The 144,179-nt window shown below is 36.4% G+C and overlaps 1 protein-coding gene across 3 annotated transcripts; it reads right to left on the minus strand.

Annotated features, from left to right (window-relative positions):
* Positions 1 to 15,367: 15,367 nt before the first annotated feature.
* Positions 15,368 to 107,035, minus strand: DMBT1 (deleted in malignant brain tumors 1). 3 transcript variants are annotated; one of them, XM_016427572.2, is made up of 38 exons: positions 106,936 to 107,035; positions 102,204 to 102,248; positions 98,197 to 98,514; positions 94,461 to 94,514; positions 91,356 to 91,409; positions 88,438 to 88,755; positions 86,366 to 86,392; positions 83,478 to 83,507; positions 82,258 to 82,314; positions 79,583 to 79,900; positions 77,506 to 77,532; positions 74,623 to 74,652; positions 73,401 to 73,457; positions 70,761 to 71,078; positions 68,687 to 68,713; positions 66,042 to 66,071; positions 64,821 to 64,877; positions 62,160 to 62,477; positions 60,101 to 60,127; positions 57,446 to 57,475; positions 56,223 to 56,279; positions 53,557 to 53,874; positions 51,491 to 51,517; positions 48,629 to 48,658; positions 47,409 to 47,465; positions 46,115 to 46,432; positions 43,775 to 43,804; positions 43,087 to 43,113; positions 39,455 to 39,608; positions 35,801 to 36,000; positions 34,518 to 34,829; positions 32,260 to 32,304; positions 28,332 to 28,479; positions 26,811 to 27,019; positions 24,972 to 25,144; positions 19,938 to 20,335; positions 17,544 to 17,814; positions 15,368 to 15,981 (listed from the first exon to the last, which is right to left on the minus strand). In XM_016427572.2, exons 1-37 carry the CDS (start codon positions 106,991 to 106,993, stop codon positions 17,550 to 17,552), a joined length of 4,968 nt encoding a protein of 1,655 aa, XP_016283058.2. In that variant the 5' UTR covers positions 106,994 to 107,035; the 3' UTR covers positions 15,368 to 15,981; positions 17,544 to 17,549. The 3 variants fall into 3 exon arrangements, with proteins under 3 accessions (XP_016283058.2, XP_016283059.2, XP_016283060.2); XM_016427573.2 differs by lacking the exon at positions 98,197 to 98,514 and having other exon boundaries at positions 15,369 to 15,981; positions 106,936 to 107,034; XM_016427574.2 differs by lacking the exons at positions 94,461 to 94,514; positions 98,197 to 98,514 and having other exon boundaries at positions 15,369 to 15,981; positions 106,936 to 107,034.
* Positions 107,036 to 144,179: the final 37,144 nt, after the last annotated feature.

A 144,179-nucleotide genomic window follows, 5' to 3' on the forward strand; every position in this document is an offset into this window, starting at 1 on the left:
ATGAGTGCTTTATTGTTGCTATTTCACAATCAAGGCAATAGAGATTAAGTAACTTACCCAATGATCACAAAGTAATTATCTAAGGTCAAATCTGAACTCAAGTCTTCTTGCCCCCCAGACTCAATGCTACATCTACTGGGTCATGTTATTGTAGGTATAGATATAATTTTATATGAATACATATAAAATTGTTCATTGTTTTAGCATATCTCTTTCAACTACCTGAGTTGGCAAACATAGGGCTATAGATTCAGAGTTGTAAGTGAATTACCTAGTTCAGCCTCTTATGTGAAAAAAAGGATACTTGGAGAAGCCAAGTGACTCTCCACGTCACATGTAGTAACAGAGTGTAGTACTGAGTTCAGATCCTTTAGAATCCAGGGCAGGTATATTTCCACTGTTCCATATTTTCTTCGCATTTATTTCCAGTAAATAATCTGAATTAATTTCTTTAAATATTGACCTATTTGGTCGCCTTGCTGTCCATGATATTCTCAAAAGTTTTCTCCAGCAATACAATTCAAAAATGTCAATTTTGTGATGCTCAACTTTTCTTATATTTGAACTCTCACAGCATACATTGTTACCAGAAAAAAACAGCTTTGATTATAAACCTTTGTCAGCAAGATGATGTCTCTGTGATTTGATATACTGTCCAGATTTGCCATAGCTTTCTTTCCAAGGAACAAAAATCTTTTAATTTCATAGCTGCAATTGCCATCTCCACTCATTTTTGAACTCAAGATTATAAAATCTGACCCTGCTTTCATTTCTTCTCCCCATCATTGCCCCCATAGAGTTCTTCTATCTGTCAATACACACCGATATGTAAATATACACTTATGTTTCTTGGAGAGACACTGTAAATGGGCAATGAGATGAATTCAGAATTGAATTAAGAGGGTAAACTGTGTTTGGAGTGGACTGTTTTGCATATATGTAAACACACACAAACATACACATGTATCTTTATTGGAAAAACACTGAAAATGAATATTGAGATGAATAGAGAATTGAATAAGAGAAGAATCAAAGATTTGTAGATAATACAAAATTCATTTAACACCCTCAAGACAAAGACCCATCTTAATACAAATATTCTTTCAGTGATGGTGAGTGACCAGAAATCATTGAACAGCAGAGTCTCTGAAGAAATGAAATTGAGGATCAGACAAAATGCATTAGATATGCATCTTACTGGCTCCCTATTACCTTTAGGATAAAATGGAAGATCTTCTCTCTTTGACATTAAAATCCTTTCATAATTTGGCTCCATTGTAACTTTCCATCTTATTACACATTATTCCATTTCACAACTCTATGTTCCAATTAAGTGGCCCTCCTTGCAATATTTCGTAAATGATATTCTGTTTCACATGCTTTTTCAAAGCCATCTTGTATGTTGGAGTTCATTCCCTCCTTACTCTGGTCTTCTAGAACCCTATGCTTTCTTTAAAACTGGGAATTACTAAATATTCAGAGATGTCAAAATTCTGAGAGCAAAGCTTTCCATAGAATTCAGATTTTCTGACTCTGAGATTAGGGAAAAGTTTCTGCTACACTATCAGTAACATCCTGTTAATGCACTTACACATTTAAGATCCTCTCCAAAAACAAAAAAGCAAAAAACAAACAAACAAAAAAAATCCATTGCAATCAATATTTTATCTTCTGAAGGCTTGTGACTCAACTTGGCAAACTCTGCGGCATACAAATCAGTGGTTCAATAATAATAATTACATAATGTTTCCCCTACAGCAATATTATGAGATAGGTCATGAAGTTAATTTCATAATCCCCATAGAAAAGATGGGGAAACTGAGGCATAGAATGCTGAAGTGATTTGCCTGCCTTTAGGTCACACAGCTATTGAGAGGCAGACACCAAGAAAGGAAACCAGATCATCTGACTTCAAATCCAGAATTCTTTCTGCTACCACATTTCTACAAAGAGATTCTCAGTCATTATCAGTGATCTTTAATTGTTTGCCTTTCTTAATGGATCTTGAAGTGCTGTTCCACCATTTTAATCCTTTAAACAGATTAAGTAGTATGGTCAATCATTCTTAAACCTTAAAGCTTTGAGTCTTAACAAATTTCTTTACATCTTAATTCCTTTAAGACACTTCCAAGTTATTGTCTTTTTTTCCTTTTTCAATTGGGTCCAAAGATTTCTAAGCCCTAAACACCCCCCAAGGTCACCCACTTAAGAGCTTTAACCCCTGGAAAATCTTACTGACCAAATATTTGCCCCTACTTAACAGGTGCTAATACAATTTTTAAGAGGAGGAACAAAATTGGCTCTTGGTACATATATGCACACCTTCAATTTTAGTTTCATCTTTCTATGGTAAAAAGCCAGCCCCTGACAATTGGGGCCCAGGTTCTGAAGGGCCTGAAACTTTTGTACTACTATGAAAGGTAGAAAAGAATAAATGGAATTCAGGAGTGGGGAGGAAGGATAAAAATAATAACTCCCATTTATGTGATGTTACTTTATTTTTATATTCTTTTCTGATCAGGATATATATGAAATATTATATTTAGTTTGAAGAATGATATTTGCAATTTACAGTGTTCAGAAGAAGGCAATCAGAATTTTTAGAGACTTCAAAACCATACCATACCAGAATCAAATAAAGGAACCAAGGAAAAGAGAAGACATCAGAAGAATATGACAGCTCCCTTCAAAGGCTGTCACATGGAACCACAATTACACTTGTTTTACTTGGCCCAAAAGGATAAAACTGGGAGTAAAGAATAAAAGTTACAGAGTTAGATTTGATTTATAGAAAGAAATATTTGCCAGCAACTAGAACGAACCAAGAATAGAAGGAGCCACTATCAAATAGTAGGTGGTTTGCCCTAAGTGAGTCTCCAAGCAAAGACATTTATTTATAAGAGATATCTGAGAGGGGATCCTTGGTCAAGTATAGATTAAACTAGATGATCTCTGAAGGTCACTTCTAGCTCTGTGAATCTGTAGTTCTGTGGATCCTTTTTGATCTTGATCGGTTTCTATGAGCTTAATGAGGCTGCTTCTTGGGCGACTTGCTTGTAGTCCATTTCTGAACAATTTCAAAGCATTTCTAAATTTTAAGAAATGTTACTTTACCTTCTATAACATTAGCCTTCTGGAGTACTATTCCATCTTCATGTACACAATGTAGCATCAAAGTAAGATTTTAGTGAAGGAGTAGCTTACATTATCTCAGCTAAAATGCAAATATCTCCAAAAGACCCTTAAAATAGTGCAGTTTAGTACAGAGGAAAGACCCGGTTTCTTATACTGACTCTGCAATTGAATAATTGTGTTACCTGGGTTTCTTATCCATAAGAAGAGAGAATATGGAAGGGGATATAATATGAGGGGAACACTAAAGTTTCATCTCAGCCTTGATATTTCACGATTACTGTAATGTACATGATTCCACAGACTTTGGAAAGGCACTATATGACATGCTAAAAAAGTAGTACATATAATAAAGCATCTGGGAATTCAAAAGGAAAAGGATATCATCCCCAGATAGGATAGTTAGGACCTGTGTTCAGATTTCAAAGGATTTAGATCTGTAAGGAACTTTAGCAATCACTTAGCTTAACTTCTTCATTCTACAGATAAGCATAATGAAATCAAGAGGAGCAATTGTTGTTGTTCAGTAGTTTCAGTTATGTCTCGTGCTTCATGACTCCATTTGGGGTTTTCTTGACAAAAAATACTGGAATGGTTTGTCATTTCCTTTTCCAGCTCATTTTAACACAAAGAGAACTGAGGCAAACAGGAATACATTACCTGCCCACAATCACATAGTAAGTGCCTGACACAAGATTTGAACTCAGGAAGATGAATCATCCTGATATCAGGCCTCCTGCTCTATCTATTTCACCATCTAGCTGCCCCCAAGATGAATGAACCCACCAGTAATAAGTAAGAGAGTTGGAATTCAATCTATAGCCTCTTGCATCTAAAATCAGGACCTTTTCTAGTACGTTAGATCTGAACTGAGTTTTCAGTGATGACCAGATTTCAATGGAGCAAGTCAAGTCAACAAATATTTATTAAACACTAGATCCTTTGACTCCAAATCTAGCACTCTTTCTATTTTGCTTTGCAGTCTTTCATCTTTAAAATAAAAGGAATTCGACTGCATGTCCTCTAAAATTCCTTCTAGTTTTAAATCTATAATCCTGTGGTTTTTCTAATCAGTCTCTTCATTCACAAAACAAAGGGATACTTTCATATTCATTATCTCATATAATCATCACAACAACCTCAAGAGATAGGTAGAACAGGAATTAATATTCCACTTAACAGATGAGGAGCCCAATGCTCAGAAAGCTAATATAATTTGCTTATGGTCACCCAGCTCTACAAAGTAATCTCAGAAAGAAGAGAGCAGTGTCACAAAAACATAAAGAAGAAAGACAATCAAGGAGAAGTAGATGATCAATGGTGTCAAAGACTGTGATCTAGATGAAGATCCTTGAGGATCTTCAAGAAGAAACTTGAGGAAAATTAGAGATGGCAAAATAAGGAGATTATTTTCATTAAATCCTAGAAAGTGATCACAAGGGTTATTTATTATGATCAGTTAGGATTTATAGCAGGAATGCAAGAATGGTTCAAAATTAGCTAAACCATCCACATAATTGACCATATCAAAAAGCAAACTGACAAAAATCACACAATTATCTCAATAAATACAGAAAAAGTCTTTGACAAAATGCAACACTCATTCCTATTGAAAACACTAGAAAGTATAGGAATAGATGTGCCTTTTCTAAAAATAATATATATATATATATATCCATCAGCAAACATCATCTGCAATGGGGATAAACTAGAAGCTTTCCCAATAAGATCAGGAGTGAAACAAGGATGCCCATTATCACTTCTATTATTTAACATTGTACTAGAAACACTAGCAGTCGCAATTAGAGAAGAAAAAGAAATTGAAGGTATTAAAATAGGTAATGAGGAGACCAAGCTATCACTCTTTGCAGATAATATGATGGTCTACTTAAAGAATCCTAGAAAATCAACTAAAAGCTAATGGAAATAATCAACAACATTAGCAAAGTGGCAGGATACAAAATAAACCCACATAAGTTATCAGCATTTCTATATATCTCTAACACATCTCAGTAGCAAGAATTAGAAATAGAAATTCCATTTAAAATGGCCCTAAACATTATAAAATACTTAGGAATCTATCTGCCAAGACAAACACAGGAAGTATATGAATACAACTACAAAACACTTTCCACACAATTAAAACTAGATCTAAATAATTGGAAAAACATTAATTGCTCATGAGTAGGATGAGCTAACATAATAAAAATGACAATCCTACCCAAACTAATTTACTTATTTAGTACCATACCCATTGAACTACCAAAAAACTTTTTTACTGAATTAGAAATAAACAATAACAAAGTTGATTTGGAAAAACAAAAGATCAAGAATATCAAGGGAAATAATAAAGAAAAAAATGCAATGGAAGGTGGCCTAGAAGCACCAGATCTTAAAATGTACTATAAAGCAGTGGTCATCAAAACCATATGGTACTGGCTAAGAAACAGAAGAGAGGATAAGTGGAACAGACTTGGGGCAAGTGGCCTCAGTAATACATTCTACGATAAACCCAAAGATCCCAGCTTTTGGGTCAAAAATCCACTATTTCACAAAAACTGCTGGGATAATTGGAAAACAGTATGGGAGAGATTAGGTCTAGATCAACATCTCATGCCCTACACCCTACATTTAAACTCAGAAATGGGTGAATGACTTAAATATAAAGAAGGAAACAATAAGTAAATTAGGTGAACACAGTATAGTATACTTGTCAGATCTCTGGGAAAGGAAAGATTTTAAGACCAAGCAAGAGTTAGAAAAAATTACAAAATGCAAAATAAATAATTTTATTACATTAAATTTAAAAGGTTTTGTACAAACAAAACCAATGTAACTAAAATCAGAAGGGAAACAACAAATTGGGAAACAATCTTCATAAAAACCTCTGACAAAGGTTTAATTACTCAAATTTACAAAGAGCTAAATCAATTGTACAAAAAATCAAGCCATTCTCCAATTGATAAATGGGCAAGGGACATGAACAGGCAGTTTTCAGCCAAAGAAGTCAAAACCATTAATAAGCACATGAAAAAGTGTTCTAAATCTCTTATAATCAGAGATATGCAAATCAAAAGTCTGAGGTATCATCTCACACATAGCAGATTAGCTAACATGACAGCTATGGCAAGTAATGAATCCTGGAGGGGATGTGGCAAAGTCTGGACAATAATTCATTGCTGGTGGAGTTGTGAATTGATCCAACCATTCTGGAGGGCAATTTGTAACTATGCCCAAAAGGGCACTATAAGACTGTCTGCCCTTTGATCCAGCCATAGTCCTGCTGGGTCTGTACCCCAAAGAGATAATAAGGAAAAAGACATGTACAAGAATATTCAAAGCTGCACTCTTTGTGGTGGCAAAAAACTGGAAAATGAGGGGATGCCCTCTGATGGGGGAATGACTAAACAAATTGTGGTATATGTTGGTGATGGAATACTATTGTGTTCAAAGGAATAATAAAGTGGAGGAATTCCATGGGAACTGGAATGATCTCCAGGAAATAATGCAGAGCAAAAGGAGCAGAACCAGGAGAACAATATATACTGATATACTGTGGTAAAAATAGAATGTAATGGACTTCTCTACTAGTAGCAATGCAATGTTCCAGAATTATTCGGAGGGACATATGAGAAAGAACACTATCCACATGTAGAGGAAGAACTGTGGGGAAAGAAACACAGAAGAAAAACAACTGCTTGATCACATGGGATGATGAGGATATGACTGGGGAAGCAGACTCTGAAGGATCACCCTAGTGCAAATATTAATAATATGGAAATAGGTCTTGATCAATGAAACGTGTTAAACCCAGTGGAATTGTGTGTCAGATACAGGAGGAGGGTGGGGGAAGAGGAGAGAAAGAACATGAGTCTTGTAACCATGGAGAAATATTCTAAATCATCTAATTAAATAAAATTTTCACCAAAAAAAAAATCTTAGGAGATAGTATCCAGCTGAAGATGGTTATTGATGCTATAAAAGAAGTTGCAGAAAGGTGAAGAATGAGAATAATTAGTGGAGACCAATGAACTTGTCAATCATGAGATCATGGCTAATTTTGGAGAGAGTAATTTCAGTAGAATGATGAGGTTGGAAACCATACTGCAGGGTACAGAAGAGGAGGAAAGGGGAGAAAGTGGTTGTTGAGCCATTTTCAGTGGCCTTCAATTCTTCATGACCCTTTTGGAGGATTTTCTTGGAAAAGATACTGTAGTGGTTTACCATTTCCTTCTCCAACTCATTTAACAGATGAGAAAACTGAGGCAAACAAGGTTAATGGACTTGCCCAGAGCCATATATATGAGCTAATAAGTGGTTGAGACTAGATTTGAACTTGGGAAGATGAATCTTCCTGACCACAAGCACAGTCTTCTATTTAGTGTGCCACCTAGCTGCCACAGAAGTGGAAACATCAGTTTGGCAGTGAAAGACAGAGGAGATAGAACAATGCTACAGGGATAGTTGAATCAAATGAAGTTTTCTTTGTTGTTTTTTTTATATTGTTTTAATCAGGAAGGAAAAGCCATTGTTGATAGGGGAAAGCAGTAAAAGTTAAGTTAACAGGGACTGGCATGCACATGGAATATATTTTGTTGGGTGTGCTATAGGTTTTAGAGATTCAGAAGGCTGATGTGTCTACTCTGCTTAAAGCAGGAATTGCTCTATATCTGACCTCAGAAAACATGATGTGGTACAGTACAGAGCAGGGATTGGCAGCCTTTCAGAAATGGAATCTCAGCCTTGGACACCAGTCTCTTCAAGCTGGCATCTCCTATGAGGGCACACAAGCTTCCCTGAAGGCAATAAATGGATTTCAGAAGGTGTCACGTGGACAGATAAACAATACAGAGACCTGATAATTAACTCACTTTGAGTCAAGTAGTTAAATGCCAAAGTAGAGCAGAGAGAATGAAAAACCTCAGGGCACAGAAGGAGAGACACTTTCACACCTTTCTCACTGTGGTGTCACAACAGATCTGAAGGGCAACAACTACAACTACCCAATGAAACCAGAAATTTCCCTGGTTATTTTTTCCCTTTTCTCTGAAAATTAAAGGATTTTTGTTACAGCCCATTCCCTGCCACCACCTCATTTAAGGAAGCTCACTCTTAGCTCTCTTTTCAGTTTTCATTTGTACCCACTCAGGGACTTGGCTAGTTATTAAAGACACTAATCTCCTAGGCATGCTGGGGTAGGGAGGAATATCTAGGGGGAAGGCGTTAATCTGTCTGGCATGACTTTATAGAGCTGTGTGATCATGAGCAAATAATTTACCCTCTCAGAACATCCATATTCTCTGTTAGGTTGAATATTAATTCATGTTCTACCCACCTTTTAGGGCTGTTGTGAGGATCAAATAAGATAATGTATATGAAAGTATCCTATTATTTTGTTGATAGATCAAAGAGATTAAAGATTTTAAAAATCACAGGATCATAGATTTAGAGCTTAAAGGAATTTTAGAGATCATGTAGTCCAATTCCTCTTTTGTTTAATAAAAGGCTATAATGTACAGTAGGAAAAGTGTTGGATTTGGAATCAAAGGACCTATATTCAAATCCCATCTCTGTTATTTACTACTCATGTGACTTTGGACAAGTTCCTTAACCACAATGGACCTCAATTTCCTCATATATAAATTGGAAGAGCTAGAGAAAGTGACCTCAAAAATTCCTTCCAGATCTTAATGTATGGTCTACAAAATAGGAGCCCAGAAAAGCTAAATGAAATGAGATTTCTGTAGAATCCCATAATTAGAAATTAGGAAACACGTTTTCTGTCCCACCAGTACACATGCCCCACCAACAAGATAGCCCTTAGATTGCTTTAGAAAGGGACTGTGGGAGTCTTTTCTATTATAGAATAGTCCTATGCTCCTAGTTGCTACCTGTTACTACCTCCAGAACAAATTTATAAAATGCTAGGACTGGGGGGAACATTAGATATCTAGAATTAGATAGATTCTTTCAATGAGCAAACAAGAACCCAAGAGGGTAAGTTATTTCTTTGAGGTAACATGTTGGCAGCACATTCTATATCAAATCACATGTCTCTGGATCCCAGGGCAGGATACTTGTGCCTTCTTACACTGTTTTTGTTGATGCCATAGGACAATAACTTCTAATGGTAAACTAAATTCTGTTAAAGTTTTAGCTAATGTCCCAACTTTCTCAAAGAACTATAGGCTTCATCTCTTTAAAAATACTTTATAAAAATCTCCAGATGGCATATATAGCAATATTTATGCCTCAAATTTCAGTACAATATCACAATGGCATTCACTAATTCTCAGACTAGATTTGTTTAACAGGGGACTGAGGAATATTTTGGGTCATCCATGATTATTTGAGATTAAAAGTATGTATTGGAATCTATTGATTGGGCTTTTTGATAGGGAAGTACATCCAACAGAGACTACAGGTACAGCTAAGACTGCATACTATTTGAGATCAATGAGAAACAGACTCATCATGAATGATAACATCATCAGAAGACACTGGCAGTCCTACAGTGTGAGCGGTGTAACTTCTCCATGATGTACAAAGCCATATTATACTCTTAATGTTTACCTTTCCACACATGTACCCATGCTATCCCTTTAATGTCCCATGTGTGTATTCCTCTATGGATACATTGTGACCACACATGTTCCCCATGAATACCTCGCCATGCAAGTTAACTATGTGTGTCCACTCTTACCACAGATGTTATGTGTCTATGTAGGAGCATGAATTCCAGAATTATAGGGAAAATGTCCTATTGTTACTTTTATTCCAGTACTATTTAATTAAATTATTTTGCTTTTAATACTAATGTTCTCTGATTAGCAAAAGAATCTTATTGGTGGGAGCTCAGAACTTGGGTATTCTGAGTTGACAATGAACCATTCATGTACCTTGAAACTGGAAAATACTTGTGTGGGAAAGTCAGATGTAAGTTGGGATTACTGATTTATATTGATTGTTTGCTTGTGTGAATCTTGAGCTACATTGGCTTTTTAAAAGTACTGACTATACTTTTTCTTCCCCAAAAAATTATGCATCAAAATTCTGGGGGTGGAGCCAAGATGGCAGAGTAATCCTCAGCAGCTCTGTGCCACCATAAGAATTCTCCCCAAACAAGATTAAAATATCATCACAAAATGAATACAGGAGTGAAAAAATCAACAAGGAAACAGAGTGAAACAACTATAAAGAAAAGAAAATCACAAAATGTAGGCAGAGATCATCTGGGGATCTGGGGTAGAAGGAGAGCAGATCTAGCAAGAAGCTGTAGCAAGGAGGGAAGATCAAGCCAAAAGCAAGCCACACCTCCCCATCCCACATCTGCTGTCCAAGGTTCAGAAACATATGCCTGAGCCAACATCCAGCCCCTGAGACCCTGCCTGAACAAACAGAGGTACAAGCCAACCCATATCCCCTGAAATTTCAAGCCTATGGAGAATTCCAGAAGATCAGCCCAGGGAATTTTAGTCTGGGCTTGGGAGAAGGACTTGATTCAGTTTGGGGTGGATAGTAGTACTAAGTACTAAGTACTGATCTTTTTGCCTAAAGTTCAGGGTAGAGCTCCAAGGCAGGACAATCAAGGGTGTGCCTTATTGGATCGAGGACACAATGAGACCAAAAACTTGAGACTAAGTCTGAGATTAGAATCAGATCAGTCTCTGACCTGAATAAGATTAGAGTGAGATCAAGAGCTTACACATAAGCCTGAGGCAAGTGTTTAAGCTATCAGCATTACCAGGATCGATTGAATTAGTAGGGGAATGGGGTTCTTAGAGCTCTCATTCCTCAGACCAGTACATCAAACCTACAAGCCTACATATAATTAGATACGAAAAATGAGAAAACAACAAAAAAGCACCTAACTCTAAAGAATTTTTATAAAGACAAAGTACAAGGTACAAACATAGAAGGGGACATTGAAAGCAAAGGAAACACACCCAAAGTCCAAAAAAGAAGAATATAGATTGGTCAGAGATTCTAGAAGAACTCAAAAAAGACTTCAAAAACCAATTAAGAGAGGCAGAGGAAAAGTGGGAAAGAGAAATGAAAGTGATGCAAGGAGAAATGAAAGTGATGCAATAAGAAATGAGCCAATTGAAAAAGGAGAACCAAAAACTGAAAGAGGAAAATCAGGCCTTAAAAATCAGAACTGACCTTCTAGAAACTAATGATTTTATGAGAAATCAAGAAACAATAAAGCAGAATTGAAGGAATGAAAAAAAAATAGAGGGAAATATGAAATATCTTATTGAGAAAATATATGACCTAGAAAATAGATCTAGGAGTGACAATTTGAGAATTATTGGACTACCTATAAGCCATGATCAAGAAAAAATCTTGGATAACATATAAGAATTTACAAAAAAATTCATCGAAATATTTAAGCTTCAAAATAAAGTTGTCATAGTAAGGAGGGGTCATGGTATGGTAGAAGATAACAAGGCTGGGAGTTAGATCTGTGTTTTAATTTGGTTCTACTGCTAACCATAGCCTTAGGATATCTAGGGAGTTTCAGTTTCTTCATGTGTAAAATTGGGATTGAAATGCTTCTTCTGTCTTAACAGGGTTGAATTGGACCATCTGAAAGCATGCGTATAATACTTTACAAACTATTCAGGAGTATGTAAATGTGAGGTATAATTATTATTGCAGAATAAGAGAAGGCTGGAGACAAGGAGAGAATCTGTCAGTTTATTCAGATCCAAAAGGTCAGAGCTCTTCTTGTCAAGAAGCCTTAATATTCCCTTCATCATATACTGAAGAGATTTACTATTTATATTATCCTTTTATTTTTTCTTAATAAATATCACAGGTTAATTTTCTGCCTTCCAGCTATTAGTTCCCATTACTAATATTTTAATTGTGGTCCAATTTCCCTGGGAAATGCATTTTTAATAAACTTTCTTGCCTTTTGATGACTAACCCAGAATAATATTTTTCCCCTGGAGTATGGGTTTTTCTGGTAGGAATTCCTCTAATTAACTTGAATTAACCTATCATTATATTAAATCAATACACAGACCTACAAAAACAAAGCTTTTGATGACTCACCAAAACTCGAATCTCTTTCTCTTTTACTTCCCAACCTTAAATTCCTGATTAACTCTGAGAGGGGAGGAAGATGCACTTCTTGTTTAATTAAGGGCTAAATGGAGTGAAGATCCCCTTCCTTAAAAATAAATAGATTATAATTTCCAGGAAGGACATTTTTCTTATTTTCCCCACAGTACTGTAAGGGTTAAATATAATGTTTGGACTTAAATTATATGAAATAACTCAGTCACCAAAATTATCATATCTCAAGTCAGAAGTGTATTTACCAAAATAGAGGGGAAACAATAAAATAGAGAAATGTGAAAAAGGTTAGAGAAAATACCTATATTAGTCCTCAGCCAGGAGGGCCCATAGTGAGTAACCACTTAGTATCCTCCAAGATGGAAGCTAGTGTCTTAGGAAATTAGGAAGGGAGTCGGTCTTTTCACTCACCCAACAAAGTAGTCCAGGAGTCAAAGTGGAAGTCATGATCCACACCATAGTCTCCAATGAAGTTCCCTAGAATACCATCTCCAGGAGACACTCTCCACAAGACTCAACTTCACCAGACTGCTCCAGCCAAAGGATTTCATGGATTTTACAGTGGTTTCCTGTCTCTGCCCCTTTTCACAGAGACCAATCACAGTTTCCAAATTGTCTGGCACTGCCCAGGGGCAGTGTCTGTGGGAATGACTTCTCACCTCTAAGGGTGTTAATTCTCTTCCTCATATTCACAGTTTTCTGAGTTGTCAAATTTGGATTCACAGATTTCTGAGTGTGTGAGCTCTTAAAAGAATTCAAAAGTTTCTGGCTATTTGAGTTAGAAAAAAAGGGTGGAGCTCCCCAAGCATCTTGCTGGCTTCTTACCTAGTACCAAGTAATTCACTAAGTGGTTTGGGAGCTCCTCCACCTAGTTAAAGCTTGTGTTGATTAAATCAAAAGGTAGGCAAAGAGAACAAAAGATTCCCTTTTCACAAGTGTAAACTCAGAACAAAGAAGCCCAAGAATTTCCTTTCACAGTACCTACATAGGGTATTGTATATAGTTAGTAAATTTGATGCTTTTGTAGAGTAACTAGGGATCATTTTCAGAACTTTATCTACTGAACCTCACTTTTAGCTAGCTAGCAATAGACATGGTTCAGTATTAGTTGTAGAAGAAATCTTAGATATAATCTAGACCACCATTTCAAAAAATTTATTTGAGAACTGGAACATTTTAATGGAATCTGGAAATATTTGTGTGGAAGATTGGAGAATGTTCAATACCACTGGGATTAGTGCAGGAGTAGGAAAATTATGGAACAAACTAAAGGAAAGTAAGTTTATTTTCACATCTCACCCCAAATGATATATGTGCATTTTTTATATATGAATAAAATTTCATATTCAATATTTTAGTTCCTTCTTATGAAACTCCTATTCATATGATGTGAAAACTGAAGGTTTCCATGTAACACAGTTCCTGTGACATTGTCACCTCCCTGGTACAATTAATTACTCATCACCTCAAATCTTGACTATTGTAATAGCTTGCTGACTGGCAGGGAGACCCCTTCCTCCAGTCTTTTACCCCAGATCCATCCTCTACTCAGCTATAAAGGTGATTGCCCCAAAGTGAAGGTCTCACCATGTCAACCCCACTTCCACTCCCATTCAATAGTCTGAAGCTACTCAGTATTTCCTCTAGAATCAAATAGAAAATCTTCTGTTTGACTTTTAAGCCTTTCACAACTTGTTTCTTTCTACCTTTCCAGTCTTCTCAGACCTTACTCTGCCTTCTCCTCCCTTGTGGAAGACAGTTCTGGGAGAAGGCATTATGTATTCATTCAACACATGGGTGGGAGCTTTCTTTTACTCTTCCCTAAATAAACACAGCAGGCTACATTTTTTAAACTCCCAGGCTAGCATCCAAGGAATGAAGGCCCCCTTTATCCACAGCATAGGCACCATGGAATGAGTTCAGTTCAAGAAAAATGCACCTTCTTCCCCTCCATTGTAGGTCCAGTGGCTCTGTGAATCAGATTTGGAGTTTTGGATCTGCAGTCAGTGGAGTCCCAAGAGCTCCAGCAAACTCAGAATCAAGATTCTAAAATCAATGTTTCTGCCAGGGTGCCAGGATACAAACCCAGATGGTTCTTTGAACTTGGAATTTTGTGGGACTATTCTATATAGGAACTATATGGGTCTAAAGTTGTGAGCCTTATCTCCCATCCCTTCTCAGGGACAAGTGATATAAAAGGGGATTGTGCCTTCTAAATTGTGGGAGACCATCATGCCTGTACATTTATTATTCTTATATTCTTGAAGTAAATATTCTTTTGTAAAAGACACTCTGGTGGCTAAATAGAGCTGGCATGTGAGGTATTCCTAAATTAGGGGAACACAATGGCGGCTTGAGTAAATGACAGAGAAATGATATTCCTCCTATCCTCCTTAAGGTTCCAGAGAAGCTGGGGGGAGAAGTTAACTCTAATATATATGCTCTTAGTATGGTGGACCAGGGTGGTCACTGTGAGACAGTAACATGGATCTCCTTTCTGTTCCTAACACTTGGATCATCATACTGCCAACTCAGAGCATTATCAGTGATTGTCCCTCATGCCTAGAACTTTCTCCTACCTGGAATCTCTTTCTCCTGGCTTCCTTCAAGTCTTAATTAAAATTCCACCTTCTCCTGGAAGATGTCTCTCTCAATTCTCCTTTATGTTAGTGTATAACTTCTAGAATGATCTTTAGTATATCTCATTTGTACAAAGTTGTTTGCAACTTGTCTCCATTAGACTTGTGAACTCCTTGACAGAATAGTGAGCAGGAACTGGGGTTTGGTATTGTTGTTGGGTTTTGTTTTGGCTTTGTCTTCTTTTATCTTTAGCACTTAGCACAGTGACTAGCTAGTCACTTAGTTACTAGTGACTACTAGTAGTCACTTAGTAAATTTTAGTTGGCTTTAGCAAATGCTGGTGTGGTCCACATTTTAGAGATAAGGAAACTCTCTCAGAAAGTAGAGTTGTGGGATTTTCCCCAGGTCATACAACAAGTTAGCAACAGAGTAGAGCAGAGACTAAAACCAAGATCTCTTGATTTATCATCAACCACACCACAGATTTCCTCCTCACCAGACCATACTAATTTAAAAGAATCTCTTTTACAGCCATTGATGATCAACACAGTGTTCAACGTGCTCTTTCAGAAAACAGCAATACCAAGATTTGCTTAAACAAAGATATTTTATTCAGTCCTTAATCTCTCAAAATAAGACCATGATTTGAGGATCTACATTTATTTTCCATTTTTAATATATGTTTTTTTTCAAATGTAGACCCAAACATTATGAATCCTATGTAGCAGAAGCCTCTCTTCTAATTGACCTTTTAAAATAAAATTTTATACAGAATTTCTTTATACTGGCAGCTGCTTAACTTTGGAGGAAAAAAAAAACATTTTTAAAATGCTTAATATTTCTAACAAATCTAGTCTACTGAAGAACATGGAAAACTCACAACCCCTGTGCTCCCCAATCTCCAACTCAATTATGCCCATCTAAACTGAATTATAGCTCAATCCACAAGGCATATTCTTCATGTTGATTTCCTGAGTGTGACTTTTCTTGGACTGCATGACTTAAGGGATGGTACCAAAGAGGGAGAAAGATGCATCTTCATATCCTATGGAAAAGAGGTCTTTCCATAAGAGACACTTCTTTTTCTTTAATACAAAATCAGCAAACACCACAACCACAAAGAAGAAAGTATCAGAGATGAGAGGTTAGAACCTCCTGGGATTTACTTGATCCAGCCATCTTGATCTGAGAAAATGAGAGAAAACATGGTTGATTTTTTGTTATTATTTAATATCAATGACTAGAGTTTGGCCCAGAAGTTGAAAAAGAGTCAGAGATGGGCTTTTGAGGATGCTTTTTATGAAGTGTTTCTGGAAAATAACTAGCTGATTGATTATATGTAAATGTTAAAATGTCATCCAATTAATTTTAAAAGATATTTTGTGATATCTCATTTTTGTTTGAACTCTAAGAACATTATTGACTCTTGTCTTAGTTTCCTCAATTTTAAAATAGGGATAATAATAGCATCAGCCTCCCAGGGTTGATGTGAAAATCAAATGAGATCATATTCATAAAGCACTTTCCTCAAAGTACATAATAGATACTGTATAAATGTTACCTATTATTACTATACATATATATTGAGTATATGTTATATATAGCATATATGAGTATATGTTATATATAGCATATGTATACACATTTATGCAAATCTTCATATATATGTTCACACACACATGTATATACATATGCTTTAATAGCTTAAATGGGTATGTGTTTTTATATAGGTTTGTGCCTGTGTCTCTTCTTGAGAGCAGAGTGTACCATTTTTATCTTTGTATTTCTAATGCCTAGCAAAGAGCATGGCACACAGTAGGGACTTAATAAACCTTTCTTGCTTGAATGACTTAAGTTTATAAAGCTTTCTTTACAATAAAACTTAAATAGCCTCCATTTTTCAGATGAGATAGCAGACCCAGCAAGGTAACGTGATTTCTTTCTTCTTGGCTGACCTGAAGTCAGCCTCCTGAACCCCAGTTCTGTGGACTTTCTCCTATACCACAAAAGTACAACTTTCTCTTTTTTCACTCCATTCTAGCAAATACACTATAATTGGACAAAAGATTTAACATATAGGCCCATTTTTATCTAAGGAAATCCCAAGCTTGGTACCATTTGCATCAAGCTGTCTTTCCTGAGACAACCATTGCATGCACGGATATACTTGATTGCCATGCAAGAGCTAATATTTAAATTTTGAGTACTAGCAGTTACATTGGAAATTGGCAAATACTACAAAAGAGGGACTTGATTTATTGTTTTGTTGATTTTCTAGACTTAAGAAAATGATGGATAATTAAATTTAAAAGTGTGTCCCAAGTACTTTTTCTTTTTTCAGAAGAGTGGGTTGTTAAACATTTACCAGAATATCCCTGATACACGATATGTAAAGTAGATCTATGACCTAAAAAAATTGTCATATTACTTTTGATTATTGCCACATAACACCCCGTTGCCTAATGCATGACCTGCACTTAGTATTCTATCGATGAATGTTTATAGAATTCTTATTTCTATTCCCAGATTTCTACATTCAAGTTAGACACAGGATCACTTGTGTTCTAAGAAGTACTTGGCACAGAGTACATTTTTAAAAGGGGAATACATGATGTTTTTACACATTTAGTTTAAAGAGAAAAAATTAAATCCAGTCATATTGGAATTGCCATTCTGGTCATTAGCTAAATGCCTCACTGGGCCAGTGCTGCTAGAATTATCAGACATCGCTAAGCTTTTGAATTTACCAGATTTCAATTTTTGGCTTCTTTTTTCTGGAGTTGGAAGGGTCCCATAACAACATCCACTTTCTCCTGATAGGAACTTGTGTCTCTTTTGGATCTTGTTATACAACCTCTGTAGCATCGCGAAGAATAATCATATGCCTGACACACCACCAATTTACACTGCAGGTAAACAGAAGGGAATTTTTCCAGGAAGGCAAAGGATTTAAATCCAAAACGAACTTGTCTTGGTAATGGTGAGTAGTATGTTATATAGGTGTTGTCTTTATGGCACCTGAAAGCAGAGAAAATTCAATTGAGGGCTTTCATCAACAGATTCTAACATCAGAATAAAATATTGCCCTATTGTCCCTAGAACATAGTGACCCAATTCTTATCACCCACTCATAGCATGTGACCCTTTTTGTAACCTCAGGGGAGAATGGATTTATTTCAAGTTGGGATTAGACACGGTCAATTGGTTCTCTTTGTCCAAGAAATTTCTGGCAAAGTGAAAATGTCAACAGTGACTTAAGAAGCAGTATGTCAATTAGGGAAAAAATATTTAGGGATCTAGAGTTGAAAGAAGTCTTAAGACTCTTGTTTAATTTCCTTAGTATATAGATGAGGAATTGGAGTTCTAGAGAGGCAAAGTGATTTGTGGGATTTGATCTTAGGTTTCCTGATGCCAAAGAAAATATGGTTCCTACGATAGCATCATTGAAAACTCTTTCTAAATTATTATAGATAGATAAGTAGAGATATGTTGTTGCATACATATGTATGTATTTTATATGCATTTATATATTCCATAATGACATACTGTATATTATATAGACATATCTAAAAATTTGTGGATAAGTCACTTGTTGAAAATAAGAATACATTTTTCTATAGAAACATTTAGAAACATTTCTATAGAAACATATAGTAACAAAAATCCATCATTATTTATTAAGCATCTACTCTATCTGCATAAGAGATAAGAGAAGCATTTATTTTCTGGGAATTTAAAGTCTAACAATAATAATAATAACTCAAGTCTCTATAGCATATTGAGGCTTATAAAGTACTCTTCTCATAACAGCCTCATAATCCTATCTCCAAGTCTCAGATGAAGAAATTGAAGCTGATAATGACCAATTGACTTGTTAATGGTCACATAGAAAGGGTTGGAGCTAGGATTTGAAAGCAAGTCTCCTGTCTCCAAGTCCAAAATTCATTTCACTAAACGTTGTTGCCTTTACAAGTAAGAGGATGTGTGTGTGTGTGGTATGTACACTCATAAAGATAAAGCCAAGTAGAATATGACTAACTCATAAGAAAAATATGCTATAAGAGATCAGAGGAAGGAGAGATCAAGGAAATCTTTGTGGAAAAGTTGGGACTGGAGTTGGATCTTAAAAGATGGATTGAATTTCACTTGCTAAAACTGAGGAAGAGGGCATTAGCAGAGGCAAAGAGTCAAGGAATGACTAAATAGTACCTATCTGAAGGGAATGAATACAAGATAATCCTGGAAGCTGGACCCCCTGCATTCTCCCAGAGGGAAAGATTAATGATAGCCAAGGAATTGCCAAGGAGAAGAAGCAAAAATTCCATTGAAAGCACTTTAGTGTTCATGTTGTCAAGGGTTTTAGAAATCACTTAATCCAACCTCTTCATTTGATAGATAAAAAAAACTGAAGCTCAGAGAAGTTTAATTATTTGCTATGATCATAAAGCTAGAACCTGAACTCGGGATTTATGACTTCTTGGTCTAATAGTCATTCTATATACCATACCAACTCTAATTTCAGGAATTTTTTAGGAATAAAAAACCACCCCCATTAGGTTGACCTGGTGTCACACATTAATCCTAATAGTATTTATCTAGCAAGTATCAATTTTATGTTCATAAATATAACCTTGTAGCACAGGATATCTATCATTCAAGAAAGGTTCAACTCTTTCCAACTCTTACTTGTTAAGCAGGAAAGGGAATTAATAATGAATACTATATTAATTATTATATAAAAATAGAATATTAGAATATAATAATAAATAATAAAATATATTTGAAAAATAGTTTCAGCAATTAGGACTGGCTAGGAACCATGAATTCTAGTCCTGAAGTCACTTTTCACTTGCTACATGATTTGGAAAAAAAAAACTCATTAAATTTCTCCGAATTTCCTCTTCTGTCAAATGGGTATAAGAATATGAAATCTACTCAGTGAGATTGTTATGAGAATCAAATAAACTATTAGATGATTGAACTAGTTTTGTTTTTTTTAAGCCAGCTAACCAGCCTAAGGTATTGTTGTTATTATAAGAGCTTTGTGGTTTATCAGTTCAAGTTATCCAGAAATTCCAGACCTTATGTATTTCAAGTAACTGAATTTGTATTCTAAGGAGAAGTTTAATGTGGGGCCTTACCCATTCCTGATTAAGTCATAAGTCAGAGTCTTAAAATCATTTGCATTTGGCGATGCTGTGCAGGTGTCCACAAACAATACCAGGTTGGAATCGTAGTGCTGGATTTCTGCTTGAAGGTACAAATTCTGGTTTAATTGCACAATATAGGGTGTACTATTCACAGGTGGGAAGAAAGAAGAGGACGCGTAATAGGACATGTCCACGTGGAAATTGCCATATTGGATCTCTTTGATCTCAGCAGTCTCATTAGTGATAAACATAGATTCCACCCAGATGTTTCTGAGCATTTTGCAGCTGATGCGGAAGTGCAGATTTTTATGTCTTGTGATTACCCTATTTTGTCCAGTAGCTTGATTTGATATGAGGAAATTGCTGTAGTTGATAGTATCATTATTTATCTGTATGTGGGGAAATGATAAGAGAAGTAATCAGAAGGATGTTAACACAACAAGGATTACACCAAAAATAATAATCAATGTGACTCACATGGATTTGTTAACAAAAAAGATTACAGCTTTTATTTATAGCAATCCCTGTGAGATGGGTAGTGAATGATTGTCCCCATTTTACAGATAAGGAAACCAAGGCTCAGAGAGAAGTGATTTGTTGGAGTCCTCAAAGCTAGTTAGTGGAAGGGCCAAGTTTTCTGTTTCCAGATCTGGTGTTCTTTCCACTACCCAAGTAGGTTTATTAAAAAAGAGTACTGAGAAGTTTATGAAACTCCCTCCAGATCCCAACAAAGTTGTGTGCTGCTAGCAAGCTGGTTAACTTGACTAACAAGACTTTATCCTCACTCTTTAACCAATTTAAACTACTATAATATAGCACAAATGTGCCACTGTTTGTGAGTGTATATCTCTGTGTCCTGTGCTCCCTGAAGGACCTGAACAGACAGATAAAGGGATCTGTTTTCTCTTCTTAGTAGAATACAAAGTATTTGAGAGCAGGGATACTTTCTGCTTCTATTCCTACTCCAAAATTCTATGAGTAACTTCAATGAACAATATTACATTACTCTAATAATAATAATTATTGTTATGATCAATATTATAATCATTAATAGGATAATTCTTACATTGATGTGATATTATTTTACCATATTGGTCCAAATATAAGTTAATCTTACTTTTCATAGTAAAAATGTACAATTTTTATACAAGACTCTTTATTATAGGCAATCTCCTATCTCTTGCCCTGATGACATGAAAGGAATGGAAGGACCATTCCTCTCATCACTCTTGGCCTTCTGAGACTTGGGCTCATTCACATAGGATCATAGGTTTAGCATTAGAAGGGGTTGTAGAGGTCATCTAGTCCAACTTCTTCATTTTACAGATGAGAAAACTGAGAGCTTGAGAGTTTCAATAAAGTTAAAGGTCATGCAGATAGTAAATGGCAGAGATGGGATTCTGAACCTCTGTCCTGTGGCTCCAAATACACTGTACTGGAATTAAGATCCTATTTAAATGCTTTATTCTGTAGGCTCCTGGGTTCCAAAGTCAGACACCAAGATGAGCTTCAGTACCTCAAATATGCACTTTTTTAAAAACCTAGAGATGGAAGGGCTGTTAGAGGCAATCTAGCTCTACCATCTTTTTTATTGCTGTTCAGTCATTCAGTCATGTCTGATTCTTCATGACCCCATGGACATAGCACTCCTCCACTATCTTCCAACCTGAGGGTCTCATCTTCTGATGTCCTATCTTTTCATATTTTAATACTGTACATGTGCTTTTCTTGGCAAAAACACTGGAATGGCGAGCAATTTCCTTTTTCAGTGGAGCACCTTTTGTTAGAACATTCTTCTATAACCTGTCCATCTTGGGAAACCCAACATAGCCTAGCTCCTAGATTCTTTGAGCTACACAAGCCCCACCACCATGACCAGGCAGTGATCCAAGAGGGGCCATCTTTTTTACAGAAATAAAAACTGAGGCCAAGGGAAGAAAGTTTTTTCTTGCTTTGTGTCTCAAATATTCTCTCTTTGGAACTCCATTTTACTGCTGTACTAGCCCTTCAGTGCTATTTAGAAAACTGGATTGAGTTGGCTACTCTGCTAGGTGTGGGGTGATATCTCAGAGTTGTTTTGATACACATTTCTGTCATCATGAGGGATTTAGGACATTTTTTCACATGATTATAATTTTGATTGCCTCATCTGAAAACTGCCTATTCATTTCCCTTGACCATTTTTCAACTGAGGAGTGACTTGGTTTCCTATGAATTTGACTTAGTTCTTGGTATATTTGGGAAATTGGAACTTGGTCAGAGAAATTTATTACAAAAATATTTGTCCAGATTGTTGCTTCCCTTCTAATTTTGAGTGCATTGGTTTTGTTTGTACAAAAACTTTTTAACATAATCAAATTTATTACTTAAAAAAAAGAAAAATAAAAGAAAGAAAACTGGATTGACAAATATGGAGTCTTGTCTTCAAGGCCCAGGTTTCCATTAACTAGTTTTGTGACCTTAAACAAATCATTTACCCTCTTGAGTTTCCCTATTTTATTTGTTCAAAGTAGTGCTTTATGAGATGTTCCTCTATTTCTCCTGAAGCTAGAGTTCAGGCACCAATCATTTGTTTTAAATAAGATAACTACTCCTTGGCAACACATTTTAAAACTTTCCTTCAGGTATTATGTGAGGAGACTTTGTTCTTAAAAGGTTCAATTTCTGTTTTAGAGTAGTTTTATCAGCACTTTCTCCCAAATTCTGTCCCCCTCCCCAAACCACACATGCTCTCCATCCTCTGATGAGTGAGATTTATGAAATTGCTGCAACAAAACTGTTCCAAAAGCAATAGGTAGCCATAAAACATATGAAGCTAAACCTCCCCATTTGAGCCATGAACTGTTTAAAAAGTGGCTTCTAGTGGGCAGAGGCTTTTTCATTTTTGGTTTTGTCAGGCATTTGCACAGTGCCTAGCATATTCTTCACGATCTCAGTTGGGTTATTATATGTTATTGTTGTTTTTTTTCCAATGATACTGGAATTATTTGTCATTTCTTCTCTAGCTAATTTAACAGATGAGGAGACTGAGGCAAACAGGGTTAAGTAGACTGCCCAGGTCATACAACTAGTAAATGTCTGAGGTAGGATTTGAACTCAAGAACAGAAGTCTTCCTGACTCCGGGTCCAGTACTCCATCCACTCTGTCACCTAGCTGCCCTAAGAACCTGGCACATAGGAGGAGCTTAATAAATATTAATTAATAAGTTGATTGATTGATGGCTCATGAAAACAATTCTAGATATAATTATGTATAAATATGTACATTAAAATAATTCTAGCCCTCTACTCTGTATCCATAAGTAGAAGGGCAAGTTGCATTTTTAAGTTTTATTTTTCCAAAATACATCCCATTTATATTTGGGTCAGTGCTTCAAGGATGTGTGTTTCTATTATTCTGGGCATTTCCTTACAGAGAGCACTGCCTTTGGAATCAGAGGACCTGGGTTTGAATCCCAGATCCACTGCCCTTCCCATCCTTTGGGTCCTTACCTATAAAGTGAAGGGATTAGACATCAAGATAATCTCTAAGATCAATTCTAGCTTGAAAACTTAAGGCCTGTTCAGATGTCTCATCATGGCTTTGGCTCAAAAAATAAATTCCTCATCTGGTAGTCAGTCAACCTTCTGAGAATGAGCATCTCTTATTTCATCTAAGTTGGCTCCCAGAAGACAGACACACGGTCTGCCATGAGGTCAACACTCAAATCCTTTCTAATTTAGCAGGACCTGGCAGAGCTTTAGCTGCATTGACATTGCCTTCAAGAACCAACAGACATCTCTGGTCCTTGATGAGCCATCTGAAGTCTTCCACTGGTGATTTGACTGAATATTGCTGAAGAAAAATGCTATATACTTACTTTGTTCCTGTGCGATTCACCCTCAACATTGAACATTCAGTTTCCAAGGAATGGGAGAAGTAATGTGCTAAATTTCAAATGCCCTTTAACTTAGAAACCTTCTATCAAAACTATTTCAAGGGCAAGAAAAGTGGCATATAAATGCCCTTTAACTTAGAAACCTTCTATCAAAACTATTTCAAGGGCAAGAAAAATGGCATATTGAAAAGGCATACCTGACAAATAGCATCATTTCATAGCATGCTCAATTTTCGAGGAATAAGTAATATTTGCAATATGGTGTGATTTAGAGGAAAGAGAACTACATTTAGAGTCTGAAAACATGGGTTCAAATTCTATCTCTGTCTCTTATTTTTCCTATAACTTTACCATTCGGGCCTCAGTTTCCTTATCTGCAAAATGAGATGGTTAGACTAAATGACTTCTTAGATCTTGCTTAGTGCCTCATCTCTACACCTATTATATTATAATTCAGAACTAATGTTATTGGAATACTTCCAGATATATGAAAAGGAGGGAGTCTCTTGTGACAGCTAAAAATGCAGACAGAGAGAAATGTGTTGAATTCAAAAAAGTCCAAGACTTGGAGTCAGAATGACTTAGTTTAAAATCCCAATGACCAGTGTTTCTATTTGAGCCTTCATTTCTTCATCAGTAAAATGGGAGTAATAATATATACATATGTTTGTACATACATACAGAACATACCTCAATAAAGATATTGTGCAAATCAAATAAGAAAAAGTATGTGAAAGTAACTTGATGAGTTTTGATGTTCTATATCAGAGTGAATTATCAAAATTCCATGTTAGCTTGCATAGTGCTAGACTAAAAGGAATACTGAGTTTAAATCCTGATTCAGTTACTTATGAACTATGTGACCTTGGGCAAGTCACTTCTCTCAGCCCCAATTTTCTCATCTGTAAAATGGGGACAATGATAGCACCAACCTCCAAAAGCCATTGTAAGGACCAAATGAGATAATATACATAAAAATTTAAACTTTATCAAAGTCAATCAACAAGGAATCCACTAAATGTGCTAATGGCATGTATGGTCAACCTGAAGAGGAGACTGAGAGTCTCAGAATTCTAAAAATAATGATTTTGTCTTATCAAAAAAGCACTCTCTAATTGTATATCAAAAGGCAAACTTAAAGACTTACAGATTTTATTGTCCCACAGCCATTATATGGTATAACAAATATGAAATAGCTTGAGTTTTCCATGGGCCAACAGGATGAATTATACACACCAAAATTCAAGGAATTGTAGCCCATAGACTGGAGATAGCTTTTACTGATGGTGGCTCTCATTTCTTCTGGCAAGCATACTAAAGCTGATGAGAAACAAAAGATAAAATCCCCATTATTGTCTTTGGATACATAGAAATAGACAATGGAGTTGTTCTTCTCCAAGAAGTGATGAAAACAGTGAGACTCTCAATATTTGTTAGAGGGATTTCATTGCATGGAAGATGACGAACCTGCAAGGCATAAGCATCCCTTCAAAGAAACTAAAATTTATTGCTGTAAAACTGCAATGGACAAGAACTTATGTAAAAATAAAAAAAAGTAATGACACTCATGGGATCTCTGAAAGAAGAAAAAAATAGAGAAGCTCAGTAATATGAACACAACCCCGCACCACAACACCACTTCTGGTGTACTTCTCTATAACCCCAATTGGGCTGGCTGTCCAAAGATATTGCCCAGAGCCATGAAACTCCACAATCATAACACTCAAGGCATTTTTTGTGATCCAATCAATAAAATTCTCCTAATATACTAGTGGGAGAGGGGACATTAATAAACCCACTTCTAAAAGGGAATAACTGTAGAACAAAACATTTCAGCATTGCAAAGAAAAATGCAATTCCCTACCTTCCCTGGAAACTCACTATTATGCTATTCTTGGGTATCTACAATGGGACCCTGTTGCTTCAGGAAATATGAACTTTTACCAAATTTGTTTCTACTGAAAATAGTACTGTGTCAAAGTTTGTAATGGTTATTAAGGAATACAGGCAAATGTGAGTTAGAACTCAAATCAGGTTTGACATCTTGGAAGACTCAACCATGGCCTTTACAAAAACAAAAATTCCCTTTGAGGTGACTCAGTGGATAGAGAGTCAGTCCTGATCCATATCTTGTTTGTCTCAGACACTCCTAGTTGTATGACCCTAGGAAAGTCACCTAACTCCCATTGCCTAGCTCTTCTGCCTTAAAACTGATATTAATTATAAATTCTAAGAAAGTAAGGGTTTAAAAAAACGTTCCTAGTCATCATTGCAAATAGAATGTTGGACCATATAAACCACAAAGATAAACCATAATAGTGATTCCTACAGGCTTTCAGTATGTGAGAATGAAGAGAGAGAGAATTTATGAAAGGGCATAAATAGTTTTTGTTATTTACACTGAATAATAAGGCATGGAAGGAATGAGATTTGAACCAAAGGAAGAAATATCCACATAATTGGGTTAGTGAGAGCATCCATCAAGATACTAAAGAAATATTTGTTTCAGTATGTTAGAAACAGTTTCTGACTGGCAGTAAGGGGACTTGGGATCTACCCCCATTGTTACTATTCACCTAGCTGTTTAAGATGTTTTTCCTCTCTGGTCCCTGATTTTTCCTCTTTAAAATGAGGAGCCTAGATTATGTGAGTTCTAAGTGAATAAAATTCTAGGGCTGAGAACTAGTACTAAAATGGTTTTGTTTTAACTCCCTCATCCCCACTTCCCATCCAATACTTCAGACACTAGGGAAAAAAGACAAAGAAATTGTGCTCAAAGTCCATAAAAAGTCTACCACTTGCCTACTGGCATTCATTTCAACTCCCTCACCTTCTATTACACCTTAACAAAGTCATTGATTGAGAACTCAATGACAGGAGAGGGCTAAGAGTGCTTTCTAACTTACAATCAGAAAGTGGCGGGGGAAACACAAAAATCTTAATTAGCTCTTGATTAGCCAATCACCTCTCTGGAGATGAAACTTACAAGTGCTGTCATTGGATGGTGTGGAATAGAACCGAGCCCAGAATCCTTTTCTAGTGACACTCCCATCCGTGATGAATCGAATGGACATGTAGTTGGATGTTGATGTAAAGGAACCTCTTCCTCTATCACAAACTCGTGTAATTAATGGGGATGTCTGGTAAGGTCCATCATAGACCTGAATATAATCATAATTACAGCCTCCTTCCAGCCTGAAGAGACAAAGATAAAGAATGTGTTAGCTGTAGCCCAGCTTAGATGTGAGAGATCAGATCTGCTGTTCCCATATTTGCTTTTTCCCTTCCTTCTCCTTAGTCTTCTTATGTTGAATCTTGTTGTCTGGTTGTGCTTACCATACCTCTCTTACTCAACCCAGCTGACCCTACTCTAGAAATGCTCCCTTTTCTCCCATCCCAAATTATATGCCCCTTACTATTTTGCTCTCTAATTTCTCAAAACACCTAACTTTCATTGATAGTTTCTAAAGGTTCTAAAGATTTAAGTTGCTATCTCTCTTAAATAAAAAATTTTAATTCTGGACAATACAAAGTAATAACATTTAATTTAGTGCTAAAACATAATTACAATTTGGTCACATAGATTAGAGAGTTGCTTTCCCTGAAATTCTCCTGTATATAATAAATCTAACAATGATGAGAAAAACACCCCAAATTTCCTTGAACCAAATTAAGTTGAAGCTAATTTTTCTGGTACCAGAAAAAAACTATTCCCTCCTTAGTCCTAATGTATACATGACTTACCGTGTCTTCAGATAAAAGCCTGTAAAGTAATGCTAGAATAAACCAAGTGTGCACTGGAAGCAAATTCATTTTGGTGGCACAGAAGATAGTCTCTCCCTGCTCATTGTACAGTTAGGTAAGGAAGGGAAAGAGGAAGGCAGAAGCAAGCAATCTCACTGCAGATAGAAACAAACTAGAGCTGGTTCCTGCCTTCGTCCATGCCCCATGGCCATGTAAGTGGGGAGAGGGAGTATAGGACAATTCCTTAAAAATGGAGACACCATGATGAAACTCTAGAGGCACTATATAGGAATAGTTGTGTCCAACACTTATAGGCTAAAAGTAGGAATGATGACTTTCTTATAACAATTACAGCTCTACCTTAAAATAACAGCAAATTTTCAAAATCAAAAAGAAATAAATGAATGAATGAATGAATAAATAAAATAAAATAGTATAAAATAAAAATAAATAACATGGCAGATTGGAAGAGAGTAGTGGGGGGGGGGGCAAATAAATTAGAATTGCTTTGATGAGAGATACTGTGCCCAAGTTGAAAGTACTTTGGAATTGCAGCAGAAAACTCAAATTCCAGTTCTGATAAGGGAGATAATACTTCCTTGTGTTTGATATAGGATTGTTCTAAGTATCAAATGAGATACGCTTATAAAAGTTTCTTGTAACTAGGACATACTATGTAAATGCTTTTGGACCTGATCTCATCCATTTTTAAAGTCAGTATTTGGGCTAGATTGTCTTATATTTTATAAAGTCTTTTACTTACTGCACATCTTCAAATACTATGGTCACAACATTGTTGTTTGAGACTTCGATATCCCAGACACACTTGGCATTGTTGGGATAGTACCCAGGATAATTTGGGCTGGAAAAACTTCCTGAGGCCTGGGAAAAGAATTCTCCACAAGAGTGTGCTGTAGAAACAAAACAGAAATTCAGGCATCACTTTCTTGATCTTTAAAGGAGAGATTATAATCATTGCCCTATATGTCTCATGGGGTTGTTGCAAGGATCAAATTATATTATGCATGAGAAAAATCATTATTAAATCAAATCAAATTCTCATGCCTTTTGGTGCCAATTAGAGAAATCAGGCATTCTTTCATGTTATTGGCATTGTTTTTAGCATGTATCAAATCATTTAGGAAATAAAGACTATGGAAAGTAGGTGATCAACAAATCACCTTTTGTTCCCCAGAATACTCTTTTCTAAAACTAAGAAGTCACTACTGTTATGATTATCATACACAAAGCAGAGGAATGTCTCTGTCATAGGAAGATTCAAATTAATCTGTATCACTCCATGATTTGATAAGGAAAATCTCAGGCATTAAGGAGATAGATTTTTTTTCTGCAATCACTGATTAAAGTGCTAGAGAAGAGATGGAATAATGGATCAGAACAAAAGCACTATAATTTATTTTCCTTCTTTTCTTTTTTTTCCTTCTTTTCTCTCTTTCTTTCTCTCTTCTGTCTCTTTTTCTTCAATTCTTCCATTCATTCAATTTCATAATCATAGGGATACACAACATAGAAACTCCCTCCATTAATACAGAGTAACCTTTGATCTGTACTTTCTAATTTTAGAGAATTTGCTAAAGGCACTCATAGCCTAAACGATTTTCAGATGACATTTTTTAGATTTTTCAAAATAGTATTCTTCAGAGGCAGAATTTGAACATAGTTCTTCTTGACTTCAAGGTCAGTCTTCTATCCATCATATTGGAGATATGTATATACATATATAATAAAAATATCCCCTACATCCCAGCATTGTGGTAGTGAAGATACATTTTTAAAACATGCACACCTTAAAGTGTTATACAAATATTAGTTATTATTATTCTTACTATTAATTTTTATGCCTACTCATTATGCAACATTGCCTATCTGATAAAAAATATTTTAGAAATCTTAAAATTAATGTAAAATTAAATTTATTATCATTATTTTATTCCACAAATATTATTCTTCCTCAATGTTATATTGTGGCATGGAGATAACTCTATTCTCACAGGCTGTGCCAGGTAGGTTTAGCTGAATTTGTTAATTATAGACCAGGGATGGACTGCATCTGTTGTTCATTCAGAAACATTCAGCATTGTCTTTAATTATTAAATTTATTAAAAACTCCCATATGAAGTCTTTCCTGATTAACCTCAATTGCTAATACTGTCCTGCCTCTCAAATAACTTTGTGTTATTATTATTTCTAATCCAATTCTCATCTTTATAGTTTGGTCCATTCTTTTTGAGGGTTAGATTCATTTTCCTTTTTACCCCATCTCATGGCCCATCCACCCTTCTCTTCCTCACCTACTACCCAGCTAAAGCACTTTCTCCTTCCACTATCTGTGCTTTTCAGGTTGGCCCTCCCACTTCAGTAATTGCTCATATTTTATTTGCTAATCAATATGATTATTAATGATATCAATGATAATCAATATAGATTGATCTCCTAAAACATCCCATGGCACCTGCCCCAAATATCTTTTTTGTTCTAATCTATCAGTTCCTAAAATTAAAAAAAATTAATGTGTTTCTAATGTGTTTTTTGCTGTCTTCCCCCATTAGAATGTAAGCTGATTACAAGTAGAAATTTTTCATTCTTTGTCTGTATCCTCAGTCTAGCAAAAAGTAGTTGTTTAATATATTTGTTGGTTGATTGGTGATTATATAGAGATCTCTTTACAAGCCTAACATCAGTTTGCCACAAGAAGTCTGCTTTATTTAACTTATTAAATTACTTCAGACTGCAGAGTTTTTTGTCTTAACATGCAGGGAAAACAAAACCAAAATTAATTTCTGATTTTAGATCATAATAACCAGTTACTTATTGCTTGTTGGGTTCTAGAATGAGATAAAAACATTACAAAATTACAAAGACTCATAGCAAGTCATTATGAAAAACAAGGGGTTTTCTGCTTTATGGTTGTTTGTTAGTCATTTATTTGAAAGGCGGTCTCAAGTGACCTGAGGAAGAAGATAGGTCTACTCATATCACTCAGAATCCAGCATTCTGTTGAATTCAGAAAGAGTGCTTGTGATGCAGTCATCCCCCTAATCTTTAAAGCCTCGTGTTGGTCCAAAAACCAAGATGCAACCCAGTCCAAAGGAAAACCACATTGAGTCTGAGTAAGAAGCGGACATTTAGATAAGGAGAAATTTCTGCTTGGTTTGGCCAAATTGCCAAGAGAGTTAAGTCAGAACCACAGACCAGATTCTCATCCACTAGCCCCAGTTAACAGGAAAACAGTCATCCTATCTGTCCATGTGTTTTGCTTGGCTTAAGTATGGCTGTAATGTGAAGTAAGCCACCACACAAAAGAAGATGCTGTTGAAACTGTCAAATTGCCAAATGAAATTTGCAGGGGAAATGACCCTATAAAAATTCCATGAAATTTTATATCTATGAAAGCACTTTTAATTGAAAAGAGAGCAGAAAGGCCTGATTTTATATATTTGTTCATTTAACAAATATAACAAAAGTGCTTCCTATCCTTTGCTACCTTGCATCATGTGCTAGCAATGGCATATAGACCATAAATGTTGATTAATTGCTAATAGTTGAAAGTTAGAAGTTCAGTTATTCCAGCTAAGTTTTCAAGCCTTGCTAAATTTGTCATATATTTAAGTGTGACACTTAATGCTCTGTTTTTTCAACTGGGATTATTATCCAAGGACAAACTTTGGTAAGTTTGGGGAGACTCATTCCTAGTGGATTGACAATTTCCACTCACAGGCTTAGCTACTAGATTGTGGAAGGGCATTAACTGGATCAGTGGAAGAAATACCCACTGAAGAAATCAGGTACACTTGAAACATACTGTCATTACTGGGGGTGGGGATTAGAGAAGAGGGATAATCCCTTCATGGGTTGGAAGACTGGGTTATTACTTACAAGTTCTCACCTGGGGTCTACAGACTTATTTCTTAAAATATATTTTATTATTTAGCTCCATAAATAATAAAATATAGTTTATATTTATATATTTATTTAGATTTTATATATATATGTATATATATATATATATTGAGGGTGCAGCTAGGTGGCTCAGTGTATTGAAAGTCAGAGACTGAAGGACCAAGGTTCAAATCTAGTCCAAGAAATTTACTTCCTAGCTGTGTCACCCTGAACAAGTCACTTAACCCCTTATTGCCTAGCCCTCATCAATCTTCAGCCTTGGAACTAAGTCAGAATTGATTCCAAGATGGAAGGTAAGAGTTTTAAATATATATTGCTAACTGCATTTTGATACAATTGGTTTACTTTATAGTACAACATATTTTATGCTTTTTAGTATTAGAATAGTATTCTGAGAAGGGATCCATAGACTTTGCCAAATTACTTATGACACAAAAAATGGTAAAGAATACCTGACTAACTGATCTTTTTTGGTCTAAGAATCTGACTCCTCAGGTGAGTTAACTGCCCTTACTTATAACCTTTAAAGGGCATCATGCATGTCTATTTTGGCATATTAGTAATAATGATAATAATAGCTAACATTGTCAAAATACTTACAATGTACCAGGCATTGTGCTAAGTGCTTTAGAGAAATCATGCATTGATTATTCTCATTGGCATTGCTTTTGACAATATCACATCCCAAAAGAGGGGAGAAATATGTAAAGCGGAAAGCCAGCAAAAGCAGTCAAATCCCCCTTCTGGAAAGTCATGGAGACTCCACTTACATGTTACTGGTGGGCTTGTGAAGTAGTCAGGAGTTGTAGAAGGACCTGTTGATTTAGATTTTAAAAGTAGGTTAGTTTTGCTGTAGAATGCCCAAGAAACAACCTAGAAACAATCAGTAAGTATGATATTCCTTAACTGTTCATACTAGAGATTTAGAAAATAATCAGGCTTAAGCTTGAACTTTTCTAATTAAATCACCTAGTCAAAGAGTCTATGAAAACATAACTGAGTCTCATCAAGATGTAGAGTGGGAAAGATGCAGTAAATGCAATGTAATTTTCTTTGAAAGAAAAACATTAAACTCAGGGACAAGGGAAGCAGAGGATCAGGATTAGAAGTGGATATATTTTTTTAAATAATTGATTAAGGGTGGATAGAGAGCCAGAACTGGAGATGGGAAATCTTGGGTTCAAATCTGACCTCAGATACATCACAGCCATGAAACCAGATCTGGGCAAGTGACTTAACCCCAATTGCCTAGCCCTTCCCACCCTTCTGCCTAAGAACTGATAGTATTGATTCTAAGAAATAAGATGAGGGCTTTAAAAGAAAATAGCTGGTTAAACTATGAAATGAATAAAAATTGTCCACTCTGTCAGCACAAGATAAAAAAAGAAAAAGAAAAAATGTGTTTCAAATGTTTAAGGACTTAGGTCTACCAGTTAGAGACTTTGGAGATCATCTAGTCTATCTCATCATTTTACAAATTGGGTAACTAAGGTCTAGATATGTACTGATGAGACCTCAACCAGAATACTTAATGATGTGCTAGGGAATGCGCTTCAAAGGGATCTTGGCAGGGGCAGTGAGGTGGCACTGTGGATAGAGTGTCAAGCCTGGAGTTGGAAGGACGTGGGTTCAAATTTGACCTTAAATAAGTCCTAGTTGTGAGACCCTGAAGAAGTCACTTAACGTCATTCCCCCAGCCCTTGTTCATCTGTCTTAGAGTTGTTACTAAGACAGAAAGTAAAGGCATGAAAAAAAAAAAACAAAACTTAGATACGGACTTGAGGAGGGAGTCTGGCTTAGGGAACAGAAAGCTAAGCATTGCACATGAAGGCCCACAAAGGTTTGTGAAACTATGTAGAAATGAAGGAGCTACATTTTACAGCTTCTCCTTTCCCTTCCCTGGTACACTCATCAGGTACCCTAAGGAAAGATGAAAGAACATGATCAGGAGTAATCAGCTAATGAAACCCTTATTCCAGCAGTCCACCTGATTTAGTAAATTCTTGTGTCTCCTTTATTTGAAAGAAGGAAACCTATATACTCTATTGCTACAGCTAAATCTCTATAAACCAATTAGCCCATTCATGCAGAAGTATGGGTGAGATAAAATTGGGATGCGAGATGAGGAGGGGCAGAAAGGAAGAAATTCCATCAAGTCCATCTAGCATCTGGGATAAATAAAACAAAATCAGCTGCTGGACTTACTGAAAATTTTCCATTTTCCTGAAGTTTAGTTTAGTATGAACTTAAGTGAATTTCTTCAAAAAATACATCCTCTTCTCTTCTTAGAATAGAAGCAAGCCTTCATTAGCTCTCCTCTATACATTTACAATAATCACTTCATCACCTCTAATTGGTCTCTGTCTGTGGTTTTCTCTGCACTCTGATCTATCTAGCATGTACCAATGCTGGATTAATCTCATGAAGCATAGATCTAATTTTGTTACACATTCCCATCTCCTAATCTCCTCTATCCCTCCAAAAACAAACAAACCCTCAAGTGCTCTCTATTGCTTATCAAATAAATTCCAAAACACTTTCATTTGGCAATCTATATCTACCCTGCTCTGAATCCAATGTACCTGTTTAATTTTTTTTATGTTCCTAAAACCTAGGTTTCAGCAAAACCACTGACTAAAAAGCCTCCTACTTTTCTTTCAATTTGAATCTATCTCTCAAAAAAACAGATAAAAAGTAATCTCTTTTATTAAGATTTCCTCAGATGGACCCTCCTCCTAGGGGGGAAAATCTGGAAGTAATTAAGTCCTCTTAACTTCCATAATACTTTTCACCTTACTTGTAGGACCTTTATATTCTACTTTACACATTAATTATTTGTGTTTATGTTTTATCTCTCCTATTAGATTGTAATCTCTATGAGAGCAGGGATTATGCTATGTTCTCATTCTCCCCCATACCACCTACCACAAGGTTTCGTACATAATAGATTCTTAATAAATATCTGTTGAGTGAAAGAATGCATAAATGAAGCATGTGTTCCTGATGTGATTAAGAAATCATTAAATACCAGAGCAGATGACACCAGCATCTTCATTATGACCACAGTTATGGGAGAACCAGCCATTATTTTTACACTGCCAGAGATTCCATTCACTTCCTCTACACTGCACATCATCCAAGGTGATGAGTCCAGAACCTGCACCAAAGTAGGCATTTCCTGGAGCCAAAGTAGCTATTCCACATCCCAGCTGTCGACAGACCACCTGAGCATCCTGTAAGCCCCAGTTGTCATCACAAACTGTCCCCCACTGTCCATTATGATAAACTTCAACGCGACCAGCACAGTCCCTGGTTGAGTTTGTCAGCCTCAAGGCTGCATCTGGAAGAGACATGGAACATGTGATATTTTTGACCTGCAGCTAATAGTCAAAGAGATGATTTAATATTACATAAAATTTGAACTCTCCTGTCAATGAAGTATTCTTATTCATTCTAACACTAAAGCCAATTGAGTATTTATAACAAAGATAACATCTCAGAAGAATTTTTCTTCTGATCCTCAGCTTCCCCACTGGTAAAATGAGGTGACTATATTTAATAGTCTTTAAAGATTCTCCTACTTCTAACATTCTGTGATTCCATGCTCTATAGGGAAGCTTATGAACAGAGGACATTATTACTGAATGTCTTCTCTTAATGAAAAGTCATCCCATTTCTGAAATTTTCTGTGTTCTTGCTCACATGGTGAATTCTAAAAACCTCATATGACTAAGGCTCATTACAAAGACTAATAGTTCTATCACTAAATGGGATGTCAATAGCCAATAGAGCCTATATGCCAAACTGGTCCTGTCTAGTAATGCTGATGCCTTGCTTTGTTGCTTTCATATTCCTGGAAAAATGCAGAAGGAAATCACAATTCTTGACATTTTTCATCTTTATCATCATTATCTACATTGGTAGTAAGACTTCCTCCTTTAAAATTTCCTTTACTGATGAAATCCTGAGTCCCAAAACAAAATCTAAACAAAACACAGGTATTTTGGGAGGGATGTTAATAATCATTTAATCCAATGCTTTTATTTTATAGATGAGAAAATTGAGATTAAAAAAGTTGAAGTGGCACAGCAGTTAATGTGGGAGTCAGGGCTAGAACCTAGGGGTGATTTCTACCCTTATGCTTTCCTGTGTCCCCCACTCCAGTATGCCAGATGAGTCTAATAGAGGAAAAGAAATGTGAAACTTCCAAAGACATTTCACAAGTGATCTCTTGTGAATGGCCATGTTTACAAAAAGGTTGGGGTAGAGGGTGACCCATGTATAAAATTAACTCTTCTTGTCAGCTCTTACCTCTTGGAAAAGAGTTAAACCAAACAGAAAATCCAATGTTTTGAACACTGATATCACTAACAAAGCGAACAGTGAGTCGGTTGGAGGAAGAGGTAAATATTTGCTGAGTTTGGTTGCAAAGTTTTCCCAGTAACCAACTATTCAGTCCTCCATCAAAAATTTCAACATAATCATGAATACAAGAGTTGTGTGGCTCCAACCTAAAGAGGAACAATTAAAACATAGTTTATCAGCATTTTAATTCTAGATAAACTGTGCAGTATCTCTGAGCATCCCCATCAATAAAGTACAGAGAAAAGCATCTTATAGTATAAAACAGTTCTTTGATCTCTGAAAAAATGATTACCTAACAAATATTTTAGTTATATTTTGTTGTCCTCAATTACATGTGAAAACAACTTTAACATTTAAAAAATTTGAGTTTCAAATGCTCTCTTTCTCCCTTCCCCCACTCTCTCCCTAAAATAATGATCAATTTGATATGTTATACATGTTCTACTATGGAAAACATATTTCCATATTAGTTATGTCATGAATAAAAACACAGACAAGAAAAAAATAAACATAAAAAAGGGGAAATAGTATGATTCGATCTGTATTCAGATTCCACCAATTCTTTCTCTGGAGGTGAATAGCATTTTTTATCATGAGTCCTTAGAAGTTGTCTTGGAGCATATGGTGTGTGATGTTGTTTTATACATAGTTTCTGCCAAGTTGTTTTTCTCATTTTCCCAACAGGTTTTTTTTTTTTCAGTTAGTGAATTCTTAACCCATTTGTCAAGCACTAGATTACTGTGGCCATTTACTATTATGTATTATGTACCTACTTTATTCCACTGATCCACTATGTTATTTTGTAATCAGTACCAGACTGTTTTGATAATTACTGCTTTATAATACAATTTGGAATATACTGCCGCTAGGCTACCTTCCTTCATATTTTTTCATGAATTCCCTTGATATTTTGACCTTTTGTTCTTTCAACTGAACTTTGTTCTTTTTTCTATTTTTATAACATAATTATTTTGGTAATTCGATTGGTATGACCCTGAATAAGAAAATTAATTTAGGTAGAATTGTCATTTTTATTATATTGGCCCAGCCTACTTATGAGCAATTCATATTTTCCCAATTGTTTAGATCTGACTTTATTTGTGTGAGAATTGTTTTGTAAGTGTGTTCATGTAGTTCCTGGATTTGTTTCAGCAGATAGACTCCCATTTTCTCTTTTGTTAATCTGAACAATTTATACTTTTGTAAATATTCACCCAATTCACTATGATTACAAGACTTACTGGCATACAAATAGCTCCTAATAACTGCTTTAACCCTAACAAATTCTTGCAGATACACAAGAAGATGAACCAGATTGAGGAAATAGGTGGTTTTTCATTATCTCAAAATTACATATTCAATAACTTATTTTCTAAAATATTATATTCACTTACAACCTCCCCACCCTGTTCATCCATCTATTCACACCTCCATATATACACTCTCCCCAGATTTTTAAACACTAAACTGAAGAGAATAAGTGATTCAGAGTTCCTATTTTAACAGACTTCCTATCCTGGAACTGTGGCAGCTCAATGAAGAAATACTTTTCCCTTCTTTCAGGCTGCTCTGACTGTGAGCAGCAATGAGCCCCTTCAGAAAGGAGGGAGTCTTGGGAAGACTTTAGGAGAATTATATTGAATAGGTATAAACAGGAGTCAAATCTTTTACTTCTTCTCTGCAACCAGGATTTAATAAAATCTAGTTCTCATTTGCTTTGATTCTGGTATGTCTCTGGTCTACTGCTACTGATAAATATAGTATGATATATGTATGTACAAAAGGGTAGTTATCTCAATCCATCTTGTTATCTCTCTTTCCAGACCTAAGAAGTTGCTTTGATTTTTATTTTGTTCAGTCAAATCTACCTCTTCAGGGATCAATGGAATTTTGAACATTGGGTTTCCTTAGCAAAAACCCTGGAGTAGTTTCTTATGCCCGTCTCCAGTTTGTCCCCATTTAACAGATGAGGAAGTGAGGCAAATAGGGATTAAATGACTTGTTCAGGCACACAACAAGGACCAGAGGCCATATTTGAACTCAGATCTTCTTGATTCCAGGCTCATAGTTCTATAAGCTATGCTACTTAGCTGCCTCATTCCTCTTTGCTATCTGTAGTTAAATAACTCTTTGAATTGCTCAAGGATAACCACTAAAATGTTTTATTATGGCCTCTAGGACATTAGTTAAAGGCCCATTTTTTAAACTCTTACCTTCTATCTTATAATCTTATCTTATAATCAATACTATGAGTAGTAAGAGGCAGGCCATTTTGGGGTTAAAAGACTTGCCCAAGGTCACACATCTAGGAAGTGTCTGAGGTTAGATTTGAACCTGGGACCTCCCATCTCTAGACTTGTCTTTCTACTGAGTCACCCAGCTGCCTCCCCAAAAAGGCACCCATTCTTGATTCTTTAATTTCTCTTTAGCTCTCTTCATCTGCTCATGCCTATAAGAGGGTTCCATTTAGCATTCAGGATCTGGTCCTACTATCTATCCCCTATGTGGTCACCATTTCTAAATCTAAAATCACATAGGCTTATTCTTTTATTGCCTGCTGCATTGACTCAATGAGCCCCTTCTTTCCATGTCATGAATTTCTTTGCTATGTTATTTTTTCCTCGTTTCTATTTATATATTTCTGTAAAATCTCAGATTAGTTATTTGGCCAGAGATTAAGGCTTAAGGAAAAGTGGTTTATTTGTCATCAGATAACCTTGGTTTAAATCCTAGTTCTGCCAGTGGCCTTAGTTGCCTTAGCTTTGGTTCACAGTTAAATGAAGAAGTTACACCAGATGACCTCTACGTGCTCTAAAGATATTTTCCTCTGGAATCATGAAAAACATTTAAGGCAAAAATGGATTATTATCTGGGTCCTTGAATGGACTACTAAATTGGACAGCTAGGGAGGACAAGGCTAGCCTGGAGTCAAGAAGGCTTGAGTTCAAATACAGCCTCAGACACTTACTAGCTGCATCAGTAAGTCATTTAGTCATGCTGCCTCAGTTTCCCCAACTTTTAAATTCAGATGATAATAATAGCTCCAACCTCCCAGAACTATTGTGAAGATCAAATAAGATAATATTTATAGAGCACTTAGCACAGCACCTGGCACATATATAAAAGCTAGCTAATGTCTTTATCTTTTAAAGCATACACATATGATATTTTATATGTCTAGCACATCCAGTATAAAATTTGAATATATAGTATATAACACAGATATAGTATATAAATAACACATGTATGTTATTAACACATATATAGTATATAAATAATATAACACATGTATGTTATTAACACATATATAGTATATAAGGCATATAACATAGCACATCTAGTACATATATATCAAATATAACATATATTATATATGATATAATATATTCTCTATACTATATAATATAATATAGCATATATAGTATATATTATAGTGTATATAACATATATAGTATATGAAACTATATAGTATATAACATATAGTATTAACATATATAAGATATATAATATACAGCATATAATATATAACATATGCTATTATAACATTATTATTATATTAATATTTCCATTATTCTGTGTGGACAGCAATGTATTACTTACTGTAAGTTATTGAAACCCAGATTTATCCTGAAAGTATAATTCACTACTATCTCCCAGACACAAGTGATATTGTTTGGGTAGAAGGAAGGATATGAAGGAGTTGAAAACGATCCAGAGTCACTGAAAATGACGCCACCACAACTAGGAGGTCTCGCTGTAAGAAAGAGGAGTAAAAGGTCAATGTTTTCTTTGTGGCAACTGTGTAGGGTTTCTGTTCATTGGTGCTTCCTGTTCTTTTCCATGTGGAGAGAATCCCTGTAACAAAGCAGAATCAGCAATCTTAAGGCTATCATTTTATACATGAGAAAACTGATGCCCTTCAAGGCTAAGTGGCTGGTCCAAAGGGACAAAGATAAACACCATTTAAGGTGGAATTCACGCCCATGGCTTCTACTCCAAACTCAAAGTTCTTTCCTCCACAGCATGGCAACTCTTCTGAAGTAAAGGCTTAAAAACTGTGGGAAAAGTAGCATTTTTATAGCATTAAATGTCTTTTATTAACATAAACATGAGAAAGTCATGGCGTCGTAGATTTATGACCTCCAAGCCAAAAGGACTTGGGCAAGTTCTGACACATTCAGAAAAGTCATTTAAACTCTCCTTGTTCTCAGACTAAACTGGAGAGCTAATGCCAACTTGCTTGTGGAAGGCTCCTATAGCAATGAAATCACAGGTCTTGTTCTCAACCTTAATGGGTACAGCAGTACTCAACTACCATTATCCTTGGGTGATAAATATCTCAAAAGTGCCTGAGAAAGTGAATAGTTGTAAATCCAAACAAACTAATTGCCAGTAGAAACAAAATTTAAAAATATATATTGATGTAGCTAAATATCCCTGTGAATAGAGTTCTAGGTCTGGAGTCAGGAGGACCCAAATTCAAATCTGAACTCAACTATTTTCCTGACTTTGAGACCATGACCAAGTCGCTCTATCCCAATTGTCTAGTCTTTGCCACTCTTCTATCTTAGAATTGATACTAAGACTAAAGGTTAAGATTTAAAAAAAAAAGAAGTTTATTGATTCAGATTAAGGAGTATAATTCTTAAAAAAAAAAAAAAGATTAGAACCACAGCAGTAAGGGACAAATTCAGACAACCACCTGCTTTTTTTGGCCTGCAAGTTTAGGAATTATTTTTTTACATTTTTATATAAAGTTTTATTATATTTTAAAATGTAAGGCTGATTTTAGCTTCCAGATATATTTGACCTGTGGGCCATAATTTGCAGACACCTGCAGTGGTAGTTTTAATATTCTTTGTTTAAAAAGAAGATGATGCTCCTTAATCTGGATCCATAAAACTTTATTTAAAAATATAAAAACCATACTTAGCCCCAGGCAGTACAAATTTAGGCAATGGGCTGGACAATTGGCCTTTTGGCTATAGTTTACCCTGACAAAACAATAATGAAAGGGTTGCCCTGGAAAGTATCAAAAATTCAAAAAAAAATCCCTAAATGGACATTTAGAAATCACAACAGCATCCTATAAGTCCTACCTATGTAGGTACACACATACAGACAGACAGTGAGACACAGACAAATGCCCAGAGCTTAATCCTGATCCTTTCCGGGATGGTGGCACAATACCAGCTGACCCTTGCTGAGTACTTTACTATTTTAACAAAAGAAAATTTCCATGCTTTTCTCCAGTTTTTATCAATTCCATTTGTTTTCAAATGGTCAAAATGCTTTAAATTTGAATAAGATTACTTGATAATGCCATCACAAGGAGTATGCATTCCAAACCTGTCATGGGGTAGGAAGGGCATTAATACAAGGGAAGGAAGAGTAGTCAAAGAACCAGAATAGTGAAGTGCCTTGAGATATGCCATAAAATAAGATGCCATAAAAATCTGTTAAAGAAATTTGGGGCTACTTAGGCTAGAGAAGGGAATCCTTAAAGGGGACTTAATAGTTGGATTAAAGTATTTAAGGGATGAAACTGGTTTTGCTCTCTCTCAAAGGAAGAAATAGAAGCACTAGTTGAAAACTTCAAAAAGATATATTATGGCTTGGTGGAACTTGCCAGCTAATTGGCACAGAGGGTAGAGTGCCAGGTCTGGAGTCAGGAAGGCTCGTCTTCCTGAGTTCATATCAAGCCTTAGATACTAGTTTTGTGACTCTGGACAAATCTGTTTGTCTCAGTTTCCTCATTTCTAAAATGAGCTAGAGAAGGTTATGGAATCCACTCTAGTATCTTTGCTAAGAAAACCCTGAATAGTGTCTCAAAGAGAAAGACATGACTGAAAGATGCTTGAAGAAAAGAACCTAATAATAAAAACAGCTATCCAAAATGGAAGTGGGCTACCTGGAGAGATTTCTATTTCCTGCCCCTCCATAGATGTTTGAAAAATTAGATGAGCACTTATTGAATACATTGTATAAGCAATTCTTGCATGAGCACTGGTTACACTAGATGGCCTCTGAGGAATATTACATCAGAATTTTTTTTCAATATGTTGATTGGTTTTTCTGATTTTTTTCTCTCCTTTTTAAAAAATTAAATTGCCATAAGGTATAGGAATAGGAGAGGGGAAGGGATATAGAAGAAAACGGATATGTAAAAACAAAAGATGCAAATAAAATCTATTTCTAAAAAACAAACTACTTCCCTCAGAATCTAATGAAGTTGATGGTGCAGCTATTAATATTATCTCCATATTACAAATGAAGAACTAAGACTCAAATAAGTTAAGTGACTTGTCCATAATGTATAACAATTCTAAGAACACAAACTTAAATCCTGATTCTCTCATTCCAAGACCAGAGCTCAGAAAGTTTGTTTTCCAAAATTCATGATTCTCAAAGGGGAAAATTTTGTGCATAACTCAGGTTGAATATGTCATTATTATAGAAACATTACTTGGATCAAATTTCCAGCCTATTGATCTCCAACAAAATATAGAACACTGATCAATGCTCAAGCTAAAGCTCAAATGAAAGGGGAAAAAAACAATGGACATCATCCAAGATAGATGAAATTTATAGAAATAAATGTTTGGGGCGCAGCTAGGTAGGTCAATAGATGGAGAGCCAAGTCTGAAGATAAGGTTCTGACTTCAAATTTGACCTCAGATACTTCCTACTTGTGAGACCTTGGGAAAATCATTTACCCCATTTGCCTAGTCTTTACTGCTCTTCTACCTTAGAATAAATACTTAGTGTTGATTCTAAGACTGAAGGTAAGGGTTTTGTTTTTTTTTAAAGAAGTCAAGGTTTTGGAAAATCATAGTTCAACTGAGATACATAATATAGGCCTTATACCATGGTTAAATTCTCAGAATTCAGACCTGAGGCTTTCAAAGAATTAAGTTTTAAGTTTTTTCTGGGTATTTTGGGTAGGGGAAGAAAGCAGTTGTTATAGTGAAAGCAGTAGATCCAATAAACACAGTAATGTGGATTTATCCTTTTTCTGTTCCCCTCTGATTCCTAAAATTGGAAAAACAAATGAGATTAGGAAGGGTTGAACATCCAACACTGAGTTCTTCATTTACTTTATCAAGCAAATGCTAATGCTAATATTATTATTCTAGAATATTTGTATATCTTCATCAAGATTGGCCACAAAGCCTGTTGCTATTTGAACTTTTCTTTTCTCTGGATCAAGGACTTATGAAATTGGAGCTTACCATATGTGGTTGTTGGATTCCACCAATCTAGAAAAAGAAAAACAAAACTATTTTAAGATTGAAGAAAAAGGAAGACATAGTGAGGCAAGCATGCAAACAGATAAAAATTAAGTGCTCAGGGTTCTTTAAGTTGGTAGGGAGCAACAGAAATGTGACCTCATGGACTGATTTCTCTAAAGGAGTTTGTAATCAAAAAGAATGAAAACTTTTGTTGTTTGTTTAAGAATCTGACAATGATTCAGTACATATTAAATTGTAGTTTAACAACAAAAGCAAGAAAAGCAGCTAAACTTATAAATTTCATGCATCAAGAATGACAGACATGGGAACTTAGTTATAATCTGGTAATTTAAGATTAAAATTAAATGTGATCTCATCTTATAAAGAAACTTTTTGTTTGCAATATTCCTAAAATTAAAAGAATTATAATGACAAATTCCAAACCAAAATAATGCAAAAATGAATGAACTCAGTCAATAGAATTAGACCAATAGGTAAGGACTATCAATGTCCCCTAGAGGGGTCAGTCAGAAGAAGTAAGTACCCAGGGGCTGTAACAGAGAGTTCTTTACATGATCTCTGCTCATTCCAGTAAGAGAAAAGCACCATTGTCCTGATCACTAGTAAAGATGAAGGTGTCACTAAAGCAGGAAACCTTGATCCTGACTACAAAAGGAAATAGACTTACCAGGGGTTGTTGGAATTGCTGTTGTGGATTCTGTAAGAAAGATAAAGTCAAAGAATTAAACATAATGATATGCTATAGAGGACATTTTGCTTGGTTGGATGCCTCAGATCTATCAACAAGTATCTGTCTATTAAGCAGCTACTATGTATAAAGCTAAGATATGGAGAAGATGAAGAAAGAGCAAAAAAACATAAATCCATGACTTTAAGGAGCTCATATTCTATTAAAAATGACAATATATTCATAAATTGGTCTATATAAAGATTGGTTGGTTCTTGACCTTTGTATTTGAAGAGGACCAAAATGATATCACCAGTGATGTCTTTTGCCTCATGTATAGATTGGATTTAAATGAGGCAGAGTTGCATCAAGTTGAGGGCCACTGACAAGACAAATGTCAAGATAGCTGGTGATGGCCCAGGATGCAGTGGACGATCTTGGCATCTTTGAAGCCAAACTGAGCACTGCACAGTACATGCTTTTTTGCTGCTTTCATGGCAGTTGGAACAAGATGTTCTCATCCATCCCTTCCATTGGAGAAAGTCTTTGCATGCCTAGACACCCTGATAACTCACCAATGAATATGAATCCTGTTTGTTACCCTAGACCCAGCTTAGTCACTTTGTCAAGACAGTTTACCATGGTGTGGCAGCTGTGCCACACACAACTCTTAGAGCCACAAAGGAGAACTGGGTGGCAGGTGGACACCAAAGAAAGAAAGCAATCCTGAAAAGGGCTTAGCAAGTCCTCACACCAGAGGAACTAGCCTTCTCTGAACACCTCATATACACAGGCTACATGTAGGATAGATGGAAGGTAAACTTGGTAAGGGGAAGTGGCGGGAGAAGTTAATAAATAGAGCAAGAAGCACCTCCTGCAGAAGATGGTTTTGCAATAGTCTTAAAGGAATTAGAGAAGCCAGAGGTAGGCAGAGGAGAGGTGGGAGTACAAAAGGAACAGAGAAGGAAATACAGCATTGTATTTAAGGAAAGGCAAGTGGACTATGATAGCTAGAATGTAGTGAATGGATAAAGGTAATTATTAAGAAGAAAGGAAGAGATCGGGTTCATATGCCAAAGAAGCTTATTTGGATCATTCAGATGATAGGAAGCAGAAACACCTAGATGACCCAGTGGTTAGAGCTCAGAGTCTGAAGTCAGGATGGCTTGAGTTCAAATCCAGCCTCAGACAGTTACTAACTTCGTGACCCTATGGAATTCATTTCACCTTGGTATGCCTCAGTTTACTCAACTAGGAAAAATACTATAATAACATTTTCATCATAGGGTTGTTGTGAAGGTAAAATGAAATATTAGCGGAGGATCTGAAACATAGTAGGTGGTTAATACATGTGTTTTCTTCATGTTCCACCAAAGGGAGTTGTTGAATAGTGTGAATAAGAGGATGACCAAGAGCAAAGAAAAAATATGAAGTTTGAAGAGATGTTTCAGAAGAGGGGCAAATGGAACCATCACAAGACCTGTGGGGGAGTTACATCCAAGTTCAAAAGCACTTGGAGTCAAAGAGAAAACTTCTTATCTGGGACTCTGTGGAGCTGGGTGGGAAAAGTACCAATCTCAAAATCCTGTTGCTTGAATTGAATGAAGATCTCAATTATCTACTGAAGCTAATTTGGGGGATAAAGACTCTTTTTTCCCTGAGGGGAACCCAGAGCTTAGACCTCATCAATTTCCCTTGATCAAATCCTCAAGAGTTACATTAGGAGAGAAATATTAGGGACTTTCCTCTTTCCCTCTACCCTTTCTCTTCCTTTCCTATTCTTTCAAAAACCCTATTCTCCAATAAATTAGACGCTTTGAGTTACACCAGAGTTTAATTCAGAGTTTATGTAGTAGTAGGGGAATTTCCATAGATCAGTTAAGAAGGAGGCTGTGGGAGAACAGACTTACTCTGTAGACTAAACTGCCTGACTCCATTGATAACAGTCCAGCTCAGGGAAAGAAAGAGGAAGTTCCACTTAGAATTCAGTCCCCAAACAGCTGTTCAGTGGTTCCTTCCCTTTGCTAAGTCCCTCTCACTATTACAATAGGGAATGACATTGTCAGATAAATGTTTTAGGAAAATGATAAAAAAGAAGAATAAGAATAGGAATAATTCAAAAGAACAGGAGGTGAAAATCAACACTATTGATACAACAAAGTAGTCAGGCAGGTTCCATCAAATTAAACAAGTAGTTTGGGCATGTATCTAATAGATTTCCTCATGTAAGTCTTGGGACATTGGATAGCTGTTAATGTAAAAAGGGGAAAAGAGCCTCCTCTTACAAGGTAGAAGCTTTACCAGAAAAGGAAGAGATGCTGTTTTCCTGAGAGATAATACCTGAGCAGATGACACTGGCATCTTCAGAATGCTGACAGTTGTGGGAGAGCCACCCCCTGTGGGGGCAGTTCCACAGGTAGGATTCATATCCAGAACACCGCACATCGTCCAGGACAATGCTGCCATTGCCCTGACCAAATCGAGCATTTCCTGGAGCAGACACAGCATATCCACAGCCCAGCTGTCTGCAGACAACGTTGGCATCATTCAAATCCCAGTCATCATCACAGACAGTGCCCCAGGATCCCTGGTACAACACTTCAACTCGCCCTTGGCATCTGTCCATTCCATTCACCAGTGTCAAAGACAGATTAGAATCTGGTACAAGGAAGGAAGGGGGAGAGAATAAAACCATTTCAGTGTCCTTCCTTACAAATGGAGTCTTGGGGCTTAGAAACTTCCTTAAAGCTCTGGAGGAGGTCAAATTCCAAACTAGGAATCTCCCTTCAGTCATGTCTTGCTCATAAAATCACACATTTAACAGGGTATACCAGAGCTAAAGTGGTAAGAGCTATATCATACAGGCATTACTCCTTCCTTTATTACCCAAGGACCTCATATACTTTTTCTTTAATCAAAGTTAGCAAACTATTGATATACCAAGCCTCATGTCCCATGACTTATCCTACATAAGTTGGTGAAGATCTCAAATGGAATGTTTATTCTCAAAATTCTGAAAGGTTTCACCTTTTCCTGTTTGTTGCATCTTAGTAAGCAGAATTTCTTCACTATGACACAGACATTAAGATGATCTTTTGTTCATGGCCCTGACTTGGATGTCCCTCCACTTTGCGAATATGATCAAAACATTACCAAAAAATACTTTTTGTGAAATAATATATTTGAAGGAATTAATTGAAGAAGAAAGAAGGAAATGGGGGGGGGAGGATAAAAAAATAAAATAAAAGGTAAATGTTAAGTCCTTAAAAGGAGGGAGAGAAAAAGAGAAGATAGAAATGAAAGAAAGCCTCTAAAAAGAATAAGCAGAAACAATATTCCCCCCAAAAATGAAGAAATAAATTTCTCTGGAAAGAACCATAAAATGTGAAAACTAATTTGAACCTCATTTCTCTTGAAACAAAATGCCCATAGGGATAGTTGCATTTTGGCATTTGTGCTTCTAATCCTGAGCATTTCTGTTGAATACAGGAGGTCTTTAATAAATGTATGTGGAATAAATTTAATTGAATTGAATCATTTTGAAATGTAAAAGATCTTTGTCCCTCTCTACCAATACTTTTATTCTGTCTAAACCCAAAACAAATTCACAAAATGAAAATATCGAAAAAATTACTTGGTCCAGATGTTGTTGTCTCTGTCGTGAAATCAGTTCTTGGAAATGTTGTTCCTACTATAAGAGAAAAGCATAAATTCAATGAGGGATGAAAGGGTGTCCCCTCAACATCACTACTCACTCTCCTGTTTACTACCACAAATAGGACCATCAGAAAAACTCCCTCAGAAAGGAGGAAACAATATTCTAGGTAAGTAGTGTTTTCTTATCTTTTCTGGGCCTCACTTTTTGAGGGGAGATAATGAGAAGACTGAATTCAGTGCAAATATTGTGGAAATTAAGACATTTCTTTAGTAAGCTGGAATATTACAAGTATCTGTAGAGGGCAATGGAATAGAAGAGCAAGCATAGCAAAGCAAGAGCAAAGCTCACATAGGAAAGGGAAAATGAAAAGGGGAAAGGATAAGATTGGAAAGTAGTAGGATGGGAAAAGAGAAAAAGAGAAGAAGGGAGATTATGAAAGAAAGAAAAGAAGAAAGAATGAAAATCATTGAAATTACAAATTTAAGAGATAAGAACTTGGCAGTTAACTGGTGGAAACCATGGCATCTAATGATGTACTAAGATTAAAGGCATTAGTAAATCACTAAAGTAAGTCAAAGTTCACTGTATAGTATAATACTAAGGAAAGAGGAAATAAGGGAAGGAAAGAGGAGAGAAGAATGAGGAGGAAAGAAAAGAGGCAGGGAGACAGGACAAAGGCAACTGGAGACTACAGGAGATGAGAAGAAGAGGTGAAAGAAATCAAGAAATCCTGAAATTTATACAGTGAAAAGAGAGCTTTACCTTGAATCACATAATAATAAGATTAATAATATTCAGTAATAAGTATATTTACATAATAATAACATAAAGGTCAAAAATTAAAAAGGCTGAACACAATAATATAAAAATTGGACATTTTCACATTCGAGGTAGAACTTTCTCTGTACCAATATTTGTAAAACTAAAGGAATTGAAAGAACAAATCCTAACTCAAGCAATGGGACCATAAAGAGCCTTTGCCAAAGGAAAGGATCTGAACCCATTTCCCTTCCCAGGAAGATTATTCAGACGGAAGAAGTACTACTTTGGGCTATATGTTCTTAGCATAGCCTGTGCTCATCTCCTGGGCACCTCTGCAGAGAAGAAAAGCAACATCTCACTAGAGCACTAGCAAATGAAGCAGGTATTTTTTTCTCATATGCCATGATACTGAATAAGAAAGGAATCAGACGTACCTGGGGTCGGATAATTTGGTCTGGAGGTAACTATAAAAGGAAGAAGGTTAAATCAGACATGGATATAATTTAGAAGCAGGAATCAAAGGTAAGAACAAGTAGATCTGGATATATATATATACATATATAGACATACATCTCATATCATTCATATTCACAGAATTTGAGATTTTGCAGGGATTCTACAAGGAATCTAGACCAAAGGCTACATGCACAGAATCTATGCTAATATAGCCAACAAATGGTTTTCCAATCTGTCCTTGAAGCCTTTCTAAGAAAGCCACAGAAGGATTGCTCATTTAAAAGGGAGGGTGGCTATCACTGGGCTATACTGGCAGATTGTCTGGCCAGATAAAATTGACTACTCTTACCCACATGACAGTGAAGACTGAGTACAGAGCCCACCTTATCCAAGAACCAGTGCCAGCAAGGGCCAATTGAGAGGCACATGTAAGACATGAGAAACAGGAAACTCAAATTCTGGTCTCTATTCAGTCAGTAAAAAGCTGGTTGAAACTCAGCAAATAAGAGAGTTGGAAAACAGATCCTTCCCTGATCTTTCAAGCTCTTACTTACTATGATTTTTAGATCATGAAACAAAGGACCATCAGAGATGATCAAATGTAAGACTTTATGCAAGATATTATGAAAATGTTAAATCATTATAACTTCATGTGTACATATAAATGTGGATAGTGTCAGATATGACCATTATTAATGTTATAATAGATAATCCTGGAAATAATTAATGGTCTACTTCTGAGAATATTTTGCTGAAGATCCAGACTTCCAACACAAGATCTCCTAAGGGTATCTGACTTCAGGATCTAGACTGTTTTGTAAAGATAAAGCTGACATTGTTTCTGACAAGATCATTCCCATTCTGACAGATTGACAATTTAGCCTTAAGTTGATCATTGCCAGGAGGGAAAGAGGACAGTCAGGAGGACAACTCCTAAATGCTACATTTTTTTCCCCAGGGAGGGAAGTCAGTAAGAAGATGACCTATGTTCAGGTTTAGACATCCATATGAGAATGTCAGATATTCCCACAGACTTCAAAATCTTGAGTCTGGTGTTTTTGCATGGCCCACAATGCCTCATATTTCATCATTCACAGCTGAACCATTTTGGTTTAAGAAAGTGATGCCAGGATATCTACTAATTGTTCCAATTCTTGAGTGTTAACTATTGTGCTGTGACTCAGAAACTGTCATACATAAGATTGAGTTTAAAATCCTCTTACAAAAAAGTCCCTCACCAAAGACCTGGAGGATGGAACATGTAATCTCAGTGCAACTTTCCTACTCTTCAAATATTCATTATTCCTAGAATATGGAAATGCCATCTGGCTTAAAACTGTACATACGAATTATTGTGAATGTGAGTAGCTGAATACTAATTTATGTGGGATAAACAAGATGACCATTCAGATGTTAATCACATTTCTATAGAAATGTTTTCCTTTCATTCATGGAGGAGTAAATTTCCTTCCATTCATATTTCTCTTGGTTGTCTTTTCCTTCATTTCTTTCTTCCCTAACTTCATTGATTTATTCTATCTCCCCTTATTCCATCCTTTCCTTTCCTCTCTCCTTCCCTCACTTTCATTTTTCTTTATCCATTCTTCTTCTTCCTCCTTGTACCCTTTATCCCCATTCCAATAACTCTTTTTTCTAGGCTCAAAAGGCATATATTTTAAACTTATAGTCACACACCAGAGGGAAGTATTGAATGTTAGAGGGGTTGTGGCAGAATTGGCACATTAAGACATTGCTAGTGGAGTTGTAAATTGAACCAGCCAATCTAGAAGGCAATTTGGAACTATGCCCAAAGGGTGCTACATCACTGCCTACCTTAAAAAAACAAGCAAAAAAAAAACCTCACCTTCTGTCTTGGAGTCAATGCTGTGTATTGGTTCCAAGGCAGAAGAGTGGTAAGGGCTAGGCAATGGGGGTCAAGTCACTTGTCCGGGGTCACACAGCTGGGAAGTCTCTGAGTTCAGATTTGAACCTAGCACCTCCCTTCTCTAGGCCTGGCTCTCAATCCACTGAGCTACCCAGCTGCCCCCAATGTCTGCCCTTTGATCCAGCCATAGCACTGCTGGCTTTGAACCCTAAAGAGATCATGAGTAAAAAGATTTATACCAAAATATTTGTAGCTGAGCACTTTGTGGTGGCAAAAAAAAAAAATAGAAATCAGGGAATCCCCTTCAATTGGGGAATGACTGAACAAATTACGGTATCTACTAGTAATGGAATACTATTGTGCTCAAAGGAACAATGAACTGGAAAAATTCCATGAGAACTAGAATGACCTCCAGGAATTGATGCAGAGTGAGAGGAGCTGATCCAGGAGAACATTGTACACAGAGACAAATACACTGTGGTAAAATGGAATGTAATGGACTTCTCTCTAGAAGCAGTGCAATGATTAAGGACAATTTGGAGGGACTTATGAGAAAGAAAACTACCAAGAGGAACAGAAAAAAACAAAAGAAAAACAACTGCTCAATGACACGGGCCAATGGGGATTTGATTGGGGATACAGACTTTAAATTATCACCATAGTGCCAATATTAATGATAAAAAAAAATTGGTCTTGAGCAATGACACATAGAAAAGTCAGAGGAATTGGGTGTTGGCTACTAGAGGGGGATTATGGCAGGGCAGGGAACGAACATGAATTGTGTAAACATGGAAAATATTCTAAATTAATTAATTAACATTTCTAACAATAAAGAACTTATAGTCACAGATATCAGTACACTGAGAGAAGCATCATCTCATTATAGTACTAATGAAATAAGTTTCTTTAAATTTAAAAAAGTAATGATATTGAATAAGAAAGAAATCAGACTTACTGTTGGTTGGTAGATTTGTTGTACTGGCTTCAACAAGAGAGAAAAGGACAAATGGGAATACATTTTAGAGACAAGTTCTAGGTGAGAACAAAAAGACGAAAAAAACTCCCAAACCACTAAGTAATCATTACGGCATATACATAACAGAAATCAAAAATGATCAAAAGCAAATTCACACAATCATAACATTGGAGATCTGGAAAGAACCCAGAAGCCAACTAGACCACCACATACATTGATGGAATCATGATTACAATAAACTTAGCTCAGGGTTGTTCAGGCTCTTTTTGAAATCCTTAAGTTTTCACTTTTCTGTTTCTCTTTTTATGCTTCTCCAGAGTTCTGGATTGGGTCATCAAATTTCCTTTTTAAGTTCTGTTTTCTTTTTAGTTAGGAATACCTGGAAGTCTTCCATTTCATAAAATAGAACACTTTTCTGCTGGGGAGTCATGCTCAGTTTCACTGAGTATAGGATTCTTGGTTGTAGTGTAGCCTTCTCTGGTGCTAGAGGTGGGTCTAGCTGTCATTACGCTCTTCAGTGGGCACTTCCAGCATGTGGACCAGCTGTAATCTAGTGGGGAGTCTCAGAGCAGTTTTTCCAACTGAATTCTGCTCCCCCTACTTTATCTTTCCCTGTTGATCTCCTCCCCACTCTGGCCATTCATTATCTCTGGCCATGTGGAAGTGGGGAGGGCTGGCAATAGGCTGCTCCCTTGCTCTGCCATTACTTTAGACTGAACATAAGGCTGCTCCAGGCTCTCAAGTTCCCTTCCCACAGATCTCAGCGTCTTGGGCTGTTTCTTGTCTGCTGTTTGTTGCCTCAGGAACGCTGGCCTACTGTGGGCTCTACCAACTCTCCACAATGTGGCCCTCAGTGGTCTACCCTCCCCTCGCAGCCCAGGGAGACTTGTCCCTCCAGCTTTCTTTTGTCTACAAGCACTTGGTTTCCTATTTTGGGGTATTTGGAGACTTTGGGTGAGCAAAGCATCCATTATCCCACCATCTTAGCTCTGAACAAGCATCTCTCCCCACTCTCAAGTCCAGTAAGGCCAAATGAGGGGTCTAGAACTAAGAGCTAAGGGCATTTTACAGAAAAAGCAAGAAATCCATGTTTATTCCCAGCTCTTTGCCCCCTACCAGCAAGATGATCTTTGGCTTCTCCCTTAACATGTCTGGGAATCACTTTCCTCATCTACAGTTCGTATGAGTTGGCTTAGGGGTCCTTGAATGATCCTTGGAGCTCTAGTCTTCCTTGAATCTAGACCAGGAAACTGAGTACAATTAAAAAAGAGGTTTTTTTTTTTTATCTGAGCAATCAGGTCATTATGTTTGGTAATTGTGCCACCAGGGCAAAGCACCATACCTGTTTCTTTCAACTCAAAGGGAAGGAAGGGTATTTTCCAAAGAGAGCTCTCTAAAGAGTGCATATACATAATCTCTATCTGATAAAGGTTTTTGATGTCCATAGTGCTTTACCTTGATCAGATTTAAAGGAATATTCCCTCCCCTTGAGAAGGAAAAAGAAACTGGATTCTGAAATTTTGAATTTTTTGAAATTTTTTTGGAATTTTCAAGGAATTACCAAGGGATATATGTGGTAGGATGACAGGATAATACATTTATAACTAAAAGATGTATTAAAAGCTATCTAGTCTGTCCTTTTCCCTGGGCCTAAGAGGAAAGTGGTCCAGCAGGATGAGGTAACTTGCTGAGGTCCCACAAATGAGACAGAGTCACCGTTTTCAGCTGAGTCTCTGACTCCAAAACTAGGGCTCTGTCTTGCCATCTCTACCCTTTCTCTGAGCACTCTTTACCTTGAACAACATGCTATTACAAATAGTGAAGGAGAAGTGAATAAACTGCTTTGGAAAGATAACTCAAGTTCTTTCCTGAAGTCTAGGGCTCACTGATCCCCAGTCCTCTTTGACTATGGTGAACTTGTGGGCATTTCTGAGGAGGAAAAACTCTCAATGTGCTCAAGAGAAGACTCTCAGTCAGCAGGAAATTGTTCCCCTGGCAGGATCCACTCTAGAAAAGGAGAAACACATGTTTCCCAGGGACAATACCTGAGCAGATGACACTGGCATCTTCAGAATGCTGACAGTTGTGGGAGAGCCACCCCCTGTGGGGGCAGTTCCACAGGTAGGATTCATATCCAGAACACCGCACATCGTCCAGGACAATGCTGCCATTGCCCTGACCAAATCGAGCATTTCCTGGAGCAGACACAGCATATCCACAGCCCAGCTGTCTGCAGACAACGTTGGCATCATTCAAATCCCAGTCATCATCACAGACAGTGCCCCAGGATCCCTGGTACAACACTTCAACTCGCCCTTGGCATCTGTCCATTCCATTCACCAGTGTCAAAGACAGATTAGAATCTGGTACAAGGAAGGAAGGGGGAGAGAATAAAACCATTTCAGTGTCCTTCCTTACAAATGGAGTCTTGGGGCTTAGAAACTTCCTTAAAGCTCTGGAGGAGGTCAAATTCCAAACTAGGAATCTCCCTTCAGTCATGTCTTGCTCATAAAATAACACATTTAACAGGGTATACCAGAGCTCAAGTGGTAAGAGCTATATCATACAGGCATTACTCCTTCCATTGTTACCCAAGGACCTCATATACTTTTTCTTTAATCGAAGTTTGAAAATTATTGATATACCAAGCCTCAAGTTCCATGACTTCTCCTACATAAGTTGGTGAAGATCTCAATTGGAATGTTTATTCTCAAAATTCTGAAGGGTTTCACCTTTTCCTGTTTGTTGCATCTTAGTAGGCAGATTTCTTCTCTATAACACAGACTTTATGATGATCTTTTGTTCATGGCCCTGACTTGGTTGTCCCTCGACTTTGTGGATATGATCAAAAATTACCCAAAAATTCTTCTTGTTAAAGAATATTTTTGAAGGAATTAATTGAAGAAGAAGGAAGGAAATCAGGGGGGAAGGATAAAAAAATTAAATAAAAGGTAAATGTTAAGTCCTTAAAAGGAAGGAGAGAAAAAGAGAAGATAGAAATGAAAGAAAGCCCCGAAAAAGAAAGAATGAGAAGAAATAGTTTTCTCCCCCAAAATGATGAAATACATTTCTCCTGAAAAACATATAAAATGTGAAAACTAATTTGAATCTCATTTCTCTTGAAATAAAATGCCCATCTCTATGAAAATTCGTAACTGATTTCAGAATAGAAAGCATCGATCATCTCTACACACAATGAAAAAAAGATGCTAGAAAAATACAAAAGGATTCCTTGAGCCACAGTCTTCCTTCAAGGCCAGAGTCACACTTCCAAAATGGTTCAAACCACCTCACAACAGCTTCCGGGGCATGGTACAGTGGCTGAGAACAGGGAACATGGAACAAGGGGCAATTTATGGATATTCTAGCATTGATTTTCTAGAAATGAAAAACCCATCAGCATTTAAGAAAACATGGAGAACATTGGGTCATGCAGTTAGTTGACCCTGTATGAAAGAATTTATAGCTTCCACTTAATCTCCCATATTCCTATACGAGAAGTTAAACCTACATCTAAAAACATAATTTCAATGAATTCTGCAAATTCACAATCTTCTTCCTGTTTTCCACATGAGCACAAAGACAACCTTCACAGAATAGCCATGATTCCTTAGAAACATGAGATGATTAGGAAAGCTCCTATCTGACTACTCATGGGTCTCTCATGATTTGTCCCCTAGGTACTTTTAAAAAAGCAAAAATTAAAAGTGGTCATGGGGTCATGAGCTTAAATTCAATCTCCCATCATAAGAAGAAATAATAAGTACTAGTTAGTGCAGGAAATCATTTCTAAAATCTTTCCCACATCATGGTCCATAGTGACCAATTTCACCCAATGAAGGTTGGGTAGGGTGACATGGAGGGAATTATTTGATTTGGAACCAGAGTCTCCATTGAAATACTCATAGAAATATATGCCATCGTGCTAAGCATGAGATCTAATGGCAAGCACATGCAACGTAAAAGCAAAAAAGTAAATATATTCTACAATTCATTATTAGTAGTGACTAAATGTTCATCTTTGATTAGGGACAAAAAAGATAAAAGCATAGGCTATAAGAGAGAGCTTATGAGTTTAGTTAATACTGAATTCATATTGTTTTAAATTAAATTGATTTTTAAAATTTAAGAAATTTAAGAAAATTTAAATTAACAATAATCAGTTAATATTGAGGATGACATGATCTATACCGAGATAGCGATATGGACATAAAGAGTATATTTCAAAACTGAGTTAATGTTAGATGAGAGGACATGAGTCCAAAAGCCCAAGATTTGCAAGACTTTATCTTATACCTCCTTATATTCATGAAAGTTGTTCCTTTCTCCTTCAATGTACACTCTCATCATCTCTGACTTTCAGAATCCTTAATTGTCTTTAAGCTGTACTCTCTATTTTGAAGCCATCCATTATCCCTTCATCAGTTCTATCTATCTCAACTTATCTTGTATCCTAACATGCATGAACCAGATATCCTATCAAACTACAGACCCTTTGAAGATAGGGATGGTTGCATTTATGCATTTGTGCTTGTAATCCTGAGCATGGGTGTTGAAAACAGGAGGTCTTTAACAAATGTATGAGGAATAAATTTAATTTAATTGAATCATTTGAAATGTAAAAGATCCTTGTCCCTCTCTACCAATACATTTTTCTGTCTAAACCCAAAACAAAATCACAAAAAGAAAATGAAAAGATCAAAAAAATTACTTGGTCCAGATGTTGTTGTCTCTGTCGTGAAATCAGTTCTTGGAAATGTTGTTCCTACTATAAGAGAAAAGTATAAATTCAATGAGTGATGAAAGGATGTCCCCTCAACATCACTGCTCACTCTCCTGTTTACTGCCACAAATATGACCATCAGAAAAAGTCCCTCAGAAAGGAGGACACAATATTCTAGGTAAGTAGTGTTTTCTTATCTTTTCTGGGCCTCACTTTTTGGGGGGAGATAATGAGAAGACTGAATTCAGTGCAAATATTGTGGAAATTAAGACATTTCTTTAGTAAGCTGGAACATTACAAGCATCTGTAAAGGGCAATGGAATAGAAGAGCAAGCATAGCAAAGCAAGAGCAAAGCTCACAGAGGAAAGGGAAAAATGACAAGGGGAAAAGATGAGATTGGAAAGTAGTAGGATGGGAAAAGAGAAAAAGAGAAGAAGGGAGATTATGAAAGAAAGAAAAGAAGAAAGAATGAAAATCATTGAAATTACAAATTTAAGAGATAAGAACTTGGCAGTTAACTGGTGGAAACCATGGCATCTAATGATGTACTAAGATTAAAGGCATTAGTAAATCGCTAAAGTAAGTCAAAGTTCACTGTATAGTATAATACTAAGGAAAGAGGAAAGAAGGGAAGGAAAGAGGAGAGAAGAATGAGGAGGAAGGAAAAGAGGCCAGGAGACAGGAAAAAGCAATTGGAGACTACATGCGATGAGAAGAGGTGAAAGAAATCAAGAAAACCTGAAATTTATAAACCATAGAAAAGAGAGCTTTACATTGAATCACATAACAATAATAAGATTAATAATATTCAGTAATAAGTATATTTACATAATAATAACATAAAGGTCAAAAATTAAAAAGGCTGAACACAATAAAATAAAAATTGGATATTTTCACATTCAAGGTAGAACTTTTTCTGTACCAATATTTGTAAAACTCAAGGAATTGAAAGAACAAATCTTAACTCAACCAATGGGAGCCATAAAGAACCTTTGCCAAAGGGAAGGATCTGAACCCATTTCCCTTCCCAGGCAGATTATTCAGACAAAAACAGTACTACTTTGGGCAAAATGTTCTTAGCATAGCCTGTGCTCATCTCCTGGGCACCTCTGCAAAGAGGAAAAGCAACATCTCACTAGAGCACTAGCAAATGAAGCAGGTATTTTTTCTCATATGCCATGATACTGAATAAGAAAGGAATCAGACGTACCTGGGGTCGGATAATTTGGTCTGGAGGGAACTATGAAAGGAAGAAGGTTAAATCAGACATGGATATAATTTAGAGGCAGGAATCAAGAGTAAGAACAAGTAGATCTGCATATATATATATATATTAAAATATACATATATAGACATACATCTCATATCATTCATGTTCACAGAATTTGAGATTTTGTAGGGATTCTACAAGGAATCTAGACCAAAGGCTACATGCACAGAATCTATGCTAACATAGCCAACAAATGGTTTTCCAATCTGTCCTTGAAGCCTTTCTAAGAAAGCCACAGAAGGATTGCTCATTTAAAAGGGAGGGTGGGTATCACTGGACTATACTGGCAGATTGTCTGGCCAGATAAAATTGACTACTCTTACCTACATGACAGTGAAGACTGAGTACAGAGCCCACCTTATCCAAGAACCAGTGCAAGCAAGGGCCAATTGAGAGGCACATGTAAGACATGAGAAACAGGAAACTCAAATTCTGATCTCTATTCAGTCAGTAAAAAGCTGGTTGAAACTCGGCAAATAAGAGAGTTGGAAAACAGATCCTTCCCTGATCTTTCAAGCTCTTACTTACTATGACTTTTAGATCATGAAACAAAGGACCATCAGAGATGATCAAATGTAAGACTTTATGCAAGATATTATGAAAATGTTAAATCATTATAACTTCATGTGTACATATAAATGTGGACAGTGTCAGATATTCCCATTATTAATGTTATAATAGATAACCCTGGAAATAATTAATGGTCTACTTCTGAGAATATTTTGCTGAAGATCCAGACTTCCAACACAAGATCTCCTAAAGTTATCTGACTTCAGGATCTAGACTGTTTTGTATAGATAAAGCTGACATTGTTTCTGACAAGATCATTCCCATTCTGACAGATTGACAATTTAGCTTTAAGTTGATCGTTGCCAGGAGGGAAAGAGGACAGTCAGGAGGACAACTCCTAAATGCTACATTTTTTTTCCTAGGGAAGGAGATCAATAAGAAGATGCCCTCCATTCAGGTATAGACATACATATGAGAATGTCAGATATTCCCACAGACTTCAAAATCTTGAATCTGGTGTTTTTGCATGGCCCACAATGCCTCATATTTCATCATTCACAGCTAAACCATTTTGGTTCAAAAAAGTGATGCTAGGATATCTACTAACTGTTCCAATTCATGATTGTTAACTATTGGGCTGTGATTCAGAACCTGTCATACATAAGATTGGGTTGAACCATCTTACAAAAAAGACCCTCACATGGAGCTGGAGGATGGAATGTGTAATCCCCCTGCAACTTTGCCACTTTCCAGATATTAATTATTCCTAGAACATGGAAAGGCAATCTGATTTGAAACTGTACATAGGAATTATTTTGGATGTGAGTTGCTGAATATTAATTTATGTAGGATAAACAAGATCATCATTCAGATGTTAATTATATTTCTATAGAAATGTTTTCCTTTCATTTAATGTAGGACTAAATTTCCTTCCATTCATATTTCTCTTGGTTGTCTTTTCCTTCCTTTCTTTCTTCCCTAACTTCATTCCTTTTTCCTATATCCCCTTATTTCATTCTTTCCTTACCTCTCTCCTCCCCTCCCTTACTGTTTTCTTTATACACTCTTCTTTTTCCTCTTCCCTTTTGTCCCCATTCCAATAACTTTCTTTTGTAGGCTCAGAAGGCATATATTTTAAAATATATAGTCACATGAAAGGGAAGTAATGAATGTTGGAGGGATTGTAGCAAAATTGGGACATTAAAGCATTGCTGGTAGAGTTGAGAATTAATCTAGCCATTTGGGAAGGCAATTTGGAACTATGCCCAAAGGGCTCTAAAGACTGCCTGCCCTTTGATCCAGCCATAGCACTGCTGGCTTGGTACTCTAAAGAGATCATGAGGAAAAAGATTTATACCAAAATATTTGTAGTTGCACTCTTTGTGGTGGCAAAAAAAAAAAACGGAAAATCAGGGGATGCCCTTCAATTGGGGAATGGCTGAACAAATTATGGTATTTACTAGTAATGGAATACTATTGTGCTCAAAGGAATAATGAACTGGAAGAATTCCATGTGAACTGGAATGACCACCAGGAATTGATGAAGAGTGAGAGGAGCAGAACCAGGAGAACATTTACACAGAGACAAATACACTGTGGTACAAACAAATGTAATGGAATTCTCTACTAGCAACAGTGCAATAATTAAGGACAATTTGGAGAGACTTATGAGAAAGAAAACTACCAAGAGTCAGAGGAAGAATGGTGGGAATAGAAACACAAAAGAAAAGCCACAGCATCAATAATAAGAACCTATGGGGTTATGATTGGGGATATAGACTTTAAATGATCACCATAGTGCCAATATTAATGGTACAGAAATGGGACTTGAACAATGAAACATGGAAAACCCAGAAGAACTGTGGGTTGGCTACTGGAAGGCGATTAGGGGCAGGAAAAGAACATGAATCTTGTAACCATGGAAAATATTCTAAATTAATTAATTAACATTTCTAACAATAAAGAACTTATACTCACAGATATCAGTACACTGAGAGAAGCATCATCTCATTATAGTACTAATGAAATAAGTTTTTTTTAATTTAAAAAAGTAATGATATTGAATAAGAAAGAAATCAGACTTACTGTTGGTTGGTAGATTTGTTGTACTGGCTTCAATAAGAGAGAAAAGGACAAATGGGAATACATTTTAGAGACAAGTTCTAGGTGAGAACAAAAAGTTTATACTCCCAAACCACTAAGAAACTATTAAGGCATATACATAACAGAAATCACAAAGGATCAAAAGCAAATTCACACAGTCATAGCATTGGAAATCTGGAAAGAACCCAGAAGCCAACTAGACCACCACATACATTGATGGAATCATGATTACAATAAACTTAGCTCAGGGTTGTTCAGGCTCTTTTTGAAATCCTTAAGTTTTCACTTTTCTGTTTCTCTTTTTATGCTTCTCCAGAGTTCTGGATTGGGTCATCAAATTTCCTTTTAAGTTCTGTTTTCTTTTTAGTTAGGAATACCTGGAAGTCTTCCATTTCATAAAATAGAACACTTTTCTGCTGGGGAGTCATGCTCAGTTTCACTGAGTATAGGATTCTTGGTTGTAGTGTAGCCTTCTCTGGTGCTGGAGGTAGCTCTAGCTGTCATTACGCTCTTCAGTGGGCACTTCCAGCATGTGGACCAGCTGGAATCTAGTGGGGAGTCTCAGAGCAGTTTTTCCAACTGAATTCTGCTCCCCCTACTTTATCTTTCCCTGTTGATCTCCTCCCCACTCTGGCCATTCATTATCTCTGGCCATGTGGAAGTGGGGAGGGCTGGCATTAGGCTGCTCCCTTGCTCTGCCATTACTTCAGACTGAACATAAGGCTGCTCCAGGCTCTCAAGTTCCCTTCCCAGAGATCTCAGCATCTTGGGCTGTTTCTTGTCTGCTGTTTGTTGCCTCAGAAACGATGGCCTACTGTGGGCTCTACCAACTCCCCACAATGTGGCCCTCAGTGGTCTACCCTCCCCTCTCAGCCCAGGCTGACTTGTCCCTCCAGCTTTCTTTTGTCTACAAGCACTTGGTTTCCTATTTTGGGGTATTTGGAGACTTTGGGTGAGCTGAGCATCCATTATTCCACCATCTTAGCTCTGAACATGCATCTCTCCCCACTCTCAAGTCCAGTAAGGCCAAATGAGGGGTCTAGAACTAAGAGCTAAGGGCATTTTACAGAAAAAGCAAGAAATCCATTTTTATTCCCAGCTCTTTGCCCCCTACCAGCAAGATGATCTTTGGCTTCTCCCTTAACATGTCTGGGAATCACTTTCCTCATCTACAGTGTGTATAAGGTGGCTTAGGGGTCCTTGAATGATCCTTGGAGCTCTAGTCTTCCTTGAATCTAGATCAGGAAACTGAGTGCAATTAAAAAAGAGGTTTTTTTTTTATCTGAGCAATCAGGTCATTATGTTTGGTAATTGTGCCACCAGGGCAAAGCACCATACCTGTTTCTTTCAACTGAAAGGGAAGGAAAGTTATTTTCCAAAGAGAGCTCTCTAAAGAGCCCATATACATAATCTCTATCTGATAAAGGTTTTTGATGTCCATAGTGCTTTACCTTGATCAGATTTAAAGGAATATTCCCTCCCCTTGAGAAGGAAAAAGAAACTGGATTCTGAAATTTTGAATTTTTTGAAATTTTTTTGGAATTTTCAAGGAATTACCAAGGGATATATGTGGTAGGATGACAGGATAATACATTTATAGCTAAAAGATGTATTAAAAGCTATCTAGTCTGTCCTTTTCCCTGGGCCTAAGAGGAAAGTGGTCCAGCAGGATGAGGTAACTTGCTGAGGTCCCACAAATGAGACAGAGTCACCGTTTTCAGCTGAGTCTCTGACTCCAAAACTAGGGCTCTGTCTTGCCATCTCTACCCTTTCTCTGAGCACTCTTTACCTTGAACAACATGCTATTACAAATAGTGAAGGAGAAGCGAATAAACTGCTTTGGAAAGATAACTCAAGTTCTTTCCTGAAGTCTAGGGCTCACTGATCCCCAGTCCTCTTTGACTATGGTGAACTTGTGGGCATTTCTGAGGAGGAAAAACTCTCAATGTGCTCAAGAGAAGACTCTCAGTCAGCAGGAAATTGTTCCCCTGTCAGGATCCACTCTAGAAAAGGAGAAACACATGTTTCCCAGGGACAATACCTGAGCAGATGACACTGGCATCTTCAGAATGCTGACAGTTGTGGGAGAGCCACCCCCTGTGGGGGCAGTACCACAGGTAGGATTCATATCCAGAACACCGCACATCGTCCAGGACAATGCTGCCATTGCCCTGACCAAATCGAGCATTTCCTGGAGCAGACACAGCATATCCACAGCCCAGCTGTCTGCAGACAACGTTGGCATCATTCAAATCCCAGTCATCATCACAGACAGTGCCCCAGGATCCCTGGTACAACACTTCAACTCGCCCTTGGCATCTGTCCATTCCATTCACCAGTGTCAAAGACAGATTAGAATCTGGTACAAGGAAGGAAGGGGGAGAGAATAAAACCATTTCAGTGTCCTTCCTTACAAATGGAGTCTTGGGGCTTAGAAACTTCCTTAAAGCTCTGGAGGAGGTCAAATTCCAAACTAGGAATCTCCCTTCAGTCATGTCTTGCTCATAAAATAACACATTTAACAGGGTATACCAGAGCTCAAGTGGTAAGAGCTATATCATACAGGCATTACTCCTTCCATTGTTACCCAAGGACCTCATATACTTTTTCTTTAATCGAAGTTTGAAAATTATTGATATACCAAGCCTCATGTACCATGACTTCTCCTACATAAGTTGGTGAAGATCTCAATTGGAATGTTTATTCTCAAAATTCCGAAGGGTTTCACCTTTTCCTGTTTGTTGCATCTTAGTAGGCAGATTTCTTCTCTATAACACAGACTTTATGATGATCTTTTGTTCATGGCCCTGACTTGGATGTCCCTCGACTTTGTGGATATGATCAAAAATTACCCAAAAATTCTTCTTGTTAAAGAATATTTTTGAAGGAATTAATTGAAGAAGAAGGAAGGAAATCAGGGGGGAAGGATAAAAAAATTAAATAAAAGGTAAATGTTAAGTCCTTAAAAGGAAGGAGAGAAAAAGAGAAGATAGAAATGAAAGAAAGCCCCCAAAAAGAAAGAATGAGAAGAAATAGTTTTCTCCCCCAAAATGATGAAATACATTTCTCCTGAAAGACATATAAAATGTGAAAACTAATTTGAATCTCATTTCTCTTGAAATAAAATGCCCATCTCTATGAAAATTCGTAACTGATTTCAGAATAGAAAGCATCGATCATCTCTACACACAATGAAAAAAAGATGCTAGAAAAATACAAAAGGATTCCTTGAGCCACAGTCTTCCTTCAAGGCCAGAGTCACACTTCCAAAATGGTTCAAACCACCTCACAACAGCTTCCGGGGCATGGTACAGTGGCTGAGAACAGGGAACATGGAACAAGGGGCAATTTATGGATATTCTAGCATTGATTTTCTAGAAATGAAAAACCCATCAGCATTTAAGAAAACATGGAGAACATTGGGTCATGCAGTTAGTTGACCCTGTATGAAAGAATTTATAGCTTCCACTTAATCTCCCATATTCCTATGCGAGAATTTAAACCTACATCTACAAACATAATTTCAATGAATTCTGCAAATTCACAATCTTCTTCCTGATTTCCACATGAGCACAAAGACAACCTTCACAGAATAGCCATGATTCCTTAGAAACATGAGATGATTAGGAAAGCTCCTATCTGACTACTCATGGGTCTCTCATGATTTGTCCCCTAGGTACTTTTAAAAAGGCAAAAATTAAAAGTGGTCATGGGGTCATGAGCTTAAATTCAATCTCCCATCATAAGAAGAAATAATAAGTACTAGTTAGAGCAGGAAATCATTTCCAAAATCTTTCCCACATCATGGTCCATAGTGACCAATTTCACCCAATGAAGGTTGGGTAGGGTGACATGGAGGGAATTATTTGATTTGGAACCAGAGTCTCCATTGAAATACTCATAGAAATATATGCCATCATGCTAAGCATGAGATCTAATGGCAAGCACATGCAACATAAAAGCAAAAAAGTAAATATATTCTACAATTCATTATTAGTAGTGACTAAATGTTCATCTCTGATTAGGGACAAAAAAGATAAAAGCATAGGCTATAAGAGAGAGCTTATGAGTTTAGTTAATACTGAATTCATATTGTTTTAAATTAAATTAATTTTTAAAATTTAAGAAATTTAAGAAAATTTAAATTAATAATAATCAGTTAATATTGAGGATGACATGATCTATACCGAGATAGCGATATGGACATAAAGAATATATTTCAAAACTGAGTTAATATTAGATGAGAGGACATGAGACCAAAAGCCCAAGACTTGCAAGACTTTATCTTATACCTCCTTATATTCATGAAAGTTGTTCCTTTCTCCTTCAATGTACATTCTCATCTTCTCTGACTTTCAGAATCCTTAATTGTCTTTAAGCTGTACTCTCTATTTTGAAGCCATCCATTATCCCTTCATCAGTTCTATCTATCTCAACTTATCTTGTATCCTAACATGCATGAACCAGATATCCTATCAAACTACAGACCCTTTTAAGATAGGGATGGTTGCATTTATGCATTTGTGCTTGTAATCCTGAGCATGGGTGTTGAATACAGGAGGTCTTTAACAAATGTATGTGGAATAAGTTTAATTTAATTGAATCATTTGAAATGTAAAAGATCCTTGTCCCTCTCTACCAATACTTTTTTTCTGTCTAAACCCAAAACAAATTCACAAAATGAAAATATCGAAAAAATTACTTGGTCCAGATGTTGTTGTCTCTGTCGTGAAATCAGTTCTTGGAAATGTTGTTCCTACTATAAGAGAAAAGCATAAATTCAATGAGGGATGAAAGGGTGTCCCCTCAACATCACTGCTCACTCTCCTGTTTACTGCCACAAATATGACCATCAGAAAAACTCCCTCAGAAAGGAGGACACAATATTCTAGGTAAGTAGTGTTTTCTTATCTTTTCTGGGCCTCACTTTTTGGGGGGAGATAATGAGAAGACTGAATTCAGTGCAAATATTGTGGAAATTAAGACATTTCTTTAGTAAGCTGGAACATTACAAGCATCTGTAGAGGGCAATGGAATAGAAGAGCAAGCATAGCAAAGCAAGAGCAAAGCCCACAGAGGAAAGGGAAAAATGACAATGGGAAAAGATGAGATTGGAAAGTAGTAGGATGGGAAAAGAGAAAAAGAGAAGAAGGGAGATTATGAAAGAAAGAAAAGAAGAAAGAATGAAAATCATTGAAATTACAAATTTAAGAGATAAGAACTTGGCAGTTAACTGGTGGAAACCATGGCATCTAATGAAGTACTAAGATTAAAGGCATTAGTAAATCGCTAAAGTAAGTCAAAGTTCACTGTATAGTATAATACTAAGGAAAGAGAAAAGAAGGGAAGGAAAGAGGAGAGAAGAATGAAGAGGAAGGAAAAGAGGCCAGGAGACAGGAAAAAGCAATTGGAGAGTACATGCGATGAGAAGAGGTGAAAGAAATCAAGAAAACCTGAAATTTATAAACCGTAGAAAGAGAGCTTTACATTGAATCACATAACAATAATAAGATTAATAATATTCAGTAATAGGTATATTTACATAATAATAACATAAAGGTCAAAAATTAAAAATGCTGAACACAATAAAATAAAAATTGGACATTTTCACATTCTAGGTAGAACTTTCTCTGTACCAATATTTGTAAAACTAAAGGAATTGAAAGAACAAATCCTAACTCAACCAATGGGACCATAAAGAGCCTTTGCCAAAGGAAAGGATCTGAACCCATTTCCCTTCCCAGGCAGATTATTCAGACAGAAGCAGTACTACTTTGGGCTAAATGTTCTTAGCATAGCCTGTGCTCATCTCCTGGGCACCACTGCAGAGAAGAAGAGCAACATCTCACTAGAGCACTAGCAAATGAAGCAGGTATTTTTTCTCATATGCCATGATACTGAATAAGAAAGGAATCAGACGTACCTGGGGTCGGATAATTTGGTCTGGAGGGAACTATAAAAGGAAGAAGGTTAAATCAGACATGGATATAATTTAATTTAGAGGAAGGAATCAAGAGTAAGAACAAGTATATATATATATATATGTACATATATACACATACATCTCATATCATTCGTATTCACAGAATTTGAGATTTTGCAGGGATTCTACAAGGAATCTAGACCAAAGGCTACATGCACAGAATCTATGCTAATATAGCCAACAAATGGTTTTCCAATGTATCCTTGAAGCCTTTCTAAGAAAGCCACAGAAGGATTGCTCATTTAAAAGGGAGGGTGGCTATCACTGGGCTATACTGGCAGATTGTCTGGCCAGATAAAATTGACTACTCTTACCCACATGACAGTGAAGACTGAGTACAGAGCCCACCTTATCCAAGAACCAGTGCCAGCAAGGGCCAATTGAGAGGCACATGTAAGACATGAGAAACAGGAAACTCAAATTCTGGTCTCTATTCAGTCAGTAAAAAGCTGGTTGAAACTCAGCAAATAAGAGAGTTGGAAAACAGATCCTTCCCTGATCTTTCAAGCTCTTACTTACTATGATTTTTAGATCATGAAACAAAGGACCATCAGAGATGATCAAATGTAAGACTTTATGCAAGATATTATGAAAATGTTAAATCATTATAACTTCATGTCTACATATAAATGTGGACAGTGTCAGATATGACCATTATTAATGTTATAATAGATAACCCTGGAAATAATTAATGGTCTACTTCTGAGAATATTTTGCTGAAGATCCAGACTTCCAACACAAGATCTCCTAAAGTTATCTGACTTCAGGATCTAGACTGTTTTGTAAAGATAAAGCTGACATTGTTTCTGACAAGATCATTCCCATTCTGACAGATTGACAATTTAGCTTTAAGTTGATTGTTGCCAGGAGGGAAAGAGGACAGTCAGGAGGACTACTCCTAAATGCTACATTTTTTTTCCTAGGGAAGGAGATCAATAAGAAGATGCCCTCCATTCAGATATAGACATACATATGAGAATGTCAGATATTCCCACAGACTTCAAAATCTTGAATCTGGTGTTTTTGCATGGCCCACAATGCCTCATATTTCATCATTCACAGCTGAACCATTTTGGTTCAAGAAAGTGATGCTAGGTTATCTACTAATTGTTCCAATTCCTGATTGTTAACTATTGGGCTGTGATTCAGAACCTGTCATACATAAGATTGGGTTTGAACCATCTTACAAAAAAGACCCTCACCATGGAGCTGGAGGATGGAATGTGTAATCCCCCTGCAACGTTGCCACTTTCCAGATATTAATTATTCCTAGAACATGGAAAGGCAATCTGATTTGAAACTGTACATAGGAATTATTTTGGATGTGAGTAGCTTAATATTAATTTATGTAGGATAAACAAGATCATCATTCAGATGTTAATTATATTTCTATAGAAATGTTTTCCTTTCATTTAATGGAGGACTAAATTTCCTTCCATTCATATTTCTCTTTGTTGTCTTTTCCTTCCTTTCTTTCTTCCCTAACTTCATTCCTTTTTCCTATATCCCCTTATTTCATTCTTTCCTTACCTCTCTCCTCCCCTCCCTTTCTGTTTTCTTTATACACTCTTCTTTTTCCTCTTCCCTTTTCTCCCCATTCCAATAACTTTCTTTTGTAGGCTCAGAAGGCATATATTTTAAAACATATAGTCACATGAAAGGGAAGTAATGAATGTTGGAGGGATTGTAGCAAAATTGGGACATTAAAGCATTGCTGGTAGAGTTGAGAATTGATCTAGCCATTTGGGAAGGCAATTTGGAACTATGCCCAAAGGCCTCTAAAGACTGCCTGCCCTTTGATCCAGCCATAGCACTGCTGGCTTGGTATTCTAAAGAGATCATGAGGAAAAAGATTTAGACCAAAATATTTGTAGTTGCACTCTTTGTGGTGGCAAAAAAAAAGGAAAATCAGGGGATGCCCTTCAAAGGGGAATGGCTGAACAAATTATGGTATTTACTAGTAATGGAATACTATTGTGCTCAAAGGAATAATAAACTGGAAGAATTCCATGTGAACTGGAATGACCACCAGGAATTGATGAAGAGTGAGAAGAGCAAAACCAGGAGAACATTTACACAGAGACAAATACACTGTGGTACAAACAAATGTAATGGAATTCTCTACTAGCAACAGTGCAATAATTAAGGACAATTTGGAGAGACTTATGAGAAAGAAAACTACCAAGAGTCAGAGGAAGAATGGTGGGAATAGAAACACAAAAGAAAAGCCACAGCATCAATAATAAGAACCTATGGGGTTATGATTGGGGATATAGACTTTAAATGATCACCATAGTGCCAATATTAATGGTACAGAAATAGGACTTGAACAATGAAACATGGAAAACCCAGAAGAACTGTGGGTTGGCTACTTGAAGGCGATTAGGGGCAGGAAAAGAACATGAATCTTGTAACCATGGAAAATATTCTAAATTAATTAATTAACATTTCTAACAATAAAGAACTTATACTCACAGAAATCAGTACACTGAGAGAAGCATCATCTCATTATAGTACTAATGAAATAAGTTTTTTTTTTAATTTAAAAAAGTAATGATATTGAATAAGAAAGAAATCAGACTTACTGTTGGTTGGTAGATTTGTTGTACTGGCTTCAACAAGAGAGAAAAGGACAAATGGGAATACATTTTAGAGACAAGTTCTAGGTGAGAACAAAAAGTTGCAAAAAACTCCCAAACCACTAAGTAATCATTAAGGCATATACATAACAGAAATCAAAAATGATCAAAAGCAAATTCACACAATCATAACATTGGAGATCTGGAAAGATCCCAGAAGCCAACTAGACCACCACATACATCGATGGAATCATGATTACAATAAACTTAGCTCAGGGTTGTTCAGGCTCTTTTTGAAATCCTTAAGTTTTCACTTTTCTGTTTCCCTTTTTATGCTTCTCCAGAGTTCTGGATTGGGTCACCAAATTTCCTTTTAAGTTCTGTTTTCTTTTTAGTTAGGAATACCTGGAAGTCTTCCATTTCATAAAATAGAACACTTTTCTGCTGGGGAGTCATGCTCAGTTTCACTGAGTATAGGATTCTTGGTTGTAGTGTAGCCTTCTCTGGTGCTGGAGGTGGGTCTAGCTGTCATTACGCTCTTCAGTGGGCACTTCCAGCATGTGGACCAGCTGGAATCTAGTGGGGAGTCTCAGAGCAGTTTTTCTAACTGAATTCTGCTCCCCCTACTTTATCTTTCCCTGTTGATCTCCTCCCCACTCTGGCCATTCATTATCTCTGGCCATGTGGAAGTGGGGAGGGCTGGCATTAGGCTGCTCCCTTGCTCTGCCATGACTTCAGACTGAACATAAGGCTGCTCCAGGCTCTCAAGTTCCCTTCCCAGAGATCTCAGCATCTTGGGCTGTTCCTTGTCTGCTGTTTGTTGCCTCAGAAACGCTGGCCTACTGTGGGCTCTACCAACTCCCCACAATGTGGCCCTCAGTGGTCTACCCTCCCCTCTCAGCCCAGGGAGACTTGTCCCTCCAGCTTTCTTTTGTCTACAAGCACTTGGTTTCCTATTTTGGGGTATTTGGAGACTTTGGGTGAGCTGAGCATCCATTATCCCACCATCTTAGCTCTGAACATGCATCTCTCCCCACTCTCAAGTCCAGTAAGGCCAAATGAGGGGTCTAGAACTAAGGGCTAAGGGCATTTTACAGAAAAAGCAAGAAATCCATTTTTATTCCCAGCTCTTTGCCCCCTACCAGCAAGATGATCTTTGGCTTCTCCCTTAACATGTCTGGGAATAACTTTCCTCATCTACAGTATGTATAAGTTGGCTTAGAGGTCCTTGAATGATCCTTGGAGCTCTTGTCTTCCTTGAATCTAGATCAGGAAACTGAGTACCATCAATAAAGTGGTTTGTTTTTTTTTTATTTTTATCTGAGCAATCAGGTCATTATGTTTGGTAATTGTGCCACCAGGGCAAAGGACCATACCTGTTTCTTTCAACTGAAAGGGAAGGAAGGGTATTTTCCAAAGAGAGCTCCCTATAGAGCACATATACATAATCTCTATCTGATAAAGGTTTTTGATGTCCATAGTGCTTTACCTTGATCAGATTTAAAGGAATATTCCCTCCCCTTGAGAAGGAAAAAGAAACTGGATTCTGAAATTTTGAATTTTTTGAAATTTTTTTGGAATTTTCAAGGAATTACCAAGGGATATATGTGGTAGGATGACAGGATAATACATTTATAGCTAAAAGATGTATTAAAAGCTATCTAGTCTGTCCTTTTCCCTGGGCCTAAGAGGAAACTGGTCCAGCAGGATGAGGTAACTTGCTGAGGTTCCACAAATGAGACAGAGTCACAGTTTTCAGCTGAGCCTCTGACTCCAAAACTAGGGCTCTGTCTTGTCATCTCTACCCTTTCTCTGAGCTCTCTTTACCTTGAACAACATGCTATTACCAATAGTGAAGGAAAAGGTAATAAACTGCTTTTGGAAAGATAACTCAAGTTCTTTCCTGAAGTCTAGGGCTCACTGATCCCCAGTCCTCTTTGACTATGGTGAACTTGTGGGCATTTCTGAGGAGGAAAAACTCTCAATGTGCTCAAGAGAAGACTCTCAGTCAGCAGGAAATTGTTCCCCTGGCAGGATCCACTCTAGAAAAGGAGAAACACATGTTTCCCAGGGACAATACCTGAGCAGATGACACTGGCATCTTCAGAATGCTGACAGTTGTGGGAGAGCCACCCATTATGGGGGCAGTACCACAGGTAGGATTCATATCCAGAACACCGCACATTGTCCATGACAATTCTGCCACTGCCCGGACCAAATCGAGCATTTCCTGGAGCAGACACAGCATATCCACAGCCCAGCTGTCTGCAGACAACGTTGGCATCATTCAAATCCCAGTCATCATCACAGACAGTGCCCCAGGATCCCTGGTACAACACTTCAACTCGCCCTTGGCATCTGTCCATTCCATTCACCAGTGTCAAAGACAGATTAGAATCTGGTACAAGGAAGGAAGGGGGAGAGAATAAAACCATTTCAGTGTCCTTCCTTACAAATGGAGTCTTGGGGCTTAGAAACTTCCTTAAAGCTCTGGAGGAGGTCAAATTTCAAACTAGGAATCTCCCTTCAGTCATGTCTTGCTCATAAAATAACATATTTAACAGGGTATACCAGAGCTCAAGTGGTAAGAGCTATATCATATAGGCATTACTCCTTCCATTGTTACCCAAGGACCTCATATACTTTTTCTTTAATCGAAGTTAGCAAACTATTGATATACCAAGCCTCAAGTTCCATGACTTATTCCACATAAGTTGGTGAAGATCTCATTTGGAATGTTTATTCTCAAAATTCTGAAGGGTTTCACCTTTTCCTGTTTGTTGTATCTTAGTTGGCAGATTTCTTCTCTATAACACAGACTTTATGATGATCTTTTGTTCATGGCCCTGACTTGGTTGTCCCTCGACTTTGTGGATATGATCAAAACATTACCAAAAAATACTTTTTGTGAAAGAATACTTTTGAAGGAATTAATTGAAGTAGAAGGAAGGAAATCAGGGGGGGAAAGGATAAAAAAATAAAAAAAAAGGTAAATGTTAAGTCCTTAAAAGAAGGGAGAGAAAAATAGAACATAGAAATGAAAGAAAGCCTCTAAAAAAAGGTAAGCAGAAACAATATTCCCCCAAAAAATGATGAAATAAATTTCTCCTGAAAGACACATAAAATGTGAAAACTAATTTGAACCTCATTTCTCTTCAAATAAAATGCCCATCTCCATTAAAATTCATAACTGATTTCAGAATAGAAAACATTGATCATGTCTAGAGATAGTGAAAAAGAGAAGGTAGAAAAATACAGGATTCCTTGAGACACACTCTTCCTCCAAGGCCATAGTCATACTTGCAAAATGGTTCAAACCACCCCACAACAGCTTCAGAGCCTAGTACAGTGGCTGAGAACAGGGAACATGGAACAAGGGGCAATTTATGGATATTCTAGCATTGATTTTCTGGAATCAAAAAACTCATAAGCAGTTAAGAAAAAATGGAGAACATTGGGTCATGTAGTTAATTGACCCTGTATCAAAGCATTTATAGCTTCCACTTGATCTCCCATAATCCTATGCGAGAATTTAAACCTACATCTACAAACATAATTTCAATGAATTCTGCAAATTCACAATCTTCTTCCTGTTTTCCACATGAGTACAAAGACCCTGTCCAAAGACGACAGTCACATAATAGCCATGATTCCTCAGAAACATGAGATGATAAGGAAAGTCCTATCTGACTACTCATGGGTCTCTCATGATTTGTCCACCAGGTCCTTCCAAAAAGGCAAAAATTAAAAGTGGTCACGGGGTCATGAGCTTAAAGTCAATCTCCCATGATAAGAGGAAATAATAAGTACTAATTATAACAGGAAATAATTTCCAAAATCTTTCCCTCATCAGGGACCAGAGTGACCAATTTCACCAATGAAGATGGTATCGGGTGATATGGAGGAAATGACTTGATTTGGAACCTGAATCTCCATTGAAATACTCATAGAAATATATGCCATCATGTTAAGCATGAAATCTAATGTAAAGTACATGTAATATAAAAGCAAAAAGTAAATATAATCTTCAGTTCATTATAAATTGTGAATAAATGTTCATCTCTGATTAGCTACAAAAAAGACAAAAGCATATGCTTGAAGAGAGAACTTATGAGTTTAGTTAATATTGAATTATTATTGTTTTAAAATTAAATTAATTTAATATACTTAGAAATTTTAATTCCATTTATATGAATAATAATAACTAAATATTGAGGATGACCTGATCTATACCGAGATAGGGATATTGACATAGAGAACATATTTCAAAATTCATTTAATGTTTGATGAGAGGACATAAGATTAAAACCCCAAGACTGGTAAGACTTTATCTTATACCTCCATGTACTCATGTAAGTGGTTCCTTTCTCCTGGAATATACACCCTCATTATCTCTGCCGTTTAGAATCCATACTTGTCTTCAAGCTGTCATCTCAATTTTGAAGCCATTCATTATCCCTTGATCAATTCACATGCATGAACCATATATACTATCAAACTACAGACCCTTTGAAGATAGGGATGGTTGCATTTATGCATTTGTGCTTGTAATCCTGAGCATGGGTGTTGAAAACAGGAGGTCTTTAACAAATGTATGTGGAATAAGTTTAATTTAATTGAATCATTTGAAATGTAAAAGATCCTTGTCCCTCTCTACCAATACTTTTTTTCTGTCTAAACCCAAAACAAATTCACAAAATGAAAATATCGAAAAAATTACTTGGTCCAGATGTTGTTGTCTCTGTCGTGAAATCAGTTCTTGGAAATGTTGTTCCTACTATAAGAGAAAAGCATAAATTCAATGAGGGATGAAAGGGTGTCCCCTCAACATCACTGCTCACTCTCCTGTTTACTGCCACAAATATGACCATCAGAAAAACTCCCTCAGAAAGGAGGACACAATATTCTAGGTAAGTAGTGTTTTCTTATCTTTTCTGGGCCTCACTTTTTGGGGGGAGATAATGAGAAGACTGAATTCAGTGCAAATATTGTGGAAATTAAGACATTTCTTTAGTAAGCTGGAACATTACAAGCATCTGTAGAGGGCAATGGAATAGAAGAGCAAGCATAGCAAAGCAAGAGCAAAGCCCACAGAGGAAAGGGAAAAATGACAATGGGAAAAGATGAGATTGGAAAGTAGTAGGATGGGAAAAGAGAAAAAGAGAAGAAGGGAGATTATGAAAGAAAGAAAAGAAGAAAGAATGAAAATCATTGAAATTACAAATTTAAGAGATAAGAACTTGGCAGTTAACTGGTAGACACCATGGCATCTAATGATGTACTAAGATTAAAGGCATTAGTAAATCGCTAAAGTAAGTCAAAGTTCACTGTATAGTATAATACTAAGGAAAGAGGAAAGAATGGAAGGAAAGAGGAGAGAAGAATGAGGAGGAAGGAAAAGAGGCCAGGAGACAGGAAAAAGCAATTGGAGACTACATGCGATGAGAAGAGGTGAAAGAAATCAAGAAATCCTGAAATTTATAAACCATAGAAAAGAGAGCTTTACATTGAATCACATAACAATAATAAGATTAATAATATTCAGTAATAAGTATATTTACATAATAATAACATAAAGGTCAAAAATTAAAAATGCTGAACACAATAAAATAAAAATTGGACATTTTCACATTCTAGGTAGAACTTTCTCTGTACCAATATTTGTAAAACTAAAGGAATTGAAAGAACAAATCCTAACTCAACCAATGGGACCATAAAGAGCCTTTGCCAAAGGAAAGGATCTGAACCCATTTCCCTTCCCAGGCAGATTATTCAGACAGAAGCAGTACTACTTTGGGCTAAATGTTCTTAGCATAGCCTGTGCTCATCTCCTGGGCACCACTGCAGAGAAGAAAAGCAACATCTCACAAGAGCACTAGCAAATGAAGCAGGTATTTTTTCTCATATGCCATGATATTGAATAAGAAAGGAATGAGACGTACCTGGGGTCGGATAATTTGGTCTGGAGGTAACTATAAAAGGAAGAAGGTTAAATCAGACATGGATATAATTTAGAAGCAGGAATCAAAGGTAAGAACAAGTAGATCTGGATATATATATATATACATATATAGACATACATCTCATATCATTCATGTTCACAGAATTTGAGATTTTGTAGGGATTCTACAAGGAATCTAGACCAAAGGCTACATGCACAGAATCTATGCTAATATAGCCAACAAATGGTTTTCCAATGTATCCTTGAAGCCTTTCTAAGAAAGCCACAGAAGGATTGCTCATTTAAAAGGGAGGGTGGCTATCACTGGGCTATACTGGCAGATTGTCTGGCCAGATAAAATTGACTACTCTTACCCACATGACAGTGAAGACTGAGTACAGAGCCCACCTTATCCAAGAACCAGTGCCAGCAAGGGCCAATTGAGAGGCACATGTAAGACATGAGAAACAGGAAACTCAAATTCTGGTCTCTATTCAGTCAGTAAAAAGCTGGTTGAAACTCAGCAAATAAGAGAGTTGGAAAACAGATCCTTCCCTGATCTTTCAAGCTCTTACTTACTATGATTTTTAGATCATGAAACAAAGGACCATCAGAGATGATCAAATGTAAGACTTTATGCAAGATATTATGAAAATGTTAAATCATTATAACTTCATGTGTACATATAAATTTGGACAGTGTCAGATATGACCATTATTAATGTTATAATAGATAACCCTGGAAATAATTAATGGTCTACTTCTGAGAATATTTTGCTGAAGATCCAGACTTCCAACACAAGATCTCCTAAAGTTATCTGACTTCAGGATCTAGACTGTTTTGTAAAGATAAAGCTGACATTGTTTCTGACAAGATCATTCCCATTCTGACAGATTGACAATTTAGCTTTAAGTTGATCGTTGCCAGGAGGGAAAGAGGACAGTCAGGAGGACTACTCCTAAATGCTACATTTTTTTTCCTAGGGAAGGAGATCAATAAGAAGATGCCCTCCATTCAGGTATAGACATACATATGAGAATGTCAGATATTCCCACAGACTTCAAAATCTTGAGTCTGGTGTTTTTGCATGGCCCACAATGCCTCATATTTCATCATTCACAGCTGAACTGTTTTGGGTCAAGAAAGTGATGCCAGGATATCTACTAATTGTTCCAATTCTTGAATGTTTACTATTGTGCTGTGACTCCGAAACTGTCATACATAAGATTGAGTTTAAAATCCTCTTACAATAAAGTCCCTCACCAAAGACCTGGAGGATGGAACATGTAATCTCAGTGCAACTTTCCTACTCTTCAAATATTCATTATTCCTAGAATATGGAAATGCCATCTGGCTTAAAACTGTACATACGAATTATTGTGAATGTGAGTAGCTGAATACTAATTTATGTGGGATAAACAAGATGACCATTCAGATGTTAATCACATTTCTATAGAAATGTTTTCCTTTCATTTATGGAGGAGTAAATTTCCTTCCATTCATATCTCTCTTGGTTGTCTTTTCCTTCATTTCTTTCTTCCCTAACTTCATTGATTTATTCTATCTCCCCTTATTCCATCCTTTCCTTTCCTCTCTCCTTCCCTCCCTGTCATTTTTCTTTATCCATTCTTCTTCTTCCTCCTTGTACCCTTTATCCCCATTCCAATAACTTTTTTTCTAGGCTCAAAAGTCATATATTTTAAAACTTATAGTCACACACCAGAGGGAAGTATTGAATGTTAGAGGGGTTTTGGCAGAATTGGCACATTAATACATTGCTAGTGGAGTTGTAAATTGATCCAGCCAATCTAGAAGGCAATTTGGAACTATGCCCAAAGGGTGCTACATCACTGCCTGCCTTAAAAAAACAAACAAACAAACAAAAATAACCTTACCTTCTGTCTTGGAGTCAATGCTGTGTATTGTCTCCAAGGCAGAAGAGTGGTAAGGGCTAGGCAATGGGGGTCAAGTCACTTGCCCAGGGTCCCACAGCTGGGAAGTGTCTGAGGTCATATTTGAACCTAGGACCTTCCTTCTCTAGGCCTGGCTCTCAATCCACTGAGCTACCCAGCTGCCCCCAATGTCTGCCCTTTGATCCAGCCATAGCACTGCTGGCTTTGAACCCTAAAGAGATCATGAGTAAAAAGATTTATACCAAAATATTTGTAGCTGAGCACTTTCTGGTGGCAAAAAAAAATAGAAATCAGGGAATCCCCTTCAATTGGGGAATGACTGAACAAATTACGGTATCTACTAGTAATGGAATACTATTGTGCTCAAAGGAACAATGAACTGGAAAAATTCCATGCGAACTGGAATGACCTCCAGGAATTGATGCAGAGTGAGAGGAGCTGATCCAGGAGAACATTGTACACAGAGACGAATACACTGTGGTACAATGGAATGTAATGGACTTCTCTCTAGAAGCAGTGCAATGATTAAGGACAATTTGGAGGGACTTATGAGAAAGAAAACTACCTGCCATCAGAGGAAGGACTGTGGGAACAGAAAAACAAAAGAAAAACAACTGCTCAATGACACGGGCCAATGGGGATTTGATTGGGGATACAGACTTTAAATTATCACCATAGTGCCAATATTAATGATAAAAAAAAATTGGTCTTGAGCAATGACACATAGAAAATTCAGAGGAATTGGGTGTTGGCTACTAGAGGGGGATTATGGCAGGGCAGGGAAAGAACATGAATCCTGTAAACATGGAAAATATTCTAAATTAATTAATTAACATTTCTAACAATAAAGAACTTATAGTCACAGATATCAGTACACTGAGAGAAGCATCATCTCATTATGGCACTAATGAAATAAGTTTCTTTTAATTTAAAAAAGTAATGATATTGAATAAGAAAGAAATCAGACTTACTGTTGGTTGGTAGATTTGTTGTACTGGCTTCAACAAGAGAGAAAAGGACAAATGGGAATACATTTTAGAGACAAGTTCTAGGTGAGAACAAAAAGTTTATACTCCCAAACCACTAAGAAACTATTAAGGCATATACATAACAGAAATCACAAAGGATCAAAAGCAAATTCACACAATCATAGCATTGAAGATCTGGAAAGAACCCAGAAGCCAACTAGACCACCACATACATTGATGGAATCATGATTACAATAAACTTAGCTCAGGGTTGTTCAGGCTCTTTTTGAAATCCTTAAGTTTTCACTTTTCTGTTTCCCTTTTTATGCTTCTCCAGAGTTCTGGATTGGGTCATCAAATTTCCATTTAAGTTCTGTTTTCTTTTTAGTTAGGAATACCTGGAAGTCTTCCATTTCATAAAATAGAACACTTTTCTGCTGGGGAGTCATGCTCAGTTTCACTGAGTATAGGATTCTTGGTTGTAGTGTAGCCTTCTCTGGTGCTAGAGGTGGGTCTAGCTGTCATTACGCTCTTCAGTGGGCACTTCCAGCATGTGGACCAGCTGGAATCTAGTGGGGAGTCGCAGAGCAGTTTTTCCAACTGAATTCTGCTCCCCCTACTTTATCTTTCCCTGTTGATCTCCTCCCCACTCTGGCCATTCATTATCTCTGGCCATGTGGAAGTGGGGAGGGCTGGCATTAGGCTGCTCCCTTGCTCTGCCATGACTTCAGACTGAACATAAGGCTGCTCCAGGCTCTCGAGTTCCCTTCCCAGAGATCTCAGCGTCTTGGGCTGTTTCTTGTCTGCTGTTTGTTGCCTCAGTAACGCTGGCCTACTGTGGGCTCTACCAACTCCCCACAATGTGGCCCTCACTGGTCTACTCTCCCCTCTCAGCCCAGGGTGACTTGTCCCTCCAGCTTTCCTTTGTCTAGAAGCACTTGATGTCCTATCTTTGTGTATTTGGAGACTTTGGGTGAGCTGAGCATCCATTATCCCACCATCTTAGCTCTGAACATGCATCTCTCCCCACTCTCAAGTCCAGTAAGGCCAAATGAGGGGTCTAGAACTAAGAGCTAAGGGCATTTTACAGAAAAAGCAAGAAATCCATTTTTATTCCCAGCTCTTTGCCCCCTACCAGCAAGATGATCTTTGGCTTCTCCCTTAACATGTCTGGGAATAACTTTCCTCATCTACAGTATGTATAAGGTGGCTTAGGGGTCCTTGCATGATCCTTGGAGCTCTTGTCTTCCTTGAATCTAGATCAGGAAACTGAGTACCATCAATAAAGTGGTTTGTTTTTTTTTATTTTTATCTTTGCAATCAGGTCATTATGTTTGGAAATTGTGCCACCAGGGCAAAGGACCATACCTGTTTCTTTCAACTGAAAGGGAAGGAAGGGTATTTTCCAAAGAGAGCTCCCTATAGAGCACATATACATAATCTCTATCTGATAAAGGTTTTTGATGTCCATAGTGCTTTACCTTGATCAGATTTAAAGGAATATTCCCTCCCTTGAGAAGGAAAAAGAAACTGGATTCTGAACTGTTGGAGGGAAACCTGGCACCTCACGTTCCTTTGAAATTTTCAAGGAATTACCAAGGGATGTATGTGGTAGGATGACAGGATAATACATTTATAGCTAAAAGATGTATTAAAAGCTATCTAGTCTGTCCTTTTCCCTGGGCCTAAGAGGAAAGTGGTCCAGCAGGATGAGGTAACTTGCTGAGGTCCCACAAATGAGACAGAGTCACTGTTTTCAGCTGAGTCTCTGACTCCAAAACTAGGGCTCTGTCTTGCCCTCTCTACCCTTTCTCTGAGCACTCTTTATCTTGAATAACATGGTATTACCAATAGTGAAGGAAAAGGGAATAAACTGCTTTGGAAAGATAACTCAAGTTCTTTTCTGATGTCTAGGGCTCACTGATCCCCAGTCCTCTTTGACTATGGTGAACTTGTGGGCATTTCAGAGGAGGAAAAACTCTCAATGTGCTCAAGAGAAGACTCTCAGTCAGCAGGAAATTGTTCCCCTGGCAGGATCCACTCTAGAAAAGGAGAAACACATGTTTCCCAGGGACAATACCTGAGCAGATGACACTGGCATCTTCAGAATGCTGACAGTTGTGGGAGAGCCACCCATTATGGGGGCAGTTCCACAGGTAGGATTCATATCCAGAACACCGCACATTGTCCATGACAATTCTGCCACTGCCCTGACCAAATCGAGCATTTCCTGGAGCAGACACAGCATATCCACAACCCAGCTGTCTGCAGACAACGTTGGCATCATTCAAATCCCAGTCATCATCACAGACAGTGCCCCAGGATCCTTGGTACAACACTTCAACTCGCCCTTGGCATCTGTCCATTCCATTCACCAGTGACAAAGACAAACTAGAATCTGGTACAAGGAAGGAAGGGGGAGAGAATAAAACCATTTCAGTGTCCTTCCTTACAAATGGAGTCTTGGGGCTTAGAAACTTCCTTAAAGCTCTGGAGGAGGTCAAATTCCAAACTAGGAATCTCCCTTCAGTCATGTCGTGGTCATAAAATCACACATTTAATAGGGTATACCAGAGCTCAAGTGGTAAGGGCTATATCATACAGGCATTACTCCTTCCATTGTTACCCAAGGACCTCATATATTTTTTCTTTAATTGAAGTTAGCAAACTATTGATATGCCAAGCCTCAAGTTCCATGACTTCTCCTACATTAGTTCGTGAAGATCTCAATTGGAATGTTTATTCTCAAAATTCTGAAGGGTTTCACCTTTTCCTGTTTGTTGCATCTTAGTAGGCAGATTTCTTCTCTATAACACAGACTTTATCATGATCTTTTGTTCATGGCCCTGACTTGGTTGTCCCTTGACTTTGTGGATATGATCAAAAATTACCCAAAAATTCTTCTTGTTAAAGAATAGTTTTGAAGGAATTAATTGAAGAAGAAGGAAGGAAATCAGGGGGGAAGGATAAACAAATTAAATAAGAGGTAAATGTTAAGTCCTTAAAAGGAGGGAGAGAAAAATAGAAGATAGAAATGAAAGAAAGCCCCCCAAAAGAAAGAATGAGCAGAAATAGTTTTCTCCCCCAAAATGATGAAATACATTTCTCCTGAAAGACATATAAAATGTGAAAACTAATTTGAATCTCATTTCTCTTGAAATAAAATGCCCATCTCCATGAAAATTCGTAACTGATTTCAGAATAGAAAGCATCGATCATCTGTACACACAATGAAAAAAAAGATGCTAGAAAAATACAAAAGGATTCCTTGAGCCACAGTCTTCCTCCAAGGCCAGAGTCACACTTCCAAAATGGTTCAAACCACCTCACAACAGCTTCCGGGGCATGGTACAGTGGCTGAGAACAGGGAACATGGAACAAGGGGCAATTTATGGATATTCTAGCATTGATTTTCTAGAAATGAAAAACTCATCAGCATTTAAGAAAACATGGAGAACATTGGGTCATGCAGTTAGTTGACCCTGTATGAAAGAATTTATAGCTTCCACTTAATCTCCCATATTCCTATGCGAGAATTTAAACCTACATCTACAAACATAATTTCAATGAATTCTGCAAATTCACAATCTTCTTCCTGTTTTCCACATGAGCACAAAGACCCTGTCCAAAGACAACCTTCACATAATAGCCATGATTCCTTAGAAACATGAGATGATTAGGAAAGCTCCTATCTGACTACTCATGGGTCTCTCATGATTTGTCCCCTAGGTACTTTTAAAAAGGCAAAAATTAAAAGTGGTCATGGGGTCATGAGCTTAAATTCAATCTCCCATCATAAGAAGAAATAATAAGTACTAGTTAGAGCAGGAAATCATTTCCAAAATCTTTCCCACATCATGGTTCATAGTGACCAATTTCACCCAATGAAGGTTGGGTAGGGTGACATGGAGGGAATTATTTGATTTGGAACCAGAGTCTCCATTGAAATACTCATAGAAATATATGCCATCATGCTAAGCATGAGATCTAATGGCAACCACATGCAACATAAAAGCAAAAAAGTAAATATATTCTACAATTCATTGTTAGTAGTGACTAAATGTTCATCTCTAATTAGGGGCAAAAAAGATAAAAGAATAGGCTATAAGAGAGAGCTTATGAGTTTAGTTAATACTGAATTCATATTGTTTTAAATTAAATTAATTTTTAAAATTTAAGAAATTTAAGAAAATTTAAATTAATAATAATCAGTTAATATTGAGGATGACATGATCTATACCGAGATAGCGATATGGACATAAAGAGTATATTTCAAAACTGAGTTAATATTAGATGAGAGGACAGGAGACCAAAAGCCCAAGTCTTGCAAGACTTTATCTTATACCTCCTTATATTCATGAAAGTTGTTCCTTTCTCCTTCAATGTACACTCTCATCATCTCTGACTTTCAGAATCCTTAATTGTCTTTAAGCTGTACTCTCTATTTTGAAGCCATCCATTATCCCTTAATCAGTTCTATCTATCTCAACTTATCTTGTATCCTAACATGCATGAACCAGATATCCTATCAAACTACAGACCCTTTTAAGATAGGGATGGTTGCATTTATGCATTTGTGCTTGTAATCCTGAGCATGGGTGTTGAATACAGGAGGTCTTTAACAAATGTATGTGGAATAAGTTTAATTTAATTGAATCATTTGAAATGTAAAAGATCCTTGTCCCTCTCTACCAATACTTTTTTTCTGTCTAAACCCAAAACAAATTCACAAAATGAAAATATCGAAAAAATTACTTGGTCCAGATGTTGTTGTCTCTGTCGTGAAATCAGTTCTTGGAAATGTTGTTCCTACTATAAGAGAAAAGCATAAATTCAATGAGGGATGAAAGGGTGTCCCCTCAACATCACTGCTCACTCTCCTGTTTACTGCCACAAATATGACCATCAAAAAAACTCCCTCAGAAAGGAGGACACAATATTCTAGGTAAGTAGTGTTTTCTTATCTTTTCTGGGCCTCACTTTTTGGGGGGAGATAATGAGAAGACTGAATTCAGTGCAAATATTGTGGAAATTAAGACATTTCTTTAGTAAGCTGGAACATTACAAGCATCTGTAGAGGGCAATGGAATAGAAGAGCAAGCATAGCAAAGCAAGAGCAAAGCCCACAGAGGAAAGGGAAAAATGACAATGGGAAAAGATGAGATTGGAAAGTAGTAGGATGGGAAAAGAGAAAAAGAGAAGAAGGGAGATTATGAAAGAAAGAAAAGAAGAAAGAATGAAAATCATTGAAATTACAAATTTAAGAGATAAGAACTTGGCAGTTAACTGGTAGAAACCATGGCATCTAATGAAGTACTAAGATTAAAGGCATTAGTAAATCGCTAAAGTAAGTCAAAGTTCACTGTATAGTATAATACTAAGGAAAGAGGAAAGAATGGAAGGAAAGAGGAGAGAAGAATGAGGAGGAAGGAAAAGAGGCCAGGAGACAGGAAAAAGCAATTGGAGACTACATGCGATGAGAAGAGGTGAAAGAAATCAAGAAATCCTGAAATTTATAAACCATAGAAAAGAGAGCTTTACATTGAATCACATAACAATAATAAGATTAATAATATTCAGTAATAAGTATATTTACATAATAATAACATAAAAGTCAAAAATTAAAAAGGCTGAACACAATAAAATAAAAATTGGACATTTTCACATTCTAGGTAGAACTTTCTCTGTACCAATATTTGTAAAACTAAAGGAATTGAAAGAACAAATCCTAACTCAACCAATGGGACCATAAAGAGCCTTTGCCAAAGGAAAGGATCTGAACCCATTTCCCTTCCCAGGCAGATTATTCAGACAGAAACAGTACTACTTTGGACTATATGTTCTTAGCATAGCCTGTGCTCATCTCCTGGGAACCACTGCAGAGAAGAGCAACATCTCACTAGAGCACTAGCAAATGAAGCAGGTATTTTTTTCTCATATGCCATGATACTGAATAAGAAAGGAATCAGACGTACCTGGGGTCGGATAATTTGGTCTGGAGGTAACTATAAAAGGAAGAAGGTTAAATCAGACATGGATATAATTTAGAGGCAGGAATCAAGAGTAAGAACAAGTATATATATATATATATATATATATATATGTACATATATAGACATACATCTCATATCATTCATATTCACAGAATTTGAGATTTTGCAGGGATTCTACAAGGAATCTAGACCAAAGGCTACATGCACAGAATCTATGCTAATATAGCCAACAAATGGTTTTCCAATGTGTCCTTGAAGCCTTTCTAAGAAAGCCACAGAAGGATTGCTCATTTAAAAGGGAGGGTGGCTATCACTGGGCTATACTGGCAGATTGTCTGGCCAGATAAAATTGACTACTCTTACCCACATGACAGTGAAGACTGAGTACAGAGCCCACCTTATCCAAGAACCAGTGCCAGCAAGGGTCAATTGAGAGGCACATGTAAGACATGAGAAACAGGAAACTCAAATTCTGGTCTCTATTCAGTCAGTAAAAAGCTGGTTGAAACTCAGCAAATAAGAGAGTTGGAAAACAGATCCTTCCCTGATCTTTCAAGCTCTTACTTACTATGATTTTTAGATCATGAAACAAAGGACCATCAGAGATGATCAAATGTAAGACTTTATGCAAGATATTATGAAAATGTTAAATCATTATAACTTCATGTGTACATATAAATTTGGACAGTGTCAGATATGACCATTATTAATGTTATAATAGATAACCCTGGAAATAATTAATGGTCTACTTCTGAGAATATTTTGCTGAAGATCCAGACTTCCAACACAAGATCTCCTAAAGTTATCTGACTTCAGGATCTAGACTGTTTTGTAAAGATAAAGCTGACATTGTTTCTGACAAGATCATTCCCATTCTGACAGATTGACAATTTAGCTTTAAGTTGATCGTTGCCAGGAGGGAAAGAGGACAGTCAGGAGGACTACTCCTAAATGCTACATTTTTTTTCCTAGGGAAGGAGATCAATAAGAAGATGCCCTCCATTCAGGTATAGACATACATATGAGAATGTCAGATATTCCCACAGACTTCAAAATCTTGAGTCTGGTGTTTTTGCATGGCCCACAATGCCTCATATTTCATCATTCACAGCTGAACTGTTTTGGGTCAAGAAAGTGATGCCAGGATATCTACTAATTGTTCCAATTCTTGAATGTTTACTATTGTGCTGTGACTCCGAAACTGTCATACATAAGATTGAGTTTAAAATCCTCTTACAAAAAAGTCCCTCACCAAAGACCTGGAGGATGGAACATGTAATCTCAGTGCAACTTTCCTACTCTTCAAATATTCATTATTCCTAGAATATGGAAATGCCATCTGGCTTAAAACTGTACATACGAATTATTGTGAATGTGAGTAGCTGAATACTAATTCATGTGGGATAAACAAGATCATCATTCAGATGTTAATTACATTTCTATAGAAATGTTTTCCTTTCATTTATGGAGGAATAAATTTCCTTCCATTCATATCTCTCTTGGTTGTCTTTTCCTTCATTTCTTTCTTCCCTAACTTCATTGATTTATTCTATCTCCCCTTATTCCATCCTTTCCTTTCCTCTCTCCTTCCCTCACTTTCATTTTTCTTTATCCATTCTTCTTCTTCCTCCTTGTACCCTTTATCCCCATTCCAATAACTCTTTTTTCTAGGCTCAAAAGGCATATATTTTAAACTTATAGTCACACACCAGAGGGAAGTAATGAATGTTAGAAGGGTTGTGGCAGAATTGGCACATTAATACATTGCTAGTGGAGTTGTAAATTGATCCAGCCAATCTAGAAGGCAATTTAGAACTATGCCCAAAGGATGCTACAACACTGCCTGCCTTAAAAAAACAAACAAACAAAAAAAAACCTTACCTTCTGTCTTGGAGTCAATGCTGTGTATTGTCTCCAAGGCAGAAGAGTGGTAAGGACTAGGCAATGGGGGTCAAGTCACTTGCCCAGGGTCACACATCTGGGAAGTGTCTGAGTTCAGATTTGAACCTAGGACCTTCTTTCTCTAGGCCTGGCTCTCAATCCACTGAGCTACCCAGCTGCCCCCAATGTCTGCCCTTTGATCCAGCCATAGCACTGCTGGCTTTGAACCCTAAAGAGATCATGAGTAAAAAGATTTATACCAAAATATTTGTAGCTGAGCACTTTGTGGTGGCAAAAAAAAAATAGAAATCAGGGAATCCCCTTCAATTGGGGAATGACTGAACAAATTACGGTGTCTACTAGTAATGGAATACTATTGTGCTCAAAGGAATAATGAACTGGAAAAATTCCATGCGAACTGGAATGACCTCCAGGAATTGATGCAGAGTGAGAGGAGCTGATCCAGGAGAACATTGTACACAGAGACGAATACACTGTGGTACAATGGAATGTAATGGACTTCTCTCTAGAAGCAGTGCAATGATTAAGGACAATTTGGAGGGACTTATGAGAAAGAAAACTACCTACCATCAGAGGAAGGACTGTGGGAACAGAAAAACAAAAGAAAAACAACTGCTCAATGACACGGGCCAATGGGGATTTGATTGGGGATACAGACTTTAAATTATCACCATAGTGCCAATATTAATGATAAAAAAAATTGGTCTTGAGCAATGACACATAGAAAATTCAGAGGAATTGGGTGTTGGCTACTAGAGGGGGATTATGGCAGGGCAGGGAAAGAACATGAATCCTGTAAACATGGAAAATATTCTAAATTAATTAATTAACATTTCTAACAATAAAGAACTTATAGTCACAGATATCAGTACACTGAGAGAAGCATCATCTCATTATGGCACTAATGAAATAAGTTTCTTTTAATTTAAAAAAGTAATGATATTGAATAAGAAAGAAATCAGACTTACTGTTGGTTGGTAGATTTGTTGTACTGGCTTCAACAAGAGAGAAAAGGACAAATGGGAATACATTTTAGAAACAAGTTCTAGGTGAGAACAAAAAGTTTATACTCCCAAACCACTAAAAAACTATTAAGGCATATACATAACAGAAATCACAAAGGATCAAAAGCAAATTCACACAATCATAGCATTGAAGATCTGGAAAGAACCCAGAAGCCAACTGGACTACCACATACATTGATGGAATCATGATTACAATAAACTTAGCTCAGGGTTGTTCAGCCTCTTTTTGAAATCCTTAAGTTTTCACTTTTCTGTTTCCCTTTTTATGCTTCTCCAGAGTTCTGGATTGGGTCATCAAATTTCCATTTAAGTTCTGTTTTCTTTTTAGTTAGGAATACCTGGAAGTCTTCCATTTCATAAAATAGAACACTTTTCTGCTGGGGAGTCATGCTCAGTTTCACTGAGTATAGGATTCTTGGTTGTAGTGTAGCCTTCTCTGGTGCTGGAGGTGGGTCTAGCTGTCATTACGCTCTTCAGTGGGCACTTCCAGCATGTGGACCAGCTGGAATCTAGTGGGGAGTCGCAGAGCAGTTTTTCCAACTGAATTCTGCTCCCCCTACTTTATCTTTCCCTGTTGATCTCCTCCCCACTCTGGCCATTCATTATCTCTGGCCATGTGGAAGTGGGGAGGGCTGGCATTAGGCTGCTCCCTTGCTCTGCCATGACTTCAGACTGAACATAAGGCTGCTCCAGGCTCTCGAGTTCCCTTCCCAGAGATCTCAGCGTCTTGGGCTGTTTCTTGTCTGCTGTTTGTTGCCTCAGTAACGCTGGCCTACTGTGGGCTCTACCAACTCCCCACAATGTGGCCCTCACTGGTCTACTCTCCCCTCTCAGCCCAGGGTGACTTGTCCCTCCAGCTTTCCTTTGTCTACAAGCACTTGATGTCCTCTTTTTTTGTATTTGGAGACTTTGGGTGAGCAAAGCATCCATTATCCCACCATCTTAGCTCTGAACATGCATCTCTCCCCACTCTCAAGTCCAGTAAGGCCAAATGAGGGGTCTAGAACTAAGAGCTAAGGGCCTTTTACAGAAAAAGCAAGAAATCCATTTTCATTCCCAGCTCTTTGCTCCCTACCAGCAAGAAGATCTTTGGCTTCTCCCTTAACATGTCTGGGAATCACTTTCCTCATCTACAGTGTGTATAAGGTGGCTTAGAGGTCCTTGAATGATCCTTGGAGCTCTTGTCTTCCTTGAATCTAGATCAGGAAACTGGGTTTAATTAAAAAAGTGGTTTTGTTTTTTTTTTTCTGAGCAATCAGGTCATTATGTTTGGAAATTGTGCCACCAGGGCAAAGGACCATACCTGTTTCTTTCAACTGAAAGGGAAGGAAGGGTATTTTCCAAAGAGAGCTCCCTATAGAGCACATATACATAATCTCTATCTGATAAAGGTTTTTGATGTCCATAGTGCTTTACCTTGATCAGATTTAAAGGAATATTCCCTCCCTTGAGAAGGAAAAAGAAACTGGATTCTGAACTGTTGGAGGGAAACCTGGCACCTCACGTTCCTTTGAAATTTTCAAAGAATTACCAAGGGATGTATGTGTTAGGATGACAGGATAATACATTTATAGCTAAAAGATGTATTAAAAGCTATCTAGTCTGTCCTTTTCCCTGGGCCTAAGAGGAAAGTGGTCCAGCAGGATGAGGTAACTTGCTGAGGTCCCACAAATGAGACAGAGTCACTGTTTTCAGCTGAGTCTCTGACTCCAAAACTAGGGCTCTGTCTTGCCATCTCTACCCTTTCTCTGAGCACTCTTTATCTTGAACAACATGGTATTACCAATAGTGAAGGAGAAGCGAATAAACTGCTTTGGAAAGATAACTCAAGTTCTTTCCTGAAGTCTAGGGCTCACTGATCCCCAGTCCTCTTTGACTATGGTGAACTTGTGGGCATTTCTGAGGAGGAAAAACTCTCAATGTGCTCAAGAGAAGACTCTCAGTCAGCAGGAAATTGTTCCCCTGGCAGGATCCACTCTAGAAAAGGAGAAACACATGTTTCCCAGGGACAATACCTGAGCAGATGACACTGGCATCTTCAGAATGCTGACAGTTGTGGGAGAGCCACCCATTATGGGGGCAGTTCCACAGGTAGGATTCATATCCAGAACACCGCACATTGTCCATGACAATTCTGCCACTGCCCTGACCAAATCGAGCATTTCCTGGAGCAGACACAGCATATCCACAACCCAGCTGTCTGCAGACAACGTTGGCATCATTCAAATCCCAGTCATCATCACAGACAGTGCCCCAGGATCCTTGGTACAACACTTCAACTCGCCCTTGGCATCTGTCCATTCCATTCACCAGTGACAAAGACAGACTAGAATCTGGTACAGGGGAAGAAGAAAAGCATTTCCATTTCAGTACCTTTCCTCAGGAATTAAGTCTAACAATCCTTAGGAACTTTTCCAAACCTCAAAAGGACATTTCTAAGGTGGGAAATTTGCTTTAGTAATGTCTCAGTTCCAGAGTAGCACAAGGAAAATCATTCCCGAATAAGAGTAATTAAACCACTCAAATAAAATTTTCAACCTCTCTGTGGCATCCAGGAATGCCAATATGTATTTTTTTGTGGTTAGAGAAGCAGCAGGCTATTCATAATCCAAGATTTATTTTATGTTTGAATTTGGACTCTGACTGTGATTTTGATTTTCCTCACTCTGATACACTACTGTGCTCATGGAACATTTTAGTGACAGCAATATAACGTCCACCACACACATAGACACTAAAGAATAGTCCGATCTTTTTAGTCTCTCCACACATTATTGAAATTACAAGAATATTTTATATATGTAATATATAAATCTATCTATTTTTACATAGAGATAATGGAATGGGTAAAGCAAGAGGAGAAAAGTAAGGAAAGAATAAAAAAGAAAGAGAGAGAGAGCAAACACAGGGACGAATGGAAGGAAGGAAAAGATCTAGAGGAAAAAAATTTCCTACATAAAAAGATAGGAAAATTATTTGTGGAAATATACTTAACATCTGGATGTTGATCCTGTTTCTCCTACATAAATTATTATTGAATTGTTCACATCCAAATGCTTGTGTATAGTTTCATCCTAGATGGCATTTACTCGCTCTAGGAAAAATGAGTATTTGGAAAGTAGGAACTTTACATAAAAATTATTGATTCCACACTCAATCTCTTTGGCCAAGATCACCTTTCTAAGATATTTCAAACTTCATCATGTGCTCCATTGGTTCTGATTCCCAGCACAGTTGTTTATGAGGAATTAGAAAAAAAAAAACAGTAATTGATAAATGTCCTAGTGGTCACATTCTGGACCCAAAAAAGTATGAATAATGGAACAGGTGGCATTTGGGCTATGTAAACAATGCTATGGTCAAGATTTTGAGATCCAAATAAATCTCCTACATTCTCATATGATTGTCTAAAATTACACATATGGCATTGAGACAGTCCTTCAGATGACCTCCTCTATTGCTAGAGAAAAAAATAAATGTGATGCTTATGAACCATCCTCTTGCCTCTGCACTTTCCCTAAAGTTAATTTTTCAATAAGTCAGGGTGAGAATAAACTTGTAAGAAATAAATGTTTCCTTTTTACAAAACAGTCCATATCCTACAGTGGCAACCATAGGTGTCCTTATGGCATGAGTCTCCAGCAAAATATTCTTAGAAATAAAGGTCATCAATCATTTCCAGTGTGATTGATTATAAAATTAATAATGGTAATATTTAATATGAAATATATACATGAAGATAAATTGATTTTAAGATGGCATAGCATTTTGCATATAATATCACATTTGATCTTTACAATAAACATTTAGTGTTGGTGCTCTTAATAGCCCCATTCTAGAAATGAGAAAACTGAGGTCAAGAAAAATTAAGTGACTTAACCTAGGTCATGTAGCTTATAAATGTCTAAGGCAGAATTCCAATTCATAGTCTTCCTGATGTCAAGTCTACCAGTCTATTTAGTTGGCTACCTGATGATGGTATGTTATATTAAGGGGCAAAAATAAGTAAACATGGTGTCCCAGAAGACTTAGTGTTAACCTATTAAGATTTAAAAATACACCAAGACTTTTTGGGGACACACTGTATTCATTAGGAGTTTTGAAGGTCTAGCCCCTCACAAATCAGGGAATCTGATGTAAAGGGAAATGTTTTTGACTCAAGATTTCCCATTGGATTAACTGCACATTGAGAGGGTATTACTTATTCACACCTCTAAACATGATTTGAGCACAGGGAAAATTGCATCCATATTCTCTTCTCTGTGCACCCCGATACTCCTAAAAAAAGGGGTCAGTACTCTCACTGTTGATTCAAAGAATAAAAATCACCTCAGCTTAGATGGTCAGCCACAGAACTTCTATATTTTTTCATGATGAAACAATAGATGTAAGACCCTGCATTTTAGAAATTCTACATTCGAAAGCTATCAATTCTGCACATCAGAAAGTCTTTCAAAAGGGAGATGATTCTACATATGAAGTGAAAGGGTCAAACTAGCTGGTCGTTGAACTTGACACCAAACTGGGCATCCCCTCATGTATTCTCATGAACTATTCTTTCTGACAGTTATTTGCTCCCTCTTCGTGTGTCTCTGCCTTTCAGAATACTTGACTTTTATCAAGGTTCATCTCAAGTGCTGTATCTATCTTAAAGTCTTTCTTCATCTATGTGCCCTTTAATTCTCTATGCCTCCATTTATCTTATATTATTCTTATGTGCATACATCATGATCTGACCCAATTTTATATGCAAATCAGCAGTGACAAGTATATGTCTTGAATATTCTATGTATATAACAAATAAATGAGGTGAAAATGAATTGAACTGATCCGCATTGAAATTTAAAGATGCTCATATATTTCAATCAATCCTTTTTCTGTCTAAATTCATAAGATAGCCACAAAAAGGAAATGGTAAAATAACAAGCATTACCTGTTCCATATATTGATGTGTGCAAAGGTGATGGAGTGGTTGGATATGTTGTTCCTAGAAGAGAAAAATTCTAATTAAATCTCACCTCAAGATTAAATCCTTTTCCCTCAACTTGATTCCTCTTTTCCTTACTAACTACCACAAATATGGGCTTTGGAAGCACTTCTTTAGATTGTCTTTAAGGAAAAGATCATGTTATCATACTCTCTGGGGCTGTTCGTTTTAATGAGATGATTGAACAAGATGCAAATGAACTTGAAATGAAGTCAAAATAAGGTCAGAATAGAACAGTGGAAAGGGTACCAAGAGCCCAAAGAGCTATCCCAACTATATCAGATATTCAACTCCTCTGTTGGATTCAAAGATGTCATATACTTTCTCTGATTAGATCAACAGATTTTTAGTAAATCAATTTTAAAATTTCCTGATTCACCCTATATGAGATACTTGAGGAGTTTGGTATGCTTTTGATTTCTAACACATCTAGGTTTTCCTTCCTTTGCCTACATGGGACTTTAGTGGCAATAACTTTATCTCCAGAATATAATCAGACACTAAGCTGATTCTTTCTCATGGTTATACCTTTCTCAGTCTCCCTACAAAAGTATAGATAGTATCAAAAAGTCAGAAAAAGATATATATGCTCAATCTACAAAAGAATAGAGAAGAAAATAAAAGGGGAAAAAAGAAGAAGGAAGGAACAATAAAGTTAAAGTAAATGAAAAATGAGGAAAGCAAAGAAAGAAATAAGGAGAGAGAAAAGAATGAATGATAGCAGAGAGGAAAGAAAAGTGGAGAAAAGTAATAAAGGAAGGGTAGAATTCTGTGTTTCAAATAATATAGAAAAAGTTTCCTATTTGAGAGCTGATTTGAACCATCCTACTTCTCTTACAAAAAAAATGGCATTGACTTGCTCCCTTCTAGAATGATTCCTGAATGTGGTTTCAGAAGGCATCTGACTTCTCTAGAGTCAATAAGAATTGGAAGGTAGAAAAATTGCATTGAGGATTTCTAGGACTATATCTCCTTGGCCAGGGTCAACCATAACAAGATGGTTCTATCTCATTCTATGACAGATTCTGGAATATAAAAGAAGTGGCAGACACTGAGACATTGAAAAAGAGATTTATGAATATTTAAGCACTCATTTTCTAGATCCCCAAAATTTCACCTCAATGTGATGAAGTATTAAGCCCTATAACATTTTGTCACATATAAGAATTTTGTAGATCCTTAAGGGATCCTTCCTATCCCAGTGTTGACATCACAATTCATCTACACATTTGACAGTGATAAGCAGGGTCTTTATCCCATTTGCCACATGAGTACAAAAACTTTTGGAAATAGGATTCTTATGTGATAGCCATTCCTATAGAGAAAAAAAAAGATGCTTATGAAACCTTCTTTTTGGCTGTCCTCATTTCTCCAGGTTTTATTCCTTGGACTATTTGTGAAAGGTGAAAATTAGAAGGGGTTATTGTCTGTCTCATTTAGAGGTCTGTCTCTCGTTTTATGGACCTAGAAATAAGAACTGAATAGCTCAGAGTTTCTCTTTTGTCAGGAATGATTGTGGGAAAGTCAAAGCCTTTGGTTTTAACTGAGAGAGAGAAATATTGAACTTTTGAATACGTGAGCTTCTTCACTTAGAGAGAGAAAAGAAGTTTGGGTTATTACATTAAATACAGAATAGATTTAGGGAATTGAATATAAAATGCAAAATCAATATTTGAATTTCTTAATGTTTTGAATGTATATTTTAATTTGATAGTATTATGTTACATTTGGATAATGTGAAGTTTATGGTAGATGAAGATTTTTTTTATGAAGATTTCCCACTAGTTGTGTCAGTGACACAAATAGACATGATGCCCAATTTTTCATGATAAATCCTCCAGAGTTACAAAACTAAATTACAAAATGTCAGTTTGCTGAGACCTTAGAAGCCACTAAATGCTCCTATAATTTCTATAAGACTCCCCTTTAAAAGGAGTCATATGGTCTCTCTTTGAAGATCTCAAGTAAAGTTGAGTATACTACTTTCCACATCAGAAAAGACCTTTCCATTGAAACTTGACTGTTTTTAGTTCCTCTGTTTCTATCAAAATATCCTTAGAAACATATGTTAATATCCTAAATTAAACCCTAATATTGACTATGTGATGTGTGTACGTGTGCAGTAGCATATATGTACACACATAAAACATATAGAACAATATATCTATTTTCATATTTCATAATTTTTAGTACTTGTTGAAGGATTCTTTCCTCAAATCACCAAGAGAAGACTAGGAAAAAAATGTGAATTCAAGATGGATTATGGAATAGCAGATATTTGAGAGTGAACATCTAATTCAACTTTCTAACCTATCCTGACTCATGGTCATAAATTAATCAGAGGATCCATGGGGTAAACTGTGACAGCTATCCATAGCTCTCTGCCTGTACACTCGGACAATGCTCACAAAACAAAGGAATCAATGCCTTCCTTGTTTATTTAAGAAATAAAGAATTCTTGCAAAACCTCTGTAAGTTTCCAAATCCAAAGATGTGGATGTGGTAATAGGAAGTCTTTCAAATCTAAGGCAATCACAAATAGGAAACAGTTCTAAAGCCTTGCCCCAAATAGAGAGACCTAAATGGATAACTTTAGATATTCCTTGGACTTGAAATGAAATGCTTCTTGAACTTGTGCCTACATACTGTTCCACAAGCAAGCTATTACCTATGCTTGGAATGCAAATGATCCTCACAATCTGCCTTCCAGAATGCTAGTCGTCAGGCTTCAGGTCAGCTGCCACCACCCTGATTTCACTATGGATCCTTCTCATCCATTAGTTTTTATTTTGTTTTGGGTATGTAAAATATAACCCCTCTAGGGCAGAAAGAGTGTAGTTCTTTTGTCTTTGTATATCCCCAGAATCAAGCACAAATTCTTGTATGTAAAGAAGAGCTTAATAAATATACAATATACTAAATTTAATTGAAATGGATTTTTCCCCTTCTGAGCAAAAAAAAAAAAAAGTGCCATGCTTCTGTTTTGAAATTCCTGTGTTAATCTCATGCTAACAAATTGATACAGAGGAATGGTTATATAAAATGCATTACTTTTTCCATTGGATGTTATTTCTGTGGTTCCATGAGGTGTGGGTTCAATTGTTACTGCCAAAAGAAAAAAATTAATTTAGTTTCATGTCTCAATTAGAGGGAACCTCATTAAACCCACCCACAAAATTGTTAATTCTCATATTAGAATGAAAGAGTTCGCTTTCAAAAGCCTTTTTTTAAGTCAAAAGAATTTATTAGAAAATATTATGCCCTACATAATTTAAGATAGTATTGTTTTAGCAGGCGGCACCCCAACCTTAGGCTACAAACACAGACCCTTGGGCAGCCACTGTGCTCCTGACATAATGCCTATTTACAGAAGAAATTGAGGAAGATAGCAAATTTAAGTGGTTTCTTGATTTTCAGTTAGTGGCAGAGCTACTGTAGTTAAAACTCACATTTCCTTAACACTAAGTGCAACATTTCTTCCACTTTTTTGTATTTTCTTTAAAATAATTTTATTTGGACAACGATGCAAGTAATATCTACATTTCACTTATAAAGAAACTAAAGCCCGAACAAATCAATTGGCTCATTACCGGGTTACTCTGCTATGAAAAGTCAGGACTCAAAATCTGCTTTCTGACTCCAAGACTGATGTTCTGAAAGTCTCCTTCCCATGACTATGTTATTGATGTTGCATGGGATTGGGTTGATATCTCAGAGGCTATCACTATTACTAGCAATTGCAACTAAATCTAAAGCAAACTGTTAACCTATTGATCATGTATCTACATCATTTTGTTTTTATATTATCCATATTTTATTGATATTTAAATTACCTATATCATATGTCTATATATTTCTATATGTACAATATATTTTTAATGATCAAAATTGTCCCTGAGGCAAAAATGAAAGGAACATATAGAAATTATCAGAGGATGATAATAAAGCAAGTTTTAAATATTATATTATTATAAGCCCTATAATAATTTTGTGTATTTTATACAAATACAATCACACCAAAATGGTAAGAGGACATCATCAAGGCTCAAAATAAAATTTTCCTTCTAATATTGACACTTGAAGAGCTGAGAAAACAAATGGTAGAATACAGTGTCTGTGAAATGATGCTGTTTCTTCTCTCTCCAACCCTGCCATGTACTAGTGCATGTAGGAAAAACAACAACAAAAAAACAAACACTGTGGTAGACTTTCAGTCCTGAAAACTGAGATGACAAAATAGAATGTTCCTGTCCATCAGTAACGAGGGCCCCATTCAAAATGGTAAGGTCACATATTCACTTGCCCAGAAATAAGACTTAAAGAAAATGGTTCAGGAGTAGTTTCTGCATTAATTTCTGGGGAGAAAAAGCAAAAATGGTTTAGGAAAGAGATTGCAATACATAAAATTCTGAACCTAGAGGTACTTGCAAACTTGGAAGACCCATCTTTCTAAGGTCTGGCTGAGAGCAAATAAATTTCTTAGAGGAGGAGTTAACTTTTTTCATGTCTTGAACCCCATTGGTAATCTAGGTATTATATGATAGATAAAATATTGATCCTGGAGTAATGAAGACCAGAATTCAAATCTAGAATCAAATATTTACTGGATGTGTGCCTTTGGGCAATTCATTTAACTTCTGTTTGCCTCAATTTTCTCCTTCGTAAAATGAAGATAATAATAGTACCTACCTCCAAGGATTGTTGTAAGAATAAAATGAGAGGATATTTGTAAAGCACTTTGTAAGCCTTAAAGTACTAAACATGCTATTATTTTTATCAGAATGTTTTAAATGCATAAAAATCACATATATAGGAATCTAAAGCAAATCAATTATTATTGTTGTTCTGTCATTTTTTTAGTCATGTTCCAGTTTTTGTGACCCTATTTTGGGTTTTCTTGGCAAAGATACTGGAGTAGTTTGCCATTTCCTTCTCCAACTCATTTTATAGAAGAGGAAACTGAGGCAAAGAGTTAAGTGACCTACCAAAGGTCACACAGCTAATATATCTCTAAGGTCAGATTTGAAGTCAGGAAGATGAACTTTCCTGACTCCAGGCTTGGGGTTTTATCCACTCTTTACTACTTACCAGCCCACAATACAGATACCAAAGTGCTTAAAACAAACAAACAAAAAACTCACAATTTCCAGATTTAAAATTCCTGTCTATGGGACTAAGCTTTCTGTAAGTGAGTTTACACACAAAGGACACAATAAAAGTTACTTATCAGTGGCTAAAACAATAAAAGGACCATTAAGCATACATCATAGGTCACAGAAATAGAATATCATGAAATTTCAAAACTTACAAACTAGGCTAAGCAGTTTGCTTGTAACACGTTGATTGAAACAATCCTTTGTCTACACATGATTTTCTAAAAATTGAAATTAAACCTGTAAAGTCAAAATTGAGAAAGAACATGGAACAATAGAAAGCAAGATGTCCTTTCAGTCAGGAAGACCTGGTTCAAGTTCCACCTCTCCCACATAATAGCTGTGTGACCTTGAGCAAGTTCCACCTTACCTGTGCCCTGGGCAACCCTCCAAGACTATAATTTGCAGGCTACAAATTGGCTTGGCTTGTTAGAGCTAGAAGCTCCTATAAATTCTCTTTTGCAGTGAAATCACTTCAAAATTAAATAGGAAAAGGAATTTTTTGTTAGCTTTTTAGCAGGCATTTTCAAAATTAAAAGTGCCCAAAGTAAAGCCCAATGAAGAACGAGTACTGCCACTAACAAATGTGCCAGCAAATTAGTCTTGCAACCATCAGAAGGAGGAAGTATTAAGCCTAGCTTTGGACATAACTTCAAGCTCTTGGCATGTTCTGAGTTCACCAGCTGGAATTCACTTGGAGGGTTATGGAGCACTCATTATTCCTGCAGGCAGCAGCAGGAAAGAAAACTGTATTATATTCATTGAGGAAGCCAGGATGCCAGTTAACAAAATCAGACTTCTCAGGCTTTGTACGAAAATCTAAAAATCTATAGAGGTTACTTTAACAGAGACAATGCAAAAGGAAACATTTTTTGCATTTTTCATATAGGAAACACATCTAGGAACAAAACATTAAGATATATGAGACTCATCTTTAAGTGGGGCATTTTTATTATTAAAAATAGTATTATTGTTGCTCAGTCACTTTTGGTCTTATCCAACTTGTTGTGACCCCATTTGGGGTTTTCTTGGCAAAGATACTGGAATGGTTTGCCACTTCCTTCTCCAGCTCATTTGATAGATGAGGAAACTGAGGCCAACAGAGTTAAGTGACTTGGACTGACTGACATAGCTAGTAAGTGTCTGAGGTTAGATTCGAACTTGAGAAGATAAGTTCCTGACCCCAGTCCAGCATTCCATCTACTAGCCACCAAAATAGTAGAGGAAGTCAATTTACTGAGGGGTCATTCAGTGTAAAGAATCATGTTGGGCTAATTTTATGGCAAAATGGAACTTTAGATATCATCATATGTACTGTTCTTTGTAAGCCTCAAAGGGCTGTATAATTGTTAGCTATTATTATTTGAAAATGAAGAAACCAAGACCTAGAAAAACTACTGTCCTTCCATGTTGTAAGAGAACTTTCATCATCATAAAATCCTTGAGAAGAAAATGTTTCAGCATTACTTCTCATTTTTTCTACCACGTTGATAACCTATAAAGAAAACATGAAGTATGCACCTAAGAATAAAATATAAAGAGGAACCTCTCAGTAAAGTCTAAGAATTTCACTGAATCAGCCCCGTCAGGAATTTTGCCAATGAAAAAAGAAACTATTTGCAGAAATAAAATACCCGAGAGAGAGCAAATAACTCCAGCATCTTCACCGTGGCCACAGTTGTGGTTATAGAACCCTCGGTGAGGGCAATTGGACAGGTAGGACTCTGTCCCAGAGCAGTTCACATCATCCAGAAGAATGTTTCCTGAGCCTTGGTCAAAATAGGCACCTCCTAGGGCTGACACTGCATGGCCACAGTTCAGCTGCCTACAGACAACGTCAGCATCTTTTGTGTCCCAGTCGTCATCACAAACAGTACCCCAGTATCCTTGGTAAAGAATCTCAACTCGTCCCTCACACCTGTTCTTTCCATTCACTAGTAGCAGAGGTAAACCTGCATTGGACATAGATGGGAAGGAAACTGACTCAGCTTCAATTGTTGCAGTTGAGTTTTAAGGGAACATCTTGTTCCAATGACCAAACATTTATTAAGTACCTACTGTGTACCAGGCATTGTGCTAAGTGTTGGGACAATGAAAACTATATTTTCTACTAGAAGTTTTCCCCCTGTCTGCCTTGATATAAGAGATGTATTTAATTTGTTTTTCAGTTACTCACTCCCCTTTTAGTGATTTTTTAAATTTATAATGTTGTAGCTATGATGTAAACTGTTCTCTTGATTTGGCTTATTTTACTTTGGATGGTTTCTTGAATAATGAGTAGGGAATTTGCTTTGGAGTCAGGAAGATTTGGGTTTAAATCCTGATTAGGGCACTTGCTAGTTGTGTGACTGACCCTGGACTAGTCATGAAACTTCTATGGAGATTAGCAGTTTTCTATCCCTAGAGTTTGGCACAGTGCCTGGCACATAATAGGTGCTTAATAAATATTTGTTGATTGTTTGATTGCAGCAAGTTGGTCCTGCAATCAGGAAGATGAGTTCAAAACTGACTCTAAATATGATCCCCAAAGTCATAATTTCTTATTGCATAATAATATTCCATTACATTCATATTCCATAGTTTTGTTTCCCCTGGCCCAGGCATTTGACAATTAATGGGCACTCCCTTTTTTCCTAGTTCTATGTTGCCACAATGAGATTTGCTATGACTATTTGGGGACGTGATAATTTGTGCATTTACTTCCTTGTGGCATATTCCATAAATTGGGATCACTAGATCAAATGGTACAGAGAATCTAGTCTCTCTTTTGCATCTATCCAAACTGAACTCCTGAAGAGTTGGACCATTTAATACCTCCATCAATAGTATATCAAATGTACCAATCTTCTCCCAATCTTTTCAACTTTGACTATTACCATGTTGTCATCTTTTCCAATTCCAAGGTATGTGATATAATTTCCAGTGGTATTAATTTCCATTCCGTTTACTATTATGACTTGGATCATTTCATAGGATTTAATTTTTCTTTTGAAAAGTGCTCATATTCTTTGGCCATTTATTTGGAAAAGGTTTCCTTTATTTAAGCCTGCTAATCATAGTCACAGTTCTGGAGCAGGAAAGAACCTTAATGATCATTGAGTCCAACCTTCTTATTTTAACAGATAAGGTAATTGAGGTAAATATTTAGTGTTTAAGTTGAGAATGAAAAAATTAAAACTCAAGATTTGGGGGAGGGAAGCAAAGGATTACTTTTTTTAGAGAGAATAATCTCCCCCACTCCCCCTCCAGCTTTACCTCTTGTACAAAATCATACTTCCACAAAGTCTAATGAAACAAAAGTCCACCTTTAACATAAAAAGTTGTAAATGAATGCAGCATTTAAAAAGGTTTACCATTTGTATTGATGAAAGTTGCCGAAACAAACAAACAAAAAGATTATCTTAGTTTATATTAAGAGTTGGGGGGGGTTGTACCTAAAAGTTTTCTAGGACATCATAGTTCTGGAGCAGGAAAAGACCTTGTAGATCATATAGAGTGCAAACTTCTCTTTTTACAGATGAGGTCATTGAGGTACACTAATGTTTAAGTCAAGAATGAAAAAATTAAAATTCAAGATTGGGTCATGGGGAAGCAAAAGATTCTTTAGAGAAAATAATCTTCTCTACTACCACCCCAGATTTATCTTTTGTGCAAAATTAGACTTCCACAAAACCTAATGAAGTGGAAGTCCACATTTACTATTTGACAAGTTGTACATGAAAACACATTTTTAAAAAAGACTTAACCACTTGTGCTTCTGGTAGTTTCTGAAAGGGAACAAAAAACCCTTATTTAGTTTATATTCAATTTTTTAGGTACCTAAAATTCTTCCTAGACACATCCATGAGCTTCTTGTGAGAAGAGAACTGTCTAAGAACCACATTTTAGTGTTCTCCAGAATTCGAATACAACTCCTATTTTTTCATCATCTAAAATGTTACTCTAAAGTCCACCTCCCATTTAAATGTATGTCTTCATGATTGCAAAATCCAGTGCTCTATCCACTATATCATATGGCCTTTCATATTTCTTTATCATTCATGTCTACCATCATCCTCAGAACTTCTAGTGAGAAGCTGGGAAGGCAGTGAAAATGATGCACTTGAAAAAAACACAGTAATTATTGAAACACTGCAGATTAAATAACTGCCTGAGGCAATATGATATAACAGAAATATTATAAGTCTTGGAATCTGAAGTCCTAAGTTTGAATCCCAATTCTATTACTTTCTAGTCATGTTGCCTCTTCTCTAAAATCAGTTAGGAAACACAAGTCCAAATTTTAGTTTTGAGATTAAGTCACTGACCTTGGGTGAGTTTCTGAGTTTCTAGCTCTGTAAAATGGTAATAAGAATGCTTCTGTGGCCCATAGCATAGGGTTTTTTGCAAGATAAGTGCTTTGTAAACTTTATAAACTTCGTAAATATGAGGGTTTTGTTCAACTTTATTCTTTTTAATCTTTTGATCAACATCAAGGTTTCTCATAATTAGAGAGTGAAGGGGATTGGGGGAAAAGTTGAAGATGGAGCAACCAGCAGGCCATATTAGGTAGTAGAGAATTGAGAGTCGAGTTTATTGAGTTGAGGTGAGTATAGGAGTTATGAAGTAGATGAGCCATAATAGTGGGGGAAATATGCTGGGCTAAGAATGAGAAGATTTTGGTCTGAATGTTCCCTGCTCTTTACTTCCTGGGTAACTGGGTAAATTGTTTTACGTTTATGGTGAAAATTTAACTCACTTTAACCTATCTGTAATTGTTCCCATTTTGCTGGTGAGTAAACTGTCTGAAACTACTGCCTATACATGTAGCATCCCTGAATTTAAGTAAACTGTCTCTAGGCTGTGTTCCTGATCCACAAGGTATCTCTGAAGAAAACAGCAGGAACCAATATTTCTAATATTCTAGCTATTTAGGGACAGCCTTCCTTAGATGGTTCTGTTCTATGCCTGACCCTGACATGATACTCATGACCAGAGACAGAAAGGAAGTACCAGAGGACACTCCGATATACTTCCTTCACTACCTCCTGAACTCATTTCCAGGAATAGAAAGTAGAAAAGAAGCCATTTCTGATTCAGCTCCAATTGTACTTATTCAGTAAGTATATGGTAGAGAAGCTAATGCTTCCTCATTTTCTTCATCTGTAGAATGGAAATAATAACAGAATCTACTCCCCAGAGTTGTTGTGAGGATCAAATAAGATAACATGAGTAATGTTCTTTGTGAATTGAAACACAATATAAATGCTAGTTAGTAAAATATTGGTTTGAGGCGAAGGAGATTTTGGCTATACATTTCAGCAAGTAAATCGTATAGCTGGGAAATTATGTTATTTCTGGAAAGTAAAATGATAGAGTTGATTAATTTAATTTTCCTTCAGTTAATTAATTAAGTCTTTTCCAAGGACTCTTCAACAAATTCAGTGTTCCCTCCATGATCTTACTCTTGCCTTTACAGATCCAGCAGGTGTACCTCTGAAGAGAAAGGAATAGTCAATGAAAAATTACAGGAAGGTCTTTACCCAAGGAGACCCATTCTAATCTTCAAATACAATCAAACTAATGTGCAATTTACCACCATGTAGCTTTAGCAACAAGTACTACCAAACCACCGAATACAATGGAGTTTAGAATGACTTACCTGTGGTGAAATCCACTGTATTTGTCCTGGAATCAGTCGTGACCGCTGTTGTTCCCAAAATGAAAAACAATGAAAGTTAAATGAGATCGATTCTAAACTTTTATTTCATTAGGAAATACCTACTAAAGCTGAAAATAAAAGTTTACTGAAAAGTTGAGTTCAAAGAAATTCAACAAGTTAAATTGCAGTTCAGATGTACTACAAGAGCTGCCTATTTACAAAAATATCACAAATTTGAAAAAAAAAAAAACAAAGGATCCTTAGTTCTCATGAAAAGCTTTTTCAATTTCTAAAACGTTTCTAGACATATATTTCAGTTTCTTGTGACAAGAGGGCTGATAACCACATAGTAGGGTTCTTTAGTATCTGAATTCAACTCCATATTTTTTTTCAGTATGTGATCTTGAAAGCATAACCCTTTCACACCAGTACAGCAGCTCAGTAAAAACACCAAAGGGATGTTGTGCAGAAAGACTGATTGGTTGTGATGGTGCCCTGATATGAGATGGAAAGAAGACGGGGAAAGCAAAATGAATATAATTAGGTTTTTAATAGTGTTCTTCTGTCTTTAGATCACTATCTTTTCTCATCCCTACTCTCCAGACTGAACCCTCACTTAACACAAAAAGGGACTTTCTGATTGCTTAATAACATATTTCCCAGGATCTTTTCTAAAGGGCAAAAACAAAAGAGTTCTGAACTAACTGAGTCTGTTTTTCTCAGCATATATCAGAAATAAATACCAGAGGCTTCTGGAAAGAAAGGTCTACAACTGTTAGACGTAGCTAAAAAGAAGGCTTAGTCTGGGATCTGCATCTCTACCCAGTAGTATTTTTCTGAATGGAATCACCTTTAGAAATAAATGCAATCTAGATCTGTAGGCCAAGGAGATTTTTTTAAAAGCAAAGGACCTATTGGTATAAAAATATTTGTTGCAGCTCTTTTGTGGTGATAAAGAGTTGGCATTTGAGATGTTGCTCATTAATTGGAAAATGGTTGAACATATGGTAGCATATAATTTTGATGGAATACCATTGTGCTCTCAGAAATGGTGAGCAGAATGTTGTCAGAAAAATCTGAGATTACACGAACGGATGCAAAGTACAAAGAGAAGATCCAGAAGAACATTATGCATAGTAACAGCAATATATTTGATGAATAATTATGAATGACCTAGTTATTCTCAGCAATGCTGTGATCCAAGACAACCCCAGAGATTCATAATGAAAAATGTCATCCACCCTCTGAGAAAGAATTGATGCAGTCTGAACGCAGACTGAAATATTTCCTTCTTCTTCTCCTCCACTCTGTAACTCAACACTAACCAGAAAAAAAAAATTTTTTAAAAAGATTCTATATTCCCTTATTTGTTCAATTGCTTGAAAGTCAACAATAAGTCATAGAGGTTGCATATGATATAGTAGATCTGAGACTGTAGTCTTTTTACATTCATAAACTACCATTCCCTAAATTGTGGATATGACTATAGAAAGCTTTCTAAGTCTTTACTATCATAGATGAGATTGGAGGCCTTGTTCCTCATATGAGTAACAGACTGTAATACTTGCCAATCTGTGTACTTGACACTCTAACTCCCTACTTTGGAAATTCACCCCAGTTAACTCTCATGTCTAGAATGCGCTCCCTCTACCCCACAGGATCCTTGATTTCCCTCAAGGCTCTGCTTACTCACTTGCCATCTCCTTTAGAAAGTATTTTTGGATACCCCAGATTAATTTTCTCTCCCTCAATTTATTTTCTATTCTTCTCACTTGTGTATTCAGAGGCAGCCAAGGGGCACAGAGCATTGGTCCCAGAATCAGAAAGGCTTGAGTTCAAACCTGACCTCAGATACTTACTAGCTATGTATGCTGGGCAAGTCATTTTATCTATTTTATGCCTCCATTTCTTTAACTATAAAATGGAGATAACCTGCTCCCCAAGGTTGTTGTGAGGACAAAAGGAGACATTATTTGCAAAGTATTTTGCAAACTTTAAAAATCTATATAAATCCTAGCTATTGTCATCATCACCATCAGCATTATATGTTGCATTCTCCTAGCAAAATAGAAGTTCTTGAGTGCATGATTACTTTTATTTTGTTTTTGTCTTTGAATTCTAGTACCTGATGGAGTGACTTGTCCATAAGGAGCACTGAATAAAAAAGCATATTGAATTAAACCAAATTAAACCTTTGATAAATTAAAAAGACCCTTTAATATCTGTTCAAATGACTCATTTATCTAACACAAAAGCAAAATGATGCAAAAAGGTGCCAGATACTGTGATCATAGCACAAAAAAATTAGTTGTTTTATAAAACAGTGCATCAGTGGTGACCCCCAGAATTTTGGAAGTTATTTCTAGAAGAAAATATTTTAATTTAGTCTCATCTTGGAATTAGATGATATCTCTCCCCCATACCCAACATAACTATGAATATTCTTATTAACACAAAAGTGGTCATCAGAGGAAGGGGAGAATGATAGAGGGACAGAATATTGACTGAAACCCTAGTTAAGGAGAATTGCAAAGTAAGGTACTGGGATAGTAATATAGTGAAAAAAGGGGAAAAAACTGAGTGGCACAATAAGAATGATGAGCCTTAAGTCAGGAAGATGAGTTTCATATACAGCCTCAGACTCTCTCTGTCAATATGAACCTGTGTAAGCCATTTAACTTCTGTCTCTCAGTTTCCTCAACTGTAAATAGGAATAATAAGTGAATCAATACAAAAACCTACATCCTAATGCCAAGTTCTATAATCCATTCAAAATACCACACAGCCACTCAATTGTGATGAAAGAAAAATTCTTTAACAGGCATCACTAGAGTAGCCAAAAAAGAAAGCCTTATACTATTAAACTGCACTGGGAGAATCAAGATTGACCATGAATCCAAGAATGAGTAATTCAGCTGAATTTCTTTTTTCAGTGCTTCTGTTGATGACAGATAGGGCTTGGAGCCAAAAGTTCCAGCCCTTCTATTAGCTAATGATAGATAGTTCCCATAAAATCCTTCAGGTCAATAAATACCTAGGTCAATTTACTTTAATCTTGGAAAGCAAGAAGTTATGATGCTTATTCTTCATTATCAATTAGATTTGCTGGTCTTACATTTTCAAGATTAGAAAGTTAAATATTTCACTTCTTTTCACTCAACCTCCTCAAGACTACTGTCAATTCCAATAGAGAGCAAGTCCAAGGACAGTGGGGTTTTAAAACCCTTTTCAGAGTTTCATGAGGAAGTTCTGACTATAATTGAGGAGAGTAAGGGACAGCTAGGTGGCTATGTGGATTGAAAGTCAGGCCCAGAAACAAGAGGTCCTAGGTTCAATATGGCTTCAGACTCTTTCTAGCTGTGACTGTAGGCAAGTATTGATTCCAAGATGAAAGTTAAGAGTTTAAATTTGAGAGAGAGAGAGAGAGAGAGAGAGAGAGAGAGAGAGAGAGAGAGAGAGAGAGAGAGAGAGAGAGAGAGAGAGTTTGGTCTTTGCAAGGTTTGCCTTCTAGAGAAACACCACTAAAGCAGAGTTAATAAATCACCAGTGCATTGCCTAATGGTGCTGAAGATGTATATGCAGTAGGGAGAATAAAAACCGATGACAAAAAAAGATGGAAACTCTGCTTTCACCTATCACTCAACCCATCAGCCAGAACACCTGACTTTTAACTGCACAATAATCTATACATGAGTCACACACACTAGTGATGCTCATTATCACTCAGTCTTTGTGAGAGTAAAAGGTAGGGGAGATTATTGGCTTTTAGCATCTTAATGAAATTACCAGGTGAAACATAACCTCTAGAACCTCTGATCTTTTCCCTCTAGATGAAGATAACCAACAATGATTATTGACTTTCATAAAAACACAGGGTTTTGAAATACATGAATCACACACACACACACGCACAATTTAAAACATTGTGCACATTTAATGACTAAGCATTTGCTCAGTTAGCAGCCCTATGAAAAATGTCTTGGAAAGAATCACAGAATCCAGTTTACTAGCCAGGTTTGCCCCTGGCTCAGCAGAGATGTGGCCATCTATTCCATCTGATACTCAGGTTTGATTAAGAAGCTAGCTTCAGGCCATCTGGCAAAGGCTGTGGTAGGCACAAGGGGAGCTTCCTGATTCCTTTTTCTATTTTCAAACCACTTAGCTATGTGTGTACTCCAATTATGAAGTATTTTTAAGAGAGACATAACTGCAGGCAGAATTCAAGTTACAAGTCTTTAAGAAACATTAAATTATCAAGAGAATCTGCCCTGCCCATTCTCATATCATGGAGATTACATTGAATCAAACATTCTAAATCCTTTTCATTTGAGCCACGAATGCAAAAAGCACAAGGAGAAACATTATATCCTTCAATCAGCTGCTCTACAAGTTTATAACAACTATGTTGTTTTCCAAACCAATCTTTTGACAATTAGTTAATGGAACCAATGGCATCCCAATTAATCTCCTCTAGTTCTGATTGCTCTTTTCATCTATTCCTGTTTTCTCCAAGGGAGGAAATAGTCTGACATCCAATTCATCAAACAAAAACTTATTCAAAGTCTGCTATGTGCACTTTGTAAACAATCATGACCAAGTTCTACCAGCTGCCTTCATTTGTAGCAAAATTACTTCTGAAATGAAGAGTCTAGGACCGAAGTCTAAAACATTAAAACTTAACTCGATAAGTCTTTGGAGGAATAATACATAATATGATAATCAGTAACAATACCTGCAAATAGAAGTTGGCAACATAACAGCCATAACCCCAGGAACATGGAGTTGCCCATTTTGCTGTGTCCCTGTCAATCTCAATAAAGACTTTGAAATTTATATGCTCCCAGGTATGAAGAGGCGGGCTCTCAGGCATAGTCCCTTCTCTTGATGCAATAAATCTATTAAAAGGAAGTAAGAGAGTTAACTCACATGCAATTTGGTAATCTGTGGGAAAAGAATAGGTGTGTCTGATTGATTGCCCCCTGAAAGATTTGGCAAGGCTCCAATTGCAGAAGCACTTTGAAATCAATAATATAATTTGCCACTTCCTTCTCTGCCATCCAACATGAAGACTGCTAAAGACTTCTGGGACATATAGAAACCTACATTTACCAATGAAATCTATACTCCAAGACAATCCACACAAAGCAGGATGTGGGCTACTCTGCAAATAGTGAAGAGGGAGCCAAGGGGAAAATAATATCTCAGGGCTCATTTGCCCTAAGGAATATTCCCTTCATGGCTCCATGAATGCCTCCCAGTGACCTGGAGGGTGGGTCATGATGGTAGTTGGTATAATGGCAAAAAGGAAAGGTTGACTATGTACTACATTGTGACTTCAAAACAGTCCTTATTTTCGATGCAAAACAAAGACTAGGAAATGGCAAACTGCTCAAGTATCTTTGCCAAGAGAATTCCAAATGGAGTCACAAAGAATCAGATATGACTAAAACAGCTGAACAACAAAATTTACATGTATATTCTATCAAGGTAGGAGAATGGCTCACTGACCTTCACCATGCATTACTAATGAGAAATTAAAGACAGCTAGTTGATTTGTAATAATAATAGCCATCACTTAAAGGTCTGCAAAATACTTTACAAATGTCTCATTTTATCTTCACAACAATCCTAGGAAGTAGGTGCAATTATTATTTTAACTTTACAGATGAGGAAACTGAGGCAGAGAGATGTTAAGTGACTTGGCTAGGGTCACAATCCAATAAATATCTGAAACAAAATTTGTACTAGAGTTTTCCTGTTTTTAAGTTGAATACTTTTTTCCACTGGGCTATCAGTGTCCTTTATAAAGACAGCAACTTCAAGTCTGGAGGGTTTCCCACATTTATAGCACTTACTTTTGGTCTCCAATTCCTCTTTTTACTTGCAAAAGCAAAGACCTATTCCCTGACTTTTTAATAGATTTTCCCCCATTCTCCTATGGTCACCCTCAGAATTTGTCCCTTCTGGGATTTATCAAGAGAGAATGTGTATGGAAAGAATAGCTCACTACATGGTGGAAAGTATAATAGTGAATACTATTCTTTATCCCATTAGAAGCAGGTTTAAAAATTGTGGGTCACAGCTCAATAAATGTAGAAACTTCCTCATAATTCAGAAAAAAACTATCCAGACTGACTAGTCTTTCCTCATTCCAATCCATATCTCATAGTTATTCCTAAATCACAGGTCTAACCATTTTACTCCCCTGATCAAAGACTTTTCACAGCCCCCTACCTCCTTTCCTCTGCCTATGAACAGATTCCCTACCATATCTTGTTAAAAGTCCAGATAAAATTCCATTTCCTCCAAGAATCTTTTATTGATTTTCTTCAACTAAAAGCAATCCTATACTGAAATATCTCATCCCCTTCTGCTTGCCCTCTTCTATACAGTTACTTCCACCTAATTTGTATCATAACTATATAATTTAAAATTAAAGCCTAACTTTTAACACCCATATTCCTCTGATGGAGGCTACAAGTCAAGGTACACTATAATCCTTGAAGAACCTTACTTATTGCAAGTCAATCAAAGGACAATGGAGAGGTGGTGGGTGAAACCTGCCACAGGTTATTGTCTATGATTTGTGCACAAAACAAAAGAAGCTTAATGTTGCCACTAAGAGATGTAGGATGAGAAAAAGAGGTGGTTCAATCTCATAGACATAATAGGTTGACAACAGATGAGTAACCCATATGCCATCTTCATGTCTATGAAATACTTAGAAACCGAGAACACCCCCTTTGCATGATTAATAGGAGATGGACTAGCATTTCACAGAATAAGAAGTAGTATATAGGTTGTAATCTCTTCACTTGTAGGAAGTGCTAGAGATAATCAATCCTTTGTGTATTCAATTGATAGCCTCTACTATATCAAGTTCCTTCAGAAAAAATAATTATGCTATTTTCTTATTTTTTCTCATGTTTAGTGTAACATGTTCAAGTTACTAATAAGAAACTACTAGAAAATGGAAATAATATTATAGGAGGGGACCACTAGCAGTCATATATGATCCCTAGATCTGAGAAATAGGCCCTTATATAGAAGGGGTCAAAGCCAATAGCCAATCCTGAATGAATCTAGGGACAGTACTTTCAAATGGCTTAACATACTATTAAAACATGCTATTTTACAATATACAAGATTATACTAATATACAATATACTATTCCCTTCATTTTACAGATAGGGGAACTGAGACTAAAAGAGATGAAGTAATTTATACAGGATCACTTATAAATGCTTAGTAACAGAACCAGCATTGGATTAAATCTGTAATCATTGTTTAACATGCTTGACCCTCTAAACCCCTTTTTTTGGCTTATGAACTTTTGTGCTCAACTAATCAAGAATTCACTTTTAGAGATAAAGGATTGACAAGGAATGAATGGTTTAGTTCTTGGAGACCAGTTATCCATTCCTTGAATCATACCCATAAGGAAGTCCCTTTAGGCTCTGAACTTCCTCTACTCCTTTGAAGGCTGTGGGAAGTCTCTGAAATGACTAACTTTGATCTGGAGCCCTAGAGAAGCAAATACATGGAAGTCAGCTCCAAGGACTTGGGGTCATTTGAACTTTTGAGAATAAGGATCCGAGAGATCGCAGAGGAGATATTATGGGAGGGTTGAGATAATGATTAACTGTATATCAGGTGGAGCTGATAACATGGAAAGCTACATTCTGGATTAAACAACAGTAAGAAAGAACAAGAAATAAAAGGAAATCATTTCTCCAAATCCCTCCTACCAAGCTTTTACCCAGAAAAAAAATCTCATCTCTTAGGCTAATTCATACTAGAATTTCTCTTTTTTCTTCATTTTGTCCTACAATATTATTTGTAACATACATTTAGCAATGAGCACCACTTTGTTTCTATATTTCCTCTTATGTCCTTGTTCTCTTTCTCCAAGTGGTCTGTAAATCCCTCAGAGGTCATCATCACTGTGTCTAATATCTCCATAGATTCCCATTATTTAGCATGGTGTCCTAAAAGCTCTTAGTAGAAAACTACAGAACAATAGAACTTTAAGGTTAAAAAGAATATTAGTGATCCTGTAGGTATATTCCTCTCTTAAATGGAAGAGAAATTGGGGTCCCAGGAAGAGTAATTGCTTGCCAAATATCATGTATCCATGGGAGTAAGGAAATGATCAATAACTGATGATGATAATTATGATGATGCTGATGATTTTTTAAATGGTCCACTTGTCCAGGTTGAAAAAGGATCATCAAAATGCAAGAAATAGATTGTAAACTGAAGAATTTCCCCAGGTTTCCTAAGGTGACACTCACATTGTCTATATTAGCTCCTATTCACTCTACTAATAACTACAGGTTACAGAATCACAGTATTTCAGACTGTAGTTCAATCCACATATGAAAAGCAATTACCTCTCTCCCAAACACAAACACACAGCATGTCCAATAAATACTTATCTGGCCTTTCCTTAAAGAACTCCAATGAGGAAGAATCTCCCTCCTTCTTATTGTAACCCATACCACTGGGAGAGAATTTTGATGATTGGTATTTTGCCTTTGATCAGTGTATTTTGTCTCCTTACCACTTCTTTCCATTGCTTCTTCTTTTGCTCCCTGAAGTTCAGCAGAGTAAATATATCCCATCAACCAGAAAACAATGCACAGCTCTCATGTTCTCCTGTAAGTTTTCTCTTCTCCAATCTACTCCTGCTCAAAACCTTCAAACAATCTAATTCTCATTTGCCAAGATCTCAGGAAGGTAACTATTTGATGTTTAGATTGTATCTATTCCAGTACTATTCCACAGCAACACTGAAATAAATGACTTGTATTTAGTGCCCTCAAACTCATTTTCTTTGTATTTTTTCTAATCACTCACCCCTTACTTTAGTAGTTCAGTGTCTTATGCTTCCTCTCAACTCTTTCCTATCAAAACAATTTCTGAATAGAGGAGCAGACAAACCCATTCACATTATAGTATAAATGAAGGAGTTTTAAGCACAAGTTTTCAGATACAGGAGAATCAATCATTGTGTTGGGATCAATCATTGTGTTGGGATTTCAATAGTATTCATTAACAAGGACATCATCAATGACAAAACAAAGTGTAATAGTATTCATTGTCACCCCTAGTTGAAGTATTAGTTCTGGCATTGAGCATGTGTCCATATACGAGATGTAAATTAGCCTATTAATAATACTCTTATTGATGATTTATATAGTCATGCCTAGTCACAGACATGAGCTTGGCTTTTAAAAAGGAACAAAGACACAGAAAGGGAGACAGAGAAATCAACAGACAGAAAGAGACAAAGAAACACACAGAGAGAGGGCAACAGAGAGAGAAAGAGACAGAGATAGAGATGAGACAAAAAACAAAAATATGAGAGACAGAAAAAGCTAGAAAGAGACTGGGAAAGACTGAAAGACAGAGACAGAAATAAAGAGTCTAAGAAAGACAGAGAAATAGTCAGAGAGGCAGAGATAGACACAGAGAGAATGAGCGACAGAAAGAGAAAGACAGAGAGAGGCAGAGGAGGAAGCAGGGATAGAGACAGAGGTGGACAGAGAAAGAGAGACAGAGAGACAGAGAGAGACTGAGATAGAGAGAGAAAAAAGAGGCCAAAGGAGAGGACAAGAGCTTCTAGACAAGGGAGAAAGGAGAGTGGATCTACCCACTGGAGAAGATTTGCCTGGGCATCTCCACAGCCCTTCTGGGAATTTCTGTCACCCCAGGAGATTAAAGGACCATACATCCACAGAGGGGAAAGTGATCAGAAGAAGTGGAGCCAACTCATTTATTAGACAGGCCAGGAAATTCAGAAAACAAGTCTTCTGAATCAAATGGTAGTGTTTTAGGACCAATCCAGAAATCAAAGCAGCAGCCATTGTCACATCCCAAATATGGAAGAACCAATCTTTCCATGTCTATGATTAGAGAAAAGGGATCAACTCTCAATCCCAAGCAATTTTTTTTTTCTGACAGAGGACCTGCAATTCTAGAGCAGAACTATGAGTCTAGAAGTTTATATAGATCTTTGGGGAGAGTAGGCCACTGGAAAGAGGAGATTTGTTTTCACGTTCATTACCTTGGGTACCAAGTACTTTGTGTTTTATGGGCTTTATATTTTGAAGGGAGTATGGTGTAATAAGAACTAACTTCATATAGCAAGTTATGTGACTTTAAACAAATCTCTCAGTCCTAGTTACTTCATCTGCCAAATAGGGATAATAGTAACACTTATCTCACAGGGTTGTTATGAAAATCAAACAAATTGATAAGAAACTTTTCTATATAAGTGTTCACTATAATTATTATTGTTTTTTATTGTGTTAAATAGAGTATTCTGTGTTTGAGATAGTTCATCTGAGTGCTTACATGACAGCAAAGGATCCTTTTTATTTTTTCTGTAGAGATAGAAATAGCCTATACTATGATACTGTCAAGGACAATTCTGAGAGGAATGGAGAGGAGTCAAAGTCTGATATTCCCCAAGAAACCTTAGGTGGGATCACAAATAAAAAAGAATATTCCCAAGGTTGAAACTGATCTTCATAAGTTTCATACATGCATATTGGACCAAAAGGTACATAGGGATATATTTAGATATAACAGGGGAGAAAACCTCAGAGTAAAAATATTAAACTACATTGATGGAACCTTAGGCACAAACAAACCAAATTTGGGAGCTATTTGAATAAATAACACTAGGGTCTTCTCTATTACCCAGATAGCAACCTTTTTCTACCTGTGCAAGAAGCCAGACCTGGAATCATACCCTAGTGTTTTAGAATCATAAAACCTCAAAAAGAAAATGACCTTGAAGGTAATCTAGTTCAATCCCCTATCCCCTATCCAAAGCAGGAATCCTATCTATAACATTTCTGCTGTGGGGTCATCCTTTCTCTATTAGAGCATATTGAGTGACTAGGAATTCCCTATTTCATTAAGCCTTTTATTGTTAGACAATTCTAGTTAGTTATGGAAAAGTCTCTCTTGAGAGTAAAATAAATTCTTCTCTATAACTTTCACCTATTGGCCCTCATTCTGCTCTGAAGAGGCACATAAAATAAATCTAATCATTCTTCTATGGAACAATCCTTTAGATATTTGAATACAGTAATCATGTCCTGGGTAGTGAAGGGAACACAGTGTATAGAGTCTAGTCCTGGAATCTGGAAAGCCTGAATTCAAATCTGGCCTCAGACAGTAGTTGTGTGACTGAGAGCAAGTGATTTAACCATGTTTTCCTCAGCTTCCTCAACTTGTAAAAAGAACTGGAAAAGGACCAAGAAAATCCCAAACTGGATCATGAAAAGTAGGACTCATTGAAAAAGAACTAAACAGTAAGATCAAGTTCTTCTAACTCTTCTCCAAGTTATACACAATTCCCTCAAGTCATAGCAGTGACAATCTTTACCTTTTCACAGTGAGGTTCTCATAACTGTTCTAACTCTGGAAGAGTAGGAACAAACCATGCTTTCATTTGTTTGTTCTTATTTCTTATTTCTATTGACAGTCTAAGAACCCAGTGGATGTTTGTTGAATAGCTTTATTGAACTGCTGCCTTAGATAGCATTCATTTGACCCCTAAAAGCTCCCATAAGTTAAAATCTTAGTAATGTTTGAAACTCAATTATATATAAAAGAAGAAAGCACATCAAGAAATTCACAAGCAATAGGCCAAATACTGAACAGGAATCAGAATTTCAACAATATTTCAATCTTTACCAAGATTTTAGACCCAGGCCAACTTAGTTTCTACCAAGGTTCTTGACCCAAGACAACTTTGGTTTCCACAACCCACAGTCACCATCTTGCCTTTGTCTTTTCTTTTCACTCTTTAACTTCTAGGCTCTTAATACATTTTGTTCAATTAGGTAAACTCTGACAGGGAAGATAATATAAAAATATACATATAAAGGAGTGTGTTTGTTTAAACCAGGAGAAAAGTCTCAAAGGAAAAGAATGGAAATACAGTGGTAGAACTTCAGGTACAAATGAGTCATGTTAGAGAACTATTCTTCCAGAACAGAATAATTTAAAGTCCAAATAAAATATTCTACCCAAATATTCTTTTTCAAAAGCTGGAATCCTTTTCGGCAAGCTCTTGCTCCAGAGTTTATGGCATTCATTCAGTAGACAGCAGAAGTCAAGTGTAACGTGATGAACAAGGAATATGTCACTGAATGTCATTTCTTTCAGCCTGTAGCCTGAAATCTCAGGTCACAGTGAGTTTAGGGAAAGCCTTCAGGTCAGTTGATCTTTTCATCAAAATCAACCCATTGATCCCACAGTCAAGCCAGCCAATTATGCCTTTGTCTCAGGTTTGACTTGTGGTGTTGCAAATCACAACAAATACCATGATTTTAAGGAAATAGAACAAATAAAGGTTTTTAAATACACACAAGCTCAATGAAAGGTATTTCACATTCAGCCAAAATGTAAGTGCAAGAAAATAAAAACACCTCCCAAAATTGCCTAGGCTAAAGAGCAACCTAGATAATATCCTCAATCTAGCTATAAAGAAGTCCTTATACTCAGCCAGTGAAGAATTAAACCAAGATAGATTGGAAACCACAAGCTCAGAGTACAATACTCAAACCAGTTTCTTGAGTAAAACATATATTGTCCTATGCTTTCCTCTTCCTGGTTACAACAGATAACACAAAAGATTTGAGGGCAAGTAGCCAACCTTAGTATACAACTCTACACCTAGGGACGCATGAGTTTGCAGTTAAATGGAAATTTCAAATTGATTTGACCTAAAAATGACCCTTTGGGAACTTCTTCAATGTCCACCTCTTTGGTGGATATCCTCAGTCATAACCATCTGCAATTAATGGAACACCAGTTATGTCTGCACTAGATCAGGCACTGTTCCAAGGGTCTATTTCAGCAGGTTAATCAGGGAGTGGTACAACCTTACCGTACCTGGAAACTCTCCCAAGTTATAGCACAGCTTGGCACTTACCTTGGCCTCTTTTGTAGATCTTGTCAATGACCCTTGGGTTGATGCCAGAATCAAAATTCTTTCCTGATGACAAAGTGTTTAACTGAGATTTTTAAAACTCTTTCTCATGCATTTTGAAGGAACACATACAATATTCTATCCTTCCAATGGAATTATTTCCCTATAAAAATAGATATTTCCACTACTAATACTAAAAATGATAATAGTTTCCATTTGCATAGTGCTTTTTATTGCAAAATTCTCCATATATTCTCATTTTGTCAAGTCTCAAAGCAATTCTAGATAATAGACAATATAAAAATTATTCCTATTTCAAAGGTGTCAGGAATGAAGTTCTGAAAGATTAAGTAATCTGCTAAATGTAATCATAAGAACTGGGATTCAAACCCAAGTTGTCTGACTCCAAATCCACCATTCTTTCAAATTTGCTTGCCCAGTTATATCCTGTTAGGGGAAGCTAATGCTGTGAATAGAATATTGAACAGGGAGTCAAGAAGGCTTGAGTTCTAACATGGTCTCAAATTCTCATTAATTATGCAACTTTATGCTATAAGAAATGATAAACAAACTGATTTCAGGGAAAGCTGTAGAGATCTGCAGGAACTGAAGCAGAGTAAAATAAGCAGAACTGGGAGAACATTGTACACAGGAATAGCAATATTGGACAATGATTATCTATGAAAACTTGTTTACTCTCAGCAATGCAATGATCTGGGCTAATCCAGAAAGATTTATGACAGGGAATGCTATGCACCTCCAGAGAAAGAACTGTTGGAGTTGTCTTTCACATTAGTATATTTGTGGTTTTATTTTGGAGTTTTGGTTTTGTGTGAGTTTTCTCTTACAACAATGAGCAGTATGGAAATGTGTTTTGCATGAAAACAAAAGTAATTTTTATTTTAAATTATGCAACTTTAGATGAGCCACTGAATAGCTGCCTACCTCAGTTTTCCCAACTTTAAAGTGGGGATAATAGAATCTATTTCACAGGGTTGTTGTGAGGATCAAATGAATACAGTGCTGGATACACAGTAGACATCCAATGAACATTTTTGGATTTATTGAGCTAGTCTTTTACCTTTTTGGTTATCAGGGCTTACCTGCTTCCACAGCAAATTTTTGCATCACCTTTGCCTTTTAGACTCTTAGTATCCTACAAGACTCAGCTAAAATGTAATCTCTTGCACAAGGGCTTTCTTGGTCTCCTAGATATTAATACCCTGATCCATCCTAATAATTACGTATGTATATGTTATCTGACTGATTATAATTTAAGTTCCTCAAGGTCAGGAACTTTCACTTTTGTCTTTGAATCTCCAGCACCTAGAACAGTACCTGAAACAAAGTAGGAGTTAAATAAATGCTAAATAATTAATTACTTACATGGATGTATATTCAAGTGTTTTTTAATACTGGATCGATAACTTGATCTGTGCAGAGCTTTTTAAAGCTGTTAAATTTGAGAATGCTAAGACTGAAAGCAATCTGAGTAATCACCCCATTTACTATCCTCATTTTATGGAAAAAGGAGCAAAGTCATCAGGAAAAGGGAAGCAACTTGCCTAAGATTAATTACTGGCAGAGCCAAAGCTAAGATTCAAATTTATTGGCACAAGCCCATGCTGTTTCACCACGTTTCTTAGCTAGATAATCAATATAGCATGCCGCAATTATTTAATAAAGTGTTTCTGTTTTGTGGTTAGGAAGAAAGCTGTTAAGTCTACATCATGGGAATTGGTATAGAGATAAGATAAGAAGTCAATTAGGTAGTCATTTCTCAAAGTCATTGGCTTAATTGAGTGACAAATTCCCTCATGCCTACCATTATCCTCCATCTTAGGTGCAGTGGTATGCATGTGTTTGGGCCTGAGAAAGCAATGAAGTTTGGTGTCAGAGACTGCATTTGAATTCATTAGTGTCACATAAGCAAAGTTGCTTAAAAGATACTGGTTCTGAGTAGTTCGAGTTACCTCCAATTACCGAGATGCAAGAATATACTAAAGGAATCTGAGGGCACATACAAATTCAGGGTAAGAAAAATCATACCCACTTTTTGTTTCCACTGATGACACTAGTTAGCTTTACCATCATTCAGCATCAGGCCAGATAGCTATGGTTTTAATTTGGATAGGGAAAGAACGTCTCAGTCACATGCTCCTGTCAATCACTCTGACTTATGAATTACTCAGTTTGTTGGCAAAAATGTCCTTTCCCTATCACAATAGCCAACCACTGAGAGAAAGCATTATTGGTGGAAGGTTCTGGGTTGGTTCTCTTACTCCCTTCCATTAATATAACACACACAAAAAAAGTTTTGAGCAATGTCTGAGGACAGCAGGTGAGATTCAATGTCAGAATCATCTTTGACTCTCCCCTCCCCTGAACATACACACATCCAATGTGTTTCCAAGTCATATTGACTATACTATAATGATGTTTCTCGAGTTTGTTTTGTCCTTTTCCACCCTTAACTCATATTTCTTCATTATCTTTTTTACTTTTCTTCCTAATTAGTCTGATTATTCTTCTATCCACTTGCTTAACAATATTGCATAAAATTTAATGTACAGCTCTTGCTGTATGCATGTCACTCTTTAGTAAAAAACAACACTTTAGTGGCTGCCAACTAGTTTAGTTGGCCTGGCAATTAAGACTCCAATTTATCTTTCTATACTTATCTCTCTGTACTCTTTTTTAAACCTTCCACTCATGTAATTCTAGGCTGCTCACCATTCCTAAGTCATATCTCCAGGCTTTCCTGTATCATTGCCCCTGGTCATACCATTTCCTTTTCCCAAAAATATATATTTCCTCTTTTCTCTCCCCCCTTCTTCACCTGTCAAAATCTTATCCATCCATTGAGCAATTCCAATGGCACCATGTGTGCAAAGCTTTCCTTAATCCTTCAAATTCAAACTTAATTCCCACTTCTTGTGAAGTTCCACAGCATTCTATCCACAGCTTTCCTATGGCATTTGTCATATATGGCTGCTGTAAGTGTGATTTCTGATGGTGCTTTTTCTCCCCTACTGGACAATGAACTCCTAAAGGGCAAGGCTATCATCTTATTTGTATTGTGAGAGCTTTCTCTGTGCATAGCAGAGACTCAATAAATGTGGATTGGATTAATTACTCAACTAATTGATAAATTTCAGAACTCTACTCTCAATGGCACAGAGGTGCTTTTTTTTAAAGGTAGACCTTTTCTTAGGATCACAGCCAATGTCAGTGAGATATTCACATTGAATTTCCTCATTATGCTGCCAATCCAGGGTTGTTCAATTTGCCTCTAACATTCTAACATGTTTTTCTTCATTTATTAGTCATTCATGATGAGTTATTCTTCCCATTGTTAGCTCTTGGTCTTATTGAAAAATACTCTTCCTGTTCAAAATGCATCAGTCTGCCATCTTTGTTCTCAAGATATTCTTCCCACCTCACACGAACAACAGATTTCTTTATCATTAATCTTCCTTACCTTCACTGAAGGGCCCTCTTCCTCATCCACATATAATCTTAATATAAGTCCTGTTGGCTTTGAGTCCACACTTGATCTCACAATTGTTGTTTATAAGTTACTTTTGTGAATTATTGTCACTGGAGAGATTGTGCCAAGTTAAGGGAATCAACATTACTCCACACTCTCGTATTAATCTAACTCCACAGTATTCTTGGCAATAATGAGGAGAATAATAGAATCATCCCAAGACAATTCTTTCTCAGTTCTCCCTGTTTTCCCACTTTATTTTTCTTCATCTTCAGGAGGTGAGCAAGGCTTCATGTCTTTCCTAACTTCCACCATTACTGGCTTAATTTTTGACTCTTTAGGCTGTAAATTTGGAAGTTTCCTTTCAGTACTAGACCAGAAATTGTTATATTCCAGTGTGTAAGAAGCACCCAACATATATGTGTGCTATCAAGGGATCTTAAGGCTAGAAGAGACACTCAATTTAAAGGGTCACTCATAGCCCCAACTCCTGCCTGCTGGATGGAATGGAGTTAAATCTTGTTCAAATGGATGGAAATCTACCTGATTTTTTAAACTGTTTAAAGAAGATTATTCTTCTCTTAGTAACCAGTCATGAAACAACTGTTATTTATGAGATAATAAATGCACTTCTCCCCAAATGAAGAAGATACCTTTCCCATACTGGGTTTATGTTGAGACCACACAGTGCTTCTACTCCTAGAAACTGAACTTTAAGGGCTTAGGAAAACTGGGTCAGAGGTATCAAGGGACCTGATATCATTTCATTCTTACTTCCTGGTCAGTGTCTCCCTTATTTGTTTATCTGCCCTAATCCTGAAATAAATACACACACATACACATACTTCAAAGCATACACAAAATACAGAACTTAAAAAAATCTGAGAAATTAATGAAGTCACTTAAACCCTTATTAAATCATTTTTAAAAGTCATGCTGGTGAAAGGATTCAAGGCTCACTAAGCATTTTTTCTTTGTAATAAATTGATGAGAAATGTAATAGCATACATATTACTGGCTTTAGTATACAAATGAAGGGAAAGATGGGTACAAGTTAGAAAAGGACACATTTCAACTTGATGTCATGACAGCTTTCCTAACAGAAATAGAATTGGGCTAGCTCAGGTGATGAAGCACTTCATTAAAAGTCTTCAAGCACAAGCTGGATAACCATTTAGGGATATATTAGAGTAGGAATTCCTTCCTAATGTGAGTAGAACTGGTACTGAGGTCTCTTCCCAACTTCCATAATCCTAGTGATTCTATGATAGTAACTCTTAGAAAGTCTAGCTGACACGCAAATGTTTACACAAATATTTAAGTGTCAGAGATAGGAGAAGAACCCTGGTGTCCTGACTCTAAATCCTGAACTATTTTCATTATGCCCAGCTTTATTTTTAAACCTATTTATAGTTTTGGCCAAGACCACAAGTTGGATTAATCAAATCCCTACTTCCTGAAGCCTATTACAGACAAAAATATCCTATTTTCTCAAGAGTGTCTCATGATGGGGAGGGTGCTCCTGGTTTTACTAAGCTTGTGCTAATGAAATGCAAACTCTTTTAAACCCTACAAAGTTGGAAAGATTTCCAAGACATGTCCAATGCCAGAACACTATGATTATTGTTCTAAGATCAGCGTGGCTAAATTCAGAGATGTTCCTCAAAAGAAAGTTTGTCAATTAGGTTGTGATTCTTCCCCCCATTGGCCACAACAATTAAAAAAGATGACCTACTAAATTTTAAATGGAAAACAATCTGTATTGGTGGAGAAACTAGTCACAATGTTAAAAATCACATATTTTCAAAAAATATTTATTTTTGTAATAAATTTTCCTTGTTAAAATATCAAAAGCTACCTCTGAATGCACATATAGCATTAACTGCAGAGCTTACAAGTCATCTTGTCTATTGCACTAATAATAATTATAGACTATATTAATATCTCTCCTTTAATCTCATCATGCTGAAGCTTTTTTATTTTTAAAAATTAATCTGTTATTATATTTCATTTTATATAATCATCATAATTATCCATAGTATCCTTCCTTCCCTCAGAGATCCATCCCATGTGATAAACAGTATTTTGAAAGACAAAAGAGGGGAAAAATTAATGTAACATCAATAAATATCCACTTTGTGAATTTAAGAACTACAGTCATCACCTTTCCACACTTTACTGTCATCAAGCTCAAGGGTTTTTTTTTTGTTTTTATTATTTTGTTATTGTTTTGTACAGTATCATGATCATAATTTCCCTCGGGACTCTTCTCACCCTCAAAGAGTCATCCTATATACTAAGTAATGTTTTAAAAAGAAACATATAACATCAATATATTGGGAAAAGTTCAAAAATATGGGCAATGTCCAATGCTTGTGTACCATCACATGTGCAAAGAAGGGGAATGGGTGTGCTTCTCATTTCTCTTCTTTTAATTCATTTTTGTTCTCTATAATTTTGCAACGTCTACTTTTTAAAAACCTTTACCTTCTGTCATAGCATAAGTTCCAAGACAGAAGAGAAGCATGGGCTAGGCAACTGGAGTTAAGTGACTTACCAGGGTCACATAGCTAGGAAGTATCTGAGATCAGATTTGAATCCAGGTCCTCCTGATTCCAGACCTGGCTCTCTATATACTGAGTCACTTAGCTGCCCAACAACATTCACTTTTGATAATTTTGAATTTTATTGTTCATTTACATTGCTGTCATCATGCATATTGTTTTCTCAGCTATGTTTATTTCATTCTGCATCAGTTCATGTAGATCTTTCCATGCTTCCCTGTATTCATCACAGTTGTCATTTCTTATAGTACAGCAGTATTCTAGTACATTCATGTGCCACAATTTGTTTAGTGATTCCAATCAATTAATCAACATCTATTAAGTATTTATTACATGCCAGACACAATGTGTTAAGCATTAGAGACACAAGAAGAGAAAACATATAGTCCTTGCCTTCAAAGAGCTTACAATCAATGTGTAAGCAAATATATTCAAAGCAAGCAATATACAGAATAAATTAGAAATAATGAACATAATAACTACATTGGAATTAAGGGGAGTTGAGGAAGGCTTCCTATAGAAAGTTGGATTTTACTTGGGATATAAGAGAAGCAGAGAGATTAATTGATCAGAGGAAGAAGTGCATTTCAGGCATGAAGAATAGTCAGGTACAGTGGCCAGAGACAAGAGGGAGTATCTTGCTTGTGGGCATAGCCAGAAGTCAGTATTATTGGATTGGAAAGTTCATGGAATAAGGTATAAAAAGACTAGAAAGGTTAGAGGGGGATAGGTTGGAAAGAAATTTGAGTGCTATACTAAGTGTTTTATATTTGTCCCTGGAGGCAATAGGAAGCCATTAGATTTTATTGAGTAGGAAGGTGGCATGATCATACCTGTGCTTTAGGAAATGCCTTAGTGACTTAATGGAAGATGGATTGGCAGGTGAAGGAACTTGAAGCAGAAAGACCCACCAGCATTGTTTTACTATTTCAGGCATGAAGTGATAGGGCTTACACTAGAGTGTCACAGGAGAGAGGCAAATCTACATTGGCAACAGATTGGATATGATGGCAAGGAGAGATAGTGAGGAATCCATGATGACTGTTAAATTGGGAGCCTGAAAGACTGGGAGAATGGTGTTTACCTCTATAGAAATAGGGGAGGTGGGGGATGGCTTAGGCAGAAAGATGAGTTCAATTTTGGGGCCTATTGAATTTAAGATGTCTGGAGAACATCCAGTTTAAGATGTCTGAAAAACAATGGAGATGGGGGATTGGATCCACATCAGTAGAGAGAAAGGTAAATTTGAGTCTTATCAGCATACAACTGATAACTATATCTATGGGAACTGGTAAGATCAGCAAATGAAGTATTATAGAGAGAGAAGACAAGAGGGTCCAGGACAGGGCCCTGAGGTACAGCTATAATTAGAGAACATGATTTGGAGGAAGATCCAGCAGAGGAGACAGAGAAGGTCTGGTCAGATAGGTAGGCGAAAAGCCAAACAAGAGTGGTATCCCAAAAATCTAGAGGGAATATTTTCAAGTGGGAGAGAGTGATCAACAGTGTCAAAGGCTACAGAGAGGTCAGGGAAAATGATGATTGAGAAAAGACTATTGGATTTTGCAGCTAAGAGATCATTAATAACTTCATAGAGGAAAGCTTCAGTGGAATGATAAGGTCAGAAATCAAATGGAGAGAGATTAAAAAGAGAGTATAAAGGGGCTCCTAGGCAGACAGAAAGCCAGATGTGAAGATAGGAGGTCTTGGATTTAAATCTGGCCACAGATACTTCCTAATTGTTTGACCCTGAGCAAGTCACTTAGCCCCAACTGCCTACCTCTTACTGTTCTTCTGTCCTGAATTCAATCTTTAATATTGGTCATAAGATAGAAGGTAAGGGTTTAAAAAATGAGAAAGAGAGTGCAAAAAGAAAAAGTGGAAATATCTATTGTCAAGAGCCTTTTGAGTTTAGTTACAAAGAGTAGAAGATAAATAAGATGCTAGTTACCAGGGACAAGATCAAGTGAGGTTACTTCCAGAATGGTAAAGAAAAAGGTGGGTTTGTAGGCATTAGGAAATGAGCCAGTAGGCAGATTATAAATAATTGAGAGAGCAGGGATTACAGATGGGACAATCTATTGAAGGATACATGATGGAATGGGATCACTTGAACAAGGAGAAAGGTTAGCCCTAGTTAAGAATAAGGCTATTTCACCATGTAAGACAGGAAGGGAAGGGGGAGAAAGTGGCAGAAGGCCAAGAGTGCTAGGAAATAGGGAAGAGGGGAGAAGAGAGAGTTCACAGAAAAGGGCATCAAATTTTTTTCAATATCGCATAAGGAAAAATTTTTATTTGAGAGAGTGAGGGAGCCCTTGTAGGCTTCAGGAGGAATGAAAAGATTTGGAAAAGTCACTGTGGATAGTAAGACAGTGAGTTGATAAGGGAGATCTAGTAAAATTGCCTAACATTAGGGAGGTTATATAACATAAATTCATAGTGGATTCAGTCAGAATAATTGCAAGATTTTCTTTATCATTGTTCAGTATGTCTAAGAATAAAAGTGATGAAAGGGGGGAATGATTCAAGGCTGAGGTTCAGCTCACTATAATCAATGATAAGGGGGCTAGGGATTCTTGAATCTGTGGACATCTACTTTGTTTGTAGTTCTTTGCTATAACCAAAACTTCTGCTAAAATATTTTGTTGTATGTGTAGGGGGTTTTTCTCAACAGTGATCTCCTTGGGGTATAAAACTAACAGTAGAATATTTGGGTCAAAGTGTATAGACATTTTAATCACTTTATTTGCATAATTCCAAATTGATTTACAAAATGCCTATACTGATCCTCAGCTCCACCAGCAATACACTAGTGTGTCTGTCTTCCTAGCACCTACAACATTGTCTATGTCCATTTTTTATCATCTAATCATGCTAATTTGCAGAGTGTGAATGAAATCTCAGTGTTTTGATTTGTATTTCTTCTTGGTAATTTCAAACATTCTTTCATGTAGTCACTGATAGTTTTCAATTGTTTTGAGAACTTTGTTCATCTCCTTTGACCATTTTGTCTATTGACAAATGGTTTTTATTTATATATATATGTATACATATATTTATGTACATATATGTGTGTATATGTATATATATATATATATCAAATCTTAGATACCATACTCTTAAATGAGAAATTAGAAACAAAGATTTTTTTGACCTTGAACCACTTCCTTTCTCATTCTAAGTGCCTTACTTTTTTTTCTGCAGAAGCTTTGCAGTTTCAGGTAATCAAAGTTATTCTATTTCATCATTTGTAATCATCTCTGTCCCTTATTTAGTTAAGAATATATCTCCTTCCAATCTGTCAAAGAGGCATATTATCTGCTTCTTCTCTAATTTGTTATAGAATGACATTTAACATTAAAGTCACATATATGTATATGTATGTATGTATGTATGTATTAGGAACGTGTTGCAGGAGAACAGAATTAAGATGGCAGAGTGAGAATCCATTTTTTCAGAGCTCTTTCAATACACCCACTCCACAATACCTAAAAACCTAGAAAAAGTAACAACCCAAATTCTGAAAAAAGTAATAATGAGTCATTTTTTCCAGTTTAGGGCAGGCAGACAGGAAAGAGAATGCTGGACTAGCCAGAAGTATAGTGCATCAACAGCAACAATACCACAATAGGTTCTTTTTCCTCTGTTCTGCCTACTGACTTCCCTCATTTTTCTAAAGTTCACCTAAAATTTTACCTTCTATAGGAAGCCTTCCCCAAATTCTCTTATTCTAGAGCCTTCCCTCCAATAATAATTTCCTATTTATCCTATTTATGGTTTGTTTTGTGTGTGTTTGTTTGCATTTGTCTCCCTCATTTGATTGTAAGGTTCTCAAGAACAGGGACTGGTTTTTGCCTCTTGTTCTATGCTCAGAACTTAGCACTGTGCCTGGCACATTGGGGGCACTTAATAATTATTTATTCATTTATTGATTGATTGAAGCAGCAACAACTTATATAGTATGGCAACAATGGGAGCAGCACAAGACCTAAAGACAGTAAGGGAACTGAACACCGGGTTAGAAAGAGATTCCAGAGGAAGTTGATATACTAGTGCAGGGATCAGGGATAGATGCCATCTATGACCTCTGTCTCTCATTACACAGTTCCAGGGAGAAGAGGAAAAGAGCACGGACCCTAATTGTGTAAGGAAAGAAGAATGACTCCAAGAGACATAGCTGTGTGGTTCAGAGCCCAAGAATAGAGTAAGGACTCAATTCTAATTTTTAGTCCTACATATAAGCCTTCAGTGGAATAAACCACGGCAGAAAAACAAAACCAAGGAGGAGGCAGCAGTTCAATTATTCTGAACCTGCCAACCCTCTCAGTAAGCTGTGATTGAATCCAGTAAGAATGTACAGAAACTTAACCTCACAAAAGCCAACAGACCCTAATAATGTCAGGAGTTTTCAGAGAACAAACTAGGAAGATGATGATTAGACCTCTTCCTGAATCATACTCTTAAAAGCAGAGGAGACTTTCAGGCACCCAGAGTGAGTTGTGAAAGCAACCAAAGACATAAAAGACAGATCAAGGCAAACATCACTTGCTGTCAGAAGTGATCAGAATCCAATACTATATAACATCCAAACTTGAAAAGTAGACTATAAAAATTAACAAACAGCAACCACAAAAAATGAACCTGCTCATTAAAATATATTATGGCAACAGAAAAGCTTAATATAGAAAGAAAGAAGGCAATATTTTAAAAATATCTCTAAGAAAAGCCTAAAAAATAGAGATTGGACCCAAGCCCAACAAGAATTCCTAGAAGAATTAAAGGAATGTATTGTGGAATATACTGTAAGTTGTTGGTCTAAATCAAATTTCTGTGAAGACTCTTCCATTTTCGCAGGGTTTTAATTAAATAGAGAATTCTTTCCTAAGTAATTATGGGTTTTATAGTTTATCAAACCCTGGGTTTTTGAATTTCATTATTTCTGCTTCTTCCTTATCTAGCCTGTTCAATTGATCTTCCTCTCTATTTTTCACCACTAGTAGATGGTTGTTATTACTGTTGCTATATAATATGGTATGAGGTCTGAAAGTACTGTACTTTTCTTCTGTACTTCTCATTCTCCTTGATTTTCTAGATATTTTATTTTTTTATTAATTTTCTTATTATTTTATCAAGTTCTATGAGCTTTGATGGTTTGATAAATATGGCATTAGAAGTATGTCACTTTTGGTAGTATTATAATTTTCATTCTATTGGTAAGGATTAGTGGAAGAAATCAAAACATGTCAGACATATTTCTGAGCTAAAGATCTGACTTTACTTATGAATAAATACAGTCAGAGGTCTCACTATGCCCAGCCTATGGCAAAAGACCTTGTTAGGATATTGAAAAATTTGTTTCGTAGGCTTTTGACAGTTAATTAGCATAGGTGATTGATAGGACCATGTGTTGAGTGTATGTTAGAAGCATATTATAACAATTTGGTAATATTTACTAAGGGTTAATAAATTCTAGGAAGGGGAACAAATATGATGTCAAGTATTTTAATTAATCCTATAACTTATAGCCTAATTCCATTATACTAACTGTGGGAGTAGGCTTAAAGATAAACCAGAAGTGTCTATCTTGGTCATAAAACTCTGAGGCCTATAGTAAGTATAAATCCCCACAGAAGCAAATAACACCTGAATATGCTCAAGGTCACATACCTGTTATCTCATTAGTACAAAATAACTCAAGTTGTGCACTCACCATTCCAAAGGAGCACAGATCATTTCCTGTAGCATGAGGCACAATTACTGAAGTTTTATTCCTCTAGCAAAAGATCTTAATTAATTGTTATTAATTTCTAATGTATAAATATGATTAATATTCTCCTTAGGTCTTATAATGCTTATACAAAGTTAATTTTAATAACTGGGTCTAACTATTTCTAAAATCTTAGTGGCAGTTACTATACTAAAGGATTATATGTTATTCTTTGTTTTTATAATCACTGATATATAAAAGAAATGAATATAAATTCATTTTTTCACTAGCTATGAGTACTAAATACCCTTTCAGCTATTTAAGTTGTTCTTTATTTATTTATGGAGCACTGTGTAATGAATTTTATGTAATACTTTGTGTGTAAGTAAATTAATTTTCAAATATTTTATTCACATTGTGATTATGAGATTTCCCTTTCTACTATTATTGTCTATAGGATTTTCTTATTGAAAGGATGATGTTTATGAGGATTTGTTTTTTCAGCCTGCAACTTTGCTTATTCCTTCCAGATAAATCAGTTTATCTTTTTGGTATTTTCATATCTTTAACTTTATTCTTCTATCTCATTGCTACTGTTAATATTTCAAGGATCATGTTAAATGACAATGGGGACAACAAGCATCCTTGCATTGTTTCTATATTAATTTTAACAGGTCTAGTGTATTCCCATTGTTTCCTATTGGTTTTTGACATGTAATTTTATGATATTATAAAAAAGACTTTATATACCTATACATTGTAGAGTTTTTAGCATAAATGTCTATTGTACTTTGTAAAAGACTTTTCTGGCATCAATTGAGAAAATCATGTTAATATTATCATATTGCTTGTTTTCCTAATGTTGAACCATCTTCATATCTCTAGTAGTAATCCACTTTTGTCATAATGAATTATTGGTTGGATGGATTAAGTTCAGTTTGACAAGATTTAATTTAAAAATTTTCATTGGGATTCATTAAGCATATTCATATATAGGTCTCCTTCTGTGCTTTATCCTTTACTAGTGTAATAGATAATTTTACTAGAGTAATTATGGTAATGGGGAAAGTTAGAGAGGTAACATCAGGAAGCAAGCTAGAGAAAAGACTAGATCTTGAGACCCTCCCTTACACTACTTCCTGTTCCCTTTCATCTGTCTTTGAAATGTTCTTCTCACTGATGGTAAGCTTGAAGAATTCCCCTAATAACCAAATCCCACAATCAAATCCTTCAAGTAAAAGGTCTTTTATTCTTTTGGATAGAGGAGGTAAAGAGAGAGGAGGGAGAGGAAAATTAGGTCTCCCTAAATTTTCTAAGTTATCCTGTTGATTGAAGACTTTAAAATATATTCAATTCAGGAAACAAAATGATCTTTCCCCAAGGGGAGATATTGGCAGCAATGCTGACAGGTTTCTTCTGACCTAAAATCCAAATGTCTTTTCAGCTCACAGTCTTATGGATAAGGCAATGGCCAGAGAGTAGTCTATCTTCCACCTCAAACAGCCAGAGAAGGAATCTCTCTCAGCCAGCTTAAGGTTCTTTATTGCTTTTTCCCAAGGTTCCATGGGAACTGTCTCCCCATCTCAGTTGACTGGTGTTTCACAAAGTTCTGAGCTGCTTTTCTTTTTGCAGATGCATTTGTCATTACCCAATATCTTCATTTACACTAGTTTTAGTATTAAGACTATATTTGTCCTTTAAAAATGATCTACAATAATTAGGGGGCAGCTGGGTAGCTCAGTGGATTGAGAACCAGTCCTAGAGACGGGAGGTCCTAGGTTCAAATCTGGCTTCAGACACTTCCCAGCTGTGTGACCCTGGGCAAGTCACTTGACCCCCACTGCCTAGCCCTTACCACTCTTCTGTCTTGGAGTCAATACACAGTATTGTGTATTGTGTGTGTTGACTCCAAGACAGAAGGTAAGGGTTTAAAAAAAATAAAATAAAAATGATCTACAATAATTTGTGTAATGTGGGTAATACTTTTTCTCTAAAAGTTTGATAGAATTGCTTTGTAAATACATCAGGATCAGGAATTTGTTTTGTTTTGGTTTTTTTCCTTGATAGGTGCTTTATAGCTAGTACAATTCCTTTTTTCCAAGAATCAATTATTTAAAATGTTTATTTTGTCTTCTCTAAGAGTAATTTTATATTTTTGTTATTATACTTCTTTGATATTTTCAAAATTATTAGCATATAACTACAATAGGTTCTGATTACTTTTTATTTCTTCTGCTTTTGTAGTGATTTCATTCTTCATTTGTTATTTTGTTGATATGACTTTTCTCTCCATTTCTTTTTAATTGGATTGGCTAAAGGTTTATTGATTTTATCTGTCTTTTCAAAGAAATCTTTAATTTTATTCATTATTTCTGGTGTTAATGTGTTTTCTTTTGTTGTTTCTTAATTTTTTCTCCTCTAATTTTAATCTTTTCTTTTATTCTTATTTTAGATTTTCCCCTAACAGAAAATAATTTCCTTGAAGGCAAGGAATGTTTCTCCACCCCTTCCCCTTACTTCCCCATATGCTCCTGAAGATATAGAGAAGTAGCCCAGTAACAGGTATATAACAGGTGCTTAAGAAATATTTCTTGAATAAATTATTTCAGTCAAAAAGTAGATCTAAGCCTTCACCAGAAAGTCTCAAGTCATGGGACATTGCTACCTTTTGAAGCATCTCATTCCACTTAAGTATAGTCCTAATTGTTTTTTTCCCCTTACATTAGGCTTAAATCAAGTCTTTTTTTTTTTACTTTTTTCTGGGCCAGTATGGACTAGACTCTGTAGCTGAATCATTAATGCTAGTTTGATGTTAATTTTGCTTTAGTGTAGAATCTCATACATCAGGTTCCTAGAATAGCTACCCCCAAAATCAAGGTACTCTGTGAATAGCTCACAAATTCTCGACATTGTATTTATTTTTTCCTTTGGATAGTCAAAAAAATGTAATTAAATCAAGGAATATTTGATGAAATTTGATGAATTTGATGAAAAAACAACATCAAACATTCTTCACATAAACCTAGTATATGTTTTCCCAAAAACAAATCAGTGCATAGAGTAATAACACATAGATCACATAGGAGGGGCACACATGTGGATAACATGCATGTATAGAGCAGATAAGTGGATGCATAGCTGATGACTCTGGAAATTATAACATTACTGATACACACAAACTCTTCTTATCTTCTAGGCTTTAGTCCACTGGAGAGTCATTCTTTTTCCTGGATATGTAATCAAAACAGAATATTGTTTACAGCTACTGATTTGGGGGCTTATATCTTTGGGGACCCCCCAAGCCCTCCTAGCTATAGTCCACTAAAGTATAATGCCTAGGATCTCTTCTTAATGAGGTAAAGCTTCAGGTTACTTCTACATACCCTCCATCTTTCTGTCCATTGTAAGATCACTGAGAGTAGTAGAATTATTGATGGACAATGAGATTATTGGTATGAAATAATCTGAACCTCATCCAGTTTGTCTTGTAAGTTATGTATAGGATATCCTGAACTCACCTGACCATTAATATGGTGCCTTTGACTCACCTACTTTAAAAAAATGTAGACATGGACTCTCCTTTACCTCTTTGGCACAAACCCAGCAAACAATTCATTGTCTCCATTTTTTCCCCTCTCTAGTCTAAAATTTCTTTTACCCTTTTATAATGAAGCAGCCAAACTGATCCTTCTAGAAATTTCTTATCTTCTCATGGAAAAAACCTCTGAAGATCTTTTATGCCTTTTATAATTAAAGATAGAGGACGAAGTTTGACAGCTAAGGAAAAAGAAATGTAGGCCATAACTAAATCTTGCAAACTCCATTGTCAGTTTACCAATAAATAAATAGTACAAGGATAGCACTATAGATAGGAAGGGGTTTTTTTCTTCCAATCCCTTCCCCTTCAGAAGAAACAAATAAAAGTAGAGAATTAATGTAGCCTGTATATAATGCACTCTAAGATATTAGATGTCTGCTGGAGGTCAGACATCTAATAGTGGCAGAACCAAAATAGTAAGACTCACTCCTGCCTCTCTCCCAGACTAGTGCTTCCTTCCATGGCCCTACTCTAATACGTTCAACTCTTCCAATATGTTCAAAGCATATCCAATCAAAAATACAAGCAAATTAAAGGTTCTCACAACCCAATGTGGGAAGTTTTAGAAGCTTACATAATAGTTTTAGAACTAGATGGGACCTTTCAGAAGTCATCTCTTCTCGTCCCCTTCCTTTTAAAGGTAAATAAGTTAGTCTAAGATAGAGGACTTGCCCAAGTTAATACTTAAAATAAATAGCAAAACTGAGATTTGAACCTAGGTCCTCTAGCTTTGGAGCCAACACACTTTCCCCATCCCACAAGTGAAACTTTCTACCTACAACTTTCAAACATATCCAATCAAACAACTAAGAATGTTAAACTTTCCCTCAGTTCAAGAAGGGAGGGAGATTGAAGGATAGCATTACATTGATTCTAGAAATTATAAAATTAGGCACAGAGAAGTTAAGTTACTTGTTCAAAGTCATAGTGAGTATGTGGTAGATAGGTGGCACAGTACATAGAACATAGAGCCTGGTGTCATAAAGGCCTGAGTGCAAATTCAGACTCAGGCACTTACTTGTTTTGTGAAATCAGGTGAGTCACAACTATCTATTTGTCAAATATAAAAAAGAAATATTAATAGCATCTACATCCCAAGGTTGTTGTAAGGATCAAATAAGTTAATATTTTAACAGCATCTGGCACAGAGTAGGTATAGTTTAAAACAATGACAACAACAAAACAGCCCTGTAATGGAGCAAGTTATCAAGATTTTTTCAATTACTTGACTGAAAATATTCAATAACTTTTCATTGCCTAGAACAATGGTCTTCAAGCTTTTTTATTCCTGTGCCTCTGATGTATCACCCTTCTTGATTTATTTGAGAGAGGTCCAGGTTCACAAGGTGCAGAGAATGGAAAACTCCCTTAGGGCACCACTTACATTGCCTGGGGGAAGAGCTAAACTGGTATGTAGTTTGAAGCAGGCAGAGCCATGATGTCAAGGAGAAATGAGGAGGCTCTACTATTTAGGCACGAAGTTTTCAGTCCTGGCCATTGTTTTCTCTATTCTCTAAACCATAATCTGGGAAGTAGATGTGACTGCCAAGGCTATTAATCACAATCCAAGACTGATGCTTCTAAAGAACAAAATTGGAATGGATATGAGATGAGCACAGCATGACATGATGACTAGAGCACAGTAAAGTAAGCAAATGTTATTAGGGGAAAATATTCACAGTATAAAGAACAGTTGGGGAAGATGCAAATAGGTCAACAACATAAGGGTGAATGGTGAAAGGGAAGAATACATAATGGCAAAGCTTAAGACTTTTTGTAGGGTTCTTATCTAGGTCACGCAAGACTATAGATATTGGGAAGAAGAAGTGCAAAAGCTACATCATAGTTCAGGGTCAGGTGCTGACTCATCTTGGGGTAATATCTTGGGTAATTGATAGGCTCTTATGCTAATAATTATGTTCCTTATAAAACCTAAACCAAATAGAAAATGTTAAAGGATAAGATAAGAATGAAATAATATTTGACTCCAGAGTCAATAATGAACCACAAGGATTTATTGAGCAGGGGTACAACATGGTAAAATATTCTTCATTTATTCTTTCCCCTTGGTAGTGTGTGCATATGGTAAGGATTCCTATGAGAAGACATCTACAAAATGACTGAAGGTTGATACTTCCATATGAGAGGATTTTGACTAGTCACTTTTTTTACATTGTTCTATTTACAATAAACTAAGTGAACGTTAAATGCTAAAGTCCTTGAATCTATGAACTGAGAATGGGGAGTCCAGAGAGTGGGAGGTCATGAACAGAATACTGAGAGAAAATAGATTTTATTTTCAATAGTTGAGTAAAATACCATTTAATGTTCCTTAGTTAACGTTAGAACTAGCCAGTGAGAGGTAAGCCAAAATGCTTCCCACCATCACATTAGAAATCAAGGGCTTGGGGAAAAATGGGAGGGGGTAGAGTATTTTAGACATGTGTTGGCTTATCACCCTCTGGTGGTCAGCAGAAATACTACAATCTTTTGGGGAGGTATAATCCACTAGAGAATTTGACTAGAGAAATTGACAAGCTGGTCTGGTGTCTCAAGAAGAGCACTACCTGGTGGACAACTCAAAACATTGAACCTTCTCAGTGGAAAATTAATAGAATACTAGGCTACAGAACTAATATCTTAAGGAAAGTAGCACAAAGAATGAAAAAAATAGAGAGAGCTAGTATTGCAAGAAACCTCAAAAGTCATCAAAGTCCCCCTCACTTATAAATGAAGGAACTGATGACTTGTCTAAGATCACACAGGCTGTAAGTCAGAGATAGGAATCAAATGAAGTTCTCTGACTCCAGAGTCAGTGCTTCTCCCCCTGTCCCATGCTATTTATTCAATGCAAAGGCCCCAGAATAGAGATGGGGAAAGTTGTGTCACAAGCATCACAGTCCTTTGAAAGAATAAATGGGGATTTTATTATATTCCACAAATAATTTCACTTCCCTTGGTCCCATGCACTTTTTGGGAAAAGCATTGGGTTTAATCTAGATTATCTAGGTTTAAGTCATAATTTTGTCACTTAAGATATAACCTTGCATAAGCCTCCTCATCTTTCTAGGCCTGTATTTTCTCCTTTATAAAATGAGGCATTGGACAATCAGGATTTGGCAAATTGAAAGCCTAAACTAGCCCATTGCCTGCTTTTGTCCACAGGTGAGCTAAGAATGATTTTTACTTTTTTAAATAAAATTTCCCTGTATTAAACAATGTAAAAAATTCCTTTATTTTAAAGTATAAAAACTTGTCTTAGTCCCCTTGACTAAATTATTTCAGCTACAAAACATCATTTCTGGCCATAAGGGATCAATGACCTTGACGAACAATATCATTTCCTATATCATTTCTGGTCCCAAGGGAGTGAGGGGCCCCTAAAGAGCAGTTTCAATTACAATCCCAAGGGATGACAGATCTTTCCTGTGTAAGGAAAAGAGTATAGATCATGACAGTAGTGACAACACTTCTAAAGCCATAACACTTTGGAAGTACTAAAAACTTCCAAATACCAGAACTATCTCTGAAAATAGCAGTAGGAAAAATCCTGACATGTGAGAAAGTCTCTTTCCCCGCTTTTGTTAGAACAAAGTCCAACTTTAATATAAAATTAGAAAAGAAATAGGGTGGTAAATGAGCAAACAACAAAAATAAAAATTTATTTTGGTGACAGGGAAAATAAACTCTAAATAAGGCAATGAAGTCAAAATAGTTACAAGCAAAGCCTCAAAGAAAAATGTAAATTGGAAACAAGCCTCCCAAAAAAAATTCCTGGAAGAACTAAAAATTAGTTTCTAAAATCAAATAAGAGACAAAACAGATTTTAAAGGAAAAACAGGATTAAAAGAGAGAGAAGGATAAACATGAAACAAGATAGAGGGAAATATGCATTTAGTATTTATGCAATGCAAATGAGAATGGGATGAATTCATCTATAAAATGGAAGCAGAGAGTAAAATGGCCTAGATACCAGAATCTAATAAAATTTTGCTTACAAGGAACATAACTGAAACAAAAAGGAACATCCAAAATTAAATTAAGGGGCTGGAGTAGAATCTATCATACTTTAGTGGAAGTAAAGAAGGCAGAGTTGGCAATCCTGATTTCCCACAAAGCAGAAGCAAAAATAATTTTAATTTTAAAAGATAAGCAGAGAAACTACATCTGGCTAAAAAGAATGATAAACAATGAAGTAATATCAATACTAAACATGCACCAAATGACACATAGTAAGTTAGTGGGCAAAACAGACCAGAACCAAGATTCCTTGAATTTTGATCCAGTGCTTTTTCCATTAAACCATAATGTTCCTCTTTGAAAAAACTAATGGCCATCTCAAAGCCCTTTCAGGAAATAACTAAAAGAAAACAAAAACAATACTTGATTTGATAAAGATATTTTATTAAGTTCATAATGTACTAAAGAAAAACTGTGATCTAGAGTAGGGGTTCACAAGGATTTTTATTTTTTAGATATACAACCAACACACCATATCCTCAATTTTCAGTATGGGTCATTTGTAAACTGAGTCACAGAATGACCCATGTGGCATATTCTTCATGATAGTTTCTTAAATATAGTCTTTCTTTGACTTCATGTCATACAAAGTATAATTCCTGGGAGTTGGGGAGAAAGAAGATATGACTTCTTCTGTCGTTCACATCTTCTATGAAAGAAACTTCCCCGTCAAAATCTTTCTTCTTTTCTTCAACACAAAGGCCTCAAAGACCACAACAACCACAAGGAGTACTCCAAGAGCAGTAACAACGGGTTGATAGATCTTATTGTGCTCAGGATGGTCTTTTGGTCCAGCAACAGCTAGATATGAAAAGAGAAAAGAAATAATAGTTGTCATTAAGAATCAATAACTAGGCTATAGAACAGGAGATGTTCTCCAAGGACTGGAAATGGTTTTCTAAGAAAATTCTTTATGACTCAAAACTGAAAAGGAACTAAAGTAGTTGTATTTACTCATACAAATGCCATCTAACAACTGTTATTTTTTTTTGGTAGGGAGTGTTTGGAATTTTGTTGTTGTCTGGCTCAGATTTTATCCAACCTTTGTCAAAGTAAAAAATTAAATTGTGAGTTTTTGAGATTTGAAATTTTTCCCCAATCTTTATTCACATCTCTATCACAAGGCACAGTGGTCGGCACAAGTAAAATACTTTAAAAATGCTTTTTGTCTTGGACCTGAAACATGCCTAAAAAGAAAAAAAAAACTTCTTGGAAGTTGCATGCAATATGCCTGGTTTAACAATCCCAAGTCATTAGCCACTAACTCAGTATGATCTTGAGAAAATTATTTCTCTCCCTGGGCCTTCATTTCCTTCTCTGTAAAATGAGGATGCTGAGACAGATGATCTCAAAATTCCTTAAAGCTCTATAATCCTATGATTGTCATAACATAGTCATAAAACAATAACATTTAGAGAGTAATTTATGGTTTACAAAATACTTTCCTCAAAAAAAATGATAGGATAGATGGTACACATATTTTTATCTCCGTTTTTCAAATAGAATAGCTGAGGCTTGAGAATTTGAATGATGTCACCAGTTACACACTTAGAAAGTATTAGAACCCTATCAAGACTGTAGCACTACTTGGTTGCTATTGAAATTTGAAAGTCATAGATATGTTTCAAAATTATCTCAAATCTTTCCTTTGCCTTGGAAACATTTATTGCTAAGAACCACAAAAGAGAAAAACATTCTCTGGAATCCAACAGAATCTTCCTTTTTGGGCACCTTGGCACATGTTTGCTCCATCTAAAATATAATCTGTTTAAAGATTCAAGAAAGGATATCTCAAAAACCTATGTGAATATGTGCTCTGACCTCAAATATTTCAAGCTATAAACAGAGCCACTAGAGATCTCAATGGACAGTACAGTTATTGGGGTAGGGTGGAAGAAGTTTGTGGGGTGAACATCCTCCTCTTCCCAACAAGTATTTTCATGTAGATGCACCAGATACATGGCATTTAACTAAACACCAGAGTGGGGATGGAAACAATGCAAAAGAAGGATGACATTTGATGACATTTGAACTGGACCCACAATATTTCCAGCCCTGAGTGTAAAAGTCACTGGAAGCTGGAGGAAGGCACTGTTGGCCCTCCCTCCCTTTTCTCCATATGGCAATAAAAGCAGTTGATGAAATAAGTATTTATGGTTCACAAATCACTTTACTTGCATTTGTTTCCTGAATCTTCACAAACCCACAAGTTATATAGTGTAATAAGTAGTAATAAGGGACTATATTGATTGGTAATTGATAACTAACAGATCAAGCTGTTACCTATTTTTTCTGCCTTTCCCTTCTCCCTCTCTTCCTCCCTTCCTCCATCTTCCAGCCTCCCTTTAGCCTCCCCTCACCCCTTCCTTCTTCTCTCTTCTTCTTCTAATCAACTCGGGATGAGTTTATGATGTTTCAAATGAAATACTTTTCTTTTCTCGATCTTAAATAAAGGGTTTATTAGGAAAAACAGGGAAGGATAAGGAAATAGAAGGAAAGAGGTTTGGGGGTTTCCCTATCACTAGGATGAGTCTTAGATTAGAGGATGTTGTAATATAGTTCAATTGAGAGAAATGGCTGATAGGTCTGAAAGTTCAGTCTCTATCACAACAAAGCAAGTTAGTGAGTGAAATATCTGGACTTTTGCCCTCCTTTCTTCAGTCTCCAAAATCAAAGACCCCCTTCCTTTCTTTAGTCTCCAAGAATAAGAGAGAAAACTCCTTCCCCTCTCTTTCAAGGCAAAAAGGTTCAGCCACCAGTTGGTCTGGCTTCCAACTGCCTTTACCGGTAACACTCCATATAGAACACTCTCGTTTGACTGACAGGCCATCAGTCTCAGCTGCTCCCAGCTCTTGTTGTATGCTTTCCCATTTTCTCCCTCTTCCACAATAGCACAAGTATTGTTATTCTCATTTTATGGATGAAGAAACAAGATCAGAATGAGCTGACTAATATACAGCTAGTAGATAAAGGCAGGTTTTCTGAAAATATACTCTATGCTCTCTCTACTATGCCACAAAAGTAGGGAGTTTTCCCCTCTTCTTTCTAGGTTTCCCACTGGGAAGCAGAAAATGCTCTGCACCTGGATGAAAAAGACAACACAGTGTAGCAACAACAATAAAATAAAAAACATTAATATAGCAGCTACTATGTACCAGGCACCGTACTAGGTACTTTACAACTATTATCTCATTTGAACATCATAGTAGCTCATTTTGCAGTTGGAGAAATTGAACCATACAAGTTAATTGATTTGCCTGAGGTCATACCACTAGCAAACATCTGATGCCAAATTTGAGTTCAGGTCTTCCTGACTCCAGGCTGAGTGCTTCATCTACTATGCTACATAGCTCCCTTATAGACCCATCTTAATCCAAGGAGACCTCATGCTTGGTGTCGTTCACCTCAAGTGGACAACTTGGGCTACATGATAAACTGTGTTTCATACCCAGAGAGACAGTATATCATTCCTACCTTACCCCCCAAGCCCAACATCTATACTGACTTAGTAGGCTGTGAGTAAATATTGAACTCTTGTTTCTGTTCAGATTTCTGCCTATACATTAGACTTACAATCACTTTAGCTTGTGTACTAAGAGATATTTTGGCACTATTTTAAAAGGAAATGTGGGATTTTCCTCCACATAGTAATTAGATTGAAGAGAACAAACACACCATTAAAACTATCAGACTGGTCATTAATTATTTCATTGAACTAGGCAAATCAATTAGCTGCATGGGTCAATCTAGCCAATGAAGTCAAAAATCATCAAGTTATTGAGTTACCCAATTGTCTCGTGTCTTTTGTTTGTGGTTTCTCAATTTGAAATGGTCCAAAAACAACATCCACTTGTTTCTCATAGGTATTTACTTCTCTCTTGTATCTATTTAAACAATACTTGTAACATCTTGAAGAATAATCAAAGGCCTTGCACACAAACATTTTACATTGTAGGTAAACTACAGAGTAACGCTCCAGGAAAGCAAAGGATCTGAATCCAAAACGAGCTATTCTTGGGGAAGGTGAAAGATACGTGAGGAAGGTATCATCCTTCTCACACCTGAAAGCAAAGAAAAACCAGTTGGTGAGTTTTCATCAAAAGATTATAACAACCAGATTTCTTTCCTTTTTGTCTAAGCAATTGAGATCTTATCACCCATCCAATAACATATGGCCCCTTTTGTAACCTCCAGAGAAAAAAAGATTTGTATAAAGTGAGGATTAGACATTTTCAGTTGACCCTGTTTGTCAAAGAAATTTCCAGCAAATATTAAAAATGTCAACAATGACATGTCATAAATCAGGGAACAGAGGAGCTCAAGGTTTTAGAATTAAAAGGATCCTTAGAGATCATTTTGTATATATATATTTTAATTAGAAACTGGAGTCTTGAGAGATGAAATGACTTGGCCAATTGGCAAGTAAGTGGCAGAGCTAGAAATTGAAACCATGAATCTGGAATATGAAGTTGATACTCTTCCCACCATGCCATGTTGCCTATTTCTAAACCATTGTAGACATTTTAGAATATGTGCTGCTGAATCTAAGCCATTATAAATAAATACATTTTTACATAAACACATGGCTGAAAGTTTGTGGATAAGCCAGTTTGGAAATCAGAATGTTTTACTATAGAAAAATTTCATTCAATCAGCCAATATTTATTAAAATCCTCTTTATACAAATGGCTATAATGAGTTGATGGAAAATGTTAGATGAATAATACAAAATATCTATTCTCTAGAAGCTTCCAGTCAAGTAAAAATAATTCACATTTATATAGCATGTTAAGGTTTATGGAGTATTTTTCTCACAACATCCCCTCAGAAAGATTAAAAATTTTGTTCCAGGTCACACATGAAGCCAATAATATAGCTATCCCTTGGACTTCGTGTTTGGTCTTAATGCTACTATCCTATGCTTGCTCTATATTCAGGAATTTATTAGAAATAAGTCGCTGCCAAGCAGACTGATCTGCTATCATTACACATGCAGTTTAATAACCTCTAGACTCTTCATCTATAACAAGAAGTCTTAATTTAGGATCTTCCTACTTTTTAGGAGTCTATGGAGAGATTGTAGGGTCTGCAGACTTGGATGAGAAAAATTACTTTATTTCAATATAATTAGATCCCTTTGTCATTCTATGTATTTTATTTTCTACATCAAAGAGATCCTAAGAAGACATCTACAAGCATAGGACTGCCAAAAGGATCCATGACACATACATGAAAAAAAGTTTAAGAACTCCTCATGCATACTATAGTGAGTATGAATTGATGTTCATAAATATGGCCTTACAGCTCAAGATCCTCAGTTATCTAAGAAATGTCCTACTAAAGTCACTAAACTGTACTTTAAAAAAAAAAAACACCTTACCTTCCATCTTAGAATCAATACTGTATATTGGTTCCAAGGCAAAAGAGCAATGAGGGCTAGGCAATGGGGGTGAAGTGATTTGAGCAGGGTCACCCAGCTAGGAAGTATCTGGATCCACATTTGAACCCAGGACCTCCCATCTCTAGGCATAGCTTTCAATCCACTGAGCCACTAGCTTCCCCTAGACTGTACATCTTAAACAAAAAAGTAGATCAAAATGTAGCGACAAAGTTTAGCTAAGAGCTTTTGTTCTGAATTTAGTTATTCACTTACTGCCTGTCCTTGGAAAAAATCATCTAACTTCTCTAAAACTCAGTTTTGTCATCTGCCAAATGAGGATACTTGAAAGGATTGTTATAAAGACTGACCAAGCTTAATAGATGTGATTTTGTTTTGAAATATTTTAAAATACTAAACAAAATTCTTAGAGCTTTGTGTTTACTCAACACTAGCCAATAAGAAAATCTAACTTGAGTATTTCAGGCAACTAAATTATTTTTCTAATGAGGGGGTTATTAAATTTCAGCAAAAATGGAGATAGTTCTTACCCATCCACAAGTAAATCATAAGTCAGAGTAGTAAAATCTTCTGGACTTGGGGATGCTGTGCAGGTGTCCACAAACAAAGCCAGATGTGGATCAGAGTGGAAAATTTCTGCTTGGACGTATAATGGCTGGTTTAACCTTACAATATATGGTGTAGCATTCACACGTTTTTCGAAATCAGCATTTTCAAAGAAAGACATTTCTATATGGAATAGGCCGTACTGAATTTCCCCAAGCCTAAGAGTTCCATTAGCAATAAAAACGGCTTCTGACCAGGCATTTCTGAGCATTTTACAGGTAACATGAATATTGAGATCTGTATTCCTTACGATTATATTACTGTAATCATTAGTTTTATTTACTCTAAGGATGTTACTATAGTTGATAGTCTCACTGCTTATCTGCAAAAAAAAAAAAAACAGAAAAGAACAATCAGAAAGACCTCAACACAGTAACAACTACACTGACAGTAATAACAGTTGCCACATAACACATAAATGTGTTAACAGTTTACAAAGAGCTTTCCTTACAACACAAATGTCAGTTAGGTAGTACAAGCATGATTATACCTTTACAGATGAGGAATATAAACATACTTTACAGATGAGGAAACTGAGAATTAAAGAGGTGAAGTGTTTTGCCCAAACTTTCAAATAGCAAAACCAGATTTTGACCCAGGTTTTCTGTCTCCAATTCAAGTGCTTTTCCTATTGTAATGTGTCAAAACAAGTTCCATTAAAATAATTCTCAGGTGTTTATGAAAGTCACTAAAAATCATTCTCAAGGTAATATCCCACAAAGAAGCTAAGCCGATTTGACAATAAGATGTCCTTCTCAGTCTTCATCCAAGCTAGAGTGTATATATAAAGGAAGTAGATAAATCTCTGATCAAATTGAGTATTTTCCTAAACAAATCAACAGCAAAGTCTGAAGGGCTTCCTGACTCACCTTCATGAAATCATAAATAATTGGCCATTGGAAAAGAGGGACTGATAACTGTTTGACTGTAGATCAGACCTGTAATGAGCCCTAAAAACATGAGTCTGCTTTCAGGAAGCAGTCAAAACTCAGCAGATAAAAAGTTCCCCCTTCACCTTTTGCCTTGGAGAGTGTAGCAAGAGAGGAGAGAGGAGCTGCCCATCACTTAGGGAATAGATGAACAAGTTGTGGTATGTGTTTGTAATAGAATTCTATTGTTCCAAAAGAACAATAAACAGGATAAGTTCAGGAAAACCTGGAAAGACTTATATGAGATGATGCAAAGTGAAGTCAGTAGAACCAGGAGGACAATGTATATAGTGTGACAGAAATATTCAATGATCAACTGTGAAGGACTAAACCATTATCAACAAAGCAAATCTCCAGGATAATCACAAAGGATTTATGAAGAAAATGATATCCATAGCCAAAGAAGTAACTATTGGAATTTGAGTGCAGATCAATAAATACCATTTCCATTATATACCCTTTATGATGATATATGTATATGTGATATGTATCTTCTATCATAATATAAGTAACATGTAAATACATATTACATGGAAGTGTGGATATCATCTATTTCTGATTATTTACCACCTTGGAGTAGGGAGGGTAGAGAGGGAGAAAATTTGAATTTTAAAATGTCAAAAGAAATTGTAAACAATTATTTCTACATTCAACTGAAAAAATAAAAATATTTTTAAAAAATAAGTTCATGGCCATATCTAGTGGCAAGAAGTTGGAAAAGTCAATTTGAGTCTGTCAGTAATAGTTGAGGGTTCAGTCTTTGGATCTAACATCCTGTTAAGTAGGTAGATGATCTAAGAGCTGAAAGCTCTGTTGTTTTTGAGGGTGTATGCTCTGATTCCTTCTGAAAAATGGTCTCAGAAAATGTATTTTAGTTTACCCAGTCTTTTGATAGAAAGGTAAGGATTTGATATGCAGAATGAGACATATTTTTGGATGTAGCCAAGGCAGAAATTCCTTTTGTTTAATTATATATATATATATATATAGAAAGATAGATATATATACATATATGTGTGTGTGTATGTGTATGTTTGTGTGTGTGTGCTCAAAGTATTTTTAGGAGGAATAAGAGAGAAAATATAAATATTCATTCAGGAATATTTTTTAAATATATAATAGTACTGGAATTCAAGATATGAAGTGAGGCTACAGATGGAAACATTGGTGAAAAGAACCATGAACCATGCAGAAAGGTCTGGGATAACATCAGTGGCCCTATAATTTTCAGCATAATGGTTCAAGTACTTCCTCACTGTACATTGGTCATATGGATTCCTTACTTACATCTCTCCACTTACTATGGGTATCCATTCTTTCCAAAGACACTTTCATATAAAGTAAGTTCATAGCTTTAAGGGACCTTACCCTCACTCCCATTTATCAGATATGGAATCTGATACTCCAATTGGTCAGATTACTTACCAGATTTCTCCAAGACCTTGGACTTAAACATAGTCTTCCTAGAGCCTAACCACAGCACAATATCATTCCTCTCACTATTTACTAGAGCACCAGACTAGGAATTGAGAGATGTTTTCTGGTGCCAAGCTTTCAATTAACTAGATATATAATATTAGGTAAGTCATTTTCTTTCTCTGGACTTTAGTTGCCTCATCAGGTAAAAGAGGGGACATGACTAGCTATTCTTATAATTCTCAAAGCTCAGAGACTAGTAATTCTGGAAGTCCCATATTATTCCCATGCTATAGCTTGGCTCTGGGTTCTGGGAATTCTTCAAAATGTTCTCCTCTAAAGGGCCAACTTCTCTTCAAGAACAAAATAACTAAGCTGTGTTCACCTTTAGACAACCCATTGTAGGTGGGTTCCTTCCTATGTATGACCAGTTATTAGTTGCCTAGCCTACTCTGGGGATAAACACAATGAAAGAAGAAGCCTAGATCTACCCAAAAGGCAAAGGACCAGAAGTATTCCATGTTTATAAATATAAAAACAAATTATATATTTTAAGCATAAGGAAGGAGGGGCACAATGCTCCTCCGTAATATAGTCAGAGAGTTTTGTCAATATAGTATTAAAGTTTTCGACTAAGTACAAAACTGAGATTGTCTTTATGAAGCATAGTTCTCCCTTGAATGAATCAAAAGAGAATGGCATAACTGAGTGAAAAAAATTAACCATGCCTCTGAGAGCTATAGCTAAGCCCTGGAAAGTAAGAAATAGTGTCAGTTCAAGCATGCTTATGAAGAATATCTCTGCAGGAAAGGTTAGGGATTTCTCTCTCCTCCTCCCCTTTAGTGGTCAGTGAGTGACTTGAACAGAAAGAGATGCCGAGTTCAAAAATTTGCCAATTTGAGAGTTTGAGGCATATTTGAAAGAGTAGAGACACAATCCAGACAGATATGATTAGAAAAAGGCAGCCATTTGAGAGGGAGGAAATAGTTTTGAGGGATGGGAATTCTGGCATCAGAGAAAAGAATTGTCCATTAATAGAGATGCTATGCAAAACAAGCTCCTCCAAGGAGAACTGTGTGAAGACGATGAAAAAAGATTTCCAAGTCCTGCAGTGGGTGAGTTACAAACAGCCTCAGCACATATGACCCTCACTTCTAAGTATACTCAGGCTATAGAATTTCTTGGATGTGGGGACACTATGCAGGTGTCTATAGACCATGCCAGGTTGAAATTAGAATGGTATAGTTCTGCTTGAAAGTCCAAACTCTGGTTAAGTTGTATAATATGTAGCAGACT

This window comes from Monodelphis domestica, chromosome 1 (assembly GCF_027887165.1).
Source record: "Monodelphis domestica isolate mMonDom1 chromosome 1, mMonDom1.pri, whole genome shotgun sequence".
Taxonomy (NCBI): domain Eukaryota; kingdom Metazoa; phylum Chordata; class Mammalia; order Didelphimorphia; family Didelphidae; genus Monodelphis; species Monodelphis domestica.

Excerpts from the sequence above, each read along its gene's own strand:
- DMBT1 (XM_016427572.2), bottom strand. The coding sequence starts at position 106,993 with ATGGGCAACTCCATGTTCCTGGGGTTATGGCTGTTATGTTGCCAACTT. Across the intron at positions 66,072-68,686 it reads AACAAATCTACCAACCAACA|TTCCCTCCAGACCAAATTAT; the intron begins GTAAGTCTGATT and ends TTCCTTTTATAG. Across the intron at positions 62,478-64,820 it reads GACAACAACATCTGGACCAA|ATTCTAATCTGTCTTTGACA; the intron begins GTAATTTTTTCG and ends TCCTTGTACCAG.